This window comes from Pan troglodytes, chromosome 11 (assembly GCF_028858775.2).
Source record: "Pan troglodytes isolate AG18354 chromosome 11, NHGRI_mPanTro3-v2.0_pri, whole genome shotgun sequence".
Classification (NCBI taxonomy): Eukaryota; Metazoa; Chordata; class Mammalia; order Primates; family Hominidae; genus Pan; species Pan troglodytes.
Window position 1 is genome coordinate 5,115,138 of NC_072409.2, and position 135,105 is coordinate 5,250,242.

Sequence of the window (135,105 nt, forward strand, 5' to 3'; positions counted from 1 at the left end):
ACTGAAGTAATCTTTTTTTTTTTCTTTTGAAATGGAGTTTCGCTCTTGTCTCCCAGGCTGGACTGTTGTGACATGATCTCGGCTCACTGCAACCTCTGCCTCTCGGGTTGAAGTGATTCTCCTGCCTCGGCCTCCCAAGTAGCTGGGATTACAGGTGCTCACCACCATGCCCATCTAATGTTTGTATTTTTAGTAGAGATGGGGTTTCACCATGTTGGCCAGGCTGGTCTCGAACTCCTGGCCTAAGGTGATCCACCCACCTTGGCCTCCCAAAGTACTGGGATTACAGGTGTGAGCCATCGTGCCTAGCCAAGTAAACTTTTTTATTAACTTTTTTGCTTAAAACATTGCTGATCCTTTTTGTTTTCCAGAGCCAAGAAAACTTTTCTTTTAAGCTACTTACAGCTTTTAACAGTTGAATAAAATATACTCCTGTGAAAAAATTTGGAGTATATTTGTTTCTCCCTACCTGATTTTTCCAGAATTTGGAAACTATTTGTGAATATTCTGAACATATGACAGTATAGTTATTTGCATAAGTACAATGATAATGTTTTCTTTTGTAACAGGACACAATGGGAGAAACTGGTTATTTTATCAAGGCTTTGACTAGAATGGCATGCTTTCTTTAAAGAATCAAAGTTGGCTGGGCGAGGTGGCTCATGCCTGTAATCCCAGCACTTTGGGAGGCCAAGGCAGGCGGATCACCTGAGGTCAGGAGTTTGAGACCAGCCTGGCTAACATGGTGAAACCCCATCTCTACTAAAAAGAAAAAAAATTCCAAAAATTAGCTGGGTGTGGTGACAGGTGCCTGTAATCCCAGCAACTCTGGAGGCTGAGGCAGGAGAATCACTTGAACCCGGGAGGTAGAGGTCACAGTGAGCCGAGATCGTGCCATTGCACTCTAGCCTGGGGAACAAGAGTGAAACTCCGTCTCAGAAAAAAAAAAAAAGGAGAATCAAAGTTGAGTTATTGAGCTAATAAAAGCCCCTTGGGAAATCTGGCCTTATACCTTGTCTACACAGTCCCTGTTCAAAGTTCCTGACCTGTGGTAAGTAAAGATTGTCACTTTCTAACAGTCTCAGGAGACCCAAGTTATCTTGGGACCTCAAGAGGAGAGAAATTTACCCAACTCATAGGTATTTGAGTGTACAAACCCATGGCTGGGCTTAGCTTTAAAAAAGTCTTATTTGAGAGAAGGACTGTGTGGTAGATAGAGCTCCCTCTCCCCTCTCCCCTCTCCCCTCCCCCCTCCCCCCTCCCCCCTCTCCCCTCTCCCCTCTCCCCTCTCCCCACGGTCTCCCTCTGATGCCGAGCCGAAGCTGGACGGTACTGCTGCCATCTCAGCTCACTGCAACCTCCCTGCCCGATTCTCCTGCCTCAGCCTGCCGAGTGCCTGCGATTGCAGGCGTGCGCCGCCACGCCTGACTGGTTTTCGTATTTTTTTGGTGGAGACGGGGTTTCGATGTGTCGGCTGGGCTGGTCTCCAGCTCCTAACCGCGAGTGATCCGCCAGCCTCGGCCTCCCGAGGTGCCGGGATTGCAGACGGAGTCTCGTTAACTCAGTGCTCAATGGCGCCCAGGCTGGAGTGCAGTGGCGTGATCTCGGCTCGCTACAACCACCTCCCAGCCGCCTGCCTTGGCCTCCCTAAGTGCCGAGATTGCAGCCTCTGCCTGGCAGCCACCCCGTCTGGGAAGTGAGGAGCGTCTCCGCCTGACTGCCCATCGTCTGGGATGTGAGGAGCCCCTCTGCCTGGCTGCCCAGTCTGGAAAGTGAGGAGCGTCTCTGCCCGGCCGCCATCCCATCTAGGAAGTGAGGAGCGCCTCTTCCCGGCCGCCATCACATCTGGGAAGTGAGGAGCGTCTCTGCCCGGCCGCCCATCGTCTGAGATGTGGGGAGCACCTCTGCCCTGCCGCCCCGTCCGGGATGTGAGGAGTGTCTCTGCCCGGCCGCCCTGTCTGAGAAGTGAGGAGACCCTCTGCCTGGCAACCGCCCCGTCTGAGAAGTGAGGAGCCCGTCCGCCCGGCAGCCACCCTGTCTGAGAAGTGAGGAGCGTCCTCCCTCCTCGTCCGGGAGGGAGGTGGGGGGGTCAGCCCCCCGCCTGGCCAGCCGCCCCGTCCGGGAGGCGAGGGGTGCCTCTGCCCGGCCGCCCCTACTGGGAAGTGAGGAGCCCCTCTGCCCGGCCAGCCGCCCCGTCCGGGAGGGAGGTGGGGGGGTCAGCCCCCCTCCCGGCCAGCCGCCCCATCCGGGAGGGAGGTGGGGGGGTCAGCCCCCCACCCGGCCAGCCGCCCCGTCCGGGAGGGAGGTGGGGGGGTCAGCCCTCCACCCGGCCAGCCGCCCCGTCTGGGAGGGAGGTGGGGGGGTCAGTCCCCCGCCCGGCCAGCCGCCCCGTCCGGGAGGGAGGTGGGGGGTCAGCCCCCCGCCCGGCCAGCCGCCCCGTCCGGGAGGTGAGGGGCACCTCTGCCCGGCCGCCCCTACTGGGAAGTGAGGAGCTCCTCTGCCCGGCCACCACCCCATCTGGGAGGTGTACTCAACAGCTCATTGAGAACGGGCCATGAAGACAATGGCGGTTTTGTGGAATAGAAAGGGGGGAAAGGTGGGGAAAAGATTGAGAAATCGGATGGTTGCTGTGTCTGTGTAGAAAGAGGTAGACATGGGAGACTTTTCATTTTGTTCTGTACTAAGAAAAATTCTTCTGCCTTGGGATCCTGTTGATCTGTGACCTTACCCCCAACCCTGTGCTCTCTGAAACATGTGCTGTATCCACTCAGGGTTGAATGGATTAAGGGCGGTGCAAGATGTGCTTTGTTAAACAGATGCTTGAAGGCAGCATGTTCGTTAAGAGTCATCACCACTCCTTAATCTCAAGTACCCAGGGACACAAACACTGCGGAAGGCCACAGGGTTCTCTGCCTAGGAAAACCAGAGAACTTTGTTCACTTGTTTATCTGCTGACCTTCCCTCCACTATTGTCCTGTGACCCTGCCAAATCCCCCTCTGCGAGAAACACCCAAGAATGATCAATAAAAAAGAAAAAAAAAAAAAAGTCTTATTTGAGATTCCTTACAGAACAGAGTTCCATCAAAGCCAATTTTAAAGGCCTATGTGAAAAATAGTTATTCTTGGTGTGCTTTGTGCAAATAATCAGGCCAAGTATAATAAGACTAAAGTTTATTTTGTAAACAAATCGTTCTATCATGATTTGTTTTTAATAAAAATGGGTACTGAAGAGAGAAAAATTATGCTTCAAAAGAAAAGCTATAGTATACCTGTTGTTAGCTGTTCTTGAGTTTTTCTGCAGTTTGGACAAAATCCTAAATTTTTGTGGGCTACAAGTCTCCAAACTAATGCTTTCAAATCTTTACTTTTAAAACTGGGAATTACACTCCTTACTAGCTCCCTTTTGCCTTCTGCCTTGAGTGGAAGCAGTCTGAGGCCTAACCAGAAGCCCTGCAGATGGGGGTGCCATGCTTCTCGTACAGCTTGCAGAACTGTGAACCAAACATCTTTTGTTTATAAATTACTAAGTCTCAAGCATTCTGTGAAGGCAACACAATAGACTGGGACAGTATCAGAACTGGTCCTAGTGAGGTCCTTGTGAGACCTCTATAGCATGTGCTTCCTTTTAAGTTAGATTTAGTCTGCCATGACTGTGAGAATATCTGAACTACATTGATGAGCTTGGAATTACAATATTATATAAATTGCATTGTCTTGAAAACTAATGGTATTTCCTGAAATGACTCATCCCTGAACTCGATGGAGAGCTTTATTTTTTTCTTGCCACACTCTGTAACTTTGCAGTATAAGAAGTTAACCTAGGCTTGGCTAGTCGCCCACCCCTGTAATCCCAGCACTTTGGGAAGCTGAGGTGGGAAGACTGCTTGAGCCCAGGAGTTCAAGAGCAGCCTGGGCAACATGGTGAAACCCCATCCCTACAAAAGAATGTAAAAGTCATCCAGGCATGGTGGTGCACACCTGTGGTCCCAGCTACTGCAGAGGCTGATATGGGAGGATCACTTGAACCCAGGCAATTGAGACTGCAGTGAGCCGAGATCATGCCACTGCACTCCATCTTGGGTGACAGGTTGAGACCCTGTCTCAAAAAAAAAGAAAAGAAGAAGAAGAAGAAAGAAGAAGTAGTTACCTATGCTCGTAATCACATAGGGCACTAGGGCAGGTGCCCAGGCACTGCAGGGTAAGGCCTAATGGAATTATGGCTCCGGGCTGGGTGCGGTGGCTCACGCCTGTAATCCCAGCACTTTGGGAGGCCAAGGTGGGTGGATCACCTGAGGTCAGGCATTTGAGACCAGCCTGGCCAACATGGTGAAACCCCGTCTCTACTAAAAATACAAAAAATTAGCTGGGTGTGGTGGTGCACACCTGTAATCCCAGCTACTACAGAGGCTGAGGCAGAAGAATTGCTTGAACCTGGGAGGCAGAGGTTGCAGTGAGCCAAGATTGCACCACTGCACTCCAGTCTGGGTGACAGAGTGAGAATCTGTCTCCAAAAAAAAAAAAAAAGGAATTATGGCTCCAGGAGGATAAGTGTAACCCACCTTCCCTGTAAGGACAAAGGAAAGAGGGGCATTTGGCTGGAGCTATTATGAGCCCATCACTGGCCAGTGCCCAATTCTGGTACTTGCCACAACAAGGTGATCTGGGGACCAGGTAACCATCCCTGGGTAACCCTGGTGTCCTCTCTGAAGGCTTCTGGGGAAGGAGCATGAAGCCTGCTGCTACCTGGTCCTGCTCCTTGCTGTGTCCCAGATTCCACAGGGAAGGAGAAGGGGAATAGCTCTTAGGTCCCTATGGCAGGCTGGGATTTATGACTTATTAGACTTCACCTTACTTAGTGACACTGTTTAGGACTTTCAGACCACATCACTGATCTGGGAGAAGGAATGGCCAGCATTGCTATCCCCATTTTGCAGATGAGGAAATTGAAAGACTGAGGTGATATTCCTGGCCACAGGCCACATCATTCGATGGGGCAGGGCTGAGACACGGTCTCCCAGCCAGCACTGTCCTCTGCTCCCTGGCGATTTACAGGCATTTACAGGTGCCAGGCTCACTGCCCAGAGGTGTGAATATAAACATGATCCTTATCTGGGCTCCACACAACTCTCCTACCTGGCCTCCTCCTCTACCCCCTGAGCCTTTCTTTTTCTTTTTTCCTTTCTTTCTTTTTTTTTTTTTTTTTTTGAGACAGATTCTGACTGTCGCCCAGGCTGGAGTGCAGTGGCGTGATCTCGGCTCACTGCAAGCTCCACCTCCCAGGCTCACGCCATTCTCCTGCCTCTGCCTCCCCAGTAGCTGGGACTACAGGCGCCCGCCACCAGGCCTGGCTAATTTTTTGTATTTTTAGAAGAGACGGGGCTTCACCATGTTAGCCAGGATGGCCTCGATCTCCTGACCTCGTGATCTGCCCGCCTCAGCCTCCCAAAGTGCTTGGATTACGGGCTGAGCCACCGTGCCTGGCCCCACTGAGGGGCGGTAAGCCCGAGAGACTGAGATTCAACCACTTGCCTACCAAGTTCTAGGCAGCATACAAGCCACATCTTCACTCTTGTGATAACATGACAGATGTTTCCACTTCAGCCTCTGAATGATCATGGGCCAAGTCTCCACTTCAGCCTCTGATTGGTAGCAGGCCAATCCTTCATAAGGTTTAGCCAGTTGGAGGAGGCCAGTTTTATCTCATGGCTGCTGAAACAACCTGCAGGGACACTAAGACCAGCTTCACCCACCGCCATCACTCACCAGTCAGAGCTTCACCCGCCATCATCTACCAGAGCTTTACCTGCTGCTGTCACTCACCAGTCAGAGCTTTACCCACTGTCGTGATTCACCTATCAGAGCTTCACCCACCACATCGCTCACCAATCAGAGCTTTACCTGCCATCGTCGCTCACCAATCAGAGCTTTACCCGCCATCATCACTTACCAGTCAGAGCTTCACCCACTGCTATCACTCACCAGTCAGAGCTTCACCCGCTGCCATCACTCACCAATCAGAGCTTCACCCACCGCCATCACTCACCAGTCAGAGCTTCACCTGCTGAAGGGGTGGCCAGCTGCTCCACAACCTGTGGGTGTTTCTCGTCAGGTGGGATGAGAGACTGAGAAAAGAAATAAGACACAGAGTCAAAGTATACAGAAAGAAAAGTGGGCCCAGGGGATTGGCGCTCAGCATATGGAAGACCCGCACTGGCACTGGTCTCTGAGTTTCCTCAGTATTTATTGGTCACTATCTCTACCATCTTGGACAGGGTGATGTGGCAGGACTATAGAGTAATGGTGGGGAGAGGGTCAGCAGGAAAACATATGAGCAAAGATCTCTGTGTCGTAAATAGGTTTAAGGAAAGGTGCTGTGCCTGGATGTGCACGTAGGCCAGATTTATGCTTGACTTTACACAAACATCTGAGTGCATTAAGGAGCAGTATTGCCGCCAGCATGTCTCACCTCCAGCCATAGGGAGGTTTTCTCCTATCTCAGTATTTAGAGCGTATGATCGGGTTTTACACCAAGACATTCCATTCCCAGGGACGAGCAGGAGACAGATGCCTTCCTCTTATCTCAACTGCAAAGAGGCCTTCCTCTTTCACTAATCCTCCTCAGCACAGACCCTTTATGGGTGTCAGGCTGGGGGACGGTCAGGTCTTTCCCTTCCCACGAGGCTGTATCTCAGGCTATCACATGGGGAGAAACCTTGGACAATACCTGGCCTTCCTAGGCAGAGGTCCCTGCGGCCTTCCGCAGTGTATTGTGTCTCTGGGTACTCGAGATTAGAGAATGGTGATGACTTTTACCAAGCACGCTGCCTTCAAGCACTTTTTTAACAAAGCACATCCTGCTCAGCCCTAAATCCATTAAACCTTGAGTCAACACAGCACATGTCTCTGTGAGCACAGGGTTGGGGCTAGGGTTACAGATTAACAGCATCTCAAGGCAGAAGAATTTCTCTTAGTACAGAACAAAATGGAGTCTCTTATGTCTACTTCTTTCTATATAGACACAGTAACAGTCTGATCGCTCTTTCTTTCCCCCACAACCCGCCGCCATCACTCATCTGGTAGAGCTTTGCTCACCACCATCACTCACCAATCAGAGCTTCACCCGCCACCGTCACTCACTAGTCACAGCTTCATCTGCCACCATCACTCATTTATTAGAGCTTTACCCACTGCAGTCATTCACCAATCAGTGTTTGCCAACTCCCTAGAACCTTACTAGTGCCAGTGAAGTTTCTGGAAAAACAGTATGTGACATTTTTCATTTTTATAAAACCTCTAACAACTGAGCACGATGGCTGACAGGCGTGAAGTGGGAAGATCACTTAAGGCCAGGAGTTCAAGACCAGCCTGGACAACATAGTGAGACCCCCTGTCTCTACTAAAAATCAGAAAAATTAGTCAGGCATGGTGGCATGTACCTTGTAATCCCAGCAACTTGGAAGGCTGAGGTAGGAGAATTGCTTGAGCCCAGGAGTTGGAGGCTGCAGCGAGCTATGATTGCACCACTGCAGTGCAGACTGGGCAATAGACCAGACCCTGTCTCAAAAAAAGCAAAACAAAACAAAAACAATTTTGTTAAAAAATAGAAAAATATTCTCAAAGTCCAGCACGAGGCAATTGGTTAAATAGATTATGCTCCACTTCTTGCTAAAATAAGACACATTTTGGTGACAGATAGCAGCAGACAGATGGCAGCCAATCGGAGGCCTCTAAAGGGCAGCGAGGGGTGTTGCCAGGTTCCTTTAGCTTAATAAAAACCCTAATTGAGGAAGCTCTTGAGCCGTTTGCTCCAGCCACTCCCACCCTGTGAATTGTTTTCAATAAAGCTGTGCTTTCCGGGTCTTTTGTTGCTTTGTCTTTCGTTTGTTCTTTCTTTGTTCTTTCTTACTTTGTGCATTTTGTTCAGTTCTTTGTTCAACACACCAAGAACCTTGATGACTCTATCTCTGCTTGGGTCTAATCAGTTATCAAACTAGAGTCAGACTGGATCTAAACGAAACCCCCTTCCAAACAGGGGGTCACCAATTTATAGACAGCTCCTCCCGGGTCACTGAAGGAAAAAGGCACAACGGGTACTCCTTAGTTGTTGGGGAGACCTCACAGAGGTAGAGTCAGGAAGACTGCCAAATGCCTGGTCTGCCCAAACATGCGAACTCTTTGCATTAAACCAAGCCTTAAAATCCCTGCAGAATCAGGAAGGAACTATTTACGCCTACTCCAAGTATGCCTTTGGAGTAGTCCTTACCTTTGAAAAATCTGGACTCAACAAGACCTCATAAATAGTAAGGGCCAAGATCTGGTCCACAAGGAATTAATTATGCAAGCACTAGAAAATCTTCAGCTGCTGAGCCGGGCATGGTGGCTTGCACCTGTAATCCCAGCACTTTGGGAGGCCGAGGCGGGCAGATCACCTGAGGTCAGGAGTTCAAGACCAGCCTGGCCAACATGGTGAAACCGCATCTCTACAAAAATACAAAAATTAGCCGGGTGTTGTGTTGGGCGCCTGTAATCCCATCTACTTGGGAGGCTGAGGCTGGAGAATTGCTTGAACCTGGGAGGCGGAGGTTGCAGTGAGCCGAGATCGTGCCACTGCACTCCAGCCTGGGCAACAGAGCGAGACTTCGTCTCAATAAATGAATGAATGAAAATCTTCAGCTGCCAGAAGAAATTGCAATTGTCCATGTCCTAGGCCCCCAAACACCCATCTTTTGAAAGGTGGGGAAACAACTTCGCAGATCAGATAGCTAAACAAGCTGTCTCTTCCCAAGAGGCACCCATTTTCCATCTCACCCCTTGTCTTCCCCCTCCAGCTGTGATCCCCACCTTCTCCTGTGCAGACCAAGAGAAACTAAAGAACATAGGAGCTAACGAGAGCCCAGAGGGAAAGTGGGTAATACCAGATGGAAGGGAAATGCTGTCTAAACCCCTCATGAGAGAAATATTGTCACAGCTTCATCAGGGAACTCACTGGGGTCCTCAAGCTATGTGTGATGCAGCCCTCAGAGAGTCTATGGGTGTGTAGGGATATATACCCTTGCTAGGCAAGTGACAGATGGTTGCATAGTGTGCAGAAAAGCTAATAAGCAAACCCTTAAAGAAGCAACCTCCTGGAGGACAAAACCCAGGGTTGAGGCCATTCCAAAGTGCCCAAGTTGGCTACACTGAAATGCCCCCAGTAGGCCGCCTCAAGTATTTACTAGTAATAGTAGACCATCTCACCCACTGGGTAGAAGCCTCCCCTTCCCAAGCACAACAGCCAGTAATGTAGTCAAAGCCCTGTTGGAACATATCATGCCCAGGTTTGGACTAATAGAGAACATTGATTCAGACAATGGGACCCACTTCACTGCACACATCATTAAGGGGCTAACCTAAGCACTAGGAATAAGATGGGAATATCATATTCCCTGATCCACCCTCATCAGGGAAGGTAGAAAGAATGAATCAAACTCTAAAAAATCACCTAACCAAACTAATCTTGGAAACGCAGTTACCATGGACAAAATGCCTTCCCATTGCCTTACTAAGAATCCAAACTGCCCCTCGAAAAGATCTCGGCCTGTCCCCTTACGAAATGCTCTATGGACTGCCTTATCTAAATTCCACTACTGACCTTCCTACATTTGAAACAAAAGATCAGTTTCTAAAAAAAATGTATATTTGGTCTGTCTTCCACCCTTTCCTCCCTCAGGATTCAAGGCCTTCTAGGGCAAACTCCACCCTAGTTCGAATTCCCAGTTCACTAACACCAGCCCAGAGATCATGTCCTTATCAAAAGATGGAAAGAGGGAAAGTTCCAACCAACCTGGGAAGGACCTTATCTAATACTCCTAACCACTGAGATAGCAATCCAAAGGCCGAAAAAGGAGGGACCCACCCCTTGCAAAGTCATGGACTGTCACTCCAGGACCAACACCCTCCAAACCAATGTTCAAAAGGGTTTAATCTGTCTTTTTTTTTCTTCCTTTAGTTACCAAAGAACATCTTATCATCAATGTAACCCGATCACCCTGCCCTCAAACGATCACATTCAATGCTTGCCTTGTCATGCCCTGTGGAGACCTTTAGAGTCAAAAACAGCTAGCTTCTTCAGAAAAGTACCTCTGCCCCTCCACCCGCTTCAGACAAATCAGAAACCCTTGTGATGGACAACCACGAGCCTTCCAGGGGTTATGTTATAATTGGGGAGATGTTATCTAGACCACCCAATATCAGGGCTGGACCTCCTCAGAGGGTTGCACCGCCCTAAAACCTTACATCCACCTTACCAAAGAGTCACACCCTCAAATTGCCAAAACCACCAGTTTTCCCAAAAGTCAGAAGCCCTATGGGACAGCCCCCAAGGGCCACTCGACTTCCAGCTCTTGATGCCAATTTTACCTCATGTCTCTCATGGCAAGGGGAAAATCTGACATTCCTCGGAAACCTGATGGGATGTACTGGGCCTAAACCTTTCCAAGAGCTAACCAGTCAGTCAGCCCTAATCCATCCCCAAGCAGATGTACAGTGGTATTGTGGGGGACCAATATTGAGTACTCTGCCAAACAATTGGAGCAGCATTTGCGCTCCGATCCAATTGGCCATCCCTTTCACCTTGGCATTTCAACAACCAGACAGGAAGCAGGTAACCCAAAGGAAAAGAGAAACCCCTCACGGGTCCTTTGACCTCTCATGTTTACATAGACAGTATCGGGGTTGCACTGGGGGGTACCAAATGAATTCAAAGCTCGAAACCAAATAGCCACCAGGTTTGAGTCTGTCTTATTCTGGTGGTCCACTATAAACAAAAATGTAGACTGGATACATTATATATACTATAATCAACAGTGATTCATCAATTACACCAGAGATGCCATAAAAAGAATAGCTCAACAATTAGGCCCTACCAGCCAGATGGCCTGGGAAAACAGGATAGCCCTTGACATGATATTGGCCAAAAAAAGGCGGAGTCTGTGTCATGATTGGGGTCCAATGTTGCACTTTTATCTCCAGTAACACAGCCCTGGACGGGACAATCACAAAAGCCTTACAAGTCTTACCACCCTAGCAAATGAATTAGCCGAGAACTCTGGAATAGATGACCCCTTTACAGGTGCCACGGAGAAATGGTTTGGAAAATGGAAGGGACTCATGACCTAAATCTTTACCTCCCCTGCAACAGTTACAGGTGTACTCATCCTTGTGGGCTGCTGTATCATACCTTGTATTCGTGGGTTAACCCAAAGGCTCATAGAAGCAGCTCTCACAAAAACCTCCCCCACCTCTCCCCATCCATAGTCAGATAAGCTCTTGCTCCTAGATGATAAAGAACAACAACAGAGCCAACTCCTGTTAAATAAATTTGAAGGGGAAGAACTATAAAACAGAAGAGGGGAAATTGTTGGGACAACTAAGTTCCTCTTCAAAGATTCAACTTCCTGGCCATAACTTGGAAACAAATCCTACCCCTACAACTTTTCAAAAATCACACCTTTACCTTATTTGGGAAGGTTTAAGCCTTAGCCTGTCGGGGTCAGCTTAGATTATGCGGCCCAACCCCAGCCAATAGGGGAAGGACACAGAAACAGAAACTGCGTTACCCCAGCCAATAGGGGAAGGACACAGAAACAGAAACTGCGTTAGGGATAAAAACCCCTTGCCTCCTTTGTTCAGTGTGCTCTTGGGATTGTAACAGGCACAAGCAGCACCCTTCTACAGAAGTAAAAGTGACTTGCTGAGAAATTTTCTAAGTGTGGGTTTCTTTTCACTACACCGAGCACTTGTTTCCAACACATGCAAACCAGAATGGAGGTCTCCCTGGACCTGGGTTTGGGCCACAAGCTTGCAAGACCTTGGGCAAGACTGTTCCCTCTTCTGAACCAAGTCCTTCCCTGGCCCAGCCGCTTGTGAGTAACACATCGGTTTCATGCTTACACCTCCTGGTCTGACCGGGCTCTCCTTTGCAGAGCCTTTTATTCCTTCCCTTCCTCTGAACACTGGCTGGCTGCTTTCAGGGAAGAAGTTCAGGGCAGTGGCAGGGAGCTCCTTGAACATCGCCATGACAAATGTTTTATGGAAACAGTGAGCTGATGGGACGAGGGGTGGGGGCTAGAAAGTCAGCCAAAAGGTGTGAGAACCCGGACTAGCCCCCAGCCCTGAACATGGCAGGCCACTGTGCCATGGTAGGGGAGTGAAAGTTTCCCTCTGCTCCTCTTAGGGTTCCAGCTGGGGCTCCTTACAAAAGAGAAAAACAGTTCATTAATGCATGTAGTGCACCTCACTGAAGAAGCTTCAACAAAAAGCAACTCAGAACAGTGACTTAGAACTGGGTTATGGAGCAACTTCAACAAAGAATAATCAACGTGTGGGGAAATGACAGGACCCAGGAGAGCGGTTTTAGGCTTCCAAGTTTGGGAAACCGGCAAGGTGAGTATTGGGAGGAAACTAAGGCGGAAGTTTCATTCACAGAGCCCTAGGGTGCCTTCTTTCCTCTGGCTGATGCGTCTCTCTCCTATAATTTCCATCCTGCCTCAGACAGCAGAGGGACAGGGCAGAGAGAGATTTCCCTGCTTCTGCTGCATCTTAGTTGCCTTCAACTCAAGATAATTTCTGAGGCTCATTTTGGAGTGACATATTCTGGTGTCCTTCACGGTACAGGGCACAGCCTCAGAGGACCAGATCCACAGCTGATCACTGAGCTCTTCCATGTGCCAGGCCCATCCAGGGAGAACACTCAGCCCCACAAACAGGGCAGGTGGCACCAGGATGCTGGGCGGCAGCCTAACCCTCAGCTCATGGGTGGGTGGAGTGGAGAGCACCCTCCCCATGTGGGGCTCCCTGGTCGTGGACCTGGAGACCACCAAGGCTCTGCAGTCTCAGAAGTGGCCTGTTGGAATGGGGTCTGCAGGCAGGGAAGCCTTGGGCCAGAGTCCCTCAGGGGCAGGAACACAGCCCCCAGGCTTGTCCCACTTGTCCCTCTGAATAGTTAAGGGCTGCCCACAGGGAACTTCCCTCCCTCCCTCCCTTCCTCCCTTCCTCCCTTCCTCCCTTCCTTCCTTCCTCCCTCCCTCCCTTCTTTCCCCTTTTCTTCCTTCATCCTCCCCTTTCTTCCTTCCTTACTGTGGTAAAATACACATAACATGAAATTTACCATCTCAACTATTTAAACATGCACAGTTCCATGGTGTCGAGTTCACTCACATCGTTGTACAGCCATCACCAGCATCCATCTACAACACTCTTTTCATCTTCCCAGACTGAAACTCAACACCGTTCACAGCTCCCCATTCCCGCCTTCCCCAGGCGCCCACCATTCTCCTCTCTATTTCTACGAATTTGATGACTCCAGTCCCTCAGATATGTGGAATTGTGGCTGGGCGCGGTGGTTCACATCTGTAATCCCAGCACTTTCAGAGGCCAAGGCAGGCAAATCACCTTAGGTCAGGAGTTCTAGAACAGCCTGGCCAACATGGTGAAACCCAGTCTCTACTAAAAATACAAAAATAAGCCGGGCATGGTGGCACACATCTGTGGTGCCAGCTACTCAGGAGGCTGAGGCGGGAGAATCGCTTGAACCTGGGAGGCAGAGGTTGCAGTGAGCTGAGATCTCACCACTGCACTCCAGCCTGGGTGAGAGAGCGAGACTCTGCCAAAAAAAAAAAAAAAAAAAAGTAAATAGAATCGCATGGCATTTTTCCTTGTTGGACTGGATTTTACTTAGCATAAGGCATCAAGGCTCACCCACGCTGTAGCAGGTGTCAGCGTCTCCTCCCTTTCTAGGGCTGAGAAATATTCCATCTACAGACAGACTCACTCCGTGCAGCCATGACGCCTTGGTGAACACCACGGCTGCTTCCAGCTTTTGGCTATGGTGAGTTCCGTTGCTAGGAACACAGATGTGCACATGTCTCTTCCAGACCCCCTTTCAATTCCTTGGGTGTATACACAAAAGCAGGATTGCCAGCTCATACGGTAATAATATTTTTATTTTTATTTTTTGAGAAGGAGTCTTGCTATGTTGCCCAGGCTGGAGTGCAGTGGTGCGATTTTGGTTCACTGCAACCTCCACCTCCCAAGTTCAAGCGATTCTCCTGCCTCAGCGTCCCAAGTAGCTGGGATTACAGACTCGAGCCACCACGACCGGCTAATTTTTGTATTTTTAGTGGAGATGGAGGATTCACCATGTTGGCCAGGCTGGTCTCGAACTTCTGACCTCAAGTGATCCGCCCGCCTCGGCCTCTGAAAGTGCTAGGATTGTAGGCATGAGCCACCGCGCCCGGCCTCGTACGGTAATTCTGTGTGATGTTTTGAGGAATTGCCACAATTTTTTCCTGCGCCTGCACCAGGGACACGTCTCGGAGCTGGCGAACTGGACTTGGGGTGGGAGGGAAAGGAAGCATTAAAGATGCCCCCAGCTTTCACGGAGATAAGAACGGTGCCCCGGGAGGGCGGGACGGGATCAGGGTCCTGTGAACGGGGTATCAGTGTAAACTCCTCTGAGAGATACCAGGAAAAGCAGGAAGAAGCCTCTGGGAGGTCGCCTGGACCCTTCGGGAGGTAACTCCTCTTCGCAGCGGGGCGCGCTCTCCCCAGTCCCTGCAGCCGCCGCCGCCCTCTCCTGAGCTTCCTCGAGCGGACGCCAGGCAAGGGCGGGGGTCGTAGCGGGGCGGAGCGGGGCTTTGTCCACGGACCGCGCGAAGAGGCCTCAGGGCCCGGCGCGGGCGCCGGAGGGGGACTCGCTCGCAGGAGGAACGCGAAGGTTCCTCAGTCTGCGGACGCAGAGCTCCGTGGGGCCGCGAGCCGGGGCCGGGGAAGCGACTCTGCCTAGGGGGACGTCGCGGGCGCGGGGCACAGGGTCCTGCGGGGCTGGAGGGCTACAGGCTGCGGCGCGCGCGAGCCGGAAGGCCGGGGATCGTGGGTTCTGGGCCCGCAGCTTCACGGGTTCGTCTCCCCCACCTCCCCGGGGGAGCAGGATGTCAGGGGGTCGCCCCCGCCCGGGAGACAGGGTGTCAAGGGGCCCCCGGGGGCGGGGCTTCAGGGGCACCCGGAGCCGCTCGGCCCCAGGGCGGGATGCAGGGACAGGGCCCCAAGGTACCAGGGCTACGAGGGGCGCGCGGGTCCCATGGGGACGCGCGCGAGGAGGCGCCGTCCCTTCCTAGCAGGGGTCCCTGGGGACCCGCGGCCGCCTCCCGCGCCCCTCTGTCCCCTCCCGTGTTCGGCCTCGGGAAGTCGGGGCGGCGGGCGGCGCGGGCCGGGAGGGGGCGCCTCGGGCTCACCCCGCCCCAGGGCCGCCGGGCGGAAGGCGGAGGCCGAGACCAGACGCGGAGCCATGGCCGAGGTGCTGCGGACGCTGACCGGTGAGTGCAGGCCTCGGCCCCGGGTGCCCGCAAGGGAGCCGCTACCGCAGGGAATCCGGGGTGCACCCGACAGCCGGGCCGGGGTGGGGGCGCTCAGGGCTGCGAGGCTTCAGGCCGGCCGCCGCCCCAGCCTCCGAGACCCTGCGTCCTGGGGAGCCGGCGGGCAGGTGGGCTCGGCCGCGCTGTGGGTGCCTGGGACCCGCAGGGAGGATGGGCGCGGTGGCGCGGCCTGGCGGGGCGCTCGTCTCCGGGGTCCCCGGGTCCTGGTGAGAGCGGGGTCCCTCGACGCCGTGGCGGTCTCCAGCCTCTCCTCGCCCCTCCACGCTCCCCGCCTTCCATGAGCTGCTATTTTCAGCACCTACCGCCCGACCCTGGACGAGGACAAGGCTCTGGGCTGCCCTGCCCGCCCCCCAGCCCTTCCCCCGGGCACGGCGGCCAGGCGCCCAGGTTGACCGGGAACAGCCTCCATACCCCAAACGCGGAGGCGCCTCGGGAAGGCGAGGTGGGCAAGTTCAATGCCAAGCGTGACGGGGGAACTGTGCCCCGGGCCCTCAGGTGATATAGGAGTTAAGAAGAAATTATTTAGGCAACCAGATGCGGTGACTCAGGCCTGTAACCCCAGCACTTTGGGAGGCCGAGGGTGGATCACCTGTCCTTAATTTTCTTGGCGCCAGAAGATGAATTGAGTATTTACCCAGACAACAACGTCGCTTCAGAGGGAGGGATGCAGAACGCAGGGCCACGGGGCGCAGGCTGCAGGCCAGTGAACCCCAACGCCAAAGGCCAGGGAGAGCCGGGTGGGGTACCCAGAGCCAGCACACAGCCCTTTAATTTAGAGGAGTGCTGTGTACACATTTGGGGAGAGATGTTTTACTTTGATTTGGAATCAGGTGGCGGATAAGGCATACTGAGGCCTGACTTGGTGAGGGCTCCTGCCCCGGAGGTGCAGCCCTGGAGGAGCGGGAGGCAGAGGAGTGGAAAATTCATGAAGAAAACTGGGTGTGGTGTAGGTCGAGGCCCTGCCCTCAGTAATGCTCACCATTTGTCAGTGTTTACTGTGAGGCAGCACTGTGTTCAATATCGCTGAGTTCTCAGGAAGGAACAGTAAATACTTCCCGGGTCATTCTTTCACCCACGGGAAAACAGGTTTGGAGAGATCTGGTACAGTGGTCTGGTCCCAGGCAGGAAGGGCTGAGTGGGGCCTGGGACTCAGGTCTGACTGCAAACACCTGCCTCCTCCCTGTGCTGCCAGCGCCTTCCGGGTTCTTCCCTGTCCCTCCTTTGTGGTCTTTGTTTTCCTTTTTTTGTCTTAATATGTTTCAACGGATGTATACAATAAACCGCACATAAAAGGTACAGCTGGATACATTTTGACCCATTTATATGGGTCAAAATAAATGGGCCAAAATGTATCCAGTCTCGGATACATCTTGACCCAGTCAAGATGATGAACACAGCTGCCACCCCAGGAGTCTGTCCTGCCCCACGGGTTATGCTATCTTAGTTGGTCTCATGTCAGGGAGCCTTGGAGGACCAGGGACTGGGCAGTTGGTCTCTATACTCCTGGGGTTCTGGCACTGGCTCTGGCCCATGACCGCACCCAAGACAAACGTCTTGAAGACTAAGAGGTTAGGTCTTTGAGAAACCTGGCAAATGAGTGCCCATTCTCAGGTTACCCACATTCTGCATGTTGATTTAGTCATCCAACCAATGTTGGTTGAACACTGATGAGAACAAGCAGGCCTGTGCTAGAAGGTGCCTGCAGCCAGGAGCTGGTGAGCTGGTGTCCTTAGGGACACCAATGGCGAGGGACCCAGTGTGTGGAAATCTGGGGGACAAGCATGCCAGGGAGAAGAGCTCACATGGGGAAGGCCCGGCTCCACAAATCAGTCAGGCTTGTTGGGGCGGGCAGTAGAGCAGGGTGGTGGAGTCAGAGGGAGTGATCCCCCGAAAGGCAGGAAGAGGACATGAGAGAGCCTTGGAGATGACGGTGAGGATGTGGTTGGTGGGCGGTGAGCTGGGTGTCATGTGCTGGCTCCTTAGAGAATGCTCAGCTCCTTCACACCCATCATAATCCCTGGAGGACTGAGACCACGTGCAGGAGTTTTGGAAGCTGGCAGTGCACCCAGTCCCTGCTCTCCTCCATTCTGGTGGGTCTCACCAGAGATTGGCCAAGAAGAGATCAGACTATTCCTGGACCAAACTGAGGGTGGGGCTGCTATCTCTCGCGGCCCAATAACGAGATGCAGATGAACTGGGGAGAAAGAGAGTTTTTATTTCTGTAACCAGTTACAAGCAGAAGACCTGGAAATTATCTCCAGACCAACTCAAAATTACAAAGTTTTCCAGAGCTTATATACCTTCTAAGCTATATGTCTATGTGTGAGTGTGCATTCATCTCAAGACGTAAGTAATTGACTTATGTTAATCTATAACTAAGGTCTGAGTCCTGAAGACCTTCCTCTGGATCCTCAGTAAATTTACTTAATCTAAAACCCTTATCTTGTCTCCTAAATCATGGGGGTTTGGGAAGTTCCTTCAGACCCCCAGTAAACTTATTTGTGGAGTCCTGGGGAATTTCTTCAGACCCCCAATAAAACTTGTTTAATCCTAAATGGGTCCTGTTAAGAATTCCTTCGTTATTTTGTCATGCTTGAAGGCCCAGGAAAGGTCTAGGCAAAACTCTTGGTGGGATTTTGTTATATTCCAGCCTTTGTATAAGGGCACTGGCTTTTAATATTTAACTTAACCACTCAGTCAGTACTGAAACAGTTGTTAGGGAGGCCTGCGTTAGTGAGACCTGACCTGCCACAAAACATCTTACTCGGAATGCTGCCCATAACTTCAAAAAATCAGCTTTGACGGAGCCCTACTGAACACAGCTAGCATCTCTCTTCCTTCAGCTTAGGGTCAAGGGGCTGGAGTTGATGGCACCGTTAAAAGAAACAGCTTTATTGCCGTGTCATTGATATGCCATAAAATTCACCTGTTTCAAATGAATCATCTTCGGTTAGTTTACAGAGTTGTGAAATAAATTTTATAACTTTTCCATCCCCAGCCCACCAAAACTCCCTGGAACTCCTCCTCAGTCATTCCCCATTCCCACCTGGCCTCAGACAATCACTTTCTTTCTCTCCAGTCTTGCCTTTTCTGGACAGTTCCTATGAATGGAGTCCTGTGTTACATGGTCTTTTGCATCTGACTTCCTTCACTTAGAATAATGATTCCGAGATTCATGTATGTTGTAGTATGTATCAGTATTTAATTCCTTTTTATTACTGAATAATCCATTGTACGGATAGACCACATTTTGTTTATCCATTCATCAGCTGAAGGACATTTCGGCTGTTTCTGCTTTTTTAGCTATTTTAAACTGCACGCAGCACTGCTATGAACATTTGTGTACAAGACTTTGTGTGAACATGTTTTCATTTCTCTTGGGTTGATATCCAGCAGTGGAATTGCTGGGTCATACAGGAAGTCTGTATTTAACATTTTAAGAAACTAGCAAACTGTTTTCCAAAGTGACTGCCCCATTTTACATTCCCATCAGCAGTGTATAACAGTTCTAATTTTCTTTTTCTTTTTCTTTTCTTGAGACAAGGTTTTGCTCTGTCACCCAGGCTGGAGTGCAGTGGCATGATCTTGGCTCACTGCAGCCTCAATCTCTTGGGCTCAATTGGTCCTCCCACCTCAGCCTCCTGAGTAGCTGGGACTACAGGTGAGTACCACCACATCCAGCTAATTTTTGTATTTTTGGTAGAGATGGGGTTTTGCCATGTTGCCCAGGCTGTTCTCAAACTCCTGGGCTCAAGTGATCTGCCCACCTCGGCCTCCCCAAGTCCTGGGATTATAGGTGTGAGCCGCTGCGCCTGGCTGAGGGTTCCACTGTCTGTACGTCTGCAGCAATACATACCATTCTTGTGGGTAAAAGGTGGTATCTCATTATAGTTTTGATTTGCATTTCCCCAAGGACAAATGATGGCAAGTGGCTTTTCTTGTGCTTTTTAGCCATTTGTATATGTTTTTGGTGAAATGCCTGTTGAAATGTTTTGCCTTTTTAAAAATAGAGTTGTCTCCTCTGTTCAGTTTTGAGAGTTCTTTACATACACAGTATCATATATATATATATACACCAGATATATGATTTGCAAATATTTTCAACCATCAATAGTTTGTCTTAAAACTTTTTATTGGTGTTTTGAAGTAGAAAAGTTTTACATTTTGATCCATTCCAATTTATTAACTTTTTCTTTTATTGTGCATCTGGTGTCATATCTAAGAAATCTTAATCCATTGTCACAAAGATTTAATCTTATATTTTCTTCTAACCGCTTTCTAGTTTCTGTGTAAGAATCTGTCCATTTTACCTAAGTTGCATAATTTGTTGGCAAACAGTTGTTCATAGTATTTCCTTGAAATCCTTTTAATCTCTGTAAGATTGGAATTGCTGTCTCCTCTTTTAGTCCTGATTTTAGTTATTTGTGTTCTCTCTCTCTCTGGTCAATGTAGCTAAAGCTTTGTCAATTCTCTTGATCTTTTCAGAGAACTGACATTTGATTTTTTTTACTTTATCTTTTTCTTTCTGTTCTCTAGTTCATTGGTTTCCACTCTAATATTTATTAATTTCCCTTCTTCTCACTTTGGGTTTAATTTGTTCTGTCTTTTCTTATTGTAGTTACTTACAATGGAAGCTTACACACTTGATTTAAGATTTTTTTTCTAATGTAGACATTTACAGCTATAAATTTCCCTTGAAACACAGCTTTAGTTATATCTCATAAATTTTGGTATGTTGTGTTTACATTTTCATTCAGCTCAGAGTATCTTTTGATTTTCTTCTTTGACCCATTGCTTATTTAGAAGTGTGTTGTTTAATTTCTATGTATTTATAGATTTCCCAAATTTCTTTTGTTAATTTCTAATTTCATTCCCCTGTGGTTAGAGAAGAAACTCTGTGGATATCAGTCCTTTTGAATTTCTCAGAATTGTTTTATGGTCCAGCATATGATTGACCTTGGACACTGTTCCATGTGCACTTGAGGAGAACGTGACTTCTGCTCTTGCCAGGTGGAGTGTTCTAGAGATGTCAGTTGGTGTCCAGTGATGTCAAGTCATTTGTATCTACTGATTTTCTTTCTAATTATTCTATCCATTATTGAGAGTGGGGTAGGATTTTGGTGTCCAATTATTGTTTTTTTGTTGTTTTTGTTTTGTTTTGTTTTGTTTTTGAGGTGGAGTCTCACTTTGTCACCCAGGCTGGAGTGCAGTGGTATGATCACAGCTCACTGCAGCCCCCACCTCCCAAGGCTTAGGTCACCTCAGCCCCCTGAGTAGCTGCAACTACAGGCAAGTACCATCATGCCTAGCTGATTTTTGCATTTTTTGTAGACAGGGTTTTGCCATGTTACTTAGGCTGGTCACGAACTCCTGGGCTCAAGTGACCCACCCACCTCGGCCTCCCAAAGTGCTGGGATTACAAGCGTGAGTCACCATGCCCGGCCCAACCATTACTGGTGAATTGACTGTTTCACCCTTCAATTCTGTGAGTTTTTGCTTCATGTATTGCTGCGGGATAATTAAGGAATCGGAGAGACCGATGGGGTTGAGGAGGAATTATTTAATTATTTAGGCGCACCGACCCAATCAGATTAACATCCAAAGGACCAGGCCCCAAACAAAGAGTCAAGCTACCTTTTAAGCATTTTGTGGGGTGGGGGGAGATTTGTGCAGGGGGAAGAGTATTACAGAAGCGAGAAACAAAGAGTTATTCAGTTAAGACATGCATTACATCATTTCTTACTTTTCAAGGAACAACACGTTTTATGACTCAAGATTATCTGTTTAGTGACCTTGCAGCTGCACAGCTAGAGAAACAGAGTCTTCGCAATGCCTGGGAAAGGGAGAGATAAGGCTCACTAGCCACAGAAAAACAGCCAGTTAATTTTTAAAGGACTCCAGCCCTTTCTCTTCCTCAAGGGGAATTGGTTTTTTACATACAACTGAGTTTTTGCTTACACAGTTTTTAATTTCTTTTAATTCCTGTTCTAGTGTTTTGGGGCTAGGTTGTCAGGTATGTATATATTTCTGTTTGTTATATTTTCCTGATGTATTCACTTTATATCATGGCAGAATGTTTCTCTTTAGTAAGATTTTTGATCTTAAAAAAGTTGGCCAGATGGGGTGGCTCATGCCTGTAATCCCAGCACTTTGGGAGGCCAAGGCAGGTGGATCACCTGAGGTCAGGAGTTCAAGACTAGCCTGGCGAACATGGTGAAACCCCGTCTCTACTAAAAATACAAAAAAATTAGCCAGCCGTGATGGTGTGCGCCTGTAATCCCAGCTACTTGGGAGGCTGAGGCACGAGAATTGCTTGAACCTGGGAGGCTGAGGTTACAGTCAGCCAAGATCGTGCCACTGCACTCCAACCTGGGTGATAGAGTGAGACTCTGTCTCAAAAAAACAAAAAAATTATTTAGTCTGATGTTAGCATTTCTCCTCAAGCTCCCTTACGGTTGTTTGCATAGCAAATCTACTATCCTTTTGCTTTGACCTATTTGTATCTTTGTTTCTAAAGTATGTATGTCTCTCACAGGCAGCATATAGTCAAAGCTTAAACAAAAAAATCCAGTCTAAGGATCTCTGCCTTTTGATTGGCATGTTCATTCTATTCCCATTCAATGTTATTATTGCTGTGGTTGGATTTCCATCTATCAGTTCACAATTTGTTTTCTATGTTTTATGCCTTTTTGTTCTTCTGTTCATCTTTTACTACCTTCTTCTGTATTAAGTATTTTCTAGTGTAGCATTTAAATTCCCTTTTTCTTTTTAAGTGTGTATTTTAAAGTTATTTTGTTAGTGTTTGCTCCAGGGATTACAATATGCATTTTAATTTATCAGGATCTACTTCAGATTAATACTAATTTTAGTAAAATACAGGAACTTGACTCCAATGTAACTCCATTTCCTCCCTCCTTGCTTGTGGTTTGTAGTATTATTGTCATATATGTTCATCTATATATGTTATAAACTCAACAACATGGTGTTATAATTATTGTTTCACACAATCTTATTTCTTTTCAATTCAGTAAGACAAGTAAGGAGAAAAACACTTTTCAAGTCTTTTATATTACACTGTATATTTATCACTGACTTTCCTCTTGATTTCTTCCTGTATATTCAAGTTATTGTCTGGTGACCTTTCCTTGCTCCAGTATATATAATAACTTCATTGCCTCCTTGCTCCTTTATGCTATTATTGTCATATATATTATATATGTTTATGCTGTGAGCCCATCAGCTAAGTCAGCTTAGCAACGTCTCAAGATACAAAGTCAATGAATAAATCAGGCTGGGTGTGGTGGCTCACACCTGCAATCCCAGCACTTTGGGAGGCCAAGATAGGTAGATCACTTGAGGCCAGGAGTTTGAGAGCAGCCTGGCCCACATGGCAAGACTCCATCTTTACAAAAATACACACACACAAAAAAAGTTGAGTGTGGTGGTGTGCCTGTAATCCCACCTACTTGGGAGGCTGAGGCATGAGAATTGCTTGAAACCAGGAGGGAGAGGTTGCAGTGACTGGAGATCACACCACTGCACTCCAGACTGGGCAACAGGGCAAGACTCAGTCTAAAAAAAAAAGAAAAAAGAAAAAAGAAAAACAAGAATAAATCAATTATTTTTCTATAATACTTGCCACAATCAATTGAACCATGAAAAATTTTAAATACCATTTACAGTAGCATCATAAAACATGAAATATTTAGAGAATAATTTACCAAATTAGGAGAAATGTCTATACAATTAAAACTGCAATACAAACCAGGCACCATGGCTCATGCCTGTAATCCCAGCACTTTGGGAGGCCAAGGTGGCCAGATCACTTGAGCCCAGAAGTTTGAGACCAGCCTGGGCGACATAGTGAGACCCTGTCTCTACAAAAAAAAAAAAAAAAAAAATTAGCTGGGCATGGTGGCATGCACCTGTAGCCCCAGCTACTCAGGAGGCTGAGGAGAGGATGACTTGAGCCCAGTAGGCAGAGATTGCAGTGCATTCCAGCCTGGGCTACACAGCAAGACCCTGACAAAAAAAAAAAAAAAAAGAAAAGAAAAGAAAAAGAAGGTCACAAAAAAACAGAAAACTGCAAAATATTGATGACAAAAATTAAAGAAGACATAAATAAATGGAGAAATATACCATGCTCATGGATTGGAAGACTTACATTGCTAAACTGTCACTTCTCCCCAGATGGATCTACAGAGTCCACATAATCTCACTTAAAACTCCAGAAGAAATTTTTGTAAAGTTGACAGCTGATTCTAAAATTTTACATAGAAATGCAAAGGTCTCCGAATAGTCAAAACAATTAGAAAAAGAAAAACAAAGTTGGAAGACTTACTTTCCAGGCTGGATTTCAAGGTGGACTACACAGCTACAGTAATCAGAATAGGTTGCTATTAGGATAGACAGATAGTTCAATGGAACAGAATGCAGAGTTTAGAAATAGGCCCACACAGAAATAGTCCATTGATTTTTTAATAGTTGCTTTTTGATAAGGGTGCTAAGGTAATGTGATAGAGAAAGGAAAGTATTTTCAATTCAAATGGCTGAAATGACTGGATATCCATTGGGGGAAGAAAGGGACTTTAGCCTTTCACACAATACACAAAAATTATGGAATTCTGAAGAAAATAAGAGAAAATGTTCATGAACTTGGGGTAGGCAAAAATTTAATAGATGAGGCAAAAAAAAAAAAAGGCCCAAACCATAAAAATGGTTTCATTCTTATAAGGATAAATTAGAGTTTATAAAAATTAACACTTCCCTTCAAAAGAAAAATTAAGGAAAAATGAATAAATAAGCCACAGACTGAGAGAAAATATTTGTTTTCTAAGAAGTATTTTGTTTTTCATTTTATGGGTTCATAGTAGGTGTATATATTTATGGGGTCCCTGAGATATTGTGGTTCAGTCATACAATGGAAAATTCACATCATGGAGAACTGGTATCCATCCTGTTGAGCAATTATCCTTTGTGTTACAAACAATCCAACTATACTCTTTTAGTTATTTTTATTCTTTTTTTTTTTTTTTTTTGAGATGGAGTCTCGCTCTGTCACCCAGGCTGGAGTGTGGTGGCGCCATCTCAACTCACTGCAACCTCTGCCTCCCAGGTTTAAGTGATTCTCCTGCCTCAGTTTCCTGAGTAGCTGGGACTACAGGCACCCACCACCACGCCCGGCTAGTTTTTGTATTTTTAAACTTTTTTTTCTTTTTTCTTTTTCTTTTTTTTTTTTTTTTGAGATGGAGTCTCGCTCTGTCGCCCGGGCTGGAGTGCAGTGGTGCAATCTCGGCTCACTGCAACCTCCGTCTCCCAGGTTCAGGAGATTCTCCTGCCTCGGCCTCCCAAGTAGCTGGGATTACAGGCATGTGCCACCACACCCAGCTAATTTTTCGTATTTTTAGTAGAGGCAGGATTTCACCGTGTTGGTCAGGCTAGACTCGAATGCCTGACCTCGTGATCCACCCACCTCGGCCTCCCAAAGTGCTGGGGTTACGGGCGTGAGCCACCACGCCTGGCCTTCGTTTTTGTATTTTTAGTAGAGATGAGGTTTCACCATGTTGGCCAGGCTGGTCTTGAACTCCTGATCTCAGGTGATCCACCTGCCTCGGCCTCCCAAAGTGCTGAGATTACAGGCATGAGCCACTGTGCCCGACCTCTCTTTTAGTTATTTTTAAATGTGCAATTAAATTATTATTGACTATAGTCTCCCTGTTATGCTATCAAATACTGGGTCTTATTCATTCTTTCTATTTATTTGTACACATTAACCATCCCTACATACCCTCTCACCCCTGCCACTACCCTTCCAAGTCTCTGCGAACCATCCTTCTATTCTCTATCTCCATGAGTTTAATTGTTTTGATGCTTTGATACTACAGATAAGTGAGAACATGCAGTGTCTGTCTCTCTGTGCCTGGCGAGAAAATATTTGTAATATTTGTATTTGGCAAAGGACTTGTATCCAAAATATAGAAATAAATTCTGCTCAATAATAAAAAGAGAAACAACTTAATTTAAAATGAGACCCAGTGTCTACAAAAAGTAGAATAATTAGCCGGGCATGTTGGTGCATGTCTGTAGTCCCACCTAATCAGGAGGCTGAGGGGGAAAGATCGCTTAAGCTCAGGAGTTCGAGGTTGCAGCGAGCTGTGATCGTGCCACTGCACTCCAGCCTGGGTGACAGAGTAAGATCCTGTCTAAAAAAAATAAAAATAAAGGGCCGGGTGAGGTGGCTTATGCCTGTAATCCCAGCACATTGGGAGGCTGAGGCAGGTGGATTGCTTAAGCCCAGGAGTTCAAGACCAGCCTGGGCAACATGGTGAAACCCCATCTCTACTGAAACCACAAAAAATCAGCTAGATGTGGTGCATGCCTATAGTCTCAGCTACTCAAAAAGCTGAGGTGGGAGGATCACCTGAGCTCAGGAAGTCGAGGCTGCAGTGAGCCGTGATCATGCCACCACACTCCAGCCTGGGCAACTGGAGTGGGACCGTGCCCCCCAAAAATATATATAAGTAAATAAATAAATAAATAAATAATAAAATGAGCTAAAGATCTGGACAGGCTTCATAAGAAGCAAGCAAATGGCCAATAAATATATGAAAAGATGATTTACCTCCTTAGTCATTGGACACACTTAGATACCACTCCTCATCCACTAGCATGGCTAAAGGATAAAAGAGTGACCATCAAGTGTTGACAAGGACTGTGGTTCTCGTACATTCCTGGCGGGAATGGAAAATTCAGTCACCACTTTGGAACACAGTTTGGCAGTTTCTTACAAAGTTAAACATACACTTACCATATGACCCATCTTTTCCATTCCTTGGTATTTACTCAAGGGAAATGAAAACACAGGTCCACAAATACCTGCACATGAGTGTTTACAGAAGCTTTGTTGCTAGTGGCCCCAAACAGTGAAAAAACCAAGTGTCTGTCAATAGGAGACAGAATAAATGAATTGTGGCGGATTAACAATGGCGTGCTTCTCGGCAATGAAAAAGAACGAACAATTGATACACGTGACAATATAGGTGAATCTTCAAAACAGCATGCGGTGTGACGCGGCCAGACATAAAAGAGCATGTATCCGATGATTCTGTGTATGGGAAACGCCAGGGAATCAGATCCATGGTTGCCAGGGTCAGGAGGGACCTTACTGGGGTGATGAAAATGTGTATATGTTGTTTGGGGTGGTGATTACATGTGTACATACATTGTGTGAAACTCATCAAAACCGTATACCTAAAGTGGGTACATTTTATTGGATGTAAGTTATCCCTCAAATTAATTAATTTTCAAAGTTTTAAAAAATGGAACCATTTTTGCCAAATTGAAGGAAAATTATTTCCACCGAGATTTCCCTACAGCCAAACGATCTACCAACTACAAAAATGGAAAAAATAATTTAGGACATGTAAAGTTCAAATGTTTTGCCTCCCACGTTTCTGTTTCAAGAAGCTATTCGAGATAAATCGCTCCATGGTCACAGGACTTAGAAAGGTGGAGGTAAACACACACAAGCATTATAAGATAAGAAGTAACAGATGAATTAGTTGAAAGGGACTGATTTCGGGGGAAGGAATAGGAACTGGGCCAGGAGATAGACGCCTTTCAGGCTTGCCCTTGTGAAAACGATAGTCCCCTCTTACCTGCGGGGGATAGGTTCCGAGATCCCCAGTGGATGTCTGAAACCACAGATAGTACCAAACCCTACAGAGAGTATGTTTTCTCCTATACACACATACCTATGATAGGGTTTAATTTATAAATTAGGCACCGGGTGGGATTAACAACCATAATTAATAGTAAAATAGAACAATTATAACAATATACTGTCTGAGGCGGGTGGATCACTTGAAGTCAGGAGATCGAGACCAGCCTGGCCAACATGGTGAAACCTATCTCTACTAAAAATACAAAGCCAGGCGTGGTGGTGGGTACCTGTAAACCCAGCTACTCGGGAGGCTGAGGGAGGAGAATTGCTTGAACCCGGGAGGCGGAGGCTGTAGTGAGCCGAAGGTGCCCCTTTGCACTCCAGCCTGGGCAACGAGCAAAACTCCATCTCAAAAACAACGACAAAACAACAACAACAACAAAAACAATATACTGTAATAAAGGTTACGTGAATGTGGTCTCTAAAAAAAAATGTGTATATATCTTAGTTTGTGGGTTTTTTGTTGTTGTAGCTTTGTTTATTATTAAGAGACAGGGTCTTGCTCTGTTACCCAGGCTGGAGTGCAGTGGTGTGATCATGGCTTACTGCAGCCTTCACCTCCTAGGCTCAAGTGATCCTTCCACCTCAGCCTCCTGGGACCAGAGGCATGCACCACTATGCCCAGCTAATTGTTTTTTGTTTTTTTTTTCTTGATAGAAATGAGTTCTCACTATGTTGCCCAGGCTGGTCTAGAACTCCTGGCTTCCAGCAATTCTGCTGGCTCAGCCTCCCAAAGTCCTGGGATTATAGGCACGAGCCACGACGCCTGTCCTCAAAATATTTTACTGTACTGTACTCACCTATTATTGGCCTTTGGTTGACCATGGGTAACTGAAACTCCAGCAAGCGAAGGTGTGGATAAGGGAACTACTGTACATGACTTTAATATACATAAAATCACCTTAAAAGAAAGACAATGATTGTTTCCAGAGCATGAGCCTCTGAGACAGCAGGGAGATACTAGGGGAAGTTGGTGGCTCCTCTCCCTGGCAGGAACTGGTCTGGGCTCCTGGCTCAGCCTGGCCATGAGGCTGTCCTGGCCTCCCTCGGTGGGTTCGACAGTGACCTCGACATGCTCATTTCAGTGTGGTTCATTCCGGTCTCCCAGGGGAAGGGGGTGCTGAGTGGAAGGAGGTCACTGGGAAGCCGGGGTGGCTCTCAGAGTCTGCAGGAGCAGTCGGGCTGATGAGCTGGGAGGAGCAGACCGCCTCCCTCTTCTCTGAGTGGGAGGAGGGCCAGATCTGGACTGGGTTTGGAGATGCTCAGGTGGGGCTCAGAGCATCACCTGTGGGGCAGAGGGACCATCTTGGCAGATGAAGGCCCGTTGCAGGGTGTGATGCCTGAATTACAAGGCAGGACAGGTAAAGTGGGGCAGGTGAGAGAAGGAGGGTGAGTAATGTGATTTTTCTACTCCTGTTTTCCAGGAAAACCAAAATGCTACGCACTTCTACCTATGATCCTTTTCCTAATAATGCTTGTCTTGGTCTTGTTTGGGTAAGACACATTTGACCATCGAGGCTGGCCTGGTTTGGGGAGAAGTGACCACAGCAGCCAATCAGACCCATGGGGCCTCCCTGAGCTCCCCAAGTATCACAGTCATCAGGGTCCTAAGGACAGTTGTTGCCTGCGTCCAGCTCTGGCGGAGGGTGTGTTTACTTGCTCCCTTATTTTAGCCTCACCTGGGCAACAGGCTCATCTCACTCCCATTTAAAATTTTCCTAAGTGTGAAGTCTAGGGCTGGGAGAGCAAGCCCCTTGCCCACAATTGCGTGGCTGGGGGTGGGGAAGGCAATTCTGGGTCCCAAGCTGTTAGTCGCTTCCAGACACAGAAGGTCCCAGAACCAAGAGTGAAGTCACCTGTCAGCTCTACTGGGGCATCTGTGGACACGGCCTGGAAACACTCCCTGACGTGGCCTCAGGGACTGCACTGACCAAGGCACTGGTGGCGGGGGGTGAGGGAGCTGGGGCTCTGGAGCTCCAGCAGGTGCCCATACGTGAGCAATATCCCAGGGACCACCCTCCTGCCCACCTCCCGGTGTGGGACGTGGCAAGGCACCTGAGCTTTGCTGAGAACTTGCCCTACCTGCCTCGAGGCCTTGCAGCTTCACTGGGAACTCTTATGCTCACGCTGCTGGCCGCACCATGCACTTTTTGGAGGAAGGGACCAACAGGCAGTCTTCGTTCTGTGTCCTGAGTCTTGGCACACTTCCTTTCTGCAGTTACGGGGTCCTAAGCCCCAGAAGTCTAATGCCAGGAAGCCTGGAACGGGGGTTCTGGTGAGTGCAGGGAAGAGCAGGTGGAGCATCCATGCTGGCCGGGGTGCTGGCTGTGGGTGGGGGTCCCACTCTGGGAACTCCCCCTCCCCCTCCTGGGCCCGCTGTCTATGCTCTGCCCGGTGTAGACATGCTCAACTCTGTGGCCTTGAAGGGTCACCTGGATACGTCTGGAGTCAGCCTTGACTTCCCTTCTGACCTCCAGTCCCCAACTCCAGGCTTACCCAGAGTTCCCATGCATGGTCTCTGCTCCCCTATCCCCACCCCTCCTCCACCAGCCATCCTCAACTCTCCCTTTGCTCTCACCCCTACACTGGGTTCCCAAATCCTGCCAGCCCTGCTCTTCAGCAGCTCACGTGCCCACTGGCCTCCCTGCCTTCGACGTCCTGCTCCAGGGGTCCGGTGGGGCTGCCCTCATCTCTGTGACAGCCTCAGACTTGTCTCCCCATCCCCATCAGCCCTGTCCCCCTTTTTCTCACAGCAGCTGGAGTGATCTTTCCAGAACATAAGGTAGGAGGCTCTCCATGATCTGATCCTGCCTTCCTGACCTCCCCAGCCTCATCTCTCCCTCCTCTGCCCTCGCCCTCTGTGCTACAGCCAACGTGGCCTGTCACTCGTCCACCTGCCATACTGTCCTGACTCCAGGCCTTTGCCTGTGCTATGGCCTCTGTTGGGACCACTCTTGTCTCTCCCCTGCTGTGTCTGCTAATTCCCACTCGTTTCAGTGATCCATGGCTGCAGAACACACCACTCCATCCATGGAAAACAATCACAATCATTGATTACTATCTCTCCCTGGGCTTCCTGGGGTGGACTGGGCTCAGCTGGGTGGTTCACTTTGGGGCCTCAGCAGTCATGGGCAGACAGTGGCTGGGGTCACTGCAAAGACTTCCCTGCATCTCTGGCAGTTAATGCTGGCTGTCATCTGAGACACCTACCCAGGGCCTCTCCCTGGGGCCTGGGCTCCTGCTCAGCTTGGTTGGGAGGCTCCAAGACCAACATCCCAAGAAAGATGAGACAGAAGCCAGATCACCTTTTTGGGCCTGGCTTCAGAAGTCACCCAGCGTCACTTCTGCTGCATTTATTTCTTAGAAACACAGAATATCAGACCCCATCTCTTGATGGGAGGGGGCCTCATGGTTTGTAGACATGTTCTGAAACTCCACTCTGCCTGGCCTTGGCTTCGACGTGTCTGGTGAATGTGTGGGCTGTGAGGCTCCCCGAACGTAGACCTCAGACTGCAACGTTGGCCGTTACAGGGTCTGGCACACGGGCCCACGCCAGGCCCATTGCCACAGTGATGGTTGTTCTGTGACTGTTTCTGGTGGCCTCTGCTCCACACTCCAGGCTGACGCTGTGTCCCTTCCACTGGGACCCTCGGGTGGCTTCCATGCACTTGTGCCCTAAATCCTGCTCCTAGACTAAACTTCATCTCCTGTGTTCTCATTCTGCAGCATGGCTGTTAGGGAACCTGACCATCTGCAGCATGTCTCGTTGCCAAGGTATAATGTCAGTGCCTCCCTTCAGTGCCTCCCATGTCACAGAATTGTCCTGCAGCCCTGGCACATGTGTGCGTGTGGACAGAAGCATGTGGGAGCTGGGGCAGGTCCTCTTTCCCCCTGTGGCTCCGAGGGAGGGGGCCGCTCCTTCCCCAGTCTCTACCCTGACTTGGCCCTCGTCCTGCAGCCACTCAGAGAGCACGATGGAGCTGGAGCTTCAGTTTTGACCAGCTGCGTGTCGCCGGCTTTTGTGTGTGTGTGTGTGTGTGTGTGTGTGATGGAGTCTCGCTCTGTCGCCCAGGCTGGAGTGCATTGGCACCATCTCTGCCCACCGCAACCTCTGCCTCCTGGGCTCAAGTGATTCTCCTGCCTCAGCCTCCTGAGTAGCTGGGATTACAGGCGCCACCACCACACCTGGCTAATTTTTGTATTTTTAGCAGAGACAGCGTTTCACCATGTTGGCCAGGCTAGTCTTGAACTCCTGACTTCAAATGATCCGCCCGCCTCAGCCTCCCAAAGTGCTGGGATTACAGGCATGAGCCCCGGCACCTGGCCTTCAAATTGGCTTTTAAAGAAGATGACCAGCTGGTCTGTTCTGTCTGGGGCCTTGGAGGGCTGTTTCCCAGGATGTGGGCCTTTATCAGTGCTGACCTAGGCAATCAAGGCCAAGCTGGCCACACTGCTTTTGATTTTTTTAAAATTGTGATAAAATACGCTTAACATAAAATTTGCCATCTTAGTCATTTTGGAGTGTTCAGTAGCGTTAAGTCCATTCACATCGCTGTGCAGCCATCACCACCATCCATCTCCAGAACTCTTTTCATCTTGCCAACCTGAAGCTCTGTCCCCATAAAATAGCAACTCCATTTTCCCTCCCCCAGCTCACCATTCTATGGTCTGTTGTTATGAGTCTGCTACTCCAACTACCTTTTATAAGTGGAGTCAATGGTACCTGTGTTTTTATGTCGGGCTCAAATCACTGAGCGTGATGTCCTCACGGTCCATCCAGGTTGTACCAAGTGTCAGAATTTCCTTCGTGTTTTCTGCTGACTCCCTGCTTTTAAAGGCCATCTTGGACATTCAAATTGTGGCCGTTACTGACAGTTAAAATGGCCCTGGCTCATGTCTCCTGAGCCTCTACAATCCTTTAGGTGGGGACAGTACTGCGGCCCACACGTCCCCACAGGCTGCGTGTGACACCTGACAGTGCTTTGTGCCACTGTGGAGCAGGTGTCACTCTCCCACTTCTCAGAGAGGAAGCCGGGCTCTGGAAGCCAGCAGCCCACAAGGAGGCCCAGCAGGCTTCGGGCCCAGGTGGGGAGGTCTGCACATCTCAGGGCCTTTCCCTGGGAACAACCAGGGACAGAGGCCACACACCCAGCCTCCTCTCTGCCCACAGTGAATTGAGACACAACCCCTTACGTCCCTCCCAGCCTTAAGTCAAGTGGAAAGCAATGGCCCCTGAGGTCACTTAGTCCCTCTTGCCAGTTTATAAGTGTGAATCAGAGACTCTGAGCTTCGGCCCTTTCCCGAGGTCCCGGGATTATGAGCTGACACAGCCCCCAAGCAACCACAGTGATTCCAGCCTGGGAGTGTGGCCTTGGCGGGAGGGTCAATGCCCAGTCATGGTTCAGCGGCTGTGCACACCCCCTGCTTACCTGCATCCCACGCTTTCCATGCAAACTCACGTGGCGGCGCTTTGTGCTTGCAGGATGGTCTACCCCCAGCCAAAGGTGCTGACACCGTGGTGAGTAAAGTTACTGACACTGAAACTGAACGCAGCTCAAGGGGCTGTTCTGAAGGTATTAGAGGGCAGTTTCCTTGATGTAAATCTCAGTTGGGGCTGCTTCCCCGTTCTCTCCTCTCAGATTCTCCTGACATCTGAATTCAGAGGCCCACATGGCTGTCCTCTTTCCCTTTGCTTTCTCTGACTTGCGTCTCTTGTTTCCTGTCCCTTTGTTCTCCAAAGCCCCTGCAAAGGCCTGATAGGTACCTCCTACCTGGGGAGGGGCAGCGGGGGTTGGGTGCTGGGGAGGGTTTGTTCCTATCTCTTTGCCAGCAAAGCTCAGCTTGCTGTGTGTTCCCGCAGGTCCAATGTTGAGGGAGGGCTGGGAATGATTTGCCCGGTTGGAGTCGCATTTGCCTCTGGTTGGTTTCCTGGGGAAGGGCGGCTGCCTCTGGAAGGGTGGTCAGAGGAGGCAGAAGCTGAGTGGAGTTTCCAGGTGGGGGCGGCCGTGTGCCAGAGGCGCATGTGGGTGGCACCCTGCCAGCTCCATGTGACCGCACGCCTCTCTCCATGTGCAGTAGGAAGGATGTCCTCGTGGTGACCCCTTGGCTGGCTCCCATTGTCTGGGAGGGCACGTTCAACATCGACATCCTCAACGAGCAGTTCAGGCTCCAGAACACCACCATTGGGTTAACTGTGTTTGCCATCAAAAAGTAAGTCAGTGAGGTGGCCGAGGGCAGAGACCCAGGCAGTGGCGAGTGACTGTGGACATTGAGGTCTCTCCTTGTGTTCAAGACAGAGTAGGGTGGCGGCCAGCCTTGTCCTCCCAGAGGGTAGATGGGAAAGGTCATTCATGCAGCATCTTACTGAGCTCACGTGGGCTCGTGGGCTCGTGGGCTCGTGGGCTCGCCAGGTCGGTAAAACCCAGCTCCTTCTCCAGAGGCTGCGTCTCACCCAGGGATGGTGGCTTCTGCTGCCCCCTCCTCTCTGTAACTGTGGCCGGCCGTCATGCTGAGCCACCCCCTCAATACAAGGCTCCAGATGTTTCCTGCTCACTGACCAGAGATAGCAGGAGGGGGACACCTGTTTGCTGTCCTTGGACCCTAGAAAGAGGATGCTGGCAGAGCCGTGGTCACTTCTCTGTCAGATGTAGGTGGGGCAGGCAAGGCAGTTGGCCCCAGACACCAAAGGAAGTGGCTGACCCACAAGGCCCTGGGACTCTGGGCCAGGCCAGAGAGGGAGCTAGCCAGGCAACTGCAGACACATACTTGACTTCTCAGCAGCTGTGGGCAGCTGGGCCAGCGACAGTGGCGGAGGCCAGGAATGACTTACTCTTAGGAATAGGTGCAGTTCAAGCCTGGAGGGAGGAAGCTCTAGGGTGCAGAGGCGGGTGTGTGGAGGCCTCGCGTGCAGCTTATAATGAGGGAGCACGTGGCCGGCCTAGCCATAAGAAGGGCAGCTGCGTGGGGAGGCGTGGCTCAGGCCAGGCTGAGGGGGAGTGAGCAGGCGCCAGCCTGCGGCCTGCTACCAGCCTCCAGCTACCTGCCCTCAGCCCTCCTTAGTAAGAGGGGGTGCTGGTGGTCCCCCATCGCTGGGAAGAGGATGAAGTGAGTCGCAGCCCGAGGACTCGCTCAGGACAGGGCAGGAGAACGTGGTGCATCTGCTGCTCTGAGCCTTCCAATGGCCGCTGGCGGGCGGGTGCAGGACGGGCCTCCTGCAGCCCAGGGGTGCACGGCCGGCGGCTCCCCCAGCCCCCGTCCGCCTGCCTTGCAGATACGTGGCTTTCCTGAAGCTGTTCCTGGAGACGGCGGAGAAGCACTTCATGGTGGGCCACCGTGTCCACTACTATGTCTTCACCGACCAGCCAGCCGCAGTGCCCCGCGTGACGCTGGGGACCGGTCGGCAGCTGTCGGTGCTGGAGGTGCGCGCCTACAAGCGCTGGCAGGACGTGTCCATGCGCCGCATGGAGATGATCAGTGACTTCTGCCAGCGGCGCTTCCTCAGCGAGGTGGATTACCTGGTGTGTGTGGACGTGGACATGGAGTTCCGCGACCACGTGGGCGTGGAGATCCTGACTCCGCTGTTCGGCACCCTGCACCCTGGCTTCTACGGAAGCAGCCGGGAGGCCTTCACCTACGAGCGCCGGCCCCAGTCCCAGGCCTACATCCCCAAGGACGAGGGCGATTTCTACTACCTGGGGGGGTTCTTCGGAGGGTCGGTGCAAGAGGTGCAGCGGCTCACCAGGGCCTGCCACCAGGCCATGATGGTCGACCAGGCCAACGGCATCGAGGCCGTGTGGCACGACGAGAGCCACCTGAACAAGTACCTGCTGCGCCACAAACCCACCAAGGTGCTCTCCCCCGAGTACTTGTGGGACCAGCAGCTGCTGGGCTGGCCCTCCGTCCTGAGGAAGCTGAGGTTCACTGCGGTGCCCAAGAACCACCAGGCGGTCCGGAACCCGTGAGCGGCTGCCAGGGGCTCTGGGAGGGCTGCCAGCAGCCCCGTCCCCCTCCCGCCCTTGGTTTTAGCAGAACGGGTAAACTCTGTTTCCTTTGTCCGTCCTGTTGTGAGTAACTGAAGCCTAGGCCCCGTCCCCACCTCAAATCACACACACCCCCTCCCCGCCACAGAGACACCATTACATACACAGACACACACAGAAAGACACACACAGACACAAAATCACACACACACCCTCCCCGCCACAGAGACACACCATTACATACACAGACACACACAGACACACAATCACACACAGCCCCTCCCCGCCACAGAGACACACCATTACATACACAGACACACACAGACACACAATCACAGATACCCCCTCCTGGCCATAGAGACACACCGTTACACACACATACACAGAAAGATACACACAGACACACAATCACACACAGCCCCTCCCTGCCACAGAGACACACCATTACATACACAGACACACACAGACACACAATCACACACACACCCCCGCCACAGAGACACACCGTTACATACACAGACATACACACACACACAGACATACACAGACACACACAGACACACAATCACACACACCCCCTCCCCGCCACAGAGACACACCATTACACACACAGACACACACAGAAAGACACACATACACACAATCACACACACCCTCTTCCTGCCACAGAGACGCACCATTACATACACAGACCCAGACACACAGACACACAGAGACACAGACACACAAACATAGACACACACACACAGACACACACCAGACACGCAAAGACACACAGACACAGATACACAGATACAAAGACACAGACATATAGACACACAGACATGCACAGAGACACATGGAGACACATGCAAAAATGCACAAAGACATACAGAAGTGTACACACAGACACATAGACCACACAGACACACAGACATGCATGCAAACACACAGACATGCAGACATGCACACAAACACAGACGCACGCACACAGTCTTAGGCAGCCCAAATTCAGCACCTGGGGCATAAGTTCCTGGAGGGGTGGCCACCTTCAGCCCCCACGGTAAGGTCCTGAGGAACCTTCCCCTTAGACAAAGGATCATGGAGGAGGTCTCTTCCGGAGCCTGGAGGGAGGCCTCAAGTGGTCCTTCCACCTCGGCATCCCAAAGTGCTAGGATTATAAGCATGAGCCACTGCACCTGGCCCCAACATCATTTATTGAACAGACTGTCGTTTCCACATTGTGTTTCTTGGCATTTCTGTCAAAAATCAGTTGACCGTAAATGCATGGATTCACTTCCGGGCTCTCTATTCTGTTTCATTGGTCTGTTTGTTTTTATGCCAATACCATGCTGTTTTGATTATTATAGCTTTATAGTATATTTTGAAGTTAGGTAGTGTATTGTCTCCAGCTTTGTTCTTTTTGCTTAAGATTGCTTTGGCTATTTAGGGGTCTTTGTGGCCATTACTGACAGTTAAAATGGCCCTGGCTCATGTCTCCTGGGCCTCTACAGTACTTTAGGTGGGGAAGTACTGTGGCCCACATGTCCCAACAGGCTGTGTGTGGCACCTGACAGTGCTTTGTGCCACTGTGGAGCAGGTGTTACTCCCTCATACGAATTTTAGGATTATTTTATTTATTTCAGTGAAAAATGTCAATGAAATTTTGATAGGGATTGCATTGAATCTGTAGATTGTTTGGGGTTGTATGGACATTTTAACAATATTAATTCTTCCAATTCATGAACATGGGATGTCTTTTTTTTGGCACCTGATCTCAGATATGGGACAGCTTTCTAATTATTTGTATCTTCAATTTCTTTCACAAATGTTTTATAGTTTTCAGCATACAGATCTTTCACTTCCTTGGTTGGATTTATTTGCAAGTATTTTTTGTAGCTATTGTAAATGACATTGTTTTCTTGATTTCTTTGTTAGGGTATAGAAATGCTACAGATTGTTGTATGTTAATTTTATATCCTGCAACTTTACTGATTTCATTTATTCTAACATCTTATTGGTGGAATCTTTAGGGTTTTCTATAAGATCATGTCATCTGTAAACAGGGACAATTTAAGTTCTTCCTTTCCAATTTGGATACCTTTTATTTCTTCCTCTTGCCTAATTATTTTGGCTGAGGGCCAACTTGTTGGGTTTGTTGTTGTTGGTTTTTGTCTGTGTCTTTTCGTGTTGCTGGCTTTTCCAGCACACAGTCGCAGATATATGAGGCAGAAAGAAAACCCAGGGAACTCCTGTCATGTCATTCCTCAGGTCCCAAGGTCCCTACATGGTCTGCCTTCTTCTCTCCACCTTTTAGTGTTTGATATACATACATTTATGTATGTAGTTATATATGTATGTGTAATACCCAGGGAAATATACAGGGATTTTAACTGTCCTTAGTGTAGGGCGTGGGGACAGGTGCATCTATTCTACCTTGCCTGGAAGTGGAAAAATCTTCAAGAAATCAATTTATCACCAACTGGCATGACAGAACTCCCGGTTTAGTGTCTAGCTGTCCCCACTAAAATCAATCACCATGCCATCAGGCACTCTCTTCCCTCTGCTGTGTACTGGTACCTGAAACAGCATCCAGCACCCTGAGAGCACAGGAAGTCTGAGGGCAGGAAAGAATGAACGCAGCTTCTTATGTGCCCCACCCAATAATCCCAAGTCGAGCACGGACCTGGGAGCTGAAGAGACAAGCTGGAGGTCAGGCAGTTCTATTACTTAAGCCTGGTTCTTCCTGACTCCAAAAGCCAGGCGCCACCCCATGCTCCTTCCCAGCAGAAGCTGGTTTTCACCGGGTCAGGAGGACAGGATGGCTATTCCTGACCGTTGTACAGCAGTGCCACATCTCCTAGTTTCCAGAACATTTAATGTGTTGCTGTGGAGGCCTGGCAGCTCTGAAGTAGCCCCTTGCGCCCAGGAGAAACCGGGCCTGGAGGGGTGGGGTGGGGTAAGCTGAAGCTTCCAGTATCCCACGTGGGCATTCTGTTGCTGAGGGCAACAGAATGCAGGGAGGGGAAGGAGCAGGCAGGCACACCCTTCCTCCCTCCACATTTCACTGGAGTTGACCTGTGTCCTACTGTGGTTGCACCTGGACCAGCCCAGAGGGACTGGAGTGACTCTTCCCGCAGGTAGGGCACAGCCAGCCTGGGCACAGGGCCTCGCTGCAATCCCTGCGCCCCGCCTCCCTGGGGGATTTCCAGGGGTTGTCCCGCTGCTTGGTGAGCTGGGGGTGTGGGGGACCACAGATGAGGCAGGCGCCTAAATTGCTTGGGCGGAGTCCAGCTGCTCTCTCCCTCCGGGCCCCTTCCTGTGTCCTCGGGCCCCTCGGGTCCCTGCACCAGGCCAGCAGCGGTCGGGTGTCAGAGGTTCAAGTCCGGGCTGACTCCTCGGACGCACCGACTTTGCCCAGGAGGGCTGGGGAGAGGGCAGCCCCAAAGTGTCATCTTTGATTATTCTTTGTCCCCAAAGCCAGCCTTGGGCATGTGCCCAGCACAGGGAGAGCTGATGCCTCCGTGGGCTTGAGTCATTTTTGCTTCCTTGCCCCTCTCTGCTCTGTTTGGTTTAAAAAACAAAAACCAACACCCATGGGTGAGGCGAGGCGAGGCGAGGCGAGGCGTGCCTTGATCCACCCGCTTCCTCCCCTGCAGCCTCGGGCCCCATCCTCCCGCGTGGCCGCACTAGGGGTGCTGGGGGCGGAGTGGGGACCAGACCTGAGTGGGTTCTGGGTTCCGCTTCGCAGCAGGAGCAGCTGGGGCATCATCAGTTGGGCAGGTGACCCAGGATCTGAGCAGGAATCTTCCAGGTGGAGGTGGGGCCGCCCCTCTGCTTCCCACAGCTGCCTTCTGCTCTGGGGGCAGCACTGGCTGAGAATCCAGTGAAGTAAGGCCTTTGAAATGGTTTTGATTGTCAAAGTAATGTTTATGTTTAGCCATTCCTTTTTTTATTTTTTATTTTTTGAGACAGGTCTCCCTCTGTCACCCAGGCTGGAGTGCAGTAGTGAAATGTGGGCTCACTGCAACCTCCACCTCCCAGGTTCAAGTGATTCTCCTGCCTCAGCCTCCTGAGTAGTTGGGATTACAAGTGCCTGCCACCACACCTGACTAAGTTTTGTATTTTTTAGTAGAGATGGAGTTTCACCATGTTGGCCAGGCTGGTCTCAAACTCATACCCTCAAGTGATCCACCCTCCTCGTCCTCCCAAAGTGCTGGGATTTTGCCATGAGCCACCACGCTCAGCCAGGTTTAGCCATTTTTAAAAGGTGTGAACAGATAATTAAGCCTATTAGCAACATTAGAAAATTTAAGTTAAAATTTAAATGACTCTAGCAAGAATTAGCCCTTAGGTGCCCTGGGTCCCCCTCCTCACCGCCCCCCACCCCGCCGCCTTCTGAGAAGCGTTTTGTAATTTTTCTTATTTATAAAATGGGTTTGATTCAAAACTGACTTTTCCTCTTCAGAGTCTCACAGGCCCTTCCCCAGGTCCAAGAGGCTCTTCTGTGGCCTGATGACAAGTAGCTGCCTAGCCGTGGTAGCATCTCCTATCACATGTTAAGGGGCCCCTCCCCAGGGCCACACCTGGCAGAAGATGGCTTATGATGTTAGCAGCTTGAAAGTAGTGTAAACCAAAGATAAAATTCTAAGCCCACTCCCCCAGCCATCGGAATGGACCCCTCCTCTTGTCCAGGGCACTCCAAAGTTAACCTGAAAAACTGGTTCAGGCTGTGAAGAGAAGGTGGAGTGGACATGCCTCATTTATGTCCTCCTCCCTGTTGGAATTCAGCAAAGCTGACCAGCGTGAACATTAACACAGACCTTAAGTCTGATTAGTGGCATTTACAATCTATACTCTCTGAAGCGTGCTACCTGGAGGCTTCCTTTGCATGATAAAACTTTGGTCTCCACAACCCCTTATCATAACCTAGACATTCCTTTCTAGTGATAATAACTCTTTCAACCAATTGCCAATAAAAAAATTTTGAATCTACCTATAACCTGGAACCTCCCCGCTCCACCTTCGAGTTGTCCTACCTTTCTGGACAGAAGCAATGTGGATCTTGCATGTATTTGATTGATGTCTCATGTCTCCCTAAAATGTATACAATTAGGCTGTGCCCAGATCACCCTGAGCACATGTTCTCAGGCCCTCCTGAGGTCTCTGTCTCGGGCCATTGGTCACTCAGATTCGGCTCAGAATAAATCTCTCCAAATATTTTTCAGAGTTTGACTCTTTTTGTCGACAAAAAGCTCATCAGATTAAAGCTGTTGGAACTTTAAATTACTTCGAGCCTTGAAAGAATGTGATTCTGAGACCCTAGTCAAGCAGCAAGTCGCTGTGAACTTTGCTTCTCCAATTATAGATTAACGCTCTTCCTTTCTTGATTTGTAAAATGTTATGAAAGACTAAATGGCACCAGATGTAAGACCCCTTCCCTTTCTTAGTTACTGACCTTTTGTTACGAATTAACTTCTTTCTTTTCTTGCACCCAACTCAGACCAGATGGTACAAAAGACCCCATGCCTATCAAATTCCATAAGACAGTATGTTAAATATACTTTTCCCGAAGGGAACAAGATATAACCAAACAAATTGCTGCAACTCATAAGCCAATCTTATGTGGAAAATGTAATCATGCTAAACCTCCTTGTATTTTCCCATTTAAGTGAAGCCCTAATCCCTCCACCTCAGAGCACTGAGCCCATTCCTTTAGAGTCTGTGTTTTCTGAGTGGTGGTCCTCGAACTTAGAGTTAGAATAAACTCTATAACATTGGATTTTGAACCTTTCAATTATTTCAGGTGGCAGAAGAAACACACAGACCCCACCTCTTCCTTTGGAGTTCTGTACTGCTCATTTCAAAGGGATTTCATCCTGCCCTTCGTAACCACCCAAGGGGTTCCTCCTGCTCCCTTTCTCAATAAAGACCATGCATTCCAGTAAAGAAAGAGTTTAATAGACATGAGGCCAACCACATGGTAGAGAGAGTTTGTACTCAAATCATCTCATCAAAGGCTCATAGCTAGGGGTTTCTCAAGGCAGTTTGGGGGGTCAGGGGTGGCCAAGTAACAGGTACTGATTGGCTGGGGCAGACAAGAACTCATGGAGGGTCAAAGCTGTCCTCCTGCAAGCTAAATCGCTTCTTAGGGGGGTGTCACAGGAGTGAGGTTGGGGGTTCCAGGTAGAGCCATGGGTATCAGACCTGCAAAAAACCTGAAAAGATATCTCAAAAGACCAATCTACAGCTGGGGAAATTGTGTATTTTGCTAGAGAGGTCTACACCTTAGCTCCTCCCTCTCACCTCATAGCTTTTCATTGGGTTTACACAGGCAGAAGAGTTTTGGGGGAGGCCTGCTGTTATTTAAACTATAAATTAAATGTCTCCCAAGATTAGCTCAGCCCAAAAGCCCAGGAATCATTAAGGGAAAGGAAAGATGAGGGGCGGGTTAGTTCAGCTCACTCTTACAATTTTTCTAATTGATAGAGTTTTTGCAAAGGCGGTTTCACTTTCAGCGTGGCCGTTCTCCTAACCTCTCCTGCTTCCCCAGGTCCTCACCCTAAACCAGCACCCACCCTGCACTCCCAGGGTGAACCCTCCCTTCCCTCCTGCTCACCTGGGCCCAACCCAGTTTCCCCCCAGGAGCTGCGGAAGGGCCCAGTGGTGCCACCTTGGCCTCCAGGCATCACTCTCCAACTTCTTCCCTCCTCCCTCCACAGGACCCTTGCCTCAAATGTCAGTCCCGCTGCTCTCTGCTGCACTCAGCCTCTTCCTGGCAAGTGTGCCCCTCCCCTCTTGAAAAAGAAGCCATCACCAGCCTCTCGTGCCCACCCCCATCTAGGCCCCCTACTCCTCTCCAGTCCCGGTGTCTTGGAAGAGCCTCTGGATCACAGGGGCTGGGAAATTCGACTTGTCATCCCCGCCAAGCAAACACATGCTTCCATCCAGGGCCCCTCAGTGGGTGAAGGCTGAGCCCCAGCAAAGGATAGATCATCACTGTCAGAGGCGAGTGAACTAGAGCGACTCCATGTTGAATAGGGACTGGGTAAAATGAGGCTAAACCTTCTGCACTGCATTCTCAGGGGGTTAGGCATTCTTAGTCACAGGATAAGATAGGAGGTTGGCAGGATTAGTATCACAAGATACAAGTCACCAAGACCCTGCTGATCAAACAGGATGCAGTAAAGAAGCCAGCCAAAACCCACCAAAACCAAGATGGCAACAAAAGGAACCTCCAGTTGTCCTCACTGCTCATTATGTGCTAATTATAATGCATTAGCTGCTAAAAGACACTCCCACCTGTGCCACAACAGTTTACAAATGCCATGGCAACGTCCAGAAGTTACCCCATATGGTCTAAAAAGGAGAGGGACCCTCAGTTCAGAAAAATCCCCTCCCCTTTCTTGGAAAACTCACAAACAATCCACCTGTTGTTGAGCCTATAATCCAGAAATCAGTATAAGTATACTCAGCTGAGATCCAAGAACCCTATCTTGGGGTTTGGACTGGGCTCCTTTCTGGTAACAATACTAGGGTATACGGAGCCCCCACATCCCTGGGCAAGTGGTGCAGAAGCCGGAGCCATCAGCAGCCGCCCCTGGCAGGCTCCTGTGTGGACTCCTTGCTGCAGGGCATTTGGTTTACCAGGCGTGAGAGACCCACACGTGAAGCGCTAGCCCAGCCCCATCACCGCAGCACAGCCTCACCACTGCAGCCCAGAAAAACCACTGCAGCCCAGACACACCACTGCAGCCCAGACACACCACTGCAGCCGAGGCCCATCACTGCAGCCCAGACACACCACTGCAGCCCAGACACACCACTGCAGCCGAGGCCCATCACTGCAGCCCAGACACACCACTGCAGCCCAAGCTCACCACTGCAGCTCAGCCCACCACTGCACCCCAGCCCCACCACTGTAGCCCAGCCCGACCACTGCAGCCCAGCCCACCACTGCAGCCCAGCCCACCACTGCAGCCCAGCCCACCATTGCAGCCCAGCCCACCACTGCAGCCCAGCCCCACCACTGCAGCCCAGCCCGACCACTGCAGCCCAGCCCACCACTGCAGCCCAGCCCGACCACTGCAGCCCAGCCCCACCACTGCAGCCCAGCCCACCACTGCAGCCCAGCCCCACCACTGCAGCCCAGGCCCTGCAGTTGTTGTCCCTGCTAGGTCTGAGTGGAGGAATCAGAGAGAAAACTCTGGAAAGTGCTAGACACATGGGAGGCCCTCAAGGAATGGTGGCTGCCACTGGGAACTCTGTTTCTGTGGCGCTTACTGGACAGATAGGTTCCTTTGCAGATTTTTATTCCAAAACTAAGCTCCCATCACCCAGTCCTGTCCTCCCTGCTGGCAGAGCTTGTCCCTGGATCCAAGCTGTCTCCTCTGCACCAAATCCGGTGGCCTCAAGTCCCAGCTCTGCTTTGCACAGGGGCTTTTCGAAGCCCTGTCTCCCCTGCTGTGAGATGGGGGTCACCCAGCTGCCCCCCAGGGGGTGGTGTTGCTGACGGAGCAGGTGAGGACAATGCCAAGAGCTGCGCGTGGTCTGGCTTTCCCAGGCTGGATGTGCCCCTCTGATCCTCAGTCTCCCCACATGGACAATGGCTGATGCCGACCACCCACACTAGGTTTGCCCCAGAGTCAAAGTGAGCTCCTCGAGGACAGGGATCTGAGCCCCACACAGGGCCCCCCAGGATCTGCTTGAGGAGGCACCAGGCAGTTCTCCCGGAAGGCAGGGCGTGTCTTCAGATCTCTCTGGGATGAGTGGGCCTAGGCCATCGCTGCCTCTGCCCAAGTCTTTCTAGAGGCTTCCCAAGTACCAGAGCTGCCCTGGAGGGCCAGAGTTACCACAAAGTCCAAAGGGAGAAAGTCAGAGAGACACCAGCACACCCAAGAAGTCCAGGGCCTTGGGGACACTAAGGGTGAACTCTGTGCTGTGAAGGGCAGGCCTGGCCCGGAGAGAGGGAGCCTGTGGAGGAGACAGGGGATCTCTCGGTGCTCTTCCGAAGAAGCCCCTGGATCTCCCACTGTGTTCTGCTCTCCCGGGCGGGCAGGTGTCAGGATGGCGCCTGGTACAGCTGGTTTTGGGCAGAAGCCCCGCCCATGGCCTGCACGTTGGGTGTCTGCGTGTTGGGCCCCTGCTCTGCAGCCTCAGCAGGTACTGCGACGGGGGATGGCCGGGCAGGGACCTGGCCAGCTCTTTGTCTCAGCTGCCTTCACACGGCAGGGTTTGCTTTGCGCATCCCATCCCTGTGAACATACAGGTGTGATTAGTTTGCTGGTTTGTGGCAGGGTGGTTTTTTCTTCTTCCTAAAAATGGATTTAGTAGATTTTTAGCTTCACAGGTTTCATCTGAACCAATGACCTGGAATTTAAGACAATGGCTACACGCTTTTGACTGGGTTTGGGATTTGTGATCCGAAATGGTTCATTTGTTATATGGCTAGAATATGACATGACTTTTCATGTGTTTTAAAAAATATAATGAGGCGGCGGCTGCGTCCACGTCGACCAAGACTGGAGCGAAGTTTAAGGAAGGGACAGAATCACCGGGGAGTGCCCTTGTTGTTGCTGGGGGACTCCCAGCCTTCCCTGTGGCCCGAGAAGGAGAAGCAGTGGCTCTGTGAAGCAGGCATGGAGAGTAGAAAACTGGAGTAATTAGCATACCCTAGTACCTCTTACAACTTTCCCTTCCATGTTAGCACTTTAGTGCTGGCTTCTCAGTTTTCTTAACATTGAGACAATAAATGTGTGTTGTGTCTTGTAGATGGCATAAAGAGTAAATAAGAAGTTTTAGAGTTGTTCTGGAAAATGTCAGAATAAATCTCCACTTGAGTTGTGTATTCTGCTAGTCCAAGTGGACAGCAACTTCCTGCTACCCTCCCTTGCAGCCTTGCAGACAAGTCTCTCCTCTGAAGAACGAATTAGATTTAGCTAATTAGAATTAATCCTTGCTTTCATTGCCATCATCTGTAAAATACTTTGTTGGATAGACCACTTTATACCTTTGCAATACGGTCTCTGTGGGTAAAAAACAAATATCTGTAATGCAGACAGGAGGATGTGAAAAGTTCTGTTGCACGTGTTTTTGTTTTTTGTTTTTTGTTTTTTGTTTTGAGACAGTCTCGCTCTGTCCCCCAGGCTGGAGTGCAGTGGCGCGATCTCGGCTCACTGCAAGCAAGCTCCGCCTCCTGGGTTCACGCCATTCTCCTGCCTCAGCCTCCCGAGTAGCTGGGACTACGGACGCCTGCCAACATGCCCAGCTAATTTTTTGTATTTTTAGTAGAGACTGGGTTTCACCGGTTGCACGTATTTTTAATTCTGTGGCTGTCACATGATAGAGAATGGAATTGAATGGAGATTTCCCTTTTGCTTCTTAGGGTTGGAAATATTCCCATGAAAATGTTCAAATTTGGAATTTGAAAGCCACCAAATGAATCTTTATGTATAAATCCTTGTAAATGATAGATTCCATAGGTGAGACTTTTATGTATTTCAGGTGGGAGCCTACTGGCATATATTTTTAAATGTTCATATTACTTAGAATCTCCAATAGGAAGTCTTTATTTGAAATAGTTGAATCCGTGTTCTAGTATTTTCCTTTCAGCAAGATCTGTTAGGTTTTTACCCCTTCAAAAATAAGTTTTATTTCATCTGCAAATTGTGGCAATGTTATAGCGATCAGAAACTACGTAAGGAATGTTATATAGGCTTGTCAGTTCCCATTTATCTTAACGACAATAAATATCACATTTCTTCTTTTGAAAATGACACATATTTAGGCCAGGCGTGGTGGCTCACGCCTGTAATCCCAGCCCTTTGGGAGGCTGAGGTGGGCAGATCACGAGGTCAGGAGATCCAGACCATCTGGTTAACATGGTGAAACCCCGTCTCTATTATAAATACAAAAAAATTAGCTGGGCGTGGTGGCAGGTGCCTGTAGTCCCAGTTACTCGGGAGGCTGAGGCAGGAGAACAGCGTGAACCTGGGAGGTGGAGCTTGCAGTGAGCCGAGATCACGCCACTGCACTCCAGCCTGGGCGACAGAGCAAGACTCCACCTCATAAAACAAAACAAAACAAAACAAAACATATTTAAACACTTAGAAAATAAAGTTAACATTTGCTGAAGTGCTGGTACTACACTGTCCTAGTACTAAAAGGAAGCAGGTTGGAACATGCATATGGCCTATCATTTATAACAGAATTAACTTTTAAATGTCTGTAAATGATTTTTTTTTTTTGCAAAGGAAAGAGTTGATACTGGAAAAGATTGTTGTGCATAGTTATTAGTCATTTGTAACCTTGATTAAGTGTTTCTTAGTTCAACATAGACATTTTTTTCTCCTTACCATGTATTTTAAAAAATAGTCTATCACTTGACTTTGAACGTAAAGCTTTAATCATAATTTCTCATGTATACATAGTTCATCTGACGGTAAGCTGGATTTAAAGGTAGTGGTTTCAGCGTTTCTTAAGTTGGTAGCTGAGGGTATCAGGCATCAGTTCATGCAATAAGACAAAAAAATATATATCCTTTGCTTGCCAAGGCGTAGAGTGATGTGCATTTATCTGTTTTCTGTTCTGTAAGTCTAGACTTTCAAACCATTTTGTAAATCAACCCTTGGGAAATTTGAAATTACCTTATAACTTAAGACTCTGGTCTCTGGAATCACCCTATCTGTTTCTTTTCTGCGTAGGTATTTATAACATTGCTGTTTGACCATAGCGTGCACTCTGAAATGTTATCAGTGGAAATTTGTTTGAGTTTCATTAATGCTATTTCACTAGTTAGACATAATTACTTCTACCAGTGTAAATGACACTGATGCCCGCAGAGCTTCCAGATCTTTCAGACTCAACTACTAGGTCAATTAGTTTGCATAATAAAACTTGGCAGTTTCTACAAGCCTATTATGACAAACCAGGAGCTAATTCTGTAATGAAAAACTATCCATTCTGAATGATAGGGACGTAATTATTTGCTGCTGCTGTGCTTTGTAAATTTTGAACATGACATTATACTCTGTGCCTACTAAAGGTATCCTCTGGAGTTTTTTGAGAGGAGGGAAACTGGAAAATTAAATTGTATTTTTGCCAGAAGACTCTTACTTGCATGTGTCTCAGGGTCTTCAGTTTTTCTAGAAGTTTCCATATCCAAGGTTCAGAGTTCATGTGAAATACTTCTGTGGGAGAAAAAAATCCTTCATTCCTGGTATTCATTGGATTGGAAATCTGCAGCAAGATGCTGTTTAAAATTACTGTGTGGTTTTTCTATCTTATCCTTAGCTCTCTGGCTATTGAACTTTTTTTTCTTCTTTGAAGTTAGCTTCAAATTTGCTTCTATGCTAAATTACTTGTAAATATTCTGGATAGGAACTATTTGAAATAGTATTTGTTAAAAGAAATGATAAAATGAAAATGTTCAAACTACAGAGATTTTAAAATGCCATAACGATCTTGCAAGACTAACTTTAAAATATACTATAAATGAGTATTATGATTTTGGTGGTAACGATCCCCCACACACAACCACTGTGAAGAAATGACGCCACATTTTCCCCTATTGTACCAAAAAGATAAAGATGGTAAACATTGATCAAGGTATTTTGTATTGTCAAGGCGTGCATGTTCTAGAGTTAAATGCCAACTCAGCAGCACTGGCTTCCTGGCTGGTCAACCATAGGAAACCTTGTTCATTTCTCCCAATGCTGTGATGTTCATACTTCTACAATCTTCCCTGTCATGACTTTAACTTCTATGTTTCATTAACCATTCCTGATGTTAGTTCTCAGAGCTTCTTTTTTTTTTTTTTTTTTTTTGAGATGGAGTCTCACTCTGTCGCCCAGGCTGGAGTGCAGTGGCCCCATCTCGGCTCACTGCAACCTCCGCCTCCTGGGTTCAAGCGATTCTCCTGCCTCAGCCTCCCAAGTAGCTGGGACTACAGGCGTGCGCCACCACGCCCAGCTAATTTTTGTATTTTTAGTAGAGGTGGGGTTTCACCCTGTTGGACAGGATGGTCTCAATCTCTTGACCTCGTGATCCGCCCGCCTCGGCCTCCCAAAGTGCTGGGATTACACGTGTGAGCCACTGCCGGTTCTTAGAGTTTCTTAAGGCAAAAATAAAATTATTCAATTCTGAAAAAATATAAATAAATAAATAATAAAAAATATAACGAATCTGGAGGACTGCATGGTGTCCTATAGCGTGATGGTTAAAAGCTTGGGCTTTGGAACCAAGTGGGCCTCGAAATTGCAGCTTTGCTGCTGCCTGGGCCACTGGACCTTCTGAGCGTCGTTTTCCTCGTGTGTCAGCTGAGGGTGGTGACTTGGGCTCCCGCTCAGGGGTTGAAAGAGATTCTGCAGCCTCTGGAGCTGCCCCTCAGCGCGTCATCACTGGGTCTGCTGTTCTCGGTACCTGCCTGGGTGGAGGTTTCTGTGACTTCTCAACAGAAGTGGCTGTCTCAGGCGAACGCTGTAACAGTGACCATCCCTTGAGGTGCCTGTTTCTTGCTCTGTTTTTATTTAAAGATCTGTGGAAATGTAGAATATGAAAAATGAACTGCAATATTCGGGATGAAAATGGACTAGGCTAAGTATTCCTGATTTAAAAAAACTTTTATCTTAGGTTTAGGGGATCATGTGCGGGATTGTTATATAGGTAAACTCCATGTCTAGGGGGAAGCGCCTCCTAGCATGGGTCCAGGATGACTGGTTCCAGATGCTTCCATTTCTTCCTTTTTCTTTCTCTTCCTATACAAATGGCAGTGGCACAAGTCGGGGACGTCTGGCGGCACACACCACATTGAATTCAGGGGACCCCCCCAGATGGCTTCCTATTGAGATTCAGTGGCATCTGCACCTGTGGGTTCCCAGTGACTCTTGTAGGCTTCCCAGCCCCAGCCCACCTGCCTTGCGGGGGAAGAGAGGCTTCCTGCTTGCCAGACCCAGCCTATATTTCCCTGCCTGCTGGCCTCTGCCCTGACCGTGGGCCAGCTGTGGCTGGGACAACCCAGCAAACTTCTCCAGCTTCCCTTGGGAGAACCACACCTTCTCCCATGAGGTCTGAACCCAGACTTGTGGAAAGGATCCCCACCCCTGTTTATTTCTTCCTTAACTGCCCTCGTGCAATCCTGAGCCATTCTTTGTGGTTCTCTTTAAACCTCTAGAGCTGATTGTTCACTGTGCAAGCAATACCTGTTCAATCTATTGTCTCTGGATCCTGATGGGTCACTGGTTCATACGTTATGTTAAATGGTGATCAGTGCTATGGAAAAAGCAAAGTGGACAAGTTGGACAGGAGTGGCCAGACAAGGGGTTATTTGTCCTTTACATGAATTGATGAGGAACAGCCTCGCCAAGGTGGCATTCAAACACCGAATTTAAGACATGAAGGAAGCAAGCCATGAGCTCGTCAGCTGGAAGAGGAGTCCAGGTGGCAGTAGCATCCAGTGCCAGCCCGGAGGTGGGAGAACGCTGGCAGTTTCCGGGAACACACGGCAGAGCAGCCACAGCAAATGATCCAGGGAGACCGGCCACACGTGAGGCTGGGGAGTGGGTGGAACTGTCATGTAGGGATTAAGGACCACCACGAGGACTTCAGCTTCTGCTCTGAGTGAAAGACCCTGGAGAGCTCTGACAAAGCCAAGCTGTGACTTATGTATTTAAGGGGTCACTCCAGTTGCTGCATTGAGCACAGATTTGGAGGCCGAATATAGAAGCAGAGAAAGCAGTTAGAAAAGACGCGGCAATAACCCAGGATGGTGCACTGATTTCTACCTGGGCATCCAGGAGAACAGGGGATGGGCCTAACTGTCCCACCACAAACAGAGGGAAACTGGCCCCCAGGTGCAAAACGCTTGTGTTTAGAAACTGGACACAGACAGCGCAGTCTGTGATCCCTGAGAGTGGGAGCTAACGAGCTCAGCTGGATCATGGCAGCTTTATGCCTGGAGGGAATTTCAACCCACCACAGAGAGAGGAACCCAACAGAGCAAGGAGTCAGACGGCGTGGACGGGACACAGATTGGACTCTGGGCATTGCAGACGACTAGAATGTGGGAGACAAGGAAGGAGATAGGAGAGCCCTCTGCAGAGGAAGAGCCCCAGAAACGTGCAGAGCGGTCCTCAAGACCATAGCTAAATACCAGTCCACGCAGACAGAGGGTGGAACTCCACAGGGCCAGAGAAAATGATGTTTGGGTAAAGAAGGATTCCAAGGAACTGAAGAAAATCAGCACCCCACAAACACAGGTGCAAGAATGAGTTGAGATGCCAAGATAAGAACTGTCTTCAACAAATGGCTCTGGGACAACTGGATGTCCACATGCAAAAGACTGAGGTGGGACCTCACGCCACACCCAAGCTTTCACCCAGAATGGATCAAAGACCTCAATGTAAGAGCTAAAACTGTACAACTCTAAGAAGATGTGTAAATCTCTGTGACTTTGGCTTTGACAATGAATTCTTCTCTATACACCCAAATAGCATGCTACCAAAGGAACAGACAAATTGGACTTCATCAAAATTAAAAACTTTTGTACATCAGTGGACACTGTCAAGGAAATGAAAAGACAAGATACAGAACGTGAGAAAATACTTGCAAATCACATATCTGACAAGAGTCGAGTCTAGTATCAACAATATATAAAATACACTTATAACTCAACATAAAAACACAACTAGCCCAATTTTAAAAAGGGAAATGAATAGACTTTCTTCAGAGAAGATATAAAAATGACCAATAAACACCTGAAAATATGCTCAATGTCATTAGTCATTAGGGAAATGCAAATCAAAACTACAGCGAAATACCACTTCACACTCATTAGGATGGCTAGAATCACAAAGCCAGATAATAGCAAGGGTTGGCAAGGATGTGGAGCAATTAGAACCCTCATGCACCGCTGGTGGGAATGTAAAATGGCACAGCTGCTCAGAAAAACATAGTTTGGCAGTTTATCCAACAGTTACACATAGAATTATTTAATACCCTATGACCCAGCAGTTCCACTCCCAGGTATACACCCAGGAGAAATGAAAACATATGTTCCCACGAAAACATTTATGCACAAATGTCCCTAGCAACATTACAAAACCCAAGAAGTAGAAACAACTCAAATGTCTACCAATGGATGAATGGATAAAAAAGGTGGTATTATCCACACAATGATATATTATTCTGTCATAAAAAGAAAATACCGACACATGCTACCACATGAGCAAACGTTGAAACATTATGCTAAGGGAAAGAAACCAGGCATAAGAAACACATATATATGATTCCATTTCTATGAAGTGTCCAGAACAGGCAAGTTCATGCAGACGGGAAGTCGATGAGAGGTTCTGGGGCGTGGAGGGAAGAATGGGGGTGAGAGCGGACGGGCATGGGGACCTTTGTAAGATGATGAAGATCTCCTGGAATTAGATAGTGGTGATGGTTTCACAGCCTTGTGAATTTACTGAAACCCACTGAATTGGGCACTTTTAAAGAGTGAGTATGATGGCATGTGAAATATATATCAAATAAAAATTTTAAAAACCACCTCCCCAGAGAAGCCTCTCCAGGCTACACAATGGAAGATGCAGCCCCTCCTCTCCCTGTCACTTCCCTGAGCTGCGCTCCATTAGGACACATCACTCCCCGGAGACACCCTGTTCATTTACTTGCAGTCCTATTGATTGCCAGTTCCCCCCATGGGCAGACTGAATAATGGTCCCCTGAAGATGTCCACACCCTCATCCCTGGCCCTGTGGATGCGTGTATGTGGTAGACTGAATAATGGTCCCCTGAAGATGTCCACATCCTCATCCCTGGCCCTGTGGGTGTGTGTATGGTAAAAGGGACTTCACAGATTCAGAGAAGGACTGTGTGGTAGATAGAGCTCCCTCTCCCCCTCCCCTCTCCCCTCTCCCCTCTCCCCTCCCCCCTCCCCCCTCTCCCCTCCCCCCTCTCCCCTCCCCCCTCCCCCCTCTCCCCTCCCCCCTCTCCCCTCCCCCCTCTCCCCTCTCCCCTCTCCCCTCTCCCCTCCCCCCTCTCCCCTCTCCCCTCTCCCCACGGTCTCCCTCTGATGCCGAGCCGAAGCTGGACGGTACTGCTGCCATCTCAGCTCACTGCAACCTCCCTGCCCGATTCTCCTGCCTCAGCCTGCCGAGTGCCTGCGATTGCAGGCATGCGCCGCCACGCCTGACTGGTTTTCGTATTTTTTTGGTGGAGACGGGGTTTCGATGTGTCGGCTGGGCTGGTCTCCAGCTCCTAACCGCGAGTGATCCGCCAGCCTCGGCCTCCCGAGGTGCCGGGATTGCAGACGGAGTCTCGTTAACTCAGTGCTCAATGGCGCTCAGGCTGGAGTGCAGTGGCGTGATCTCGGCTCGCTACAACCACCTCCCAGCCGCCTGCCTTGGCCTCCCTAAGTGCCGAGATTGCAGCCTCTGCCTGGCAGCCACCCCGTCTGGGAAGTGAGGAGCGTCTCCGCCTGACTGCCCATCGTCTGGGATGTGAGGAGCCCCTCTGCCTGGCTGCCCAGTCTGGAAAGTGAGGAGCGTCTCTGCCCGGCCGCCATCCCATCTAGGAAGTGAGGAGCGCCTCTTCCCGGCCGCCATCACATCTGGGAAGTGAGGAGCGTCTCTGCCCGGCCGCCCATCGTCTGAGATGTGGGGAGCACCTCTGCCCTGCCGCCCCGTCCGGGATGTGAGGAGTGTCTCTGCCCGGCCGCCCTGTCTGAGAAGTGAGGAGACCCTCTGCCTGGCAACCGCCCCGTCTGAGAAGTGAGGAGCCCCTCCGCCCGGCAGCCACCCCGTCTGAGAAGTGAGGAGCGTCCTCCCTCCTCGTCCGGGAGGGAGGTGGGGGGGTCAGCCCCCCGCCCGGCCAGCCGCCCCGTCCGGGAGGTGAGGGGCACCTCTGCCCGGCCGCCCCTACCGGGAAGTGAGGAGCCCCTCTGCCTGGCCAGCCGCCCCGTCCGGGAGGCGAGGGGTGCCTCTGCCCGGCCGCCCCTACTGGGAAGTGAGGAGCCCCTCTGCCCGGCCAGCTGCCCCGTCCGGGAGGGAGGTGGGGGGGTCAGCCCCCCTCCCGGCCAGCCGCCCCATCCGGGAGGGAGGTGGGGGGGTCAGCCCCCCGCCCAGCCAGCCGCCCCGTCCGGGAGGGAGGTGGGGGGATCAGCCCCCCGCCTGGCCAGCCGCCCCGTCCGGGAGGGAGGTGGGGGGATCAGCCCCCTGCCCGGCCAGCCGCCCTGTCCAGGAGGTGGGGGGGGGGCGCCTCTGCCTGGCCGCCCCTACTGGGAAGTGAGGAGCCCCTCTGCCCGGCCAGCCGCTCTGTCTGGGAGGGAGGTGGGGGGGTCAGCCCCCGGCCCGGCCAGCCGCCCCGTCCGGGAGGGAGGTGGGGGGGTTAGCCCCCCACCTGGCCAGCCGCCCCATCCGGGAGGTGAGGGGCGCCTCTGCCCGGCCGCCCCTTCTGGGAAGTGAGGAGCCCCTCTGCCCGGCCAGCCGCCCCGTCCGGGAGGGAGGTGGGGGGGTCAGCCCCCCGCCCGGCCAGCCGCCCCGTCCGGGAGGGAGGTGGGGGGGTCAGCCCCCCGCCCGGCCAGCCGCCCCGTCCGGGAGGGAGGTGGGGGGATCAGCCCCCCGCCCGGCCAGCCGCCCTGTCCGGGAGGTGAGGGGCGCCTCTGCCCAGCCGCCCCTACCGGGAAGTGAGGAGCCCCTCTGCCCGGCCAGCCGCCCCCTCCGGGAGGGAGGTGGGGGGGTCAGCCCCCCGCCGGGCCAGCCGCCCCGTCGGGGAAGTGAGGGGCGCCTCTGCCCGGCCAGCCGCCCCGTCCGGGAGGGAGGTGGGGGGGTCAGCCCCCCGCCCGGCCAGCCGCCCCGTCCGGGAGGTGAGGGGCGCTTCTGCCCGGCCGCCCCTACTGGGAAGTGAGGAGCTCCTCTGCCCGGCCACCACCCCATCTGGGAGGTGTACTCAACAGCTCATTGAGAACGGGCCATGAAGACAATGGCGGTTTTGTGGAATAGAAAGGGGGGAAAGGTGGGGAAAAGATTGAGAAATCGGATGGTTGCCGTGTCTGTGTAGAAAGAGGTAGACATGGGAGACTTTTCATTTTGTTCTGTACTAAGAAAAATTCTTCTGCCTTGGGATCCTGTTGATCTGTGACCTTACCCCCAACCCTGTGCTCTCTGAAACATGTGCTGTATCCACTCAGGGTTGAATGGATTAAGGGCGGTGCAAGATGTGCTTTGTTAAACAGATGCTTGAAGGCAGCATGTTCGTTAAGAGTCATCACCACTCCTTAATCTCAAGTACCCAGGGTCACAAACACTGCGGAAGGCCGCAGGGTCCTCTGCCTAGGAAAACCAGAGAACTTTGTTCACTTGTTTATCTGCTGACCTTCCCTCCACTATTGTCCTGTGACCCTGCCAAATCCCCCTCTGCGAGAAACACCCAAGAATGATCAATAAAAAAGAAAAAAAAAAAAAAGTCTTATTTGAGATTCCTTACAGAACAGAGTTCCATCAAAGCCAATTTTAAAGGCCTATGTGAAAAATAGTTATTCTTGGTGTGCTTTGTGCAAATAATCAGGCCAAGTATAATAAGACTAAAGTTTATTTTGTAAACAAATCGTTCTATCATGATTTGTTTTTAATAAAAATGGGTACTGAAGAGAGAAAAATTATGCTTCAAAAGAAAAGCTATAGTATACTTGTTGTTAGCTGTTCTTGAGTTTTTCTGCAGTTTGGACAAAATCCTAAATTTTTGTGGGCTACAAGTCTCCAAACTAATGCTTTCAAATCTTTACTTTTAAAACTGGGAATTACACTCCTTACTAGCTCCCTTTTGCCTTCTGCCTTGAGTGGAAGCAGTCTGAGGCCTAACCAGAAGCCCTGCAGATGGGGGTGCCATGCTTCTCATACAGCTTGCAGAATTGTGAACCAAACATCTTTTGTTTATAAATTACTAAGTCTCAAGCATTCTGTGAAGGCAACACAATAGACTGGGACAGTATCAGAACTGGTCCTAGTGAGGTCTTTGTGAGACCTCTATAGCATGTGCTTCCTTTTAAGTTAGATTTAGTCTGCCATGACTGTGAGAATATCTGAACTACATTGATGAGCTTGGAATTACAATATTATATAAATTGCATTGTCTTGAAAACTAATGGTATTTCCTGAAATGACTCATCCCTGAACTCGATGGAGAGCTTTATTTTTTTCTTGCCACACTCTGTAACTTTGCAGTATAAGAAGTTAACCTAGGCTTGGCTAGTCGCCCACCCCTGTAATCCCAGCACTTTGGGAAGCTGAGGTGGGAAGACTGCTTGAGCCCAGGAGTTCAAGAGCAGCCTGGGCAACATGGTGAAACCCCATCCCTACAAAAGAATGTAAAAGTCATCCAGGCATGGTGGTGCACACCTGTGGTCCCAGCTACTGCAGAGGCTGATATGGGAGGATCACTTGAACCCAGGCAATTGAGACTGCAGTGAGCCAAGATCATGCCACTGCACTCCATCTTGGGTGACAGGTTGAGACCCTGTCTCAAAAAAAAAGAAAAGAAGAAGAAAGAAGAAGTAGTTACCTATGCTCGTAATCACATAGGGCACTAGGGCAGGTGCCCAGGCACTGCAGGGTAAGGCCTAATGGAATTATGGCTCCGGGCTGGGTGCGGTGGCTCACGCCTGTAATCCCAGCACTTTGGGAGGCCAAGGTGGGTGGATCACCTGAGGTCAGGCATTTGAGACCAGCCTGGCCAACATGGTGAAACCCCGTCTCTACTAAAAATACAAAAAATTAGCTGGGTGTGGTGGTGCACACCTGTAATCCCAGCTACTACAGAGGCTGAGGCAGAAGAATTGCTTGAACCTGGGAGGCAGAGGTTGCAGTGAGCCAAGATTGCACCACTGCACTCCAGTCTGGGTGACAGAGTGAGAATCTGTCTCCAAAAAAAAAAAAAAAAGGAATTATGGCTCCAGGAGGATAAGTGTAACCCACCTTCCCTGTAAGGACAAAGGAAAGAGGGGCATTTGGCTGGAGCTATTATGAGCCCATCACTGGCCAGTGCCCAATTCTGGTACTTGCCACAACAAGGTGATCTGGGGACCAGGTAACCATCCCTGGGTAACCCTGGTGTCCTCTCTGAAGGCTGCTGGGGAAGGAGCATGAAGCCTGCTGCTACCTGGTCCTGCTCCTTGCTGTGTCCCAGATTCCAAAGGGAAGGAGAAGGGGAATAGCTCTTAGGTCCCTATGGCAGGCTGGGATTTATGACTTATTAGACTTCACCTTACTTAGTGACACTGTTTAGGACTTTCAGACCACATCACTGATCTGGGAGAAGGAATGGCCAGCATTGCTATCCCCATTTTGCAGATGAGGAAATTGAAAGACTGAGGTGATATTCCTGGCCACAGGCCACATCATTCGATGGGGCAGGGCTGAGACACGGTCTCCCAGCCAGCACTGTCCTCTGCTCCCTGGCGATTTACAGGCATTTACAGGTGCCAGGCTCACTGCCCAGAGGTGTGAATATAAACATGATCCTTATCTGGGCTCCACACAACTCTCCTACCTGGCCTCCTCCTCTACCCCCTGAGCCTTTCTTTTTCTTTTTTCCTTTCTTTCTTTCTTTTTTTTTTTTTTTTTTTGAGACAGATTCTGACTGTCGCCCAGCCTGGAGTGCAGTGGCGTGATCTCGGCTCACTGCAAGCTCCACCTCCCAGGCTCACGCCATTCTCCTGCCTCTGCCTCCCCAGTAGCTGGGACTACAGGCGCCCGCCACCAGGCCTGGCTAATTTTTTGTATTTTTAGAAGAGACGGGGCTTCACCATGTTAGCCAGGATGGCCTCGATCTCCTGACCTCGTGATCCGCCCGCCTCAGCCTCCCAAAGTGCTTGGATTATGGGCTGAGCCACCGTGCCTGGCCCCACTGAGGGGCGGTAAGCCCGAGAGACTGAGATTCAACCACTTGCCTACCAAGTTCTAGGCAGCATACAAGCCACATCTTCACTCTTGTGATAACATGACAGATGTTTCCACTTCAGCCTCTGAATGATCATGGGCCAAGTCTCCACTTCAGCCTCTGATTGGTAGCAGGCCAATCCTTCATAAGGTTTAGCCAGTTGGAGGAGGCCAGTTTTATCTCATGGCTGCTGAAACAACCTGCAGGGACACTAAGACCAGCTTCACCCACCGCCATCACTCACCAGTCAGAGCTTCACCCGCCATCATCTACCAGAGCTTTACCTGCTGCTGTCACTCACCAGTCAGAGCTTTACCCACTGTCGTGATTCACCTATCAGAGCTTCACCCACCACATCGCTCACCAATCAGAGCTTTACCTGCCATCGTCGCTCACCAATCAGAGCTTTACCCGCCATCATCACTTACCAGTCAGAGCTTCACCCACTGCTATCACTCACCAGTCAGAGCTTCACCCGCTGCCATCACTCACCAATCAGAGCTTCACCCACCGCCATCACTCACCAGTCAGAGCTTCACCTGCTGAAGGGGTGGCCAGCTGCTCCACAACCTGTGGGTGTTTCTCGTCAGGTGGGATGAGAGACTGAGAAAAGAAATAAGACACAGAGTCAAAGTATACAGAAAGAAAAGTGGGCCCAGGGGATTGGCGCTCAGCATATGGAAGACCCGCACTGGCACTGGTCTCTGAGTTTCCTCAGTATTTATTGGTCACTATCTCTACCATCTTGGACAGGGTGATGTGGCAGGACTATAGAGTAATGGTGGGGAGAGGGTCAGCAGGAAAACATATGAGCAAAGATCTCTGTGTCGTAAATAGGTTTAAGGAAAGGTGCTGTGCCTGGATGTGCACGTAGGCCAGATTTATGCTTGACTTTACACAAACATCTGAGTGCATTAAGGAGCAGTATTGCCGCCAGCATGTCTCACCTCCAGCCATAGGGAGGTTTTCTCCTATCTCAGTATTTAGAGCGTATGATCGGGTTTTACACCAAGACATTCCATTCCCAGGGACGAGCAGGAGACAGATGCCTTCCTCTTATCTCAACTGCAAAGAGGCCTTCCTCTTTCACTAATCCTCCTCAGCACAGACCCTTTATGGGTGTCAGGCTGGGGGACGGTCAGGTCTTTCCCTTCCCACGAGGCTGTATCTCAGGCTATCACATGGGGAGAAACCTTGGACAATACCTGGCCTTCCTAGGCAGAGGTCCCTGCGGCCTTCCGCAGTGTATTGTGTCTCTGGGTACTCGAGATTAGAGAATGGTGATGACTTTTACCAAGCACGCTGCCTTCAAGCACTTTTTTAACAAAGCACATCCTGCACAGCCCTAAATCCATTAAACCTTGAGTCAACACAGCACATGTCTCTGTGAGCACAGGGTTGGGGCTAGGGTTACAGATTAACAGCATCTCAAGGCAGAAGAATTTCTCTTAGTACAGAACAAAATGGAGTCTCTTATGTCTACTTCTTTCTACATAGACACAGTAACAGTCTGATCGCTCTTTCTTTCCCCCACAACCCGCCGCCATCACTCATCTGGTAGAGCTTTGCTCACCACCATCACTCACCAATCAGAGCTTCACCCGCCACCGTCACTCACTAGTCACAGCTTCATCTGCCACCATCACTCATTTATTAGAGCTTTACCCACTGCAGTCATTCACCAATCAGTGTTTGCCAACTCCCTAGAACCTTACTAGTGCCAGTGAAGTTTCTGGAAAAACAGTATGTGACATTTTTCATTTTTATAAAACCTCTAACAACTGAGCACGATGGCTGACAGGCGTGAAGTGGGAAGATCACTTAAGGCCAGGAGTTCAAGACCAGCCTGGACAACATAGTGAGACCCCCTGTCTCTACTAAAAATCAGAAAAATTAGTCAGGCATGGTGGCATGTACCTTGTAATCCCAGCAACTTGGAAGGCTGAGGTAGGAGAATTGCTTGAGCCCAGGAGTTGGAGGCTGCAGCGAGCTATGATTGCACCACTGCAGTGCAGACTGGGCAATAGACCAGACCCTGTCTCAAAAAAAGCAAAACAAAACAAAAACAATTTTGTTAAAAAATAGAAAAATATTCTCAAAGTCCAGCACGAGGCAATTGGTTAAATAGATTATGCTCCACTTCTTGCTAAAATAAGACACATTTTGGTGACAGATAGCAGCAGACAGATGGCAGCCAATCGGAGGCCTCTAAAGGGCAGCGAGGGGTGTTGCCAGGTTCCTTTAGCTTAATAAAAACCCTAATTGAGGAAGCTCTTGAGCCGTTTGCTCCAGCCACTCCCACCCTGTGAATTGTTTTCAATAAAGCTGTGCTTTCCGGGTCTTTTGTTGCTTTGTCTTTCGTTTGTTCTTTCTTTGTTCTTTCTTACTTTGTGCATTTTGTTCAGTTCTTTGTTCAACACACCAAGAACCTTGATGACTCTATCTCTGCTTGGGTCTAATCAGTTATCAAACTAGAGTCAGACTGGATCTAAACGAAACCCCCTTCCAAACAGGGGGTCACCAATTTATAGACAGCTCCTCCCGGGTCACTGAAGGAAAAAGGCACAACGGGTACTCCTTAGTTGTTGGGGAGACCTCACAGAGGTAGAGTCAGGAAGACTGCCAAATGCCTGGTCTGCCCAAACATGCGAACTCTTTGCATTAAACCAAGCCTTAAAATCCCTGCAGAATCAGGAAGGAACTATTTACGCCTACTCCAAGTATGCCTTTGGAGTAGTCCTTACCTTTGAAAAATCTGGACTCAACAAGACCTCATAAATAGTAAGGGCCAAGATCTGGTCCACAAGGAATTAATTATGCAAGCACTAGAAAATCTTCAGCTGCTGAGCCGGGCATGGTGGCTTGCACCTGTAATCCCAGCACTTTGGGAGGCCGAGGCGGGCAGATCACCTGAGGTCAGGAGTTCAAGACCAGCCTGGCCAACATGGTGAAACCGCATCTCTACAAAAATACAAAAATTAGCCGGGTGTTGTGTTGGGCGCCTGTAATCCCATCTACTTGGGAGGCTGAGGCTGGAGAATTGCTTGAACCTGGGAGGCGGAGGTTGCAGTGAGCCGAGATCGTGCCACTGCACTCCAGCCTGGGCAACAGAGCGAGACTTCGTCTCAATAAATGAATGAATGAAAATCTTCAGCTGCCAGAAGAAATTGCAATTGTCCATGTCCTAGGCCCCCAAACACCCATCTTTTGAAAGGTGGGGAAACAACTTCGCAGATCAGATAGCTAAACAAGCTGTCTCTTCCCAAGAGGCACCCATTTTCCATCTCACCCCTTGTCTTCCCCCTCCAGCTGTGATCCCCACCTTCTCCTGTGCAGACCAAGAGAAACTAAAGAACATAGGAGCTAACGAGAGCCCAGAGGGAAAGTGGGTAATACCAGATGGAAGGGAAATGCTGTCTAAACCCCTCATGAGAGAAATATTGTCACAGCTTCATCAGGGAACTCACTGGGGTCCTCAAGCTATGTGTGATGCAGCCCTCAGAGAGTCTATGGGTGTGTAGGGATATATACCCTTGCTAGGCAAGTGACAGATGGTTGCATAGTGTGCAGAAAAGCTAATAAGCAAACCCTTAAAGAAGCAACCTCCTGGAGGACAAAACCCAGGGTTGAGGCCATTCCAAAGTGCCCAAGTTGGCTACACTGAAATGCCCCCAGTAGGCCGCCTCAAGTATTTACTAGTAATAGTAGACCATCTCACCCACTGGGTAGAAGCCTCCCCTTCCCAAGCACAACAGCCAGTAATGTAGTCAAAGCCCTGTTGGAACATATCATGCCCAGGTTTGGACTAATAGAGAACATTGATTCAGACAATGGGACCCACTTCACTGCACACATCATTAAGGGGCTAACCTAAGCACTAGGAATAAGATGGGAATATCATATTCCCTGATCCACCCTCATCAGGGAAGGTAGAAAGAATGAATCAAACTCTAAAAAATCACCTAACCAAACTAATCTTGGAAACGCGGTTACCATGGACAAAATGCCTTCCCATTGCCTTACTAAGAATCCAAACTGCCCCTCGAAAAGATCTCGGCCTGTCCCCTTACGAAATGCTCTATGGACTGCCTTATCTAAATTCCACTACTGACCTTCCTACATTTGAAACAAAAGATCAGTTTCTAAAAAAAATGTATATTTGGTCTGTCTTCCACCCTTTCCTCCCTCAGGATTCAAGGCCTTCTAGGGCAAACTCCACCCTAGTTCGAATTCCCAGTTCACTAACACCAGCCCAGAGATCATGTCCTTATCAAAAGATGGAAAGAGGGAAAGTTCCAACCAACCTGGGAAGGACCTTATCTAATACTCCTAACCACTGAGATAGCAATCCAAAGGCCGAAAAAGGAGGGACCCACCCCTTGCAAAGTCATGGACTGTCACTCCAGGACCAACACCCTCCAAACCAATGTTCAAAAGGGTTTAATCTGTCTTTTTTTTTCTTCCTTTAGTTACCAAAGAACATCTTATCATCAATGTAACCCGATCACCCTGCCCTCAAACGATCACATTCAATGCTTGCCTTGTCATGCCCTGTGGAGACCTTTAGAGTCAAAAACAGCTAGCTTCTTCAGAAAAGTACCTCTGCCCCTCCACCCGCTTCAGACAAATCAGAAACCCTTGTGATGGACAACCACGAGCCTTCCAGGGGTTATGTTATAATTGGGGAGATGTTATCTAGACCACCCAATATCAGGGCTGGACCTCCTCAGAGGGTTGCACCGCCCTAAAACCTTACATCCACCTTACCAAAGAGTCACACCCTCAAATTGCCAAAACCACCAGTTTTCCCAAAAGTCAGAAGCCCTATGGGACAGCCCCCAAGGGCCACTCGACTTCCAGCTCTTGATGCCAATTTTACCTCATGTCTCTCATGGCAAGGGGAAAATCTGACATTCCTCGGAAACCTGATGGGATGTACTGGGCCTAAACCTTTCCAAGAGCTAACCAGTCAGTCAGCCCTAATCCATCCCCAAGCAGATGTACAGTGGTATTGTGGGGGACCAATATTGAGTACTCTGCCAAACAATTGGAGCAGCATTTGCGCTCCGATCCAATTGGCCATCCCTTTCACCTTGGCATTTCAACAACCAGACAGGAAGCAGGTAACCCAAAGGAAAAGAGAAACCCCTCACGGGTCCTTTGACCTCTCATGTTTACATAGACAGTATCGGGGTTGCACTGGGGGGTACCAAATGAATTCAAAGCTCGAAACCAAATAGCCACCAGGTTTGAGTCTGTCTTATTCTGGTGGTCCACTATAAACAAAAATGTAGACTGGATACATTATATATACTATAATCAACAGTGATTCATCAATTACACCAGAGATGCCATAAAAAGAATAGCTCAACAATTAGGCCCTACCAGCCAGATGGCCTGGGAAAACAGGATAGCCCTTGACATGATATTGGCCAAAAAAGGCGGAGTCTGTGTCATGATTGGGGTCCAATGTTGCACTTTTATCTCCAGTAACACAGCCCTGGACGGGACAATCACAAAAGCCTTACAAGTCTTACCACCCTAGCAAATGAATTAGCCGAGAACTCTGGAATAGATGACTCCTTTACAGGTGTCACGGAGAAATGGTTTGGAAAATGGAAGGGACTCATGACCTAAATCTTTACCTCCCCTGCAACAGTTACAGGTGTACTCATCCTTGTGGGCTGCTGTATCATACCTTGTATTCGTGGGTTAACCCAAAGGCTCATAGAAGCAGCTCTCACAAAAACCTCCCCCACCTCTCCCCATCCATAGTCAGATAAGCTCTTGCTCCTAGATGATAAAGAACAACAACAGAGCCAACTCCTGTTAAATAAATTTGAAGGGGAAGAACTATAAAACAGAAGAGGGGAAATTGTTGGGACAACTAAGTTCCTCTTCAAAGATTCAACTTCCTGGCCATAACTTGGAAACAAATCCTACCCCTACAACTTTTCAAAAATCACACCTTTACCTTATTTGGGAAGGTTTAAGCCTTAGCCTGTCGGGGTCAGCTTAGATTATGCGGCCCAACCCCAGCCAATAGGGGAAGGACACAGAAACAGAAACTGCGTTACCCCAGCCAATAGGGGAAGGACACAGAAACAGAAACTGCGTTAGGGATAAAAACCCCTTCCCTCCTTTGTTCAGTGTGCTCTTGGGATTGTAACAGGCACAAGCAGCACCCTTCTACAGAAGTAAAAGTGACTTGCTGAGAAATTTTCTAAGTGTGGGTTTCTTTTCACTACACCGAGCACTTGTTTCCAACACATGCAAACCAGAATGGAGGTCTCCCTGGACCTGGGTTTGGGCCACAAGCTTGCAAGACCTTGGGCAAGACTGTTCCCTCTTCTGAACCAAGTCCTTCCCTGGCCCAGCCGCTTGTGAGTAACACATCGGTTTCATGCTTACACCTCCTGGTCTGACCGGGCTCTCCTTTGCAGAGCCTTTTATTCCTTCCCTTCCTCTGAACACTGGCTGGCTGCTTTCAGGGAAGAAGTTCAGGGCAGTGGCAGGGAGCTCCTTGAACATCGCCATGACAAATGTTTTATGGAAACAGTGAGCTGATGGGACGAGGGGTGGGGGCTAGAAAGTCAGCCAAAAGGTGTGAGAACCCGGACTAGCCCCCAGCCCTGAACATGGCAGGCCACTGTGCCATGGTAGGGGAGTGAAAGTTTCCCTCTGCTCTTCTTAGGGTTCCAGCTGGGGCTCCTTACAAAAGAGAAAAACAGTTCATTAATGCATGTAGTGCACCTCACTGAAGAAGCTTCAACAAAAAGCAACTCAGAACAGTGACTTAGAACTGGGTTATGGAGCAACTTCAACAAAGAATAATCAACGTGTGGGGAAATGACAGGACCCAGGAGAGCGGTTTTAGGCTTCCAAGTTTGGGAAACCGGCAAGGTGAGTATTGGGAGGAAACTAAGGCGGAAGTTTCATTCACAGAGCCCTAGGGTGCCTTCTTTCCTCTGGCTGATGCGTCTCTCTCCTATAATTTCCATCCTGCCTCAGACAGCAGAGGGACAGGGCAGAGAGAGATTTCCCTGCTTCTGCTGCATCTTAGTTGCCTTCAACTCAAGATAATTTCTGAGGCTCATTTTGGAGTGACATATTCTGGTGTCCTTCACGGTACAGGGCACAGCCTCAGAGGACCAGATCCACAGCTGATCACTGAGCTCTTCCATGTGCCAGGCCCATCCAGGGAGAACACTCAGCCCCACAAACAGGGCAGGTGGCACCAGGATGCTGGGCGGCAGCCTAACCCTCAGCTCATGGGTGGGTGGAGTGGAGAGCACCCTCCCCATGTGGGGCTCCCTGGTCGTGGACCTGGAGACCACCAAGGCTCTGCAGTCTCAGAAGTGGCCTGTTGGAATGGGGTCTGCAGGCAGGGAAGCCTTGGGCCAGAGTCCCTCAGGGGCAGGAACACAGCCCCCAGGCTTGTCCCACTTGTCCCTCTGAATAGTTAAGGGCTGCCCACAGGGAACTTCCCTCCCTCCCTCCCTTCCTCCCTTCCTCCCTTCCTTCCTTCCTCCCTCCCTCCCTTCTTTCCCCTTTTCTTCCTTCATCCTCCCCTTTCTTCCTTCCTTACTGTGGTAAAATACACATAACATGAAATTTACCATCTCAACTATTTAAACATGCACAGTTCCATGGTGTCGAGTTCACTCACATCGTTGTACAGCCATCACCAGCATCCATCTACAACACTCTTTTCATCTTCCCAGACTGAAACTCAACACCGTTCACAGCTCCCCATTCCCGCCTTCCCCAGGCGCCCACCATTCTCCTCTCTATTTCTACGAATTTGATGACTCCAGTCCCTCAGATATGTGGAATTGTGGCTGGGCGCGGTGGTTCACATCTGTAATCCCAGCACTTTCAGAGGCCAAGGCAGGCAAATCACCTTAGGTCAGGAGTTCTAGAACAGCCTGGCCAACATGGTGAAACCCAGTCTCTACTAAAAATACAAAAATAAGCCGGGCATGGTGGCACACATCTGTGGTGCCAGCTACTCAGGAGGCTGAGGCGGGAGAATCGCTTGAACCTGGGAGGCAGAGGTTGCAGTGAGCTGAGATCTCACCACTGCACTCCAGCCTGGGTGAGAGAGCGAGACTCTGCCAAAAAAAAAAAAAAAAAAAGTAAATAGAATCGCATGGCATTTTTCCTTGTTGGACTGGATTTTACTTAGCATAAGGCATCAAGGCTCACCCACGCTGTAGCAGGTGTCAGCGTCTCCTCCCTTTCTAGGGCTGAGAAATATTCCATCTACAGACAGACTCACTCCATGCAGCCATGACGCCTTGGTGAACACCACGGCTGCTTCCAGCTTTTGGCTATGGTGAGTTCCGTTGCTAGGAACACAGATGTGCACATGTCTCTTCCAGACCCCCTTTCAATTCCTTGGGTGTATACACAAAAGCAGGATTGCCAGCTCATACGGTAATAATATTTTTATTTTTATTTTTTGAGAAGGAGTCTTGCTATGTTGCCCAGGCTGGAGTGCAGTGGTGCGATTTTGGTTCACTGCAACCTCCACCTCCCAAGTTCAAGCGATTCTCCTGCCTCAGCGTCCCAAGTAGCTGGGATTACAGACTCGAGCCACCACGACCGGCTAATTTTTGTATTTTTAGTGGAGATGGAGGATTCACCATGTTGGCCAGGCTGGTCTCGAACTTCTGACCTCAAGTGATCCGCCCGCCTCGGCCTCTGAAAGTGCTAGGATTGTAGGCATGAGCCACCGCGCCCGGCCTCGTACGGTAATTCTGTGTGATGTTTTGAGGAATTGCCACAATTTTTTCCTGCGCCTGCACCAGGGACACGTCTCGGAGCTGGCGAACTGGACTTGGGGTGGGAGGGAAAGGAAGCATTAAAGATGCCCCCAGCTTTCACGGAGATAAGAACGGTGCCCCGGGAGGGCGGGACGGGATCAGGGTCCTGTGAACGGGGTATCAGTGTAAACTCCTCTGAGAGATACCAGGAAAAGCAGGAAGAAGCCTCTGGGAGGTCGCCTGGACCCTTCGGGAGGTAACTCCTCTTCGCAGCGGGGCGCGCTCTCCCCAGTCCCTGCAGCCGCCGCCGCCCTCTCCTGAGCTTCCTCGAGCGGACGCCAGGCAAGGGCGGGGGTCGTAGCGGGGCGGAGCGGGGCTTTGTCCACGGACCGCGCGAAGAGGCCTCAGGGCCCGGCGCGGGCGCCGGAGGGGGACTCGCTCGCAGGAGGAACGCGAAGGTTCCTCAGTCTGCGGACGCAGAGCTCCGTGGGGCCGCGAGCCGGGGCCGGGGAAGCGACTCTGCCTAGGGGGACGTCGCGGGCGCGGGGCACAGGGTCCTGCGGGGCTGGAGGGCTACAGGCTGCGGCGCGCGCGAGCCGGAAGGCCGGGGATCGTGGGTTCTGGGCCCGCAGCTTCACGGGTTCGTCTCCCCCACCTCCCCGGGGGAGCAGGATGTCAGGGGGTCGCCCCCGCCCGGGAGACAGGGTGTCAAGGGGCCCCCGGGGGCGGGGCTTCAGGGGCACCCGGAGCCGCTCGGCCCCAGGGCGGGATGCAGGGACAGGGCCCCAAGGTACCAGGGCTACGAGGGGCGCGCGGGTCCCATGGGGACGCGCGCGAGGAGGCGCCGTCCCTTCCTAGCAGGGGTCCCTGGGGACCCGCGGCCGCCTCCCGCGCCCCTCTGTCCCCTCCCGTGTTCGGCCTCGGGAAGTCGGGGCGGCGGGCGGCGCGGGCCGGGAGGGGGCGCCTCGGGCTCACCCCGCCCCAGGGCCGCCGGGCGGAAGGCGGAGGCCGAGACCAGACGCGGAGCCATGGCCGAGGTGCTGCGGACGCTGACCGGTGAGTGCAGGCCTCGGCCCCGGGTGCCCGCAAGGGAGCCGCTACCGCAGGGAATCCGGGGTGCACCCGACAGCCGGGCCGGGGTGGGGGCGCTCAGGGCTGCGAGGCTTCAGGCCGGCCGCCGCCCCAGCCTCCGAGACCCTGCGTCCTGGGGAGCCGGCGGGCAGGTGGGCTCGGCCGCGCTGTGGGTGCCTGGGACCCGCAGGGAGGATGGGCGCGGTGGCGCGGCCTGGCGGGGCGCTCGTCTCCGGGGTCCCCGGGTCCTGGTGAGAGCGGGGTCCCTCGACGCCGTGGCGGTCTCCAGCCTCTCCTCGCCCCTCCACGCTCCCCGCCTTCCATGAGCTGCTATTTTCAGCACCTACCGCCCGACCCTGGACGAGGACAAGGCTCTGGGCTGCCCTGCCCGCCCCCCAGCCCTTCCCCCGGGCACGGCGGCCAGGCGCCCAGGTTGACCGGGAACAGCCTCCATACCCCAAACGCGGAGGCGCCTCGGGAAGGCGAGGTGGGCAAGTTCAATGCCAAGCGTGACGGGGGAACGGTGCCCCGGGCCCTCAGGTGATATAGGAGTTAAGAAGAAATTATTTAGGCAACCAGATGCGGTGACTCAGGCCTGTAACCCCAGCACTTTGGGAGGCCGAGGGTGGATCACCTGTCCTTAATTTTCTTGGCGCCAGAAGATGAATTGAGTATTTACCCAGACAACAACGTCGCTTCAGAGGGAGGGATGCAGAACGCAGGGCCACGGGGCGCAGGCTGCAGGCCAGTGAACCCCAACGCCAAAGGCCAGGGAGAGCCGGGTGGGGTACCCAGAGCCAGCACACAGCCCTTTAATTTAGAGGAGTGCTGTGTACACATTTGGGGAGAGATGTTTTACTTTGATTTGGAATCAGGTGGCGGATAAGGCATACTGAGGCCTGACTTGGTGAGGGCTCCTGCCCCGGAGGTGCAGCCCTGGAGGAGCGGGAGGCAGAGGAGTGGAAAATTCATGAAGAAAACTGGGTGTGGTGTAGGTCGAGGCCCTGCCCTCAGTAATGCTCACCATTTGTCAGTGTTTACTGTGAGGCAGCACTGTGTTCAATATCGCTGAGTTCTCAGGAAGGAACAGTAAATACTTCCCGGGTCATTCTTTCACCCACGGGAAAACAGGTTTGGAGAGATCTGGTACAGTGGTCTGGTCCCAGGCAGGAAGGGCTGAGTGGGGCCTGGGACTCAGGTCTGACTGCAAACACCTGCCTCCTCCCTGTGCTGCCAGCGCCTTCCGGGTTCTTCCCTGTCCCTCCTTTGTGGTCTTTGTTTTCCTTTTTTTGTCTTAATATGTTTCAACGGATGTATACAATAAACCGCACATAAAAGGTACAGCTGGATACATTTTGACCCATTTATATGGGTCAAAATAAATGGGCCAAAATGTATCCAGTCTCGGATACATCTTGACCCAGTCAAGATGATGAACACAGCTGCCACCCCAGGAGTCTGTCCTGCCCCACGGGTTATGCTATCTTAGTTGGTCTCATGTCAGGGAGCCTTGGAGGACCAGGGACTGGGCAGTTGGTCTCTATACTCCTGGGGTTCTGGCACTGGCTCTGGCCCATGACCGCACCCAAGACAAACGTCTTGAAGACTAAGAGGTTAGGTCTTTGAGAAACCTGGCAAATGAGTGCCCATTCTCAGGTTACCCACATTCTGCATGTTGATTTAGTCATCCAACCAATGTTGGTTGAACACTGATGAGAACAAGCAGGCCTGTGCTAGAAGGTGCCTGCAGCCAGGAGCTGGTGAGCTGGTGTCCTTAGGGACACCAATGGCGAGGGACCCAGTGTGTGGAAATCTGGGGGACAAGCATGCCAGGGAGAAGAGCTCACATGGGGAAGGCCCGGCTCCACAAATCAGTCAGGCTTGTTGGGGCGGGCAGTAGAGCAGGGTGGTGGAGTCAGAGGGAGTGATCCCCCGAAAGGCAGGAAGAGGACATGAGAGAGCCTTGGAGATGACGGTGAGGATGTGGTTGGTGGGCGGTGAGCTGGGTGTCATGTGCTGGCTCCTTAGAGAATGCTCAGCTCCTTCACACCCATCATAATCCCTGGAGGACTGAGACCACGTGCAGGAGTTTTGGAAGCTGGCAGTGCACCCAGTCCCTGCTCTCCTCCATTCTGGTGGGTCTCACCAGAGATTGGCCAAGAAGAGATCAGACTATTCCTGGACCAAACTGAGGGTGGGGCTGCTATCTCTCGCGGCCCAATAACGAGATGCAGATGAACTGGGGAGAAAGAGAGTTTTTATTTCTGTAACCAGTTACAAGCAGAAGACCTGGAAATTATCTCCAGACCAACTCAAAATTACAAAGTTTTCCAGAGCTTATATACCTTCTAAGCTATATGTCTATGTGTGAGTGTGCATTCATCTCAAGACGTAAGTAATTGACTTATGTTAATCTATAACTAAGGTCTGAGTCCTGAAGACCTTCCTCTGGATCCTCAGTAAATTTACTTAATCTAAAACCCTTATCTTGTCTCCTAAATCATGGGGGTTTGGGAAGTTCCTTCAGACCCCCAGTAAACTTATTTGTGGAGTCCTGGGGAATTTCTTCAGACCCCCAGTAAAACTTGTTTAATCCTAAATGGGTCCTGTTAAGAATTCCTTCGTTATTTTGTCATGCTTGAAGGCCCAGGAAAGGTCTAGGCAAAACTCTTGGTGGGATTTTGTTATATTCCAGCCTTTGTATAAGGGCACTGGCTTTTAATATTTAACTTAACCACTCAGTCAGTACTGAAACAGTTGTTAGGGAGGCCTGCGTTAGTGAGACCTGACCTGCCACAAAACATCTTACTCGGAATGCTGCCCATAACTTCAAAAAATCAGCTTTGACGGAGCCCTACTGAACACAGCTAGCATCTCTCTTCCTTCAGCTTAGGGTCAAGGGGCTGGAGTTGATGGCACCGTTAAAAGAAACAGCTTTATTGCCGTGTCATTGATATGCCATAAAATTCACCTGTTTCAAATGAATCATCTTCGGTTAGTTTACAGAGTTGTGAAATAAATTTTATAACTTTTCCATCCCCAGCCCACCAAAACTCCCTGGAACTCCTCCTCAGTCATTCCCCATTCCCACCTGGCCTCAGACAATCACTTTCTTTCTCTCCAGTCTTGCCTTTTCTGGACAGTTCCTATGAATGGAGTCCTGTGTTACATGGTCTTTTGCATCTGACTTCCTTCACTTAGAATAATGATTCCGAGATTCATGTATGTTGTAGTATGTATCAGTATTTAATTCCTTTTTATTACTGAATAATCCATTGTACGGATAGACCACATTTTGTTTATCCATTCATCAGCTGAAGGACATTTCGGCTGTTTCTGCTTTTTTAGCTATTTTAAACTGCACGCAGCACTGCTATGAACATTTGTGTACAAGACTTTGTGTGAACATGTTTTCATTTCTCTTGGGTTGATATCCAGCAGTGGAATTGCTGGGTCATACAGGAAGTCTGTATTTAACATTTTAAGAAACTAGCAAACTGTTTTCCAAAGTGACTGCCCCATTTTACATTCCCATCAGCAGTGTATAACAGTTCTAATTTTCTTTTTCTTTTTCTTTTCTTGAGACAAGGTTTTGCTCTGTCACCCAGGCTGGAGTGCAGTGGCATGATCTTGGCTCACTGCAGCCTCAATCTCTTGGGCTCAATTGGTCCTCCCACCTCAGCCTCCTGAGTAGCTGGGACTACAGGTGAGTACCACCACATCCAGCTAATTTTTGTATTTTTGGTAGAGATGGGGTTTTGCCATGTTGCCCAGGCTGTTCTCAAACTCCTGGGCTCAAGTGATCTGCCCACCTCGGCCTCCCCAAGTCCTGGGATTATAGGTGTGAGCCGCTGCGCCTGGCTGAGGGTTCCACTGTCTGTACGTCTGCAGCAATACATACCATTCTTGTGGGTAAAAGGTGGTATCTCATTATAGTTTTGATTTGCATTTCCCCAAGGACAAATGATGGCAAGTGGCTTTTCTTGTGCTTTTTAGCCATTTGTATATGTTTTTGGTGAAATGCCTGTTGAAATGTTTTGCCTTTTTAAAAATAGAGTTGTCTCCTCTGTTCAGTTTTGAGAGTTCTTTACATACACAGTATCATATATATATATATACACCAGATATATGATTTGCAAATATTTTCAACCATCAATAGTTTGTCTTAAAACTTTTTATTGGTGTTTTGAAGTAGAAAAGTTTTACATTTTGATCCATTCCAATTTATTAACTTTTTCTTTTATTGTGCATCTGGTGTCATATCTAAGAAATCTTAATCCATTGTCACAAAGATTTAATCTTATATTTTCTTCTAACCGCTTTCTAGTTTCTGTGTAAGAATCTGTCCATTTTACCTAAGTTGCATAATTTGTTGGCAAACAGTTGTTCATAGTATTTCCTTGAAATCCTTTTAATCTCTGTAAGATTGGAATTGCTGTCTCCTCTTTTAGTCCTGATTTTAGTTATTTGTGTTCTCTCTCTCTCTGGTCAATGTAGCTAAAGCTTTGTCAATTCTCTTGATCTTTTCAGAGAACTGACATTTGATTTTTTTTACTTTATCTTTTTCTTTCTGTTCTCTAGTTCATTGGTTTCCACTCTAATATTTATTAATTTCCCTTCTTCTCACTTTGGGTTTAATTTGTTCTGTCTTTTCTTATTGTAGTTACTTACAATGGAAGCTTACACACTTGATTTAAGATTTTTTTTCTAATGTAGACATTTACAGCTATAAATTTCCCTTGAAACACAGCTTTAGTTATATCTCATAAATTTTGGTATGTTGTGTTTACATTTTCATTCAGCTCAGAGTATCTTTTGATTTTCTTCTTTGACCCATTGCTTATTTAGAAGTGTGTTGTTTAATTTCTATGTATTTATAGATTTCCCAAATTTCTTTTGTTAATTTCTAATTTCATTCCCCTGTGGTTAGAGAAGAAACTCTGTGGATATCAGTCCTTTTGAATTTCTCAGAATTGTTTTATGGTCCAGCATATGATTGACCTTGGACACTGTTCCATGTGCACTTGAGGAGAACGTGACTTCTGCTCTTGCCAGGTGGAGTGTTCTAGAGATGTCAGTTGGTGTCCAGTGATGTCAAGTCATTTGTATCTACTGATTTTCTTTCTAATTATTCTATCCATTATTGAGAGTGGGGTAGGATTTTGGTGTCCAATTATTGTTTTTTTGTTGTTTTTGTTTTGTTTTGTTTTGTTTTTGAGGTGGAGTCTCACTTTGTCACCCAGGCTGGAGTGCAGTGGTATGATCACAGCTCACTGCAGCCCCCACCTCCCAAGGCTTAGGTCACCTCAGCCCCCTGAGTAGCTGCAACTACAGGCAAGTACCATCATGCCTAGCTGATTTTTGCATTTTTTGTAGACAGGGTTTTGCCATGTTACTTAGGCTGGTCACGAACTCCTGGGCTCAAGTGACCCACCCACCTCGGCCTCCCAAAGTGCTGGGATTACAAGCGTGAGTCATCATGCCCGGCCCAACCATTACTGGTGAATTGACTGTTTCACCCTTCAATTCTGTGAGTTTTTGCTTCATGTATTGCTGCGGGATAATTAAGGAATCGGAGAGACCGATGGGGTTGAGGAGGAATTATTTAATTATTTAGGCGCACCGACCCAATCAGATTAACATCCAAAGGACCAGGCCCCAAACAAAGAGTCAAGCTACCTTTTAAGCATTTTGTGGGGTGGGGGGAGATTTGTGCAGGGGGAAGAGTATTACAGAAGCGAGAAACAAAGAGTTATTCAGTTAAGACATGCATTACATCATTTCTTACTTTTCAAGGAACAACACGTTTTATGACTCAAGATTATCTGTTTAGTGACCTTGCAGCTGCACAGCTAGAGAAACAGAGTCTTCGCAATGCCTGGGAAAGGGAGAGATAAGGCTCACTAGCCACAGAAAAACAGCCAGTTAATTTTTAAAGGACTCCAGCCCTTTCTCTTCCTCAAGGGGAATTGGTTTTTTACATACAACTGAGTTTTTGCTTACACAGTTTTTAATTTCTTTTAATTCCTGTTCTAGTGTTTTGGGGCTAGGTTGTCAGGTATGTATATATTTCTGTTTGTTATATTTTCCTGATGTATTCACTTTATATCATGGCAGAATGTTTCTCTTTAGTAAGATTTTTGATCTTAAAAAAGTTGGCCAGATGGGGTGGCTCATGCCTGTAATCCCAGCACTTTGGGAGGCCAAGGCAGGTGGATCACCTGAGGTCAGGAGTTCAAGACTAGCCTGGCGAACATGGTGAAACCCCGTCTCTACTAAAAATACAAAAAAATTAGCCAGCCGTGATGGTGTGCGCCTGTAATCCCAGCTACTTGGGAGGCTGAGGCACGAGAATTGCTTGAACCTGGGAGGCTGAGGTTACAGTCAGCCAAGATCGTGCCACTGCACTCCAACCTGGGTGATAGAGTGAGACTCTGTCTCAAAAAAACAAAAAAATTATTTAGTCTGATGTTAGCATTTCTCCTCAAGCTCCCTTACGGTTGTTTGCATAGCAAATCTACTATCCTTTTGCTTTGACCTATTTGTATCTTTGTTTCTAAAGTATGTATGTCTCTCACAGGCAGCATATAGTCAAAGCTTAAACAAAAAAATCCAGTCTAAGGATCTCTGCCTTTTGATTGGCATGTTCATTCTATTCCCATTCAATGTTATTATTGCTGTGGTTGGATTTCCATCTATCAGTTCACAATTTGTTTTCTATGTTTTATGCCTTTTTGTTCTTCTGTTCATCTTTTACTACCTTCTTCTGTATTAAGTATTTTCTAGTGTAGCATTTAAATTCCCTTTTTCTTTTTAAGTGTGTATTTTAAAGTTATTTTGTTAGTGTTTGCTCCAGGGATTACAATATGCATTTTAATTTATCAGGATCTACTTCAGATTAATACTAATTTTAGTAAAATACAGGAACTTGACTCCAATGTAACTCCATTTCCTCCCTCCTTGCTTGTGGTTTGTAGTATTATTGTCATATATGTTCATCTATATATGTTATAAACTCAACAACATGGTGTTATAATTATTGTTTCACACAATCTTATTTCTTTTCAATTCAGTAAGACAAGTAAGGAGAAAAACACTTTTCAAGTCTTTTATATTACACTGTATATTTATCACTGACTTTCCTCTTGATTTCTTCCTGTATATTCAAGTTATTGTCTGGTGACCTTTCCTTGCTCCAGTATATATAATAACTTCATTGCCTCCTTGCTCCTTTATGCTATTATTGTCATATATATTATATATGTTTATGCTGTGAGCCCATCAGCTAAGTCAGCTTAGCAACGTCTCAAGATACAAAGTCAATGAATAAATCAGGCTGGGTGTGGTGGCTCACACCTGCAATCCCAGCACTTTGGGAGGCCAAGATAGGTAGATCACTTGAGGCCAGGAGTTTGAGAGCAGCCTGGCCCACATGGCAAGACTCCATCTTTACAAAAATACACACACACAAAAAAAGTTGAGTGTGGTGGTGTGCCTGTAATCCCACCTACTTGGGAGGCTGAGGCATGAGAATTGCTTGAAACCAGGAGGGAGAGGTTGCAGTGACTGGAGATCACACCACTGCACTCCAGACTGGGCAACAGGGCAAGACTCAGTCTAAAAAAAAAGAAAAAAGAAAAACAAGAATAAATCAATTATTTTTCTATAATACTTGCCACAATCAATTGAACCATGAAAAATTTTAAATACCATTTACAGTAGCATCATAAAACATGAAATATTTAGAGAATAATTTACCAAATTAGGAGAAATGTCTATACAATTAAAACTGCAATACAAACCAGGCACCATGGCTCATGCCTGTAATCCCAGCACTTTGGGAGGCCAAGGTGGCCAGATCACTTGAGCCCAGAAGTTTGAGACCAGCCTGGGCGACATAGTGAGACCCTGTCTCTACAAAAAAAAAAAAAAAAAAAATTAGCTGGGCATGGTGGCATGCACCTGTAGCCCCAGCTACTCAGGAGGCTGAGGAGAGGATGACTTGAGCCCAGTAGGCAGAGATTGCAGTGCATTCCAGCCTGGGCTACACAGCAAGACCCTGACAAAAAAAAAAAAAAAAAAAAAGAAAAGAAAAGAAAAAGAAGGTCACAAAAAAACAGAAAACTGCAAAATATTGATGACAAAAATTAAAGAAGACATAAATAAATGGAGAAATATACCATGCTCATGGATTGGAAGACTTACATTGCTAAACTGTCACTTCTCCCCAGATGGATCTACAGAGTCCACATAATCTCACTTAAAACTCCAGAAGAAATTTTTGTAAAGTTGACAGCTGATTCTAAAATTTTACATAGAAATGCAAAGGTCTCCGAATAGTCAAAACAATTAGAAAAAGAAAAACAAAGTTGGAAGACTTACTTTCCAGGCTGGATTTCAAGGTGGACTACACAGCTACAGTAATCAGAATAGGTTGCTATTAGGATAGACAGATAGTTCAATGGAACAGAATGCAGAGTTTAGAAATAGGCCCACACAGAAATAGTCCATTGATTTTTTAATAGTTGCTTTTTGATAAGGGTGCTAAGGTAATGTGATAGAGAAAGGAAAGTATTTTCAATTCAAATGGCTGAAATGACTGGATATCCATTGGGGGAAGAAAGGGACTTTAGCCTTTCACACAATACACAAAAATTATGGAATTCTGAAGAAAATAAGAGAAAATGTTCATGAACTTGGGGTAGGCAAAAATTTAATAGATGAGGCAAAAAAAAAAGGCCCAAACCATAAAAATGGTTTCATTCTTATAAGGATAAATTAGAGTTTATAAAAATTAACACTTCCCTTCAAAAGAAAAATTAAGGAAAAATGAATAAATAAGCCACAGACTGAGAGAAAATATTTGTTTTCTAAGAAGTATTTTGTTTTTCATTTTATGGGTTCATAGTAGGTGTATATATTTATGGGGTCCCTGAGATATTGTGGTTCAGTCATACAATGGAAAATTCACATCATGGAGAACTGGTATCCATCCTGTTGAGCAATTATCCTTTGTGTTACAAACAATCCAACTATACTCTTTTAGTTATTTTTATTCTTTTTTTTTTTTTTTTTTGAGATGGAGTCTCGCTCTGTCACCCAGGCTGGAGTGTGGTGGCGCCATCTCAACTCACTGCAACCTCTGCCTCCCAGGTTTAAGTGATTCTCCTGCCTCAGTTTCCTGAGTAGCTGGGACTACAGGCACCCACCACCACGCCCGGCTAGTTTTTGTATTTTTAAACTTTTTTTTCTTTTTTCTTTTTCTTTTTTTTTTTTTTTTGAGATGGAGTCTCGCTCTGTCGCCCGGGCTGGAGTGCAGTGGTGCAATCTCGGCTCACTGCAACCTCCGTCTCCCAGGTTCAGGAGATTCTCCTGCCTCGGCCTCCCAAGTAGCTGGGATTACAGGCATGTGCCACCACACCCAGCTAATTTTTCGTATTTTTAGTAGAGGCAGGATTTCACCGTGTTGGTCAGGCTAGACTCGAATGCCTGACCTCGTGATCCACCCACCTCGGCCTCCCAAAGTGCTGGGGTTACGGGCGTGAGCCACCACGCCTGGCCTTCATTTTTGTATTTTTAGTAGAGATGAGGTTTCACCATGTTGGCCAGGCTGGTCTTGAACTCCTGATCTCAGGTGATCCACCTGCCTCGGCCTCCCAAAGTGCTGAGATTACAGGCATGAGCCACTGTGCCCGACCTCTCTTTTAGTTATTTTTAAATGTGCAATTAAATTATTATTGACTATAGTCTCCCTGTTATGCTATCAAATACTGGGTCTTATTCATTCTTTCTATTTATTTGTACACATTAACCATCCCTACATACCCTCTCACCCCTGCCACTACCCTTCCAAGTCTCTGCGAACCATCCTTCTATTCTCTATCTCCATGAGTTTAATTGTTTTGATGCTTTGATACTACAGATAAGTGAGAACATGCAGTGTCTGTCTCTCTGTGCCTGGCGAGAAAATATTTGTAATATTTGTATTTGGCAAAGGACTTGTATCCAAAATATAGAAATAAATTCTGCTCAATAATAAAAAGAGAAACAACTTAATTTAAAATGAGACCCAGTGTCTACAAAAAGTAGAATAATTAGCCGGGCATGTTGGTGCATGTCTGTAGTCCCACCTAATCAGGAGGCTGAGGGGGAAAGATCGCTTAAGCTCAGGAGTTCGAGGTTGCAGCGAGCTGTGATCGTGCCACTGCACTCCAGCCTGGGTGACAGAGTAAGATCCTGTCTAAAAAAAATAAAAATAAAGGGCCGGGTGAGGTGGCTTATGCCTGTAATCCCAGCACATTGGGAGGCTGAGGCAGGTGGATTGCTTAAGCCCAGGAGTTCAAGACCAGCCTGGGCAACATGGTGAAACCCCATCTCTACTGAAACCACAAAAAATCAGCTAGATGTGGTGCATGCCTATAGTCTCAGCTACTCAAAAAGCTGAGGTGGGAGGATCACCTGAGCTCAGGAAGTCGAGGCTGCAGTGAGCCGTGATCATGCCACCACACTCCAGCCTGGGCAACTGGAGTGGGACCGTGCCCCCCAAAAATATATATAAGTAAATAAATAAATAAATAAATAATAAAATGAGCTAAAGATCTGGACAGGCTTCATAAGAAGCAAGCAAATGGCCAATAAATACATGAAAAGATGATTTACCTCCTTAGTCATTGGACACACTTAGATACCACTCCTCATCCACTAGCATGGCTAAAGGATAAAAGAGTGACCATCAAGTGTTGACAAGGACTGTGGTTCTCGTACATTCCTGGCGGGAATGGAAAATTCAGTCACCACTTTGGAACACAGTTTGGCAGTTTCTTACAAAGTTAAACATACACTTACCATATGACCCATCTTTTCCATTCCTTGGTATTTACTCAAGGGAAATGAAAACACAGGTCCACAAATACCTGCACATGAGTGTTTACAGAAGCTTTGTTGCTAGTGGCCCCAAACAGTGAAAAAACCAAGTGTCTGTCAATAGGAGACAGAATAAATGAATTGTGGCGGATTAACAATGGCGTGCTTCTCGGCAATGAAAAAGAACGAACAATTGATACACGTGACAATATAGGTGAATCTTCAAAACAGCATGCGGTGTGACGCGGCCAGACATAAAAGAGCATGTATCCGATGATTCTGTGTATGGGAAACGCCAGGGAATCAGATCCATGGTTGCCAGGGTCAGGAGGGACCTTACTGGGGTGATGAAAATGTGTATATGTTGTTTGGGGTGGTGATTACATGTGTACATACATTGTGTGAAACTCATCAAAACCGTATACCTAAAGTGGGTACATTTTATTGGATGTAAGTTATCCCTCAAATTAATTAATTTTCAAAGTTTTAAAAAATGGAACCATTTTTGCCAAATTGAAGGAAAATTATTTCCACCGAGATTTCCCTACAGCCAAACGATCTACCAACTACAAAAATGGAAAAAATAATTTAGGACATGTAAAGTTCAAATGTTTTGCCTCCCACGTTTCTGTTTCAAGAAGCTATTCGAGATAAATCGCTCCATGGTCACAGGACTTAGAAAGGTGGAGGTAAACACACACAAGCATTATAAGATAAGAAGTAACAGATGAATTAGTTGAAAGGGACTGATTTCGGGGGAAGGAATAGGAACTGGGCCAGGAGATAGACGCCTTTCAGGCTTGCCCTTGTGAAAACGATAGTCCCCTCTTACCTGCGGGGGATAGGTTCCGAGATCCCCAGTGGATGTCTGAAACCACAGATAGTACCAAACCCTACAGAGAGTATGTTTTCTCCTATACACACATACCTATGATAGGGTTTAATTTATAAATTAGGCACCGGGTGGGATTAACAACCATAATTAATAGTAAAATAGAACAATTATAACAATATACTGTCTGAGGCGGGTGGATCACTTGAAGTCAGGAGATCGAGACCAGCCTGGCCAACATGGTGAAACCTATCTCTACTAAAAATACAAAGCCAGGCGTGGTGGTGGGTACCTGTAAACCCAGCTACTCGGGAGGCTGAGGGAGGAGAATTGCTTGAACCCGGGAGGCGGAGGCTGTAGTGAGCCGAAGGTGCCCCTTTGCACTCCAGCCTGGGCAACGAGCAAAACTCCATCTCAAAAACAACGACAAAACAACAACAACAACAAAAACAATATACTGTAATAAAGGTTACGTGAATGTGGTCTCTAAAAAAAAATGTGTATATATCTTAGTTTGTGGGTTTTTTGTTGTTGTAGCTTTGTTTATTATTAAGAGACAGGGTCTTGCTCTGTTACCCAGGCTGGAGTGCAGTGGTGTGATCATGGCTTACTGCAGCCTTCACCTCCTAGGCTCAAGTGATCCTTCCACCTCAGCCTCCTGGGACCAGAGGCATGCACCACTATGCCCAGCTAATTGTTTTTTGTTTTTTTTTTCTTGATAGAAATGAGTTCTCACTATGTTGCCCAGGCTGGTCTAGAACTCCTGGCTTCCAGCAATTCTGCTGGCTCAGCCTCCCAAAGTCCTGGGATTATAGGCACGAGCCACGACGCCTGTCCTCAAAATATTTTACTGTACTGTACTCACCTATTATTGGCCTTTGGTTGACCATGGGTAACTGAAACTCCAGCAAGCGAAGGTGTGGATAAGGGAACTACTGTACATGACTTTAATATACATAAAATCACCTTAAAAGAAAGACAATGATTGTTTCCAGAGCATGAGCCTCTGAGACAGCAGGGAGATACTAGGGGAAGTTGGTGGCTCCTCTCCCTGGCAGGAACTGGTCTGGGCTCCTGGCTCAGCCTGGCCATGAGGCTGTCCTGGCCTCCCTCGGTGGGTTCGACAGTGACCTCGACATGCTCATTTCAGTGTGGTTCATTCCGGTCTCCCAGGGGAAGGGGGTGCTGAGTGGAAGGAGGTCACTGGGAAGCCGGGGTGGCTCTCAGAGTCTGCAGGAGCAGTCGGGCTGATGAGCTGGGAGGAGCAGACCGCCTCCCTCTTCTCTGAGTGGGAGGAGGGCCAGATCTGGACTGGGTTTGGAGATGCTCAGGTGGGGCTCAGAGCATCACCTGTGGGGCAGAGGGACCATCTTGGCAGATGAAGGCCCGTTGCAGGGTGTGATGCCTGAATTACAAGGCAGGACAGGTAAAGTGGGGCAGGTGAGAGAAGGAGGGTGAGTAATGTGATTTTTCTACTCCTGTTTTCCAGGAAAACCAAAATGCTACGCACTTCTACCTATGATCCTTTTCCTAATAATGCTTGTCTTGGTCTTGTTTGGGTAAGACACATTTGACCATCGAGGCTGGCCTGGTTTGGGGAGAAGTGACCACAGCAGCCAATCAGACCCATGGGGCCTCCCTGAGCTCCCCAAGTATCACAGTCATCAGGGTCCTAAGGACAGTTGTTGCCTGCGTCCAGCTCTGGCGGAGGGTGTGTTTACTTGCTCCCTTATTTTAGCCTCACCTGGGCAACAGGCTCATCTCACTCCCATTTAAAATTTTCCTAAGTGTGAAGTCTAGGGCTGGGAGAGCAAGCCCCTTGCCCACAATTGCGTGGCTGGGGGTGGGGAAGGCAATTCTGGGTCCCAAGCTGTTAGTCGCTTCCAGACACAGAAGGTCCCAGAACCAAGAGTGAAGTCACCTGTCAGCTCTACTGGGGCATCTGTGGACACGGCCTGGAAACACTCCCTGACGTGGCCTCAGGGACTGCACTGACCAAGGCACTGGTGGCGGGGGGTGAGGGAGCTGGGGCTCTGGAGCTCCAGCAGGTGCCCATACGTGAGCAATATCCCAGGGACCACCCTCCTGCCCACCTCCCGGTGTGGGACGTGGCAAGGCACCTGAGCTTTGCTGAGAACTTGCCCTACCTGCCTCGAGGCCTTGCAGCTTCACTGGGAACTCTTGTGCTCACGCTGCTGGCCGCACCATGCACTTTTTGGAGGAAGGGACCAACAGGCAGTCTTCGTTCTGTGTCCTGAGTCTTGGCACACTTCCTTTCTGCAGTTACGGGGTCCTAAGCCCCAGAAGTCTAATGCCAGGAAGCCTGGAACGGGGGTTCTGGTGAGTGCAGGGAAGAGCAGGTGGAGCATCCATGCTGGCCGGGGTGCTGGCTGTGGGTGGGGGTCCCACTCTGGGAACTCCCCCTCCCCCTCCTGGGCCCGCTGTCTATGCTCTGCCCGGTGTAGACATGCTCAACTCTGTGGCCTTGAAGGGTCACCTGGATACGTCTGGAGTCAGCCTTGACTTCCCTTCTGACCTCCAGTCCCCAACTCCAGGCTTACCCAGAGTTCCCATGCATGGTCTCTGCTCCCCTATCCCCACCCCTCCTCCACCAGCCATCCTCAACTCTCCCTTTGCTCTCACCCCTACACTGGGTTCCCAAATCCTGCCAGCCCTGCTCTTCAGCAGCTCACGTGCCCACTGGCCTCCCTGCCTTCGACGTCCTGCTCCAGGGGTCCGGTGGGGCTGCCCTCATCTCTGTGACAGCCTCAGACTTGTCTCCCCATCCCCATCAGCCCTGTCCCCCTTTTTCTCACAGCAGCTGGAGTGATCTTTCCAGAACATAAGGTAGGAGGCTCTCCATGATCTGATCCTGCCTTCCTGACCTCCCCAGCCTCATCTCTCCCTCCTCTGCCCTCGCCCTCTGTGCTACAGCCAACGTGGCCTGTCACTCGTCCACCTGCCATACTGTCCTGACTCCAGGCCTTTGCCTGTGCTATGGCCTCTGTTGGGACCACTCTTGTCTCTCCCCTGCTGTGTCTGCTAATTCCCACTCGTTTCAGTGATCCATGGCTGCAGAACACACCACTCCATCCATGGAAAACAATCACAATCATTGATTACTATCTCTCCCTGGGCTTCCTGGGGTGGACTGGGCTCAGCTGGGTGGTTCACTTTGGGGCCTCAGCAGTCATGGGCAGACAGTGGCTGGGGTCACTGCAAAGACTTCCCTGCATCTCTGGCAGTTAATGCTGGCTGTCATCTGAGACACCTACCCAGGGCCTCTCCCTGGGGCCTGGGCTCCTGCTCAGCTTGGTTGGGAGGCTCCAAGACCAACATCCCAAGAAAGATGAGACAGAAGCCAGATCACCTTTTTGGGCCTGGCTTCAGAAGTCACCCAGCGTCACTTCTGCTGCATTTATTTCTTAGAAACACAGAATATCAGACCCCATCTCTTGATGGGAGGGGGCCTCATGGTTTGTAGACATGTTCTGAAACTCCACTCTGCCTGGCCTTGGCTTCGACGTGTCTGGTGAATGTGTGGGCTGTGAGGCTCCCCGAACGTAGACCTCAGACTGCAACGTTGGCCGTTACAGGGTCTGGCACACGGGCCCACGCCAGGCCCATTGCCACAGTGATGGTTGTTCTGTGACTGTTTCTGGTGGCCTCTGCTCCACACTCCAGGCTGACGCTGTGTCCCTTCCACTGGGACCCTCGGGTGGCTTCCATGCACTTGTGCCCTAAATCCTGCTCCTAGACTAAACTTCATCTCCTGTGTTCTCATTCTGCAGCATGGCTGTTAGGGAACCTGACCATCTGCAGCATGTCTCGTTGCCAAGGTATAATGTCAGTGCCTCCCTTCAGTGCCTCCCATGTCACAGAATTGTCCTGCAGCCCTGGCACATGTGTGCGTGTGGACAGAAGCATGTGGGAGCTGGGGCAGGTCCTCTTTCCCCCTGTGGCTCCGAGGGAGGGGGCCGCTCCTTCCCCAGTCTCTACCCTGACTTGGCCCTCGTCCTGCAGCCACTCAGAGAGCACGATGGAGCTGGAGCTTCAGTTTTGACCAGCTGCGTGTCGCCGGCTTTTGTGTGTGTGTGTGTGTGTGTGTGTGTGATGGAGTCTCGCTCTGTCGCCCAGGCTGGAGTGCATTGGCACCATCTCTGCCCACCGCAACCTCTGCCTCCTGGGCTCAAGTGATTCTCCTGCCTCAGCCTCCTGAGTAGCTGGGATTACAGGCGCCACCACCACACCTGGCTAATTTTTGTATTTTTAGCAGAGACAGCGTTTCACCATGTTGGCCAGGCTAGTCTTGAACTCCTGACTTCAAATGATCCGCCCGCCTCAGCCTCCCAAAGTGCTGGGATTACAGGCATGAGCCCCGGCACCTGGCCTTCAAATTGGCTTTTAAAGAAGATGACCAGCTGGTCTGTTCTGTCTGGGGCCTTGGAGGGCTGTTTCCCAGGATGTGGGCCTTTATCAGTGCTGACCTAGGCAATCAAGGCCAAGCTGGCCACACTGCTTTTGATTTTTTTAAAATTGTGATAAAATACGCTTAACATAAAATTTGCCATCTTAGTCATTTTGGAGTGTTCAGTAGCGTTAAGTCCATTCACATCGCTGTGCAGCCATCACCACCATCCATCTCCAGAACTCTTTTCATCTTGCCAACCTGAAGCTCTGTCCCCATAAAATAGCAACTCCATTTTCCCTCCCCCAGCTCACCATTCTATGGTCTGTTGTTATGAGTCTGCTACTCCAACTACCTTTTATAAGTGGAGTCAATGGTACCTGTGTTTTTATGTCGGGCTCAAATCACTGAGCGTGATGTCCTCACGGTCCATCCAGGTTGTACCAAGTGTCAGAATTTCCTTCGTGTTTTCTGCTGACTCCCTGCTTTTAAAGGCCATCTTGGACATTCAAATTGTGGCCGTTACTGACAGTTAAAATGGCCCTGGCTCATGTCTCCTGAGCCTCTACAATCCTTTAGGTGGGGACAGTACTGCGGCCCACACGTCCCCACAGGCTGCGTGTGACACCTGACAGTGCTTTGTGCCACTGTGGAGCAGGTGTCACTCTCCCACTTCTCAGAGAGGAAGCCGGGCTCTGGAAGCCAGCAGCCCACAAGGAGGCCCAGCAGGCTTCGGGCCCAGGTGGGGAGGTCTGCACATCTCAGGGCCTTTCCCTGGGAACAACCAGGGACAGAGGCCACACACCCAGCCTCCTCTCTGCCCACAGTGAATTGAGACACAACCCCTTACGTCCCTCCCAGCCTTAAGTCAAGTGGAAAGCAATGGCCCCTGAGGTCACTTAGTCCCTCTTGCCAGTTTATAAGTGTGAATCAGAGACTCTGAGCTTCGGCCCTTTCCCGAGGTCCCGGGATTATGAGCTGACACAGCCCCCAAGCAACCACAGTGATTCCAGCCTGGGAGTGTGGCCTTGGCGGGAGGGTCAATGCCCAGTCATGGTTCAGCGGCTGTGCACACCCCCTGCTTACCTGCATCCCACGCTTTCCATGCAAACTCACGTGGCGGCGCTTTGTGCTTGCAGGATGGTCTACCCCCAGCCAAAGGTGCTGACACCGTGGTGAGTAAAGTTACTGACACTGAAACTGAACGCAGCTCAAGGGGCTGTTCTGAAGGTATTAGAGGGCAGTTTCCTTGATGTAAATCTCAGTTGGGGCTGCTTCCCCGTTCTCTCCTCTCAGATTCTCCTGACATCTGAATTCAGAGGCCCACATGGCTGTCCTCTTTCCCTTTGCTTTCTCTGACTTGCGTCTCTTGTTTCCTGTCCCTTTGTTCTCCAAAGCCCCTGCAAAGGCCTGATAGGTACCTCCTACCTGGGGAGGGGCAGCGGGGGTTGGGTGCTGGGGAGGGTTTGTTCCTATCTCTTTGCCAGCAAAGCTCAGCTTGCTGTGTGTTCCCGCAGGTCCAATGTTGAGGGAGGGCTGGGAATGATTTGCCCGGTTGGAGTCGCATTTGCCTCTGGTTGGTTTCCTGGGGAAGGGCGGCTGCCTCTGGAAGGGTGGTCAGAGGAGGCAGAAGCTGAGTGGAGTTTCCAGGTGGGGGCGGCCGTGTGCCAGAGGCGCATGTGGGTGGCACCCTGCCAGCTCCATGTGACCGCACGCCTCTCTCCATGTGCAGTAGGAAGGATGTCCTCGTGGTGACCCCTTGGCTGGCTCCCATTGTCTGGGAGGGCACGTTCAACATCGACATCCTCAACGAGCAGTTCAGGCTCCAGAACACCACCATTGGGTTAACTGTGTTTGCCATCAAAAAGTAAGTCAGTGAGGTGGCCGAGGGCAGAGACCCAGGCAGTGGCGAGTGACTGTGGACATTGAGGTCTCTCCTTGTGTTCAAGACAGAGTAGGGTGGCGGCCAGCCTTGTCCTCCCAGAGGGTAGATGGGAAAGGTCATTCATGCAGCATCTTACTGAGCTCACGTGGGCTCGTGGGCTCGTGGGCTCGTGGGCTCGCCAGGTCGGTAAAACCCAGCTCCTTCTCCAGAGGCTGCGTCTCACCCAGGGATGGTGGCTTCTGCTGCCCCCTCCTCTCTGTAACTGTGGCCGGCCGTCATGCTGAGCCACCCCCTCAATACAAGGCTCCAGATGTTTCCTGCTCACTGACCAGAGATAGCAGGAGGGGGACACCTGTTTGCTGTCCTTGGACCCTAGAAAGAGGATGCTGGCAGAGCCGTGGTCACTTCTCTGTCAGATGTAGGTGGGGCAGGCAAGGCAGTTGGCCCCAGACACCAAAGGAAGTGGCTGACCCACAAGGCCCTGGGACTCTGGGCCAGGCCAGAGAGGGAGCTAGCCAGGCAACTGCAGACACATACTTGACTTCTCAGCAGCTGTGGGCAGCTGGGCCAGCGACAGTGGCGGAGGCCAGGAATGACTTACTCTTAGGAATAGGTGCAGTTCAAGCCTGGAGGGAGGAAGCTCTAGGGTGCAGAGGCGGGTGTGTGGAGGCCTCGCGTGCAGCTTATAATGAGGGAGCACGTGGCCGGCCTAGCCATAAGAAGGGCAGCTGCGTGGGGAGGCGTGGCTCAGGCCAGGCTGAGGGGGAGTGAGCAGGCGCCAGCCTGCGGCCTGCTACCAGCCTCCAGCTACCTGCCCTCAGCCCTCCTTAGTAAGAGGGGGTGCTGGTGGTCCCCCATCGCTGGGAAGAGGATGAAGTGAGTCGCAGCCCGAGGACTCGCTCAGGACAGGGCAGGAGAACGTGGTGCATCTGCTGCTCTGAGCCTTCCAATGGCCGCTGGCGGGCGGGTGCAGGACGGGCCTCCTGCAGCCCAGGGGTGCACGGCCGGCGGCTCCCCCAGCCCCCGTCCGCCTGCCTTGCAGATACGTGGCTTTCCTGAAGCTGTTCCTGGAGACGGCGGAGAAGCACTTCATGGTGGGCCACCGTGTCCACTACTATGTCTTCACCGACCAGCCAGCCGCAGTGCCCCGCGTGACGCTGGGGACCGGTCGGCAGCTGTCGGTGCTGGAGGTGCGCGCCTACAAGCGCTGGCAGGACGTGTCCATGCGCCGCATGGAGATGATCAGTGACTTCTGCCAGCGGCGCTTCCTCAGCGAGGTGGATTACCTGGTGTGTGTGGACGTGGACATGGAGTTCCGCGACCACGTGGGCGTGGAGATCCTGACTCCGCTGTTCGGCACCCTGCACCCTGGCTTCTACGGAAGCAGCCGGGAGGCCTTCACCTACGAGCGCCGGCCCCAGTCCCAGGCCTACATCCCCAAGGACGAGGGCGATTTCTACTACCTGGGGGGGTTCTTCGGAGGGTCGGTGCAAGAGGTGCAGCGGCTCACCAGGGCCTGCCACCAGGCCATGATGGTCGACCAGGCCAACGGCATCGAGGCCGTGTGGCACGACGAGAGCCACCTGAACAAGTACCTGCTGCGCCACAAACCCACCAAGGTGCTCTCCCCCGAGTACTTGTGGGACCAGCAGCTGCTGGGCTGGCCCTCCGTCCTGAGGAAGCTGAGGTTCACTGCGGTGCCCAAGAACCACCAGGCGGTCCGGAACCCGTGAGCGGCTGCCAGGGGCTCTGGGAGGGCTGCCAGCAGCCCCGTCCCCCTCCCGCCCTTGGTTTTAGCAGAACGGGTAAACTCTGTTTCCTTTGTCCGTCCTGTTGTGAGTAACTGAAGCCTAGGCCCCGTCCCCACCTCAAATCACACACACCCCCTCCCCGCCACAGAGACACCATTACATACACAGACACACACAGAAAGACACACACAGACACAAAATCACACACACACCCTCCCCGCCACAGAGACACACCATTACATACACAGACACACACAGACACACAATCACACACAGCCCCTCCCCGCCACAGAGACACACCATTACATACACAGACACACACAGACACACAATCACAGATACCCCCTCCTGGCCATAGAGACACACCGTTACACACACATACACAGAAAGATACACACAGACACACAATCACACACAGCCCCTCCCTGCCACAGAGACACACCATTACATACACAGACACACACAGACACACAATCACACACACACCCCCGCCACAGAGACACACCGTTACATACACAGACATACACACACACACAGACATACACAGACACACACAGACACACAATCACACACACCCCCTCCCCGCCACAGAGACACACCATTACACACACAGACACACACAGAAAGACACACATACACACAATCACACACACCCTCTTCCTGCCACAGAGACGCACCATTACATACACAGACCCAGACACACAGACACACAGAGACACAGACACACAAACATAGACACACACACACAGACACACACCAGACACGCAAAGACACACAGACACAGATACACAGATACAAAGACACAGACATATAGACACACAGACATGCACAGAGACACATGGAGACACATGCAAAAATGCACAAAGACATACAGAAGTGTACACACAGACACATAGACCACACAGACACACAGACATGCATGCAAACACACAGACATGCAGACATGCACACAAACACAGACGCACGCACACAGTCTTAGGCAGCCCAAATTCAGCACCTGGGGCATAAGTTCCTGGAGGGGTGGCCACCTTCAGCCCCCACGGTAAGGTCCTGAGGAACCTTCCCCTTAGACAAAGGATCATGGAGGAGGTCTCTTCCGGAGCCTGGAGGGAGGCCTCAAGTGGTCCTTCCACCTCGGCATCCCAAAGTGCTAGGATTATAAGCATGAGCCACTGCACCTGGCCCCAACATCATTTATTGAACAGACTGTCGTTTCCACATTGTGTTTCTTGGCATTTCTGTCAAAAATCAGTTGACCGTAAATGCATGGATTCACTTCCGGGCTCTCTATTCTGTTTCATTGGTCTGTTTGTTTTTATGCCAATACCATGCTGTTTTGATTATTATAGCTTTATAGTATATTTTGAAGTTAGGTAGTGTATTGTCTCCAGCTTTGTTCTTTTTGCTTAAGATTGCTTTGGCTATTTAGGGGTCTTTGTGGCCATTACTGACAGTTAAAATGGCCCTGGCTCATGTCTCCTGGGCCTCTACAGTACTTTAGGTGGGGAAGTACTGTGGCCCACATGTCCCAACAGGCTGTGTGTGGCACCTGACAGTGCTTTGTGCCACTGTGGAGCAGGTGTTACTCCCTCATACGAATTTTAGGATTATTTTATTTATTTCAGTGAAAAATGTCAATGAAATTTTGATAGGGATTGCATTGAATCTGTAGATTGTTTGGGGTTGTATGGACATTTTAACAATATTAATTCTTCCAATTCATGAACATGGGATGTCTTTTTTTTGGCACCTGATCTCAGATATGGGACAGCTTTCTAATTATTTGTATCTTCAATTTCTTTCACAAATGTTTTATAGTTTTCAGCATACAGATCTTTCACTTCCTTGGTTGGATTTATTTGCAAGTATTTTTTGTAGCTATTGTAAATGACATTGTTTTCTTGATTTCTTTGTTAGGGTATAGAAATGCTACAGATTGTTGTATGTTAATTTTATATCCTGCAACTTTACTGATTTCATTTATTCTAACATCTTATTGGTGGAATCTTTAGGGTTTTCTATAAGATCATGTCATCTGTAAACAGGGACAATTTAAGTTCTTCCTTTCCAATTTGGATACCTTTTATTTCTTCCTCTTGCCTAATTATTTTGGCTGAGGGCCAACTTGTTGGGTTTGTTGTTGTTGGTTTTTGTCTGTGTCTTTTCGTGTTGCTGGCTTTTCCAGCACACAGTCGCAGATATATGAGGCAGAAAGAAAACCCAGGGAACTCCTGTCATGTCATTCCTCAGGTCCCAAGGTCCCTACATGGTCTGCCTTCTTCTCTCCACCTTTTAGTGTTTGATATACATACATTTATGTATGTAGTTATATATGTATGTGTAATACCCAGGGAAATATACAGGGATTTTAACTGTCCTTAGTGTAGGGCGTGGGGACAGGTGCATCTATTCTACCTTGCCTGGAAGTGGAAAAATCTTCAAGAAATCAATTTATCACCAACTGGCATGACAGAACTCCCGGTTTAGTGTCTAGCTGTCCCCACTAAAATCAATCACCATGCCATCAGGCACTCTCTTCCCTCTGCTGTGTACTGGTACCTGAAACAGCATCCAGCACCCTGAGAGCACAGGAAGTCTGAGGGCAGGAAAGAATGAACGCAGCTTCTTATGTGCCCCACCCAATAATCCCAAGTCGAGCACGGACCTGGGAGCTGAAGAGACAAGCTGGAGGTCAGGCAGTTCTATTACTTAAGCCTGGTTCTTCCTGACTCCAAAAGCCAGGCGCCACCCCATGCTCCTTCCCAGCAGAAGCTGGTTTTCACCGGGTCAGGAGGACAGGATGGCTATTCCTGACCGTTGTACAGCAGTGCCACATCTCCTAGTTTCCAGAACATTTAATGTGTTGCTGTGGAGGCCTGGCAGCTCTGAAGTAGCCCCTTGCGCCCAGGAGAAACCGGGCCTGGAGGGGTGGGGTGGGGTAAGCTGAAGCTTCCAGTATCCCACGTGGGCATTCTGTTGCTGAGGGCAACAGAATGCAGGGAGGGGAAGGAGCAGGCAGGCACACCCTTCCTCCCTCCACATTTCACTGGAGTTGACCTGTGTCCTACTGTGGTTGCACCTGGACCAGCCCAGAGGGACTGGAGTGACTCTTCCCGCAGGTAGGGCACAGCCAGCCTGGGCACAGGGCCTCGCTGCAATCCCTGCGCCCCGCCTCCCTGGGGGATTTCCAGGGGTTGTCCCGCTGCTTGGTGAGCTGGGGGTGTGGGGGACCACAGATGAGGCAGGCGCCTAAATTGCTTGGGCGGAGTCCAGCTGCTCTCTCCCTCCGGGCCCCTTCCTGTGTCCTCGGGCCCCTCGGGTCCCTGCACCAGGCCAGCAGCGGTCGGGTGTCAGAGGTTCAAGTCCGGGCTGACTCCTCGGACGCACCGACTTTGCCCAGGAGGGCTGGGGAGAGGGCAGCCCCAAAGTGTCATCTTTGATTATTCTTTGTCCCCAAAGCCAGCCTTGGGCATGTGCCCAGCACAGGGAGAGCTGATGCCTCCGTGGGCTTGAGTCATTTTTGCTTCCTTGCCCCTCTCTGCTCTGTTTGGTTTAAAAAACAAAAACCAACACCCATGGGTGAGGCGAGGCGAGGCGAGGCGAGGCGTGCCTTGATCCACCCGCTTCCTCCCCTGCAGCCTCGGGCCCCATCCTCCCGCGTGGCCGCACTAGGGGTGCTGGGGGCGGAGTGGGGACCAGACCTGAGTGGGTTCTGGGTTCCGCTTCGCAGCAGGAGCAGCTGGGGCATCATCAGTTGGGCAGGTGACCCAGGATCTGAGCAGGAATCTTCCAGGTGGAGGTGGGGCCGCCCCTCTGCTTCCCACAGCTGCCTTCTGCTCTGGGGGCAGCACTGGCTGAGAATCCAGTGAAGTAAGGCCTTTGAAATGGTTTTGATTGTCAAAGTAATGTTTATGTTTAGCCATTCCTTTTTTTATTTTTTATTTTTTGAGACAGGTCTCCCTCTGTCACCCAGGCTGGAGTGCAGTAGTGAAATGTGGGCTCACTGCAACCTCCACCTCCCAGGTTCAAGTGATTCTCCTGCCTCAGCCTCCTGAGTAGTTGGGATTACAAGTGCCTGCCACCACACCTGACTAAGTTTTGTATTTTTTAGTAGAGATGGAGTTTCACCATGTTGGCCAGGCTGGTCTCAAACTCATACCCTCAAGTGATCCACCCTCCTCGTCCTCCCAAAGTGCTGGGATTTTGCCATGAGCCACCACGCTCAGCCAGGTTTAGCCATTTTTAAAAGGTGTGAACAGATAATTAAGCCTATTAGCAACATTAGAAAATTTAAGTTAAAATTTAAATGACTCTAGCAAGAATTAGCCCTTAGGTGCCCTGGGTCCCCCTCCTCACCGCCCCCCACCCCGCCGCCTTCTGAGAAGCGTTTTGTAATTTTTCTTATTTATAAAATGGGTTTGATTCAAAACTGACTTTTCCTCTTCAGAGTCTCACAGGCCCTTCCCCAGGTCCAAGAGGCTCTTCTGTGGCCTGATGACAAGTAGCTGCCTAGCCGTGGTAGCATCTCCTATCACATGTTAAGGGGCCCCTCCCCAGGGCCACACCTGGCAGAAGATGGCTTATGATGTTAGCAGCTTGAAAGTAGTGTAAACCAAAGATAAAATTCTAAGCCCACTCCCCCAGCCATCGGAATGGACCCCTCCTCTTGTCCAGGGCACTCCAAAGTTAACCTGAAAAACTGGTTCAGGCTGTGAAGAGAAGGTGGAGTGGACATGCCTCATTTATGTCCTCCTCCCTGTTGGAATTCAGCAAAGCTGACCAGCGTGAACATTAACACAGACCTTAAGTCTGATTAGTGGCATTTACAATCTATACTCTCTGAAGCGTGCTACCTGGAGGCTTCCTTTGCATGATAAAACTTTGGTCTCCACAACCCCTTATCATAACCTAGACATTCCTTTCTAGTGATAATAACTCTTTCAACCAATTGCCAATAAAAAAATTTTGAATCTACCTATAACCTGGAACCTCCCCGCTCCACCTTCGAGTTGTCCTACCTTTCTGGACAGAAGCAATGTGGATCTTGCATGTATTTGATTGATGTCTCATGTCTCCCTAAAATGTATACAATTAGGCTGTGCCCAGATCACCCTGAGCACATGTTCTCAGGCCCTCCTGAGGTCTCTGTCTCGGGCCATTGGTCACTCAGATTCGGCTCAGAATAAATCTCTCCAAATATTTTTCAGAGTTTGACTCTTTTTGTCGACAAAAAGCTCATCAGATTAAAGCTGTTGGAACTTTAAATTACTTCGAGCCTTGAAAGAATGTGATTCTGAGACCCTAGTCAAGCAGCAAGTCGCTGTGAACTTTGCTTCTCCAATTATAGATTAACGCTCTTCCTTTCTTGATTTGTAAAATGTTATGAAAGACTAAATGGCACCAGATGTAAGACCCCTTCCCTTTCTTAGTTACTGACCTTTTGTTACGAATTAACTTCTTTCTTTTCTTGCACCCAACTCAGACCAGATGGTACAAAAGACCCCATGCCTATCAAATTCCATAAGACAGTATGTTAAATATACTTTTCCCGAAGGGAACAAGATATAACCAAACAAATTGCTGCAACTCATAAGCCAATCTTATGTGGAAAATGTAATCATGCTAAACCTCCTTGTATTTTCCCATTTAAGTGAAGCCCTAATCCCTCCACCTCAGAGCACTGAGCCCATTCCTTTAGAGTCTGTGTTTTCTGAGTGGTGGTCCTCGAACTTAGAGTTAGAATAAACTCTATAACATTGGATTTTGAACCTTTCAATTATTTCAGGTGGCAGAAGAAACACACAGACCCCACCTCTTCCTTTGGAGTTCTGTACTGCTCATTTCAAAGGGATTTCATCCTGCCCTTCGTAACCACCCAAGGGGTTCCTCCTGCTCCCTTTCTCAATAAAGACCATGCATTCCAGTAAAGAAAGAGTTTAATAGACATGAGGCCAACCACATGGTAGAGAGAGTTTGTACTCAAATCATCTCATCAAAGGCTCATAGCTAGGGGTTTCTCAAGGCAGTTTGGGGGGTCAGGGGTGGCCAAGTAACAGGTACTGATTGGCTGGGGCAGACAAGAACTCATGGAGGGTCAAAGCTGTCCTCCTGCAAGCTAAATCGCTTCTTAGGGGGGTGTCACAGGAGTGAGGTTGGGGGTTCCAGGTAGAGCCATGGGTATCAGACCTGCAAAAAACCTGAAAAGATATCTCAAAAGACCAATCTACAGCTGGGGAAATTGTGTATTTTGCTAGAGAGGTCTACACCTTAGCTCCTCCCTCTCACCTCATAGCTTTTCATTGGGTTTACACAGGCAGAAGAGTTTTGGGGGAGGCCTGCTGTTATTTAAACTATAAATTAAATGTCTCCCAAGATTAGCTCAGCCCAAAAGCCCAGGAATCATTAAGGGAAAGGAAAGATGAGGGGCGGGTTAGTTCAGCTCACTCTTACAATTTTTCTAATTGATAGAGTTTTTGCAAAGGCGGTTTCACTTTCAGCGTGGCCGTTCTCCTAACCTCTCCTGCTTCCCCAGGTCCTCACCCTAAACCAGCACCCACCCTGCACTCCCAGGGTGAACCCTCCCTTCCCTCCTGCTCACCTGGGCCCAACCCAGTTTCCCCCCAGGAGCTGCGGAAGGGCCCAGTGGTGCCACCTTGGCCTCCAGGCATCACTCTCCAACTTCTTCCCTCCTCCCTCCACAGGACCCTTGCCTCAAATGTCAGTCCCGCTGCTCTCTGCTGCACTCAGCCTCTTCCTGGCAAGTGTGCCCCTCCCCTCTTGAAAAAGAAGCCATCACCAGCCTCTCGTGCCCACCCCCATCTAGGCCCCCTACTCCTCTCCAGTCCCGGTGTCTTGGAAGAGCCTCTGGATCACAGGGGCTGGGAAATTCGACTTGTCATCCCCGCCAAGCAAACACATGCTTCCATCCAGGGCCCCTCAGTGGGTGAAGGCTGAGCCCCAGCAAAGGATAGATCATCACTGTCAGAGGCGAGTGAACTAGAGCGACTCCATGTTGAATAGGGACTGGGTAAAATGAGGCTAAACCTTCTGCACTGCATTCTCAGGGGGTTAGGCATTCTTAGTCACAGGATAAGATAGGAGGTTGGCAGGATTAGTATCACAAGATACAAGTCACCAAGACCCTGCTGATCAAACAGGATGCAGTAAAGAAGCCAGCCAAAACCCACCAAAACCAAGATGGCAACAAAAGGAACCTCCAGTTGTCCTCACTGCTCATTATGTGCTAATTATAATGCATTAGCTGCTAAAAGACACTCCCACCTGTGCCACAACAGTTTACAAATGCCATGGCAACGTCCAGAAGTTACCCCATATGGTCTAAAAAGGAGAGGGACCCTCAGTTCAGAAAAATCCCCTCCCCTTTCTTGGAAAACTCACAAACAATCCACCTGTTGTTGAGCCTATAATCCAGAAATCAGTATAAGTATACTCAGCTGAGATCCAAGAACCCTATCTTGGGGTTTGGACTGGGCTCCTTTCTGGTAACAATACTAGGGTATACGGAGCCCCCACATCCCTGGGCAAGTGGTGCAGAAGCCGGAGCCATCAGCAGCCGCCCCTGGCAGGCTCCTGTGTGGACTCCTTGCTGCAGGGCATTTGGTTTACCAGGCGTGAGAGACCCACACGTGAAGCGCTAGCCCAGCCCCATCACCGCAGCACAGCCTCACCACTGCAGCCCAGAAAAACCACTGCAGCCCAGACACACCACTGCAGCCCAGACACACCACTGCAGCCGAGGCCCATCACTGCAGCCCAGACACACCACTGCAGCCCAGACACACCACTGCAGCCGAGGCCCATCACTGCAGCCCAGACACACCACTGCAGCCCAAGCTCACCACTGCAGCTCAGCCCACCACTGCACCCCAGCCCCACCACTGTAGCCCAGCCCGACCACTGCAGCCCAGCCCACCACTGCAGCCCAGCCCACCACTGCAGCCCAGCCCACCATTGCAGCCCAGCCCACCACTGCAGCCCAGCCCCACCACTGCAGCCCAGCCCGACCACTGCAGCCCAGCCCACCACTGCAGCCCAGCCCGACCACTGCAGCCCAGCCCCACCACTGCAGCCCAGCCCACCACTGCAGCCCAGCCCCACCACTGCAGCCCAGGCCCTGCAGTTGTTGTCCCTGCTAGGTCTGAGTGGAGGAATCAGAGAGAAAACTCTGGAAAGTGCTAGACACATGGGAGGCCCTCAAGGAATGGTGGCTGCCACTGGGAACTCTGTTTCTGTGGCGCTTACTGGACAGATAGGTTCCTTTGCAGATTTTTATTCCAAAACTAAGCTCCCATCACCCAGTCCTGTCCTCCCTGCTGGCAGAGCTTGTCCCTGGATCCAAGCTGTCTCCTCTGCACCAAATCCGGTGGCCTCAAGTCCCAGCTCTGCTTTGCACAGGGGCTTTTCGAAGCCCTGTCTCCCCTGCTGTGAGATGGGGGTCACCCAGCTGCCCCCCAGGGGGTGGTGTTGCTGACGGAGCAGGTGAGGACAATGCCAAGAGCTGCGCGTGGTCTGGCTTTCCCAGGCTGGATGTGCCCCTCTGATCCTCAGTCTCCCCACATGGACAATGGCTGATGCCGACCACCCACACTAGGTTTGCCCCAGAGTCAAAGTGAGCTCCTCGAGGACAGGGATCTGAGCCCCACACAGGGCCCCCCAGGATCTGCTTGAGGAGGCACCAGGCAGTTCTCCCGGAAGGCAGGGCGTGTCTTCAGATCTCTCTGGGATGAGTGGGCCTAGGCCATCGCTGCCTCTGCCCAAGTCTTTCTAGAGGCTTCCCAAGTACCAGAGCTGCCCTGGAGGGCCAGAGTTACCACAAAGTCCAAAGGGAGAAAGTCAGAGAGACACCAGCACACCCAAGAAGTCCAGGGCCTTGGGGACACTAAGGGTGAACTCTGTGCTGTGAAGGGCAGGCCTGGCCCGGAGAGAGGGAGCCTGTGGAGGAGACAGGGGATCTCTCGGTGCTCTTCCGAAGAAGCCCCTGGATCTCCCACTGTGTTCTGCTCTCCCGGGCGGGCAGGTGTCAGGATGGCGCCTGGTACAGCTGGTTTTGGGCAGAAGCCCCGCCCATGGCCTGCACGTTGGGTGTCTGCGTGTTGGGCCCCTGCTCTGCAGCCTCAGCAGGTACTGCGACGGGGGATGGCCGGGCAGGGACCTGGCCAGCTCTTTGTCTCAGCTGCCTTCACACGGCAGGGTTTGCTTTGCGCATCCCATCCCTGTGAACATACAGGTGTGATTAGTTTGCTGGTTTGTGGCAGGGTGGTTTTTTCTTCTTCCTAAAAATGGATTTAGTAGATTTTTAGCTTCACAGGTTTCATCTGAACCAATGACCTGGAATTTAAGACAATGGCTACACGCTTTTGACTGGGTTTGGGATTTGTGATCCGAAATGGTTCATTTGTTATATGGCTAGAATATGACATGACTTTTCATGTGTTTTAAAAAATATAATGAGGCGGCGGCTGCGTCCACGTCGACCAAGACTGGAGCGAAGTTTAAGGAAGGGACAGAATCACCGGGGAGTGCCCTTGTTGTTGCTGGGGGACTCCCAGCCTTCCCTGTGGCCCGAGAAGGAGAAGCAGTGGCTCTGTGAAGCAGGCATGGAGAGTAGAAAACTGGAGTAATTAGCATACCCTAGTACCTCTTACAACTTTCCCTTCCATGTTAGCACTTTAGTGCTGGCTTCTCAGTTTTCTTAACATTGAGACAATAAATGTGTGTTGTGTCTTGTAGATGGCATAAAGAGTAAATAAGAAGTTTTAGAGTTGTTCTGGAAAATGTCAGAATAAATCTCCACTTGAGTTGTGTATTCTGCTAGTCCAAGTGGACAGCAACTTCCTGCTACCCTCCCTTGCAGCCTTGCAGACAAGTCTCTCCTCTGAAGAACGAATTAGATTTAGCTAATTAGAATTAATCCTTGCTTTCATTGCCATCATCTGTAAAATACTTTGTTGGATAGACCACTTTATACCTTTGCAATACGGTCTCTGTGGGTAAAAAACAAATATCTGTAATGCAGACAGGAGGATGTGAAAAGTTCTGTTGCACGTGTTTTTGTTTTTTGTTTTTTGTTTTTTGTTTTGAGACAGTCTCGCTCTGTCCCCCAGGCTGGAGTGCAGTGGCGCGATCTCGGCTCACTGCAAGCAAGCTCCGCCTCCTGGGTTCACGCCATTCTCCTGCCTCAGCCTCCCGAGTAGCTGGGACTACGGACGCCTGCCAACATGCCCAGCTAATTTTTTGTATTTTTAGTAGAGACTGGGTTTCACCGGTTGCACGTATTTTTAATTCTGTGGCTGTCACATGATAGAGAATGGAATTGAATGGAGATTTCCCTTTTGCTTCTTAGGGTTGGAAATATTCCCATGAAAATGTTCAAATTTGGAATTTGAAAGCCACCAAATGAATCTTTATGTATAAATCCTTGTAAATGATAGATTCCATAGGTGAGACTTTTATGTATTTCAGGTGGGAGCCTACTGGCATATATTTTTAAATGTTCATATTACTTAGAATCTCCAATAGGAAGTCTTTATTTGAAATAGTTGAATCCGTGTTCTAGTATTTTCCTTTCAGCAAGATCTGTTAGGTTTTTACCCCTTCAAAAATAAGTTTTATTTCATCTGCAAATTGTGGCAATGTTATAGCGATCAGAAACTACGTAAGGAATGTTATATAGGCTTGTCAGTTCCCATTTATCTTAACGACAATAAATATCACATTTCTTCTTTTGAAAATGACACATATTTAGGCCAGGCGTGGTGGCTCACGCCTGTAATCCCAGCCCTTTGGGAGGCTGAGGTGGGCAGATCACGAGGTCAGGAGATCCAGACCATCTGGTTAACATGGTGAAACCCCGTCTCTATTATAAATACAAAAAAATTAGCTGGGCGTGGTGGCAGGTGCCTGTAGTCCCAGTTACTCGGGAGGCTGAGGCAGGAGAACAGCGTGAACCTGGGAGGTGGAGCTTGCAGTGAGCCGAGATCACGCCACTGCACTCCAGCCTGGGCGACAGAGCAAGACTCCACCTCATAAAACAAAACAAAACAAAACAAAACATATTTAAACACTTAGAAAATAAAGTTAACATTTGCTGAAGTGCTGGTACTACACTGTCCTAGTACTAAAAGGAAGCAGGTTGGAACATGCATATGGCCTATCATTTATAACAGAATTAACTTTTAAATGTCTGTAAATGATTTTTTTTTTTTGCAAAGGAAAGAGTTGATACTGGAAAAGATTGTTGTGCATAGTTATTAGTCATTTGTAACCTTGATTAAGTGTTTCTTAGTTCAACATAGACATTTTTTTCTCCTTACCATGTATTTTAAAAAATAGTCTATCACTTGACTTTGAACGTAAAGCTTTAATCATAATTTCTCATGTATACATAGTTCATCTGACGGTAAGCTGGATTTAAAGGTAGTGGTTTCAGCGTTTCTTAAGTTGGTAGCTGAGGGTATCAGGCATCAGTTCATGCAATAAGACAAAAAAATATATATCCTTTGCTTGCCAAGGCGTAGAGTGATGTGCATTTATCTGTTTTCTGTTCTGTAAGTCTAGACTTTCAAACCATTTTGTAAATCAACCCTTGGGAAATTTGAAATTACCTTATAACTTAAGACTCTGGTCTCTGGAATCACCCTATCTGTTTCTTTTCTGCGTAGGTATTTATAACATTGCTGTTTGACCATAGCGTGCACTCTGAAATGTTATCAGTGGAAATTTGTTTGAGTTTCATTAATGCTATTTCACTAGTTAGACATAATTACTTCTACCAGTGTAAATGACACTGATGCCCGCAGAGCTTCCAGATCTTTCAGACTCAACTACTAGGTCAATTAGTTTGCATAATAAAACTTGGCAGTTTCTACAAGCCTATTATGACAAACCAGGAGCTAATTCTGTAATGAAAAACTATCCATTCTGAATGATAGGGACGTAATTATTTGCTGCTGCTGTGCTTTGTAAATTTTGAACATGACATTATACTCTGTGCCTACTAAAGGTATCCTCTGGAGTTTTTTGAGAGGAGGGAAACTGGAAAATTAAATTGTATTTTTGCCAGAAGACTCTTACTTGCATGTGTCTCAGGGTCTTCAGTTTTTCTAGAAGTTTCCATATCCAAGGTTCAGAGTTCATGTGAAATACTTCTGTGGGAGAAAAAAATCCTTCATTCCTGGTATTCATTGGATTGGAAATCTGCAGCAAGATGCTGTTTAAAATTACTGTGTGGTTTTTCTATCTTATCCTTAGCTCTCTGGCTATTGAACTTTTTTTTCTTCTTTGAAGTTAGCTTCAAATTTGCTTCTATGCTAAATTACTTGTAAATATTCTGGATAGGAACTATTTGAAATAGTATTTGTTAAAAGAAATGATAAAATGAAAATGTTCAAACTACAGAGATTTTAAAATGCCATAACGATCTTGCAAGACTAACTTTAAAATATACTATAAATGAGTATTATGATTTTGGTGGTAACGATCCCCCACACACAACCACTGTGAAGAAATGACGCCACATTTTCCCCTATTGTACCAAAAAGATAAAGATGGTAAACATTGATCAAGGTATTTTGTATTGTCAAGGCGTGCATGTTCTAGAGTTAAATGCCAACTCAGCAGCACTGGCTTCCTGGCTGGTCAACCATAGGAAACCTTGTTCATTTCTCCCAATGCTGTGATGTTCATACTTCTACAATCTTCCCTGTCATGACTTTAACTTCTATGTTTCATTAACCATTCCTGATGTTAGTTCTCAGAGCTTCTTTTTTTTTTTTTTTTTTTTTGAGATGGAGTCTCACTCTGTCGCCCAGGCTGGAGTGCAGTGGCCCCATCTCGGCTCACTGCAACCTCCGCCTCCTGGGTTCAAGCGATTCTCCTGCCTCAGCCTCCCAAGTAGCTGGGACTACAGGCGTGCGCCACCACGCCCAGCTAATTTTTGTATTTTTAGTAGAGGTGGGGTTTCACCCTGTTGGACAGGATGGTCTCAATCTCTTGACCTCGTGATCCGCCCGCCTCGGCCTCCCAAAGTGCTGGGATTACACGTGTGAGCCACTGCCGGTTCTTAGAGTTTCTTAAGGCAAAAATAAAATTATTCAATTCTGAAAAAATATAAATAAATAAATAATAAAAAATATAACGAATCTGGAGGACTGCATGGTGTCCTATAGCGTGATGGTTAAAAGCTTGGGCTTTGGAACCAAGTGGGCCTCGAAATTGCAGCTTTGCTGCTGCCTGGGCCACTGGACCTTCTGAGCGTCGTTTTCCTCGTGTGTCAGCTGAGGGTGGTGACTTGGGCTCCCGCTCAGGGGTTGAAAGAGATTCTGCAGCCTCTGGAGCTGCCCCTCAGCGCGTCATCACTGGGTCTGCTGTTCTCGGTACCTGCCTGGGTGGAGGTTTCTGTGACTTCTCAACAGAAGTGGCTGTCTCAGGCGAACGCTGTAACAGTGACCATCCCTTGAGGTGCCTGTTTCTTGCTCTGTTTTTATTTAAAGATCTGTGGAAATGTAGAATATGAAAAATGAACTGCAATATTCGGGATGAAAATGGACTAGGCTAAGTATTCCTGATTTAAAAAAACTTTTATCTTAGGTTTAGGGGATCATGTGCGGGATTGTTATATAGGTAAACTCCATGTCTAGGGGGAAGCGCCTCCTAGCATGGGTCCAGGATGACTGGTTCCAGATGCTTCCATTTCTTCCTTTTTCTTTCTCTTCCTATACAAATGGCAGTGGCACAAGTCGGGGACGTCTGGCGGCACACACCACATTGAATTCAGGGGACCCCCCCAGATGGCTTCCTATTGAGATTCAGTGGCATCTGCACCTGTGGGTTCCCAGTGACTCTTGTAGGCTTCCCAGCCCCAGCCCACCTGCCTTGCGGGGGAAGAGAGGCTTCCTGCTTGCCAGACCCAGCCTATATTTCCCTGCCTGCTGGCCTCTGCCCTGACCGTGGGCCAGCTGTGGCTGGGACAACCCAGCAAACTTCTCCAGCTTCCCTTGGGAGAACCACACCTTCTCCCATGAGGTCTGAACCCAGACTTGTGGAAAGGATCCCCACCCCTGTTTATTTCTTCCTTAACTGCCCTCGTGCAATCCTGAGCCATTCTTTGTGGTTCTCTTTAAACCTCTAGAGCTGATTGTTCACTGTGCAAGCAATACCTGTTCAATCTATTGTCTCTGGATCCTGATGGGTCACTGGTTCATACGTTATGTTAAATGGTGATCAGTGCTATGGAAAAAGCAAAGTGGACAAGTTGGACAGGAGTGGCCAGACAAGGGGTTATTTGTCCTTTACATGAATTGATGAGGAACAGCCTCGCCAAGGTGGCATTCAAACACCGAATTTAAGACATGAAGGAAGCAAGCCATGAGCTCGTCAGCTGGAAGAGGAGTCCAGGTGGCAGTAGCATCCAGTGCCAGCCCGGAGGTGGGAGAACGCTGGCAGTTTCCGGGAACACACGGCAGAGCAGCCACAGCAAATGATCCAGGGAGACCGGCCACACGTGAGGCTGGGGAGTGGGTGGAACTGTCATGTAGGGATTAAGGACCACCACGAGGACTTCAGCTTCTGCTCTGAGTGAAAGACCCTGGAGAGCTCTGACAAAGCCAAGCTGTGACTTATGTATTTAAGGGGTCACTCCAGTTGCTGCATTGAGCACAGATTTGGAGGCCGAATATAGAAGCAGAGAAAGCAGTTAGAAAAGACGCGGCAATAACCCAGGATGGTGCACTGATTTCTACCTGGGCATCCAGGAGAACAGGGGATGGGCCTAACTGTCCCACCACAAACAGAGGGAAACTGGCCCCCAGGTGCAAAACGCTTGTGTTTAGAAACTGGACACAGACAGCGCAGTCTGTGATCCCTGAGAGTGGGAGCTAACGAGCTCAGCTGGATCATGGCAGCTTTATGCCTGGAGGGAATTTCAACCCACCACAGAGAGAGGAACCCAACAGAGCAAGGAGTCAGACGGCGTGGACGGGACACAGATTGGACTCTGGGCATTGCAGACGACTAGAATGTGGGAGACAAGGAAGGAGATAGGAGAGCCCTCTGCAGAGGAAGAGCCCCAGAAACGTGCAGAGCGGTCCTCAAGACCATAGCTAAATACCAGTCCACGCAGACAGAGGGTGGAACTCCACAGGGCCAGAGAAAATGATGTTTGGGTAAAGAAGGATTCCAAGGAACTGAAGAAAATCAGCACCCCACAAACACAGGTGCAAGAATGAGTTGAGATGCCAAGATAAGAACTGTCTTCAACAAATGGCTCTGGGACAACTGGATGTCCACATGCAAAAGACTGAGGTGGGACCTCACGCCACACCCAAGCTTTCACCCAGAATGGATCAAAGACCTCAATGTAAGAGCTAAAACTGTACAACTCTAAGAAGATGTGTAAATCTCTGTGACTTTGGCTTTGACAATGAATTCTTCTCTATACACCCAAATAGCATGCTACCAAAGGAACAGACAAATTGGACTTCATCAAAATTAAAAACTTTTGTACATCAGTGGACACTGTCAAGGAAATGAAAAGACAAGATACAGAACGTGAGAAAATACTTGCAAATCACATATCTGACAAGAGTCGAGTCTAGTATCAACAATATATAAAATACACTTATAACTCAACATAAAAACACAACTAGCCCAATTTTAAAAAGGGAAATGAATAGACTTTCTTCAGAGAAGATATAAAAATGACCAATAAACACCTGAAAATATGCTCAATGTCATTAGTCATTAGGGAAATGCAAATCAAAACTACAGCGAAATACCACTTCACACTCATTAGGATGGCTAGAATCACAAAGCCAGATAATAGCAAGGGTTGGCAAGGATGTGGAGCAATTAGAACCCTCATGCACCGCTGGTGGGAATGTAAAATGGCACAGCTGCTCAGAAAAACATAGTTTGGCAGTTTATCCAACAGTTACACATAGAATTATTTAATACCCTATGACCCAGCAGTTCCACTCCCAGGTATACACCCAGGAGAAATGAAAACATATGTTCCCACGAAAACATTTATGCACAAATGTCCCTAGCAACATTACAAAACCCAAGAAGTAGAAACAACTCAAATGTCTACCAATGGATGAATGGATAAAAAAGGTGGTATTATCCACACAATGATATATTATTCTGTCATAAAAAGAAAATACCGACACATGCTACCACATGAGCAAACGTTGAAACATTATGCTAAGGGAAAGAAACCAGGCATAAGAAACACATATATATGATTCCATTTCTATGAAGTGTCCAGAACAGGCAAGTTCATGCAGACGGGAAGTCGATGAGAGGTTCTGGGGCGTGGAGGGAAGAATGGGGGTGAGAGCGGACGGGCATGGGGACCTTTGTAAGATGATGAAGATCTCCTGGAATTAGATAGTGGTGATGGTTTCACAGCCTTGTGAATTTACTGAAACCCACTGAATTGGGCACTTTTAAAGAGTGAGTATGATGGCATGTGAAATATATATCAAATAAAAATTTTAAAAACCACCTCCCCAGAGAAGCCTCTCCAGGCTACACAATGGAAGATGCAGCCCCTCCTCTCCCTGTCACTTCCCTGAGCTGCGCTCCATTAGGACACATCACTCCCCGGAGACACCCTGTTCATTTACTTGCAGTCCTATTGATTGCCAGTTCCCCCCATGGGCAGACTGAATAATGGTCCCCTGAAGATGTCCACACCCTCATCCCTGGCCCTGTGGATGCGTGTATGTGGTAGACTGAATAATGGTCCCCTGAAGATGTCCACATCCTCATCCCTGGCCCTGTGGGTGTGTGTATGGTAAAAGGGACTTCACAGATTCAGAGAAGGACTGTGTGGTAGATAGAGCTCCCTCTCCCCCTCCCCTCTCCCCTCTCCCCTCTCCCCTCCCCCCTCCCCCCTCTCCCCTCCCCCCTCTCCCCTCCCCCCTCCCCCCTCTCCCCTCCCCCCTCTCCCCTCCCCCCTCTCCCCTCTCCCCTCTCCCCTCTCCCCTCCCCCCTCTCCCCTCTCCCCTCTCCCCACGGTCTCCCTCTGATGCCGAGCCGAAGCTGGACGGTACTGCTGCCATCTCAGCTCACTGCAACCTCCCTGCCCGATTCTCCTGCCTCAGCCTGCCGAGTGCCTGCGATTGCAGGCATGCGCCGCCACGCCTGACTGGTTTTCGTATTTTTTTGGTGGAGACGGGGTTTCGATGTGTCGGCTGGGCTGGTCTCCAGCTCCTAACCGCGAGTGATCCGCCAGCCTCGGCCTCCCGAGGTGCCGGGATTGCAGACGGAGTCTCGTTAACTCAGTGCTCAATGGCGCTCAGGCTGGAGTGCAGTGGCGTGATCTCGGCTCGCTACAACCACCTCCCAGCCGCCTGCCTTGGCCTCCCTAAGTGCCGAGATTGCAGCCTCTGCCTGGCAGCCACCCCGTCTGGGAAGTGAGGAGCGTCTCCGCCTGACTGCCCATCGTCTGGGATGTGAGGAGCCCCTCTGCCTGGCTGCCCAGTCTGGAAAGTGAGGAGCGTCTCTGCCCGGCCGCCATCCCATCTAGGAAGTGAGGAGCGCCTCTTCCCGGCCGCCATCACATCTGGGAAGTGAGGAGCGTCTCTGCCCGGCCGCCCATCGTCTGAGATGTGGGGAGCACCTCTGCCCTGCCGCCCCGTCCGGGATGTGAGGAGTGTCTCTGCCCGGCCGCCCTGTCTGAGAAGTGAGGAGACCCTCTGCCTGGCAACCGCCCCGTCTGAGAAGTGAGGAGCCCCTCCGCCCGGCAGCCACCCCGTCTGAGAAGTGAGGAGCGTCCTCCCTCCTCGTCTGGGAGGGAGGTGGGGGGGTCAGCCCCCCGCCCGGCCAGCCGCCCCGTCCGGGAGGTGAGGGGCACCTCTGCCCGGCCGCCCCTACCGGGAAGTGAGGAGCCCCTCTGCCTGGCCAGCCGCCCCGTCCGGGAGGCGAGGGGTGCCTCTGCCCGTCCGCCCCTACTGGGAAGTGAGGAGCCCCTCTGCCCGGCCAGCTGCCCCGTCCGGGAGGGAGGTGGGGGGGTCAGCCCCCCTCCCGGCCAGCCGCCCCATCCGGGAGGGAGGTGGGGGGGTCAGCCCCCCGCCCAGCCAGCCGCCCCGTCCGGGAGGGAGGTGGGGGGATCAGCCCCCCGCCTGGCCAGCCGCCCTGTCCGGGAGGGAGGTGGGGGGATCAGCCCCCTGCCCGGCCAGCCGCCCTGTCCAGGAGGTGGGGGGGGGCGCCTCTGCCTGGCCGCCCCTACTGGGAAGTGAGGAGCCCCTCTGCCCGGCCAGCCGCTCTGTCTGGGAGGGAGGTGGGGGGGTCAGCCCCCGGCCCGGCCAGCCGCCCCGTCCGGGAGGGAGGTGGGGGGGTTAGCCCCCCACCTGGCCAGCCGCCCCATCCGGGAGGTGAGGGGCGCCTCTGCCCGGCCGCCACTTCTGGGAAGTGAGGAGCCCCTCTGCCCGGCCAGCCGCCCCGTCCGGGAGGGAGGTGGGGGGGTCAGCCCCCCGCCCGGCCAGCCGCCCCGTCCGGGAGGGAGGTGGGGGGGTTAGCCCCCCACCTGGCCAGCCGCCCCATCCGGGAGGTGAGGGGCGCCTCTGCCCGGCCGCCACTTCTGGGAAGTGAGGAGCCCCTCTGCCCGGCCAGCCGCCCCGTCCGGGAGGGAGGTGGGGGGGTCAGCCCCCCGCCCGGCCAGCCGCCCCGTCCGGGAGGGAGGTGGGGGGGTCAGCCCCCCGCCCGGCCAGCCGCCCCGTCCGGGAGGGAGGTGGGGGGATCAGCCCCCCGCCCGGCCAGCCGCCCTGTCCGGGAGGTGAGGGGCGCCTCTGCCCAGCCGCCCCTACCGGGAAGTGAGGAGCCCCTCTGCCCGGCCAGCCGCCCCCTCCGGGAGGGAGGTGGGGGGGTCAGCCCCCCGCCGGGCCAGCCGCCCCGTCGGGGAAGTGAGGGGCGCCTCTGCCCGGCCAGCCGCCCTGTCCGGGAGGGAGGTGGGGGGGTCAGCCCCCCGCCCGGCCAGCCGCCCCGTCCGGGAGGTGAGGGGCGCTTCTGCCCGGCCGCCCCTACTGGGAAGTGAGGAGCTCCTCTGCCCGGCCACCACCCCATCTGGGAGGTGTACTCAACAGCTCATTGAGAACGGGCCATGAAGACAATGGCGGTTTTGTGGAATAGAAAGGGGGGAAAGGTGGGGAAAAGATTGAGAAATCGGATGGTTGCCGTGTCTGTGTAGAAAGAGGTAGACATGGGAGACTTTTCATTTTGTTCTGTACTAAGAAAAATTCTTCTGCCTTGGGATCCTGTTGATCTGTGACCTTACCCCCAACCCTGTGCTCTCTGAAACATGTGCTGTATCCACTCAGGGTTGAATGGATTAAGGGCGGTGCAAGATGTGCTTTGTTAAACAGATGCTTGAAGGCAGCATGTTCGTTAAGAGTCATCACCACTCCTTAATCTCAAGTACCCAGGGTCACAAACACTGCGGAAGGCCGCAGGGTCCTCTGCCTAGGAAAACCAGAGAACTTTGTTCACTTGTTTATCTGCTGACCTTCCCTCCACTATTGTCCTGTGACCCTGCCAAATCCCCCTCTGCGAGAAACACCCAAGAATGATCAATAAAAAAGAAAAAAAAAAAAAAAAAAGGGACTTCACAGACATAATTCAGTGAAGGATCTGAGATGAACAATTACCCTAGATTATCTGGGTGGGCCCACTGTTATCACAGGGGCCCTTATAGGAGAGAGGCTGGGGAGCGAGGGAGGGAGAGAGAGGAGGGTGGGGAGAGAGAATATTTATGAACAGAAGTAGAAGAGGCTGTGCTGCTGGCTTTGAAGGTGGAGGAGGAGCCACAAGCCAAGGCATGTGGAGGCCTCTGGAAGCTGGAAATGGCAGGGACAGACTCCTCCCCAAGAGCCTCCAGAAGGAACCAGCCCTGCCAACCTTCGTTTTAGCCCCGTGAAACATACTGAAAAGAAGAGCTGGAATGAAGCATCTGAAGCTGTCTCAGCAAAACCTGCATGCTCGGTTGTGGTTGTGGGTTTTTTGACCAACAAATGAAAGCGTTCTAAGACCCTACGCACCATTGACTGAAGGGGAGCATGAATATCTATTCCCAGTCCCAGCCTCACAACCAGAGGATGCGTTTCCTCACAGTTTTCTCCTGCAGCTCAAGGAGGGAAAGCATTTGGAATTATTTGACTTCTCCCCCTCACTCAGTGGAACTTTGGAGTCGTTCTTCCCACCCTTGTCAACCACAGGGCTTTCTCATGTCTACAGGCACGTGTGCAGATTGCTTGGGTGTGCACAGATGCAGGGAGGGCATCTCGTCGATGGAAAATGGGATACTCATGGGCACGGCATGAAGTGACACCACAATTCCCTAAATTGTTTGCTGTGGTTGCTCATTGGGACGTGGCACCCACTGGAACCAAGGCTTTGGGAAGCCAACTGGCTGCTGTGCTTGGCCACAAACGTGGTAATGACTGCAGGGAGAATGGGGCGGGGGCTGCCTGACTGATCTGGGGCTTTCAGAAAGGAAATGCCAAGGTCTGAGCTTGAGTAACAGGCAAGACACTGGAGATGTTCCATCCTGACCTTAGAATAATATTTCATTCTTGCAGCCACAGAGCAGAAATGGCTGAAAATCAGACTCCACATTTAATAGTGTGGATTGCACGGTGAGTTGGATTCAAAAGTCGCCAAGTGTTTTATGTGAAAGTTGGGTCACTGCTTAAGGAGTGGGACCATGACACACAGAACTGGGACATTTATGTGATCTCAGATGGAAGTGAGAATCTTGATCCCCTCCCCAATCTCCCTGAACCTGCCGGGGCAGAATCACCCCCTCCTTCCCTCCCCAATCCCCCTGAACCTGCCTGGGCAGAGTCATCCCCTCCTCCCCTCCCCAATCCCCCTGAACCTGCCTGGGCAGAGTCATCCCCTCCTCCTTTGCGTGAGGAGATGAGACTTCCCTTTCTCAGACATCTTACCCCGAGGCAGTTGTGTAGGGGTGGATTCTAGGGGCTTTACACCAGGAGAACCGCGCTCCGACGTGGACCCAAGCTGAGTGTCAGTGCGTATGTGCTGAGTGTGTCAGTGCGTATGTACTGAGCACGGCAGAGCTCTCGGCATGGATCAGCTCCACCCAAGCCCCTGCACCAGGAGACAGGAGATCGCCAAGCTCTCATGGCATCCAACAGCAGGAGGCGCATCCCTGGGGTGGCCCCAGCCCCCTAAATGCTTGCCTGAGAGCTCGGCACTGCAGGTGAATTTGCTGTGTGTCCTGGCCAGCACCCAGCTGCCCCTTCTTAGAGCTTTTGCTAAAAAGGGCTTACACCTGTGACTCCTTCCTCTGCCCCTTTGAGAAGTCTGAGTTTCTCCTACAATGCAGAAGTGTCTTTCTCAGGCTGGGTGCAGTGGCTCACATCCGTAATCCCAGCACTTTGGGAGGCATAGGTGCGTGGATCAATTGAGGTCAGGAGTTCAAGATCAGCCTGGCCAACATGGTGAAACCCTGTCTTTACTAAAAGTACAAAAATTAGCCGGGCGTGGAGGCACGTGCCTGTAATCCCAGCTACTCGGGAGGCTGAGGCAGGAGAATTGCTTGAACCCGGGAAGCAGAAGAGGTTGCAGTAAGCCGAGATCGTGCCACTGCGCTCCAGCCTGTGTGACAGAGCAAGACTCCAAAAAAAAAAAAAAAAAAGTGTCATTCTCAAGGACCTGAGAGCCATTCCTTAGAAATGTGACCTTCAGGAAGAATGGGCCTCCTTCTTCCAGACTCTGTTGGGGGATAGAGTCCTCCTTCCATAACTGCCACACAGCTGGTCCCACTGCACTGACCCTGGCCAGCACTCTGTAACTCTTCACTGGAGCCCCCACTCCCTCCCGCACCCCCAACCACTCTCCCTTCACAACACCCCTTCTCCCCTGCACAAAGTGGCATGGAACCAGTCTGTCCCTGGCTCTGAGAAGTTGCTGAATAAAACCTGTCCTCACCGCTTTAGCTAGCATTCAGCTTGGCTCACTGGTGACAACGTATCCAAAATGCCGTTATTTCACACATTGTCTTGAGCGGGAGAGCAGCTCTCAGATGGCTTCCAGGACTGGCTGAGCTGGTGTTGTGGCCTCATTCACAGGGGCTGGGACACCAGGATGGCCCCACATAACATGGAGAAAGGACTCTGTGCTGCAGGTGTTTGAAGGGTTCCCAGGGTTTGCTTTAGGCTGGTGGGGGAAGACACAGCCATAGGAATGACTGTGGGACGGAGGCTTATTACACTTAGGCCCCTAGAAACAGGAGGGGCGGGGCCTCACGGAAGCACCAGGGCCTGTCTGGAGGCACCGGGCGGAGCCTGCATTGCGGTTCCCACGTTTCCCACGGGAAGGAACGGAGGAAGCAGGGTAAACAGGCTCAGGGCGGGCTGGTTTCAATAATGTCCCAGGCCCTGGGGTGTGAGGGCTGGCTGTCCCTAGCTGTCTGGTCCCTGCCCTGGGGAGGATGTGGGCTCTGGACTGGTTGGTTTGCATATGGAAGGCACACTTACAGATGGTACCTGCCCTGGGGAGGGTGTAGGCTCTGGACTGGTTGGTTTGCATATGGAAGGCACACTTACAGACAAGTCATCTGCTATTTCTAGAAATTAGCCAACTCCAGGAGAAGCACTTTCTCCAGGGTTAGCAAGGCCCCAGATGTCAAAGTGTCCAAATTCAGAAAGTAAAGGCCGTGGTTCACACAGAGAGGGTGTCGGAGACAGGTCGCGCAGTCATTTGAAGAGCAAATTACTGTAAAGAATCCCCAACTGGTAACAGGAGAGGGGCTACCAACGGGTAAAGAGGACTCTCAAACCACAGAAATAACAGAAATGGGAGCCAGCTCTACCCCAGGGCCGAGGCTGCGCACCGGGGTAGGAACAACCTGGAAGGCGCTCAGGCCTCTGTGGAGAGGGTCTTGCTCTCCCCCAGGCTGGAGTGCAGTGACATGATCATAGCTCATTGCAGCCTCGACCTCCTGGGCTCAAGCAATCCTCCCACTTCAGCCTCCCAAGTATCTGGGATTACAGGTGTGCACCAGCAAGCTTGGCTAATTTTTGGGTTTTTTTTTTGGTAGAGCTGGGGTCTCGCTATGTTGCCCAGGCTGGTCTCCAACTCCTAGCTTCAAGTGATTCTCTCACCTCAGCCTCCCAAAGTGCTGGCAACACAGGCGTGAGCCACCATGCCTGGCCAGAATTGAGTTTTTTTTATATATATATACACATATATATATACACACACACACATACACACATACATATATACACACACACATATATATGTATATCTACACACATACACATATATACATATATGTATACACATATATATATTTTTATTATACTTTAAGTTATAGGGTACATCTGCACAACATGCAGGTTTGTTACATATGTATACATGTGTAATGTTGGTGTGCTGTACCCATTAACTCGTCATTTACATGAGGTATTTATCCTAATGCTATCCCTCCCCCTACCCCCGACTCCATGACAGGCCCCAGTGTGTGATGTTCCCCTTCCTGTGTCCAAGTGTTCTCATTGTTCAATTCCCACCTATGAGTGAGAACATGCGGTGTTTGGTTTTCTGTCCTTGCGATAGTTTGCTGAGAATGATGGTTTCCAGCTTCATCCATGTCCCTATGAAGGACATGAACTCATCATTTTTTATGGCTGCAGAGTATTCCATGGTGTATCTGTGCCACATTTTCTTAATCCAGTCTATCATTGTTGGACATTTGGGTTGGTTCCAAGTCTTTGCTATTGTGAGTAGTGCCGCAATAAACATACCCCAGGGCTTCTTGAAGCGCCACTGAGCAGGGCTGGATTTTCTCAAATGTCCTCTAAAGTTGTTTGCTCACCCTAATCGCTCCCTGGAGAGCAGGTTTCTGCAGGAAAAGGAAGCACAGGCATTAGGAGACCCCAGGAATGCAGTCAGGACCGGGGCCCCTCATCAGCCACCAGCTCCACCACCCCAGGAAGGACAAAGCCAGAATTAGACGCAGCACAGTTATGCGCCCGTGCAACGTGGCTCTGCTGATGTCCCCATGCGGGGACATGGGGGGCTCTGCAGGGCCATGCCTCCTCCCGCTCTGCCTGGGGATGAGGATGCTCTCCGTGCTGACTCCGCAGGCTCCCGCGGCTTTCTCAAAGTCCTCCAAGGCTTCCAGGTTGTTCTCGGGGTCTCTGCCTGTGGGTGCCAGGACAAGATGTGGGTGCTCAAGGCAGCACTGGGCAGACGGCACCCCGTCCCAGCCTGGAGGCCTGAGCTAGCCTGGGGAGAGGGACCTCGCCCACCGTGGGGGGACTTGAACCCAGAGGTCCTCAGGCTGGCAAAGTGGGACCGGGGTGCCGTGCACGGCTGAGAAGGCTCCCGCAGCAGCGGAACCGGGAGAATGGGAAGGGCTCTCCGTCCATCCCCAAGCATCTCCCGCAGTGAGAATGGACTGCGGGACAGGCCCGCCCTGGAGGAAGCGCCTCTCCCCTCGGGGGCACCAGGGCACCGCCTGTCCCATTCCTCTGTCATTCGCACACCCCTGGCTCCAGGGAGAACTCAGGAGCCTTCACCGGCCTCGTCCTCCGACAGGGACGGCACTGATGCGCCACCGTCTGTGGGAGCCACTGCATCTGGAATTCAACCCCGGGAGCTGGAACGTTCTTTCCACGCAGACTCCTGCTCACATCCCCGTTCCTCTCCCCTGCTGGACACCCCACAGGAACGCGCTCAAGGATGACACTGCAGGGAGCTGCCCCGGGGGAGGGCCTGGGCCACTCTGGGACACGTGTGACCTTTGAGCCCCTGTGCCGACAGCTGTGGCTCCTTCCTGCCTCTGCTGCAGAGACCGAGGCCGGGGCATCCCAAATCCTGAACTCCAGGGTGGGAATTGGGGCCTTTATCAGGAAAACTCATCCTAAGGAAACTGCAGTGGGTTCCTGGGTCCCAGTGGCTTCTCCCATGGGGAAGAGGGTGCAGGAGGCCGAGGGAGGAGGGAGGGCGGGTGGAGGCATGGGTTGCAGGGTGGGGGTGCGGGACCCACCCACGAGCTTCGCCCCTCGGATCGGCTTCCTGTGCAGCTCGCCCTCACAGTAAAAGATGTAGTGGTCCTTCACGTGCGACCTGATGATGTATGCCACGTGCTTGCCCCCATCTGCAGAAAGACAGCAGCACATTCCTGAATTAGCCGCCAGGGACTTCAGAGAGGATCCCGGGACAGCGTGCGTTGCCAGGCCCAGCAAGCCCCACAGCTCCTGCACCCTTCCAGCCTCCCAGAGCTCCCTGACCCAGGTTCCCCACCAGGCCTGAGCCCCAGGCCATGGGACCCCCACTTCCCAGGAACCTGATGCACCCGAGAGGCGGCCACATCCCAAACCAGTGAGTCAGGGGGGTTCCTCCGGGTGTGAGGTCTGTAGAGGTGGGAGTTGGGGTGCAGCCCCCCGCAGCCAAATACGACTCTGCTCCTGGCCCTGCCAGAGCCGCAGCCAGGGCTACAGGGAAAGCCCAGAGGGTCCACCCAGGGACAAACCCGTCACACCTGGTGTTTGGGGTCAGGTGTTCACATTTCTAAAGCAAATTGACCAGTGGGAGAGGAAAGTGGGCTTTTAGTGGAGTCAGGGGCAGCAGGCCAAAAGTCCACCCCAAAAAGGCACTGGCTGCCCCCCGACATCCAGCGTGTGTTTGAGTTCAGGCTCTGGCTTAGGCTCCGGGACTCACCGGCCGTGTATTTTCCTGGCTCGTCAGTTTTCTCCAGGACGACCTTCACCTCCTGCCACCAGCCACTTATCCTGGAAAACAGAACCCCCTGGCAAAGCGGCCCTCACCTGTGCCTCCCCCGGCCCTGGAGCAGCCACGCTGCAATGTCCTGCAAAGCTGGCCCCGAGTCTGCCACAGGCCCGTGGAGGAGGGTGCTTCTCTGCATCTCAGACCCAGGCACCAGCGACCCCTCCAGGTCCCATGCGGCAGTTCCCGGGGTCTCCTGAGGTGGCCAGGAGCTCTGCACCGCTCTTCCTGGTGGCTGCCTTCCCAACGCCGCCCCCCCCCCCGGCCCCCAACACATTTCCTGCCAGACGCACCCGGGCTGCCTGGTTTGCAGGCAGTGTCTGTGGCATAGGCCTGAGCCTCATCCCGCCAGCTGCATTCTTCCTTTTAGAGACATTCAGGGACAAGCCTCATATCCATCATCATCTGGCCCAGAGAGGGAAAGGTTCAGTGAGGGGCTTTTGGGGAAAAAAAAAATCAGGGTCATTGCCAGGGTCAGTGACTTCCTAAGGGTCAGCCCCCAGGACCGGAGCACAGGCACTGCATGCCACTCAGGAGGGAGCCACGGGGGTGAAACCACACAGGTGGGAAGTTGTGCAGGTGGGAGCCACGCGGGTGAAATCACACAGGTGGGAAGTCACAGATGTGAGCCACGCGGGTGGAAGCATCACAGGTGAGAGCCGCACAGGTGAGCGCTACACAGGGACTTCAAGGGGGTCTTCTCCATGGTGTCCTATGCCCCCTCTTGGTCATTCTGCAAGCCCCATCCCTGCGCTTCTCCAAAGCAGAAATTTACTGCCAAGACTACAAGTCTAGAGTCTGCAAGCCCTGCCTGCTGGCTCTGACTCTGATCGAGGGTAAACACCTTTTCCCAAAGGGGCCTGCACGGCACCAGATATTCCCTAGTCGGAGGAGGTGGTGGGTGGTACCCAGCACTGCCCCTGATAGCCCACAGGGGCCTTTACTCCCTCAGGCCCCCTCTAGCTGAGGCACCTCACTGGCACAGTTTGCCCTCAAGCATTGCCTGAGCAGGCAGGGCTGAGAGAGGCCTCCCAGCAGGTCTGCCCACCTCCCCAGCACCAGAGCTCTCCTGGGTGGGGAAAGGGAAGGCCCTAGACCAGGTTGCAGGCTGCCCGGCTGGCTGGCAGACACTCACAGCATGGTGGCCTTAGCTTCCAGGTTGCCCGCTTCCAGGGTTGTGAGGGTCATGGGTGTCACCGATTCCAGATTCATCTCAGGGAGCTCCCTGTCTACCGTCATGGCCTTCAGATACCACGTCCCTGACACCTGGAGAAAGTTCCTCTCTATCAGGCTCAGGCCGACCGCTCCAGAGCCTCCCCCTTCCCTAGCCTGCAGCCCCCAGACTCTACTGCACCCCAAGGGCTGGAGATAGGGAACATTCCCCAATCTAATCCACCCAGAAAACACCCAGCACCCTTGCCAGGTCCACCCGAAGGTGGCTCCAGCCCCCGCAAGTTGGCCAGGACCACAGGAGCCCTCACCCCCAGGAGAGAAGTGAAGTCAGCCAGACCCCCACCCTCCCAGCCCTGCCCCTCTGCGTCCCTGTCCCCCCAGCCCAGACTCCTGCTTTCCCATCTCACCATCCTTCAGGGCAGGGCTTTAATGCCCAATCTGAAAATGAGGGTCTCCTTGGATGGGGGAGGGATGTGGTCTCCATCCAGCAGTCTCAGCCTCGCCCCGTGGCCCCTCCAGCCCACCCTCCCCATCCAAGCCTCACATCCTGAATCTCCTTGTCTGAGGCCAGGAGTGGTGGGCCTGCAGGGCAGCAATGAGGCTGAGGCTGACGGCCAGGAGCAGGGGCTTCATCTCTGGGGTCTGAGTTCACGGCCACCTGACAGTTCGCTTGCTGGGGCTGGGAGAGGCTGTGCCACTCCCACAGCTGCCCTTTATACCGCTGGGCTCAGGATCCCCTGGGGACCTGGCACAGGTGACTGACCAATCCCTTCCTGGATGTAAACCACGGCCAGTTCTGCAATGGAGCAGATAACGTGCCATTGTTGATGGAGGCTGGTGAATAACAGCTTGTTAATTCCAGAGGATCATCCGGACAGGACCAGGTCCAGAGGAGCAGGTTTGCAGATTTCACCTGGGAGGAAACTGAAGGGAGTGAAGGGTGTGCAGGCCTCCTGGGGACGTGTGCGGCAGTAACAGGCGCCCCCCAGCCATCCCACATGCGCTGATGTGCACACCGTCAAGGGGGTTTGGGTTTGGAGTCCGAGGGCCGTGGGCTTGGGGCTCGGCTGAGCTTCCTGCATCTCTGGGCAGGTTACTTGGCCTCAGATTCATCATGGAAAAAAAGGGACCCTCCTGTGTGAACACGATACCGTGTGCATTTAAGGATGGTGTCCACTGTCCTGAGCAAGGTGTGCAGTAAGGACCCTCTCTGCTCCACACACAGAGCAGCAATAGGTCAGACAGACAGAAGACCAAGACAGGTGTGTGTGTGTGTGTGTGTATGTGTATGCAGGTGTGTACATATATACATGCACACACATGCACAAACACACACACACTCACATAAAACCAGGAATGGAGGAGAAGCACAGGCTGGTGATGGGGCAGAGGCAGGGGCCTGTCAGCTCCAAGTCCCAAGGCAGGCAGAGAGGGCCTAGATCCAGCTCCTGGGAGTGATGGGTGTGTCTTCCCTGACTCCAGAAAGGAGGCTGAGAAACCCTCCTTGACACATCCCAGAGCTATAACTTCTTATAACTTAGTGGAGCACTGTGGGCATAGGAAGGCAAGAGGACATCGACACAGCCTCAAGGGCAGAAGCTGAGACAAGCCGTCCTCAGAAAGGGTGACTTTATCTGTGACATCCTCCACATCACTGCAGAGCAGAAGCCTGGGACCCGGGGCAGAGGCTACGAAACACTGCTAGACAGAGGACAGTGACAACGAGATGGCGGAGAAAGGCAGAAATGCAGAGACACAATATCCTTGCCTTGAAATAAGCTAGAAAGGCCAGGTTCCAAATTACCCAAGGAAATACCACACCAAGAAAGGCAGGCTAAAAATGAGCAATTGGTACAGGAACTTACACCAGCTAAGGAAAGTCTGACACACACTTTAAAACTGCAGGAGTATGATCAAGATGCCTAGCATTTTAAAAATATATAAAGTATAAAATTAGAACTGGCCAGAATATAAGAAACAAGGAGAGATGAAATAGAAATAATTACAAATCTTGAAGATGAATAACAAAGTGAATAAAAAAACTCAATAGACAGGTTAAATTCCAGACTTGACATAGTAGAAAAGAGACTTAGTGTCATGGAAGATAGTACTAACAAAATCAATGAAGACAGAAAAATTAGAAAGAGAAATTGAGGTATTACAGATAGATTCAGTCTCCATCCTGGAACTAGTAATAAAATGAGTGGAGGAAACCAACCAGAGTGCAGCAGCTCTGAAAAAACAACACACACAGATATACACACACACATGCACACACACATGCACATGTGCACACATACAAATGCACACACTCCCATACACATGCACACATACATGCACACACGCAGACATACACACGTGCACACACACCATGCATGCATACATACATGCACATACATGCACACATACGTACACACATGCACATTCACACACATACACACATGCACAAAGTTAACACACATGGAGAATAGATCAGGAGGCTCCAATATAAACAGAATAGGAGTTCCGAAAGAAAAACATTTCCTAAAATGGCAACAAAGCAACGGAATAGCTCAGAATTCTTCAGAATTGAAAAGACATGAGATCCCAGATCTAAATTACCAAGGAATGATAAAAATTGAGAAATCCACTCCTAGAATATTACAGTGAAGTGCAGATCATCCAGGAAAGGAGAAAAAAAGTCAAAACGACCAGAAAGAAGAGCCACACTACATACCATAAAAGCAGATGTGGACTGACGGCAGACTTCTCAATAGCAACGCTGCCTTCTGGAAGACAGTGGAGTGACGTCTTTAACAGACCCAGGGGAAATCACATTCACCTTTGAATGTTATTCTCAGCGCAACTTTCATAAAATATTGAAGGCAAAATAAAGACATCTCGGACATTAAAAAACAACTGAGGCCCAGCGTGGTGGCTCACGCCTGTAATACCAGCACTTTGGGAAGCCAAGGTGAGGTCAGAAGTTCGAGACCAGCCTGACCAACATGGTGAAACCCCATCTTGACTAAGAATACAAAAATTAGCCAGGCATGGTGGCATGCACCTGTAATCCCAGCTACTCAGGAGGCAAAGGCAGCAGAATTGCTTGAACCTGGGAGGCAGAGGTTGCAATGAGCTGAGATCATGCCACTGCACTCCAGCCTGGGCAACAGAGCAAGACTCCATCTCGAAAAAATAAAAATTAAAATTAAACAACAACAACAACTGAGAGTGTCTACCACTCACTGGTCTCCATCAAAGGGAGTTTGAAAGGGAGAATTTTAGCAAGTCTATAGGAGACCGAGGTCAGAGGGATAAATGATGTCAGCAAGGCAAACTACCTGCTGGCTGTACAAACACGAATGGTGCAGACTTTGATGGTGGGGGAAAGGTTCTGTTTTAGTGCATATTTAAAGAGTGCTAAATGCACACAAAACACACTTGTGCCCACATGCATGGGTTCATATGAACAAGAATGCACACAAAACACACTTGTGCCCACACGCATGGGTTCATATGAACAAGAATGCACACAAAACACACTTGTGCCCACACGCATGGGTTCATATGAACAAGAATGCACACAAAACACACTTGTGCCCACATGCATGGGTTCATACGAACAAGAATGCACACAAAACACACTTGTGCCCACATGCATGGGTTCATACGAACAAGAATGCACACAAAACACACTTGTGCCCACACGCATGGGTTCATACGAACAAGAATGCACACAAAACACACTTGTGCCCACATGCATGGGTTCATATGAACAAAAAGATGCACATTAAGCACGGGAGAATAGTGATGCATGGAGAGGGAAGTGGAAAGGAGTGGGCAGGGATAATAAATTTTCAAAATACATAAACAAGCCTGTTAGACAAAAGCATGATTTACTTTTCATCAGTATAGATGAAAAGGGCGCCAACATGAAAACAATTAAAAGCACAATCACAAGAAGATGAATGTTCATGAATTTGAAGGCATACTGCATCAAAATGCAGGAAGCCAAAACAGACTGAAGAACAAAGGGGTCAAATACACAGTCGGAACGGGAGACGCCAGGACTTCTCCATTAGAAACAGAGGGCGAGGGTGTTAAAAGTTCACACCCATGTCGAAGATTTGGAACCAACACTGTAAAGTGTACAAAGACACTGCCTCAAAAGGTAAACAATTATATTGTTATAATTGTTACAATGAACAATTCTTAATTGCTAATTCTTATTAAATACACATGGAATAGTTTTTAAATAGGCCACATACCAGGCAATACGGGGAACTTCACAGAACTAACGCAGCAGAGCCTGCCCTTTGTAGCTACAACGCAATAAAATAGAATCAACAATGAACAGACTGTTACATAAAGAGAAATATAAACTTGAAGTCTACAGCCTTAAACGCAACTATTATACAATAAAGACGTCAGGACAGAAGTCCTAGCTGTGAAAAGTTCTCGGTCATGAACACACATGAATGCCCGGCCAGCTCTGCGCTCCTTCATCAGGACAGAAGTCCTCTCTCTGTGAAAAGTTCTCCGTCATGAACATGCACGAATGCCTGGACAGCTCTGCGCTCCTTCGTCAGGACAGAAGTCTTCTCTCTCTGTGTGAAAAGTTCTTGGTCATGAACAGGCATTTATGCCCCGGCCAGCTCTGCCCTCCTTCGTCAGGACAGAAGTCCTCTCTGTGTGAAAAGTTCTCGGTCATGAACACGCACGAATGCCCCGGCCAGCTCTGCAGTCCTTTGGTGGTCACCTCACAAAGGAGAATTGATCGGAGCTGCTGTTTACGGGGCAGATGCCCGTGGCAGCATCACCACACGCACATCGTGATGGCAACCGTGTGTGTCATGCAGCCCCCAACCGATGATGAGAAACCAACCTGAAACCAACCGATGATGAGAAACCGATGATGAGAAACCAACGTCAGAGGGAAGGCTGTTATCTTTCCATTCTCTTTAAGAAAAATTATTTTAATACAAAGCAATAATCAAGGGGTAGCAGCCAAGAGATATAGAAAAAATAAGTTTGACAGAGGTGTCCCAGGGAGTAACTAATCAAATCTTGTTTTTTTCTTCCATTTGATGATGTTTAGTGCACCTATCAGCTTTTTCATGTGTGAGCCTTGTGATTGTTTTATCACTTCAAATAAATATTTATTTTCATATGTAATTTGGATTCATATTGCTATTATTATTTAAAGTAACCCCTAAAGTTTACATATATTTTAAGCCCCACAAAATCCATCTACTCCTGGCTATATCTGTGAGTTTAATTTCCTTTTAAAATAATCTGAATATATACCAATGAGATTTTCTTTTTTTAAATTTTTATATATATATTTTTTTATTATACTTTAAGTTCTAGGGTACATGTGCACAACGTGCAGGTTTGTTACATATGTATACATGTGCCATGTTGGTGTGCTGCACCCATTAACTCGTCATTTACATTAGGTATATCTCCTAATGCTATCCCTCCCTGCTCCCCACACCCCATGACAGGCCCCGGTGTGTGATGTTCCCCTTCCTGTGTCCAAGTGTTCTCATTGTTCAGTTCCCGCCTATGAGTGAGAACATGCGGTGTTTGGTTTTTTGTCCTTGCGATAGTTTGCTGAACTAGAAATACCACTTGACCCAGCCATCCCATTACTGGGTATATACCCAAAGGATTATAAATCATGCTTCTATAAAGACACATGCTCACGTATGTTTATTGCGGCACTATTCACAATAGCAAAGACTTGGAACCAACCCAAATGTCCATCAATGATAGACTGGATTAAGAAAATGTGGCACATATACACCATGGAATACTATGCAGCCATAAAAAATGATAAGTTCATGTCCTTTGTAGGGACACGGATGAAGCTGGAAACCATCATTCTCACCAACAATGAGATTTTCTAATGCCGGGCATGGGTGATGGGTGTTTTTGTTCTTGGCTTGCTCTCTGGGCGCTGAAATAGTCAGGATTAGGACAGCGGACCATGGAGAAAGTGCCCAGATGTGCTGGTACCTGCAGCTCAGGAGAAAGGGAGGCAGCGTGAATGACACGTTTTTTTATTTGGGTTCTTGCTGCTCCCACGTTACTGTCACAATATTTTCCATGGAGTTGAAAAGCGAATGCCCCAAGACAAGCACAGAGGGTGCAGGGGTTGGGGTGTCCCGAGGTTGGGGCTGTGGGCAGGGCCTGGACTCCCCGCACTGTGGCTCCTCCTCTGTCCCCGGGGTTCCGTCCTCCTTGGTGGCCTGCAGGGCCTCTGTCCACGGCCGGGCCACCGACTAGGCTACAGAGACACGGTGACGGTCAGGTTTCTCAGGTCCCCCGGGCTAGAAGAACACGTGAGCCTTTCAGCCACCCCATTGACCACACATGAGACAAAGGCAGAGGGGCCGCCTGGTCATGGAGGACAAGCAGCCCTTTGCCCCGTCTCCTGGAGGCTGGCGCTCAAATGAGTAAACCCAGGGAGTCCTGAGATTCTTCCTGCTCAGACACAATGCCCTAGTGAGGTCGCTTCCTGACACGAGTTTAAAGGACGCACACATGTTATAAATCTTAGAAAGCTGGAAGAGGGGAGAAAATCACTTCCAATCCCACCTCCCCAGTGACTCACTCGCGAGTTGGAACAGTTTCCTTCCTGTCTTTTTTCTAACAGAGCATCTTACATGGATGCAGTGACAAAGATGCGTCATCCGCCTGCGACCGAAGGAAGCTGCGGGAACACCCAAGGGCCTTGTGGCATCTCTCCTGCGCCCTGCACTTCCCTGGGGCCAATGCCAAGGCCAAGGCCAGCCGTGGCGGGCATCAGCCCCTCTGCTGGACACGGCGCCTGCCCCAAGGCCGAGGCTCCAAACTCGGCCCCCTACTGAGCATCTGATTTCCTGAGTCCCCCTCCGAGGGCTCCAGGATTTGACCTCACATTTCCCGCCCACCTAAGTCTGTGTGCTTTTAGGCCTGCGTGGCCTTCCCTGTCTGTGCCCTGAGTCTACCCGGACGCTGCCATCCTTCAAAACCCAGCCCAGTCCCACCTCCTGGAGGAGGAAGGGGCCCTGCCCGCCTGGCCTCCAGGGCGTCTTGGGCCAGGGCAGCCGCAGTGGTCCCTGCACGTACTTGTCACAGGTGGGTGCCTGTCCTGAAGGAGCCCAGTCATCCCGACAGGCCTCGGCCCTCTCTGGCCACCCAGGCTCCCTCGTCCTTCTGGGCTGAGCTCAGCAGAGGCTCTTGAGGCTCAGCTGGGCTGAGCGGAGTCACGGGTGGTGGAAGTGAGGGGTACTTGGCCTTGGAGGCCCAGGGCATGGCAGGGGGGCCCAGGGCGCATTCGTGGAAGGGCTCCTTCCCGGGAAAGGTCGCGCTATGTTTGTGTTCCAGCTCTTTCCTCCGCCTGAGTTCCTCCGAGGCCCTGGCTTATCTGCACACAGGACCCTGTGTGCCATGGCATGCACCATGTCACGGTGAATGTCACACAAACAGGAACGTGCCTGGAGGCCGCCTGGACCTGTCCTCCTGCCCATCAGCTGCCAAGGTGATGCTGTGCACACGGCCGTCCCCACTTGCTTCCCCACTTATGGAGCTCCTCATGGGCTCAACACCCCCCTTCCAGAAGGCTGGTCCCGGGAGGGGAGTCGCCGGCATCTGGAAGCCTGGCAGGCCTCCGCAGCGCGGCTAGCATGGGGTCCATGAGTCAGGGGGTGGAAGAGGCCCCGTGACATGGGCAACACACTAAGCTCCTAGCCCAGCTCTTCTCCTGGAGGACCGGATGCCCTCGCTCTGCCGCTGGGGAAGGAGTGCGCAGGGGGCTTGAGGCCAGCAGAGGAACTGCCCCCCAAATCTTACTCCGGGATCGGCACTTTCCTGGAAGACCCCAGGAGTAAGGAGAAGGAAGAGCAGCGGGGAGGGAGAGAGGGAGTCCCAAGCCAGGTGCCACAGAGATGGGGCAGCGTGACCCTGTCCAGGTCACCTCCTGGGAAACTGAGGCCCAGCCAGGCAGAACCGGGTCTCCTGGTTCCAGCCACCACCCACCACTCAGGCAGCTGCCACCTGGGAGGCAGGAGATGTCTGAGGTGGGGTCTTCATACCACGAGCCGCATGGAGGGAGGCCACGATCTCCGTCCTCCCACCTGCACACACACCCTCCCCCAGGTGAGCACTAGGAAGCCCTCTCTGGGGTGGGGGTGGATGCTAATGTTCTGTGCAGCTCTTTGGTTCAGTGAGTCCTTTTTGGTGAAAGGGCTCAGAGATGCGGCTAAAGCCTGTGCCAGCCTTGCACTCCCACGAGGTTGCTGTTACCCTCATGCCCCTTTCTTCGGAGAGGAAGGTGAGGCTGGAAATGGTAAGGGGCTGAGCTCACTCAGAGGCTAGCACGACCCCAGGCTCACACCTGCCAGCAATGTTAAGAGGCACTGGGAGCTGAGAAGGGCTGAGGGTGCCACGCTGGGGTTGGCCGGGTCCAACCTGCCCCTTCCTTTGAGGCCCTCTCCTTCCTTCCTGTGCTGACCTTTGGAGCCCACGGTTTCAGCATCCATCACGGACCCCACCGCACACCCAAGCGCTGCTGAGGACTTTAACTCCTGCTTTTGAATTTTCAGTGCTTCTGATTATTTGTAGACTCAAAATCAGAAGAGGCTACTTGCCCTAAACAGAACATGGTATATTTGCATTGCAGATCATTTTACATTTTTAAGAAAAAATGCAGTTTCTCTACAAAGTCATCCCCCTCCAAAAACAAAACAAAACAAAAAACCTCCCTAGGGATTTTGACAGGGCTGCCATCAGGTGTGTGACTCATTTGGGGATAATTCCCCCATCCCTTTGCTTTCCATTACCCTGTGGCCCCCGCGTCCTTCAGGGCAGGTGGCCTTTGCCTTGTGAGCATCATGCCCGTTTGGGGGCATTTCCTGGGCATCTGGTAGAGCCGTAGGTGAGAATGGCCCCAGTGGTACTGGGCAGATGTGAGCACAGGGACAATGTTAGTGCAGGAAGTCAGGGGCCCGTCAGGGCTGTTGGTGGCTGACGCAGCATCCATTCCCCTCCCCGCATCACCCCAACACACCAGCACCCTCATGGATGGTGACTGCACTCCCCACTCCAGGGCTTGTCTGATTGATCTAAAGGGGCACCGTCCCTCTGGTCTGTGATTGCTCTGGAATGAGCCAGGGAGCCCAGAGAAGGAACATGCAGAGGGCATCTGAGAACCGCAGCAGGGGACCCAGTTGGGATGAGGCAGCCCTGGGGACCTTGAGGAGAGAGGCAGGAAGCGCCCAGTCCTTGACACCATCCCGGAAGCCTGCCCCACGCCTGGACTCCAGCCATGTAGGCATGTAGGGCCAGGTGGACTCAGCAGTGTGAGGCAAAGCACGGTGCCCAGCTTGGATGCCACATGTGTTGAGCCAGCTGTGCTGTGGACAGGGTGCTGTGGACAGGGCACAGCAGACAGGCGGGGGATGCGGGCATCGGGAGGGGGAGTCATGGCTGGTGAGAGCACCCCTGGAGCGGGGAGTGCTGGGCAGCAAGAGGTCAGGGAGGCGTGGGGGCTTGGGACGGCCACCAGCCACATCAGAGCAGCACCGCTGCTGATTCCCAGCAACACGGAATGAGGCCCCTTGGCAAAGTAACAGAACGTATCTTTGAAATGGCAGCAGCTGATCTTTAAAACAGAGGCAAGCCGTTCCTGTCTCAAAACGTTTAAATCCTCACCCCAAACCATTATGCAGCTCACTGCACCCGTGGAAAGCCAACATCAATACCTGCGTGCACGCTGGCCTCCCTGGCGTGGGCGTTCTTTGAGGTTGCTGGCTCAAAGCCCCCAGCACTGCCAGATGGGGAAAACGGCAAACCCAGGAACTCCAAGGCTCAGCTCAACAGCCACACCCTTCCGTAGGCCAAAGGAAGCAAGAGCTTTTTCTTTCTCACTGTTCTCAGGGATTCATTGTCTTTGTTTCTGTTTTTTGTTTTGTTTTGTGTTTTGGGAAGGGGGCCATGTCACAGGTTACTATAGAAACAACCCCCGAACTAGATGGATGACGAAGCTGTTATTCCTCAGGGAGGCTCTTCAACTTGAACCAATTGTGGGGCCATTCTTTAGAAAACGGCTGTTTTTGCTCTGGGAACATTTTTAAATTATTTCTTCTTCCTTTGCCTCAGATGGGAGGAGCATCGCGCTACTGGTTCACCTCTAATTATTTTTTCCTTTTTTTCTTTTTTTTATCCAAAGCCCAGCTGGCCCATCACAGAGTCATGTGTGAAAAGAGGGCTCCATGCAGGTGTTCAGAAGAATGTTTTCAGTTTGCACTCATCTCAGAAAATGCTTCTGAAATGATGTTAATAAAGAAAACAAGATGCCAATGTGCACATTCAGCCTGGGCCTCACGCAGCCTGGGGAACATGTGCCAAAATGTCAGCATGGAAAGGATTCACAGTGATCTCTAATTTCTTTCTCAGACCTTTATCAAGTTCTTACTATTTATGTGTTTGTTTATGGAGATGGGGTCTCACTTTGTTACCCAGGCTGGTCTTGAACTCCTGGGCTCAAGCGATCCTCCCCCCTCCACCTCCTAAAGCGTTGGGATTAAAGGTGTGAGCCTCCATGCCGGGCATTACTTTTTAAGAGCATATATAACTTAGCCACGAGAAAAACAGCAGCATTTCTCAGCAACAACAAAAGGGAGAGAGATGAGAGAAAGGCCCCCAGAGCTGGGCAGGGTTGGGGGAAGAACCGTGGGCAGTGGGATCAGCGACCCCAAATTCAGCCCCGGGCCCCGCCTCCAGGCCAGCTCCTGGCAGGGTGGCCCCACCAGGGTGAAGGGCGGCTGTCCGCGGCCTCCAGGTCACCAGCAGGGCCTGGCTTATGATCTACGAACCCCCGCCCGATCTAGAGGTTAGGGCTCTAGATGGGGCGGGGATTCGGTTAGAGAGGGCAGGGTGGAGGGAAGGATAGACAGGAACCAGGGAGGTCCAGGCCCAGTGGGGGCTGAGCTGAGCGGGGGAGGCGGGGCCGAGAAGGGCGGGGCAGAGGAGTGGGATGAGCGTGGTTGGGGCAGGGCCAGTGGGGCAGGGTCAAGGCTGTGTTGAGGGGTAGAGTGGGCGTGGTCGGAGCGGTGCCGGTGGGCGGGACCCGGCGGTGTGAAGCTGCACCCGGAGTTTGTAAGGATCAGGAAAGCTGCCTGGAGCTGGGCAGACAGGCTGACCCAGGGACCCTGACCACCTACCTGAGCTTCCACCCAGCTTCAAGGCTGTGGGGATCGTTTCTTAGCCAAGGTGAGAGGCTCTGAGCCCTCCAGTGGGCTCTGAGGGTTTGAATGTTTATTCTAAATGGGCTCCAACACGGAGTGCGCGTGCGCTCAAGGACCAGCTGGCTAGGAGCGCCTTCTCTCCCCAGTGAGGGGATCTGGAATGTTCATCCGCGATCTTCCCAGTGGTCCTCTCCTGAGCACCCTGGGCATGGGGTTGTAAACCCCTCTTTTCTTCGAGTATTTACAGTAAAATACTAGCAACGGTAAAATCTTTCTCTGCCCCTTTTACAGCCCAGAAAGTGGGCACACTTCTTCAGTGCGTGGTACTTTCTGTCCCTCCCAATGACATTGGTCTCTTCCAAATTCCCCAGGCATAGGAACAGCCACAAGAGCCAACTCACATTTCCCAAAGCCCTCTGGGGGCACGGCAGCGCCCTGGGCAGAGGAGAGACCTGCCCAGCTCAGCGGGGAGAAATCCCAAGCGGGTAGAAATCCCAGTGGTGCTTTCCGTTCCCCCCAGGCTCGATGACTGCCATACTTACCAGCTGGGGGCGCTGGTGAACACTGCCAGTCTCCAGCGCCCGCCCTTACCCCGGGGCAGTGCTGCTTACAGCACGGCGACTCCTAAAGGCAAGGAGTTAAAGGCACACGGATCCTAGCACTTTGGGGCGGCTGAGGTGGGCGGATCACTTGAGGTCAGGAGTTCGAGATCACCCTGACCAACATGGTGAAACCTCGTCTCTACTAAAAACACAAAAAAAGTAGCTGGGTGTGGTGGCAGGCGCCTGTAATCCCAGCTACACTGGAGGCTGAGGCAGGAGAAGCGCTTGAACCCGGGAGGCGGAGGTTGCAGTGAGCCGAGATAGCACCACTGCACTCCAGCCTGGCAACAGGGTGAGACTCCCTCAAAACAACAACAACAACAACAACAAAAACAAAACAAAACCAGGCACACAGAGCAAGCGGCGGGAAAGCCAGATGGAAGCGAAATGGGACTTTGCCCTTCCGAGCCTCCTGTGGATAAAATGTCAAAGCTGGGCACTCCCCCTTGACTCAACGGGGCTGCCGCCCCGAGCCCCTTTCATCATCCTCTCCACAGCCCTGAAAGTTATGTAACTCCACTTTAGGGATCAGGGATTCCCCACTCAGGCCCTGAGCTGTTTCTGGAGCTTTCACGCTGGGTGGTGTGGGGGAGGGGGCCCCTGCGGCCTTCAGGTCTGGGCACTGTCCAGGACACCAGGGCTAGCCCTGAGTCCGGCCACCTGAGATTCTGAGGCTGCCCTCTCTTGAGCCCACGGTGCTGACTGGGGGTCCCTCGTCTGGCAAACTCAGCTATGGGCACAAAGTCGGGACAACAAAATGGTGTGCACAGAATGACTCATTTCATGTTTTTAAAAATCTTTTGGCCGGACGCGGTGGCTCATGCCTGTAATCCCAGCACTTTGGGAGGCCGAGGCGGGTGGATCATGAGATCAGGAGACTGAAACCATCCTGGCTAACACGGTGAAATCCCGTCTCTACTAAACACACACAGACACACACACACACACACACACACACACACACACACAAGATTAGCCGCGCGTGGTGGTGGGTGTCTGTAGTCCCAGCTACTCGGGAGGCTAAGGCAGGAGAATGGTGTGAACCCGGGAGGCAGAGCTTGCAGTGAGCCCGAGATCGCGCCACTGCACTGGGCGACAGAGCGAGACTCTGTCAAAAAATAATAAATAAATAAAATAAACCTTTTTACAGCTGCGCATGTGTGTAAAAACAGGACACAGCACTTCTGCCGCCCCACGTGCCAGTAATGCTCTGACTCCTTTACTCCTCATTCCCAGGCCCAGGGGCAGTCTCTGCTGTCCTCTCCATTTTACAGGCAAGGAAACTCAGGCTTGGGGTTAGAGAGCAGAGATGGCCTGTAGCGAGTTGGACAGGAGCCTGGGACCTTTGGCTCCAGGGTGCCACACTCCCCCAACCTACTGTCCCAGGTAGAGGAGCTTTTGGGGGTGGGTGGTTACTTTCTGCTCATCTCCTTCCTTTTTTATGTTTATGTTAATTTAATTTAATTTAATTTTATATTATATTATTTTATTTTATTTTGGGACATGGTTTGGCTGGGTCCCCCAGGCTGGAATGCAGTGGCCTGATCACAGCTCATTGTAGCCTCCAACTCCCAGGCTCAAGTGAACCTCCCACCTCACCCTCCCGAGTAATTGGGACTACAGGAGAGCACCACCATGCCTAATTTTTTTTTTTTTTTTTTTTTTTTGCATTATTTGTAGAGATGGGGTTTCGCCATGTTCCCCAGGCTGGTCTCAAACTCCTGAGCTCCAGTGATCCACCCATCTCGGCCTCCCAAAGTGCTGAGATTACAGGCATGAGCCACCGCACCCAGACTGTCTGCTTCTATATGACTTTATTTTTCTCCCATGAGCATTTATTACTCTTTTAATCATGAGGAAAAAGAGCCTTCCTTGTTGGAGTCCGGTCAAGCAAGGAGAAGGAAGCATGGAGGAAATCATAGCTGGGGAGCAGTGTGTGAAGTTCAGTGACCACCCAGTGAGCAGGGGCGCCCCAGCCAGGCAGTTGCTCAGAAGCACAGCTTCAGACACAGGGGCCCATTCTTTCTAGAACCTTCCCAGAGGCCTGCTGCTTCCACCAGGAGGTACTTGTGATTTGTATGAGACGTGAGTTGTCCATTTCCTATTCCTCATGACCAAATGTGTCTTTTCAATTACGGTCATTTAAAAATGAAATGTGAGTGAAGACGATGATTCTAGGGCAATGGTTGTCAACTGTGGCTGCTCTGTAGAATCATCGGAACTTCAAAAGATACTGATGCCAGCCGGGTGCAGTGGCTCACGCCTATATTCCCAGCACTTTGGGAGCCTGAGGCAGGAGATCACTTGAGCCTAGAAGTTAGAGACCAGCCTGGGCAACATAGTAAGACTCCATCTCTACAAACACTTTTTAAAAATTAACCAGGCATGGTGGCACATGTCAGTAGTCCCAGCTACTCAAGAGGTTGAGGTCGGAGGATCTCTTGAACCCAGGAGTTCAGCGCTACAGTGCGCTATGATTACGCCACTGCATTCTAGCCTGGGCAACAGAGAAAGACCCCCATCTCTTAAAAAAAAGTATTGACACCTGGGCCAGGCAACTAAATCACAACGTTCAAGTGTGGCGCCTGGCAAAGGGAATTTTAAAAGCACTCTAGCTGACTCTAACATGCAGCCAAGATTAAAACCATTGTTTTCTAGAGAGAGGGGGACATGGGGAGAGGGTAGCAGGAAAGAGAACAGATTTGTTTCGCTTGTTCTTTCAGTATTTCTTTAGGCTCATTAATCAGGAATGCTTGGACACAAAGAAGGGAACAACAGATAATGGGGCCTACTTGAGAGTGAAGCGTGGGAGTAGGGAAAGGATCAAAAAAAAAAATACCTATCGAGTACTATGCTTATTACCTGGGTGACTAAATAACCTGTACACCAACAAAGCTTAGCATTGCACCAGGTGCACAAGAGAGGCGCCTGCTGGCTCCAGCTCCATTGCCTCGGAACCGGCCATGAAGGGTGCGTGTGGAGCTGGAGGCAAGACATTGATAGCTGGCACTGCAATTCATTTATTTATTTTGTTCATTTTAAGTCCCCTGCACCTAGAATATAAGCCCCACGAGCACAGGACATTTGTTTTATTGATCGATGTATTCCTTGTGCCCCAAAGAATGAGAGGCATCTAGAAAGTCTTTAAAAATCAAACATAAAAATGAACCTTTATTCAGTCATTGTTATTTTGATGGATATTTCAGGCATTTCCAAGATTTGTAAGTAACAATTGAACCCTTCTGCTGGTTCATGTGTGGGAGTGTATCTGTTGAAATGATGCTTCTGAGTGGAGTTGCTGAATCTTTGGCTCTAGGTTTTTTTTTTTAAGCATTTATGCTCATTGTGGTTTTTAAATTAAACATTTAACCCTGAGACATTGTAGATTTCCATGCAGTTGTAAAAAGCCACACAGAGCTATCATGTGTATCTTCACCTGGCTTGCTCCAGCCCCAACCCCAGCAATGACAGACCTGTTCTCCCCTCCTGCAATCTGCTCATTGCAAGAATGTCGTCTATTGCGATCATAAAATTGTGGGATTGGCTTTTTTTTTCCTGTGCAGCATCATTCTCTGGAGATTCATCCCATTGTTGCATTTATCAATAGTTTATTCCATTTTACTTCTGAGTAGTGCTCTATGGTATGGATGTACTACAGTCTGTTTAACTATTCACCTGTTGGAGGATGTCTGTGTTTATAGATTTGGGCTATGACACATGTACAGGTTTTTGCATGGACATCAGTTTTCATTTCTCTGGGACAAAGGCCCAGGGGTTCTATTGCGGGGTTCTATGCTTGTTGCAGGGTTTTGTTTTTTTTTTTTTTTAAACCTGTCAAGCCATTTTCCAGAAACTGTCCAGTTTCCATGCATCCTCACCAGGCTTCAGTGTGATCACTATGATCTTATCTCAGCCACCTTAATAGGTATGTACTGATATATCATGGCTTTTATTTGCATTTCACTGATGACTAATGGTGTTGAGCATCTTTTCATGTGTTTATTTGCCATCTGTATATCCTCTCTAGTCAAGTGTCCCTTCATGTCTTTTGTTTACATTCTATTTTTGAAACTGTTGAGTTTTGAAAAATTCTTTATAAAGTATAGAAACTAATTCTTTGTTGAATATGTAGTTTGTCAATATTTTCTTTCAGTCTTTGGCTTGTCTTTTTATTCTGTTAACAGGGTCTCTTACAGAGCAAAAGGTTTTTATTTTGATGAAGTCTATTTTAACAATTTTTCCTTTTATGGATCATATTTTTGGTGACACATCTAAAATCTCCTGACCCAGCTCCATATCCCAAAGTTTTTCTTTCTGTTTTCTAAAGCTTTTATAGTTTTAAGTTTTATGTTTAAGTCTATGATCCATTTTGAGTTAATTTTCATGCAGGGTGTGAGACCAAGGTTGTGGTTCTTCTTTTTGTTTGGTGGTTTTGTCTGTGGATGTCCAGTTGCTCCAGCCCATTTGCTACAAAAGCTATCTTCCATTGAATTGCTTTTGCATCTTTGTAAAAACTTAACTGGGTATATGCGTGCAGGTCTGTTTGAGGATTCTTTATTGTCTGTCCCATTGATCTATGCATCTGTCCATCTGCTAGCTATATAATGAGTCTTGAAAGGGTAGCCTGTAGCTGGGTATGGTGGTGTGCATCTGTAATCCCAGCTACTCGGGAGGCGGAGGCAGGAGAATCACTTGAATCTGGGAGGTGGAGGTTGCAATGAGTCGAGATTGTGCTACTGCACTCCAGCCTGGGTGACAGAGCAAGACTCTGTCTCTAAAAAAAAGGAAGAAGAAGAAAAGGAAAGAAAGGGTAGCCTGATTCCTCCCACTTTATTCTTTAAAAAAAAGTTTTAGTTATTCTAGTTCCTTTGCCTTTCCATATAAATGTTAGAATAATCTTGTCTATGTCTACAAAAATTCCTTCTGGAATTTTGATAGAAATTGTGTTAAATCTTTATATTATTTGAGAGAAATGACGCTTTTATTATGTTGAGTCTCCTAATCCATGGATATAGCACATCTCTCCATTTTTTTAGATCTTCTTTGATTTATTTTATAATCATTGCATTATTTTCAGCATACAAATCCAACATATGGGTTGTTAAACTTATGCCTAGGTATCTCTTTTTTTTAGCCATTATAAGTAGTATTGTGTTTTTAAGTTTAGGGTCCATTACTAGTATGTAGACACACAATTGATCTTTGTATATTTATCTTGTATCCTGCAACCTTGCTGAACTCGCTTAATAGTTCTAGGAGGTGTATTGTTTTCTTTCGTTTTGTTTTTCAGTTTCTTGGGATTTTCTACAGAGACAATCATGTCATCTGCAGATGCAGACAGTTTTCTTCCTTCCTTTCCAATTTGTATGTCTTTAATTTCCTTTTTAAAAAACCTTTATTGCTCTGACTAGAACTTTCTGTACTATGTTAAATACAAGTGGTGAAAGTGGACATCCTTGCCTTGTCCCTGATGTTAAGGAGAAAGCGTTTGTAACTGAGTATCCCAGCCTCAAAATGTGCTTTAAAACTTTTTTCCTTTCTTGCTTTCAGCCTTGAAACATACTTCGAAACTCTTTATTTCTCCCTTTCCCACCAGGCACTTCCGTGAGCAGTGCTCGCTTATCTAATTATGTGCTTACTTAGAAATTCCAGGGGCCAATTTTGAAACAAACCAGGCGGAGAGACCCAGCTGCAGAATCCTCCCTCTTAGGGGGAGTTACAGGTAGCCTACCACTTCCCGGCTGAAATCAGGATGACGCAAACCAGACCTCTGGACAGACGACTGATGACTCACGATAACCATCGGAACAAGATGCAGACCAACATCCTCCTGCACCATTCCCACATATTTCCCACACCTTTTCCTCCTTAAACCCCTTCGCTCAGTCCAGAAAGTCTGAATGGTCTTTTAAAGGCATGGCCTGGCCATTCCTCAACTGCTAGCATTTGAATAATGCTGCTTTCCTTTCACCACACTTCACTTCTCATGCCCTGACTTCTGAGCAGCAAGCAGCTGGACTTGAGCCAGTTACACATCAGTCTTTCACCATTAGAAATAATGTTAGCCATAGGTTTTTTGTAGATGCTCTTTGTCAAGTTAAGGAGGTTCTCTTCTATTCCTACTTTTCTGAGAGTTGTTTTCCTGAATGCGTGTTGAATTTAGTCAAATACTTTTTCTGCATTGATCGATATGATCATGTAATTTTTCTTCTTAACATATTAATATGGTTGATTTTTGAGTATTGTACCAGGTTTCCATCCCTGGAATAAACTGCTTTTGGTCATGGTGTAGAACTATTTTTATATATTATTATTTGCTAATATTTTGTAAAGGGTTTCTGTATCTATATTCATGAGGTATATTGTTCTGCAGCTTTCCTTTTTGTGTTGTCATGTTTTGGTTGGGAGACATTCTCTCATCTTCTGAGATTATGCAGAGTTGGTGTTATTTATTCTTTAAATGGTTGGTAGAATTTTCTAATGAAACCATATGGACATGAAGAATTATTTTTGGAAGCTTTTAAAATTAAAATGTTAACTTTAATTGTCATAGAGCTATTAAAGTTATCTATCTTATATTGGCAGTGTGTTTTTTGAGAAATTGGTTCATTTCACCTATGTTGTCAAATATATGTGGGAAGGTCTCTTCATAGTATTACCTTATTATCCTTTGATGTCTGCAGGGTCTGTAGTGATAGTCTCTGTTTTGTTCCAGATGTTGGTTATTTGTGTCTTTCTTTCTTTTTTTCTTTGTCAGTCTTTCTAGAACTGCCTCAATTTTATTAATTTTTCCAGAGAACTAGCCCTTGTTTCATTGTTTTTCTCTGTTGTTTTTCTGCTTTCGATTTTTTCTGCTTTCGATTTATTAATTGCTGCTCTTATCTTTGTTATTTCTTTTCTTCTTGCTTTGGGTTTATTTTGCTCTTCTTTTTCTAGGTTCTTGAAGTGGGAGCTTAGATAGTTGATTTTGGACTTCTCTTTTCTAATATATGCATTTAATGCCTCTCAGCACTGATTTAGCTGTGTCTCACAAATTTTGATATGTTTTTGTTTGTTTGTTTTTGAGGTAGAGTCTCGCTCTGTATCCCAGGCTGGAGTGCAGTGACACTATCTTGGCTCACTGCAACCTCCACCTCCTGGGTTGAAGTAATTCTCCTGCTTCAGCCCCCTAAGTAGCTGGGATTACAGGCATACGCCACCATGCCCAGCAATTTATTTATTTATTTATTTTTGTATTTTTAGTAGAGATGAGGTTTTGTCATGCTGGCCAGGCTGGTCTCGAACTCCTGACCTCAAGTGATCTGCCCACGTGGGGCTCCAAAGCACTAGGATTATAGGCATAAGCCACTGTGCCCAGCCTGTTTTTGTTTTTTTTGAGATGGAGTCTTGCTCTGTCACCCAGGCTGGAGTGCAGTGGCATGATAGCCCACTGCAACCTCCGCCCCCCGGGTTCAAGAGATTCTCCTGCCTCAGCCTCCCGATTAGCTGGGATTACAGGCGTGCACCAACACACTCAGCTAGTTTTTGCATTTTTGGTAGAGATGGTTTTTCGCCATGTTGGCCAGGCTGGTCTCGAATTCCTGATCGCAAGTGATCCACCCGCCTGGGCCTCCCAAAGTGCTGGAATTATAGGCGTGAGCCACCATGCCCAGCTGATATGTTGTATTTTCATTTTCATCCAGCCTAGTATATTTTTAAATTTACCTTCAGGCTTCCTCTTTGACCTGTGGATTATTTACAGGTGTGTTGTTTCCAAGCATCTGAAGAAAGATTTTCCATTATCTTTCTGGCATTGATTTATAGTTTGATTCCATGTGGTCAGAGACTACCCTCTATATCATTTAAATTTTTAAAAATTTCTTGAGGCTCATTTTCTCATCCAGGATATGGTCTATCTTGGTATATATTCTGGTGCACTTGAAAAGAATGTGTGTAGTGCTGTTGCCAGGTGGTGTGTTCTACAAATGTCAATTCGATTATGTTAATTGATGGGTGGCCGAGTTCTTTGATGTCCCTGCTGGTTTTCTGTCTAGCTGCTCTGAGAGAAGGGTATTGAAGTCTCCAACTATAATTGTGGCTTTTTAAATTTCTCCTTTCAGTTCTGTTTTGCTTCACATATTGTGCAGCTAATGTTTGGTGCACACACGTTTAGGACTACTATGTCTTCTTTGCAGAATGGCCCACTTATTATTGTATAATTTCCCTCTCTGTTAATTAGTCTTTGTTCTAAAGTCTATTTTATCTGTTATTGAAATAATGCTTCTGCTTTCTTTTGATTAATGTTTATATATCTTTTTTCATGTTTTTACTTTCAACCTGCCTCTATTGTTACATTTGAAGTAAGTTTCTTGTAGACGGCATATAGTTGTATAATGGCTTTTAATTCACTTTGCCAATCACTGTCATTTAATATTTAAACCATTTACATTTAATATAATTATTAATATGCTAGAGTTTGTATTATTTTTATAGGGTTGCTATAACAAAATACTACAAACTGGGTGGCTTAGAACAAAAATTTATTTTCTCACATTCTGGTGGCCAGAAGTCTGAGATCAAGTGAGATTTGGAAGGTAGAAAAACCAACAAAATATGTTAATGATGTTACCATTGTGGGCAACTGGGACTCAGTCCTTCTGAGGACCATCTGAGAAATAGGGTGGAACCATATTTGATTGTTCCACTTAGAAGGAAGAGTCCAGACCATTTATCCCATCATTTACTATCCCTACGGACTGAGGATGCTGATTCACTTGCACATCTGGGTTTCATCAGTGTCAGGGGAAGCACAGAAGAAAAGGTGCAGGCATTTAAGGTGGGAAGCTGTGAATACGTCCATGCACCAGGAACGATCTACAACTGCGGCAGGTGGGCCGAGAGCGTGGGTCACCAGTGCCTTCAGCCACCCCTTGCACTGCACTGACCCACTCACACAGCAAATCAAGTCCATTTTGTAACTGATGCTTCAGCATGGTGGCCAGCCACAGTCTCTGAAATAATTAAAATAGGTGGTTGGTGGCACAGGCGATGGTCCCTACTGTGCAGTTGGTCTTGCAGCCTTAACTGAGATTCATCGTAAGCTCCCCCTCTGCTCCTTCTTGGCGTGCCTCAGTCCCAGCCAGCACATGCTCTGGTCTAGGTGCTTGTTTGGTGGTGCCATCTAAACCTTCTTATGCCCAGATGTCGAGTAAAGCCCAGACACTGTCCACTTCAGTGAAGCACCTAGGAATTAGCAGCCCTGAAAAGCTGTGATCACCCTGAGATTCAAAGAAAAGGGTCGTGAGGGAAGTGGTGAGAGAGAAAGTTGTGTGGTAGCGGCAGCCCAACAGGAGCCACCATCAGAAGGAACACAGCCATCCAGAGAAGTGCCCCAGGCCACAAAGCACTGGGGGCCAGAGATCTCACCCCTCATGTCTGCCATGGGTTGACCCCCAACCTCCAGCCCTACTATCTCCTGATGGTGTCTGCACCAGTTGAACCCAACCAGTATCTAAAAGAACACAGTTGGCAAATGAGACTGGGACACAGGGCAAGATGGGTGGACAATGGAGACTCCGGGAGAGCACCCGTCGCACTGAGCGTGGACCTCATGGGAGAGCCCTGTTCTCCGAAGCATCTGTGCATGTCGTTCCAGCATTTTCTTCAAGGATTGAGCCAGCAGCACCAGTGTTGTAAGGTGCTTAGATCAATGATTCACAACCAACCAATGAAATACGAGGTGCCTGGGGTAC

General features: G+C 49.8%; 3 protein-coding genes across 21 annotated transcripts; 2 read left to right on the top strand and 1 right to left on the bottom strand.

Annotated features, from left to right (window-relative positions):
• Positions 1-14,320: 14,320 nt before the first annotated feature.
• Positions 14,321-40,315, top strand: ABO (ABO, alpha 1-3-N-acetylgalactosaminyltransferase and alpha 1-3-galactosyltransferase). 10 transcript variants are annotated; one of them, XM_024345493.2, is made up of 8 exons: positions 19,081-20,898; positions 21,405-21,426; positions 28,560-28,629; positions 29,354-29,410; positions 30,862-30,909; positions 32,618-32,653; positions 33,211-33,345; positions 34,406-40,315. In XM_024345493.2, exons 1-8 carry the CDS (start codon positions 20,848-20,850, stop codon positions 35,094-35,096), a joined length of 1,110 nt encoding a protein of 369 aa, XP_024201261.1. In that variant the 5' UTR covers positions 19,081-20,847; the 3' UTR covers positions 35,097-40,315. The 10 variants fall into 10 exon arrangements, with proteins under 10 accessions (XP_063643539.1, XP_054513740.1, XP_063643540.1 ...); XM_063787470.1 differs by lacking the exons at positions 19,081-20,898; positions 21,405-21,426; positions 30,862-30,909 and adding exons at positions 14,484-14,553; positions 29,889-29,917; XM_055078614.1 differs by lacking the exons at positions 19,081-20,898; positions 21,405-21,426 and adding an exon at positions 15,270-15,353.
• A 25,502-nt stretch (positions 40,316-65,817) lies between these two features.
• Positions 65,818-91,805, top strand: LOC450164 (ABO, alpha 1-3-N-acetylgalactosaminyltransferase and alpha 1-3-galactosyltransferase). 10 transcript variants are annotated; one of them, XM_054659253.1, is made up of 8 exons: positions 70,578-72,395; positions 72,902-72,923; positions 80,050-80,119; positions 80,844-80,900; positions 82,352-82,399; positions 84,108-84,143; positions 84,701-84,835; positions 85,896-91,805. In XM_054659253.1, exons 1-8 carry the CDS (start codon positions 72,345-72,347, stop codon positions 86,584-86,586), a joined length of 1,110 nt encoding a protein of 369 aa, XP_054515228.1. In that variant the 5' UTR covers positions 70,578-72,344; the 3' UTR covers positions 86,587-91,805.
• An 18,166-nt stretch (positions 91,806-109,971) lies between these two features.
• On the bottom strand, positions 109,972-113,622 carry LOC464914 (uncharacterized). The gene is made up of 5 exons (XM_009457611.4): positions 113,519-113,622; positions 112,538-112,746; positions 112,318-112,419; positions 111,644-111,754; positions 109,972-110,796 (listed from the first exon to the last, which is right to left on the bottom strand). The coding sequence occupies exons 1-5, from the start codon at positions 113,620-113,622 to the stop codon at positions 110,519-110,521; spliced, it is 804 nt and encodes a 267-aa protein (XP_009455886.4). The 3' UTR covers positions 109,972-110,518.
• Between the last annotated feature and the right edge of the window lie 21,483 nt (positions 113,623-135,105).

Coding starts and splice junctions, on each gene's coding strand:
- LOC464914 (XM_009457611.4), bottom strand. CDS start 113,622: ATGACGGTAGACAGGGAGCTCCCTGAGATGAATCTGGAATCGGTGACA. Junction 112,420..112,537: donor GGGACCTGGAGGGGTCGCTG/GTGCCTGGGTCT, acceptor GGCACAGGTGAG/GGCCGCTTTGCCAGGGGGTT. Junction 111,755..112,317: donor GCCAGGAAAATACACGGCCG/GTGAGTCCCGGA, acceptor GTCTTTCTGCAG/ATGGGGGCAAGCACGTGGCA.
- LOC450164 (XM_054659250.1), top strand. CDS start 66,564: ATGCAGGGACAGGGCCCCAAGGTACCAGGGCTACGAGGGGCGCGCGGG. Junction 80,901..82,351: donor AGCCTGGAACGGGGGTTCTG/GTGAGTGCAGGG, acceptor CTCATTCTGCAG/CATGGCTGTTAGGGAACCTG. Junction 84,836..85,895: donor ACTGTGTTTGCCATCAAAAA/GTAAGTCAGTGA, acceptor CCTGCCTTGCAG/ATACGTGGCTTTCCTGAAGC.
- ABO (XM_024345490.2), top strand. CDS start 15,067: ATGCAGGGACAGGGCCCCAAGGTACCAGGGCTACGAGGGGCGCGCGGG. Junction 29,411..30,861: donor AGCCTGGAACGGGGGTTCTG/GTGAGTGCAGGG, acceptor CTCATTCTGCAG/CATGGCTGTTAGGGAACCTG. Junction 32,654..33,210: donor CCAAAGGTGCTGACACCGTG/GTGAGTAAAGTT, acceptor CTCCATGTGCAG/TAGGAAGGATGTCCTCGTGG.